General features: G+C 34.6%; 1 protein-coding gene across 4 annotated transcripts; it reads right to left on the reverse strand.

The window, feature by feature from the left end:
* Window positions 1–35,330: 35,330 nt before the first annotated feature.
* Window positions 35,331–110,722, reverse strand: PTBP2 (polypyrimidine tract binding protein 2). Of its 4 annotated transcripts, none has more exons than XM_072754545.1 (14): window positions 110,466–110,722; window positions 108,640–108,670; window positions 85,841–85,916; window positions 74,002–74,174; window positions 72,690–72,833; window positions 67,793–67,957; window positions 67,592–67,702; window positions 61,646–61,841; window positions 45,640–45,779; window positions 44,136–44,169; window positions 43,626–43,718; window positions 37,429–37,645; window positions 37,254–37,331; window positions 35,331–37,088 (listed from the first exon to the last, which is right to left on the reverse strand). In XM_072754545.1, the coding sequence occupies exons 1-14, from the start codon at window positions 110,471–110,473 to the stop codon at window positions 36,956–36,958; spliced, it is 1,599 nt and encodes a 532-aa protein (XP_072610646.1). In that variant the 5' UTR covers window positions 110,474–110,722; the 3' UTR covers window positions 35,331–36,955. The 4 variants fall into 4 exon arrangements, with proteins under 4 accessions (XP_072610646.1, XP_072610645.1, XP_072610648.1 ...); XM_072754544.1 differs by having other exon boundaries at window positions 35,331–37,085; window positions 45,640–45,794; window positions 110,466–110,698; XM_072754547.1 differs by having other exon boundaries at window positions 45,640–45,794; window positions 110,466–110,670.
* Between the last annotated feature and the right edge of the window lie 33,457 nt (window positions 110,723–144,179).

Consider the following 144,179-nt stretch of genomic DNA (forward strand, 5'->3'; position numbering starts at 1 on the left):
TTCAAAGCCACCGTTTCCTTGCTGATTTTTTGTTTGGATGATCTATCCATTGATGTAAGTGGGATGCTAAAGTCCCCTACCTTTGTTGTATTACTATTGATAACTTCTTTTATTGATTACTTTTCTTACATATGTTATTAACTGCTTTGTATACTTAGGTGTTCTCTTGTTGGGTATATATTTATGCAAAGTATCCTTCCTTGTCTCTTGTTACAGGCTTTGTTATAAAGTTTATTTTGTCCAATATAAGAATTGCTAACCTGGCTTTCTTTTCACTTCCATTTGCATGAAAAATGCTTTTCCATCCCTTCACTTTCAATCTGCATGTGTCCTTAGGTCTGCAGGGAGTCTCTTGTAAGTAGCTTATAGGTGGGCTTGCTTTTTTATCTATTCTGTCACCATATGTCTTTCAATTGGAGCAGTTATTTCAAAGTATTTATTGATAGGTATGTATTTATTGCCATTTTGTTACTTGTTTTACACTTGCTTTTGTAGTTCTCTATTTTTTTCTTCTCTTGCTCTCTTTTCTCATGGTTTGCTGGCTTGCTTTAGAGGTATACTTGGATTTCTTTCTCTTTATTTTTTGCATGTTTGCTACTAGTTTTTTATTTGTGGTTACCATTAGGTTTATATACATCATCTAATACATAGAGAAGTCTATAAGAAGTTGATTGTCACTTAAATTTGAACCCATTCTTTACTCCCCTCCCCTCATGTTTTAGGTGTAAGGTATCAGACTTTACATCATTTTATTTTGTGAATATCTTAACTAATGTTTCTAGATATACATAATTTTACTGCTTCTATGTTTCATACTTTTCTCCCTACTTCTTTCATTTCCACTCAAAAAGTTTCCTTTAGGAGCACTTGAGTGGCTGAGTCAGTTAAGTGTCTGACTCTTGATCTTGGCTCAGAGCTTGATCTCAGGGTCATCAGTTCAATCCACACACTGGGCTCCACACTGGGCATAGAACCTACTTTAAAAAGTCCCTGTTAACATTTCTTGTAAGGCTGGTTTACTGGTCATTAATTCCTTTAGCTTTTTTTTGCCTGGGAAACTCTTTATCTCTCCTATTCTCCACAATAATCTTGCTTGATAGAGTATGCTTGGTCACAGGTTTTTTCTTTTAGCACTTTCCAAATGTCATACCATCCCCCTTTGGGCTACAATGTTTCTGCTGAAAAATCAGCTGATACCCTTATAGTACTGCCCTTGTAGCTGCTTCCTTTTTTGCTGTTTTTAAAATTCTCCCTTTATCACTACTCTTTGCCCTTTTAATTATTATGTATCTTGGTGTGGACCTTCTTGAGTTGATTTTCTTGGGGAGCGCTGTGTCTCCTGGATCTGGATTTCTGTTTCTTTCCCAGATTTAGGAAGTTTTCAGCTATTATTTCTTTAAATACATTTTCTACCCCTTTTCTCTGTCTTCTTCTTCAAGGATTCCCTATAGTGCAAATGTCATTACACTTGATGGTGCTGAATTCACCCTAAGTCTATTTTCATTTTTCTTCCTTATTTTTCCCCCTCTCCTGGTCAGCTTAATTGTTTTCCATTATTCTGTTCTCCAGATTATTGATCCTTCTGCTTCCTCTAGTCTCCCATTTATTCCCTCTCATGTATCTTTAATTTATTTATGGAGCTCTTAATCCCTGGTTGGTTATTTTTTATGTTTTCTCTTTGTTGAGGTACTCACAGATGTCCTACACTTTTGTCTCAAGTCCAGTGAGTATCTTTATAACCATTACTTTAAATATTCTATCAGTCATATTACTTACTTCTGTTTTGTTTAGCTCTCTTGCCGTAATTTTGTCCTAATCTTTTCTTTGGGACATGTTCCTCTGTCTCCTCATTTTGTGTAACTTTCTTTTTCTATGTGTTTCATGGTATTTCAGGGATGTCTTTTCTGTGTATTGTGTTCACCGTACTATTGTAGCTGAGCTGTGTTTGCTTTTAGTCCAGTCATCTGCAATGGCTCTCTTTGCTTATTGTGGGCAGGATTTTGCCTGTGTGGTCAGGGGCCCAATCTGAAGCCACCTTGGGTGTGAGTTAAGTCAGACCAAATGTTTGTCAGAGATAGCGTAACACTGAACTACTTTCCCTGTGTTGTCTCCTGAGTAGCTTTCATTGGCAGACAAGACTTGCAGTCAGACCAGATGTCTGCTCCCAGCCCACTGCTAGGGCCATGGTTGGACTGGTATGCATTATTATCTACCCCTCCACCCAGAAGTGGTATAGGCCCTCTCAGGGCTGCTTGCACACTGACAGACTTGCGGCTCTACTTGGGTTCTGGCCAGGGCATATTGGAGAGGGAGGTCTGCAAAAGAATGTTGAGATGGGGCATGTGTGTTAGCAAGGTTTTGCAGATCTGGTGTGGGAAGAGACCTGGAGCTGCTTTAGAAAACTGCAGCAAGGCTAGAGAGAGTGGATCCACAGAAGAGTGTGAGGGTGAGGGTACATGTTAGCAAAGTTTGCAGGGGTGTGCTGTGGGAAGACACCTGGAGCTAAGGCCTGACTGGATGGGGCATGTCCACAAAAGGATGTGAGGGCAGGGTACACTGTTAGCAAGTTAGGTGGAGAGTTTGGCGCTGGGCTGGTTTTTGCAGTGTCAGTGTGTGTAGACCGGGAAGCAAGGGAGGGAAGTGGTGATTGCTGGCTCCATTCTTGCTGAAGAAATCTCCAAAGGACTTCTACCCATCTAGCACATGCTCTGATATTAGTAAATAAATCTCCTTCTGCCATACCCCAGGCATTTTTCAAACTGCTCTTTCTATTCTGTATCTCTGTGGCACCATTTATTGTGGTGTTTCTTTAAGGATAGGGACTCAGTTTCCTCTCACTCTCCAGCTCTCCCAGAGTTGAGAACTGCTAATTTTTAAAGTTCCAGGTGTTAAGCCCCACTGATTTTAAGAACTCCTCAGATTAGGCCCCTCTGGTTTTCAAACCCACATGTTATTGGGTATTTGTCTTCCCCATGTGAGTTCCCCATGCCTGGGTGCTTAGTTTGAGTTCTGTTTCTCTCCTTTCTCTATACCTGTGGCATCCTTTCCTCCTGTGGACAGTCCCATGGGTCTATTTAGTTCCCAACCTCATCTCTGTTCTTTCCATCCTCTTGGATATGGCCTCTTTCCTATATTTAAGTGTGAGTCTGTTCTGCCAATCTTTGGGTCATTTTCTGGGTTATTTACACTGATATGGATGTTATCTAGGTGTATTCAAAGGATGAGGTAAGTCTAGGACCCTCCTAGTCTGCTCTCTTCCCTGGAAGTCCTCAGTGAATTATTTTTTAAATGTATTGGTTTGCTAATATTTTGCTGAGGATTTTTATATCCATGTTCATTAGAGATATTGACCTGTAGTTTTCCTTTATTATGATGTATTCTTGTGGTTTTGGTGTTAGAGTAATGCTCATAGAAGGTATTTGGAAGTTTTCCTTCCATTCTATTTTTTGCAATACTTTTCAGAGAATAGGTATTAACTCTAAATATTTGTTAGGATGTACCTGTGAAGCCATCTAGTCCTGGACTTTTGTTTGTTGGAAGCTTCTTTTTTTAACTTCTAAAAAAATTTTTTTAAAAGATTTTACTTATTTGAGAGAGAAAGAGAGCAGGAGGAAGAGGAGCAGAGGGAGAGGGGCAAGCATATTTTGTGCTGAGCACAGAGTTCAATACAGGGCTCAATCCCAGGACCCTGAGATCATGACCTGAATTGAAATCAAGAGTCAGATTCTTAACCAACTGAGCCACACAGATGCCGCTGAAAGGTTTGTTTGTTTTTTTAAAAATTATGATTCAGTTTCATTATTAGTAATAGGTCTGTTCCAATATTCTGTTTATTCCTGATTCAGTTTTGGGAGATTTTATATTTCTAGGAATTTATCTACTTCTCTGCTGTCCAGTTTGTTGGCATATGATTTTTCAAAATATTCTCTTATAATCCTTTATATTTCTGTGGTGTCAGTTATTATTCTCCTTTGTCATTTCTGATTTTAGTTGAGTCCTTATTTTCTTGATGAGTCTGACTAAAGGCATATCAATTTTGTTTATCTTTTAAAATAAGTAGCTCATGTTTTCATTGATCTTTTCTATTGTGTTTTAGTCCCATTTTATTTATTTATGATCTAATTTTTGTTATTTATTTTCTTCTAGCTTTGGGCATTGTTTGTTTCTTGTTTCTTTTGTTTTATTTTGTTTTTAGCACCTATATGTTTTAGGTTAGGTTGTTTATTTAAGATTTTTCTTGTTTTTTGAGGTAAGACTATTTCCAGAAACATCCCTCTTACAACTGCTTTTGCTGCATCCTAAAGATTTGGACCATTGTGTTTTTATTTTCATTTGTCTCCATGTGTTGTGTTTTTTTTTTTTTTTCTTCCTCTTGATTTCTTGATTGACCCCTTGGTAGTCTAGTAGCACGCTGTTTAATCTGCATGTGCTTGTGTTCTTTCCAGCTTTTTCCTTGTAATTAATTTCTAACTTTACACTATTGCAGTGAGAAAAAAAGCTTAAGATAATTTCAGTCTTCTTAAATGTATTAACACTTGTTTTGTGTCCAGCATGTGATCTATCCAGGAGAATATTCCATGTGCACTTGAACATGTATTCTGCTTTTTTTGGATGGAATGTTCTGTATTTATCTATTAGATGGATCTGGTCTAGTATGTCATTCAAAGCCACTGTTTCTTTGTTGATTTTCTGTCTGGATGATGTAGCCATAGATTTAAATGGGGTGTTAAAGTCCCCTACTGTTATTACATTATTGTCAATTTTCTTCTTTATGACTGGTAATATATATTTTATATATTCAGATGGTCTTATGTTGGGGGTATAGGTATTTACAATTGTTATAACCTCTTACTGGGTTGATCCCCTTATCATTGTGTAATGCCCTTCCTTGTCTATCGTCATAATCTTTGTTTTAAAGTCTATTTTGTCCAATATATATATTGCTACCCTGACTTTTTCTTGCCTGCTTGCTTGCTTCCATTTGCATGGTGTATGTTTTTCCATCCCTTCGCTTTAAGTCTATATGTATCTTTAGGTCTAAAGTCTCTTGCAAGTGGCATATAGATGAGTCTTGCTTTTTTATCCATTCAATCACCATATTCTTTTAATTGGAGCATTTAGTTCATTTGCATTTAAAGTAATTATTGATAGGTATGTACTTATTGCCACTTTGCTAGTTGTTTTCTGCTTGTTTTTGTAGTACTTCTCTATTCTTCTCTCGTTTTCTTGTCATTTGATGACTGTTTTTAGTGTTGTTGCTTTTATTCTTTTCTCTTTAGTTTTTATATATCTATTAAAGGTTTTTGATATAGGGCCACCATGGGGTTCATATATAACATCTTATGTGTATAGCGGTCTATATTAAGTTGATGGTCAGTTACATTCAAAGACATTCTAAAGGCAGTAAATTTTTACTCCCTCTTACACATTTTATGCATATGATATCATATTTTATACCTTTTTATTTTGTGTGTTCTTTGACTAATATTTATAGGTTATATTCTTTGGGGTTTTAACTCCCCATACTGGCTTCCAAATGATTAATCTACTACTTTTACTATATATCTTCTATTAACTGATTTTTTTCATAATTTTCTTACTTCTACTTATGGTCTTCTCTTTTCATTTAAATAATTCCCTTTATTTTTCCTGCAGGATGGTTTAGTGGTAATGAAATCCTTTAACTTTTGTTTGAGAAATTTTATCTCTCCTTCTATTCTCAATGGCAGTCTTTCTGGGAAGAGTATTCTTGGTGCTATGGTTTTTTTCTTTCAGAACTTTGAATATATCATGGCACTCCCTTCTGACCTGCAACGTTTATGCTGAAAAATTATTTGATAGCCTTATGAGATTTCCCTTGTATGTAGCTGTGTTCTTTTCTCCTGCTGCTTTAAAAATTCTCTCGTTATTTTTATCACATTAATTATCATGTGTCCTGGTGTGGACCTCCTTTCAATCATCTTATTAGGGACTCTCTGTGCTTCCTGTTGAGATGTCAGTTTCCTTCCCTAGTATGGGAATTTTTTGGCTATTATTTCTTCAAATAAATTTTCTGCCCTCTTCTCTCTCTCTCTTCTTCTGGGACCCATATAATGTGAATATATTACACTTGAGAATATCACAGAAATTCCATAACATATTCTAATCTTTTATTCTTTTATTTTTTCCTTTCAGCTTGGTTGCTTTTCATTGCCTGTAATCCAGATCGCTGATCCATTATTCTGTATTCTCTAATCTGCTGTTGATTACTATAGTATATTTTTCATTTGTTACTGAATTATTCAGCTGTGACTAGTACTCTTTAATATTTTTTCTCTCTTTGTTAGAGATCTCACTGAGATCATCCACTCTTCTCTCAGTCCAATGAGTATTTTTATGACTATTACTTTGAATTCTTCATCAAGTACTTTATCGTCATTTCATTTAATTCTTTTACTGTGATTTTGTGCTATTATTTTATTTGGGACACATTTCTCTGTATCTTTATTTTGTCTAGCTGTCTGGGTTTGTATCTATATATCAGGTAGGTCCACCATGTCTCCTGGTTTTATAAATAGTGGTTTTGTGTAGAAGAGGTCCTGTGATGTCTTGTAGCACAATCCTCTCTGGCCTGTAGGATCACAATCTCCAGGGGGAATCTCCTGTGTTTGCTGAAGTACCCTACTATGTGGCTGAACCATGTTGCCATCAGCCCAGCTGGCTGCAAGGACCTGCTTTACCTGCCATGGGTGTAGTGGATATGGTTTTGTCCTCATGCTGTTGAGAGGCCTGTCTGAGGCCACAGTGGGTTTGTTTGTGGACATGGTCAGTAGTCAGCTCTGGTATCTGAAATTAGCCTCTCTGACACAACTTTAGGCACACCAAAAGGCAAGTATTGCTCCCTGCATAGCCAGCTAAAATGTGGGGCCGCTGGAACTGCAGTTCAGTGGTGTCTGGTTACATTCCCACCTACCCTAGAGACCTTGGAGTGGTACTGGTCCCTTGGAGTGGTGCTAGTCTCTTCAGAAGCTGCCTGTGGGGTGTAACAGGGCAGGAGTTGCTTTGGAGGAACACCTTCTGCGGCAGGCAGGCTTTACGGTCCTTAGGGAGACTCTGAGGTGGGACACATGATAGTAGCAAGCTAGATAAGAGTATTAGTGCTGGTTCCCCCAAGCATCTGGCTATCTAGGCTGAGGGAGTGGAAGAGATAATGGCGTCCACCATCACTTTTGTTTCTAGAGAAATATACTAAAGATTTCTACCCCTCCAGCACAGATTCTAAGATTAGTCAATAAATCTTTACTTATACCTCAGGTGCTTTTCAAATTGCTGCTTCTGTGGCTGTGGGCTGAATTATTGGGCTGAATTATTATGCTGGCTCTATCATATCTGTGTAGGTCCTCAGTGCTGGGGTATCTGATTTGGGGTCTGATGCTCTCATTCCTCACACTTGAAGTGTCCCTCCCTTTTGTGGTTATTCCTGCCAAGGGTTTAGCTCCCAGCCAGATCTCTGCCTTCATACTTCTTTTTTTTTTTTTTTTTTTGTGGGCTTCTCTCTATGATTAACTGTGAAAGATCTGTTCTGCCAGTCTTCAGGTTATTTTCACAGTTAGTTGTATAGATTTCGCTGTTATTTCTGTGTCTGTAGGACAAGGTGAGCTCAGTATCCTCCTCTCTGCCCTATTATTTCCTCCTTGCTTGTGGAAATTTTGTGTACAATAGAAAATGAATACAGTTGATATTTTAATTTTTATAAAGATTTTGGTTACATAGGATGATGCAAGTGTATACGTGTATATTAGTGATTATTTTATACAATTTGCATGTGTTTATAGGCTGAGACAGAATCCAGAGGCACAATTTAGAGATAGAGAAAAGAGTAATTCATAGAGGAGTTTCTAAAAGGGTAGGAAGAAGGACATTGAAAAGAATTATTCTTGAGTAGGATGGATTCATTCTGAGACAGAAGAGAAGGGAATATGGATTGTTATGTTGTCAGTGAGAGGTTGAGTGTTTTCACTTGACAACTTGTATTTTGATTATAAAATTGTGTTGTGAGAAAGGTGGGTTATCACAGGATAATATTTTTCCCTCTAATTCAATAAGCATTTTTATTAAAAATTATTCTTTAAGCTTTATTGGAGTATAATTGAAAACATTGTAAGATAGTTAAAGTGTACCTTATGGTGATTTGATATATTTACACATTATGTCAAGATTGTCCCCTTCTAGTTAATACATCCATCACCTCACATTTCTTTTTCTTTTTACTTCCTTCTATTCCTCCTCCTCCTTCTTGTGAGAACATTAAAGTTCTATTCCCTTTGCAAATTTTAATTATACAATACAATGTTATCAACTAACCATATTTTACATTAGATCCTCAGACCTTATTCACCTTACAGCTGAAATTTTGTATCATTTTACTGTACATACACATATATGTATGCCTAAGTAGAATGACAGATACTTCGACTATTTTTGTATCTTGTCTATTGTGAATAATGTTGAACATGAGGGTGCATGCAGATCTCTCTTAAATATCCTATTTTTCTTTTCTTTGGATATATACCCAGAAGTAAGATTGCTAGATCAAATGGAATTTCTATTTTTAATAATTTGAGGAACCTCCATACTATTTTCCATAGTGGTTGCACCAATATACATTTCTATCCACAGTGCACTAGTTTTCCCTTTTCTGCACATTCTCATCAACACTTATTATCTCTTATCTTTTTGATGGTAGCTCAAAAAGCTGAGGTGGTTTTTCAGTACAGTTTTGATTTGTATTTCCCTGATGATTAGTGATGTTTAGCACATTTTCACATACCTGTTGGTCATTGGTATGCCTTCTTTAGAAAAATACTTATTCAGTTCTGCCCAGTTTTTAATTGGATTATTTGGGGGGTTTTGCTATTAAATTATAGTTATTTATACATTTTGGATATTAACCCTTTACCAGAAATATGATTGGCAAATATTTTCTCCCCTTTTGTAGGTTGCCTTTTCATTTTGTTGTTGATTTCCTTTGCTGTGCATAAACTTTTAATTTTGATGTAGTTGTACTTGTTGATTTTTGCTTTTATTGTCTTTGCTGGAATAAAATTCAGTAAATTGTTTTCAGATCTTAAATTTAAGTCTTTAATTGATTTTGTGTATGGTATAATATGGGGAGCTAGTTTCATTCTTTGGCCTGTGATTGTTGAGTTTTCCCAGCACCATTTACTGAAGAAACTATCTTTCCCCATGGTATATTCTTGGATCCTTTGTCATCAATTAATTATGTATATGAGTTTATTTCTAGGCTTTTTATTCTGATCCATTGATGTATGTGTCTAATTTTTATGCCAATACCATACTGTTTTGAATACTATAGCTTTGTAATATAGTTTGAAATTAGGACATGTGATTATTCCAGCTTTATTCTTTCTCAAGATTGCTTTGGCTATTCAGGTTCCTTTGTGGTACCACACAAATTTCATAATTGTTTTTTCTGTTTCTGTAAAAAACAAAATGCCATAGGAATTTTGATAAGGATTGCATTGGATCTATAGATTGCCTTGGATAGTATGAATATTTTAATTATACAAATTTTTTAAAAGATTTTATTTATTTATTCATGAGAGACATGCATGAGAGAGAGAGAGAGAGAGAGAGAGAGAGAGAGAGAGGCAGAGGAAGAAGCAGGTTTCATGCAGGAAGCCTGATGCAGGACTTGATCCCAGGACTCCAGGATCACGCCCTAGGCTAAAGGCAGGCGCCAAACCGCTGAGCCACCCAGGAATCCCAATACTAATTTTTTAAATCCACGAGCATGATAGCTCCTTCCATTTGTGTTATTTTCAATTTCTTTCATTGATGTCTTATACTTTTCAGTGTACAAATTTTTTAACTCTTTGGCTAAATTTATTCCTAGGTACTTTCTTTTTTTTTCTTTTTAAAGGTTTTATTTTTAAATAATCTCTAACTCAATGTGGGGGTTGAACTTACAACCCCAGGATCAAGAGTCTCATGCTCTACCTACTGAGCCAGCCAGGTATCCCATATACTTCATTCTTTTTGATGCAATTGTAAATGGGATTGTCTAATTTCTCTTTCTCATAGTTCATTGTTACTGTATAGAAATATAACTAATTTTTGTATATTGACTTTCTATCTTTTACTGAATTTATTATTTCTAACAGTTTTAGAACTGTTAAAACTGGTGGGGAGTCTTTGGGTTTTCTATATATAATATCATGCCATCTGCAAATTGAGGAAGTTTTACTTCTTCCTTTTCAATCTGAATGCCTTCTGTTTCTTTTTCTTGCCTAATTGCTTTGGCTAGAACTTCCAATATAATGTTGAATAAAACTGGTAAGAGTTGGCATCCTTGTCTGGTTCCTAATCTTAGAAGAAAAGCTTTCAGCTTTTCACCATTGAGTATTAGCTGTGTGTTTGTCATATATGGCCTTTTTATATGGAAGTATGTTCCCTCTGTACCCAATTTGTTGAGAGTATATATTATGTTTAGATATTTAATTTCGTCAAATGATTTTCTTGCATCTATTGAAATGATATAATTTTTTAAAATTTTTATTTATTTATGATAGTCACACAGAGTAAGAGAGAGGCAGAGACATAGGCAGAGGGAGAAGCAGGCTCCATGCACCGGGAGCCCGATGTGGGACTCAATCCCGGGTCTCCAGAATCGCGCCCTGGGCCAAAGGCAGGCGCTAAACCGCTGCGCCACCCAGGGATCCCGAAATGATATAATTTTTATCCTTCATTTTGTTAATGTGGTGTGTCGTATTGATTGATTTGTAAATGTTAAACCATTCTTCTATCCATGGAATAAATCCCATTTGATCATGGTATATGATTCTTTTAATGTATTGTTGAATATAATTTGTTAGTATTTTTTGAAGATTTTTGCATGTATATTCATCAGGGATATTGGCCTATAATTTTTTTTTTCTTATAGTGTTTGGTATCAGGTAATGCTGGCCTCCTAAAATGGAAAATTAAGAAATAGAAAAGAAAAGATACTTCACAGAGAAGTTTCTCAAAGGGCAGGAAAAAGAGCATGGAGAGGAATTATCTTTGAATAGCATGGACTTGGATCCCTGGGTGGGGCAGCGGTTTGGCGCCTGCCTTTGGCCCAGGGCGCGATCCTGGAGACTCGAGATCGAATCCTATGTCAGGCTCCCGGTGCATGGAGCCTGCTTCTCCCTCTGCCTATGTCTCTGCCTCTCTCTCTCTCTCACTGTGTGCCTATCATAAATAAATAAAATAAAAAATTTAAAAAAATGAATAGCATGGACTTCTTTCAGGCTGTAAAGAAGGACATACATATGTGATGATTATATAAGGAGGAATTGAGATTTTTCAGTACATGATTTCTATTTTGATTATAAAATTGGGGTACAAAATGGTTAGGATATCATAGGATCACTTATCTAGTGAATTAGCACATGTATGTATGTATTAGGGCTGTGTATACATACGTTTATTAAGTAGGGGACTTGAGTAACGTGTTGAGGACAAGAGGAGTCGGAGTTCATCAAGATCAATTCAAATGACTTATAGAAAGCATTGAGGATCAAGTTAGTCTAGAAAGCCCAAATTTATGAAGACCTCAACTTAATAGTTGTGAGCCTGTCTTCATCTTTAGATGCTAGGCCCAGCCATGTGAATAAAGAAATCTGATTATAAGACTTCATTAACAGTGTAGGGAAATACATAGTACTAAACAACTGGTATTTACAATAAGTTTTAGAGAGACTTGCCATTTGGATTCTGTCTAAAGTACTCTTTAAAGAATTCCATCTCTCTAAAGCAACTGTAGCAGTCTTTTAAGGAGCTCACCATCTCCATTTTGTATGTAACATATTCTACACCTCTGATGATATTTAGTCATAGATGTTAAATCTTAAAAGTCCTGTAGAGACTTTTCAGGTTGATCATGATCTTCAAGATAAAAGTATCAGTCCTTAAGCTAGTTAAGGGTAAAGCCTATTTTAGGAACTCAATTTTTCCAATCTAGATCAGTGTTTCTCCCATGGTACTGTACTTGTTTTCTTCTACTTACTGAATTTTTTTTAGTGTTTTTCTTCCTAGAGATCAAATCTCCAAATAATTACAAGCATTATTTCTTGTCAGAATGTTTTTAAAACTATGCAGCATTTCCTGTGTTTCCGAGATAGAATGATATTTTAGTTTCTTGGCAATTGCATTAATCAATTATAGTAATTCTATTCATAAGAAATTTTATCTCGTAAATGGTGAAATGATTTATTTAAGGTCAGACTTAAATCAGTGGTAATACTGGCTCATTCTCTAAGATTTTTAAATGCGTGTTTTTATACATTAGGTTTTAAATCAAAGAGTATTTTGGGGCACCCAGGTGGCTCAGTAGTTAAGCATCTGACTTCAGCTCAGGTAATGATCTGGAGTTCCTGAGACTGAGCCCCACATGGGGCTCCCTGATCAGTGGGGAGTCTGCTTCTCCCTCTCCTTCTGCCCCTCTCTCTCACTCTCAAATAAATAAAATCTTTTTAAAACTAAGAATTTTTCATGATAAAATAAATATTCTCTAGATGGAAAAAATATAATTGAACCAAATAAGTATAGTAAATCAGAGGCCACAAAGTCTTCATTTTGTATAAACAGACTTCAGTATAAAATTAAAAGGCTAAATAAATAAATTTTTAGTTAGGAAGTATTCATTTATTTCTCTTTTAAGTTCAATTAATCATTTTTGAACTATATCTTATTTAATCAATTGAGAGAAAAAAGAGACTTTAGTTTACTACAATTATCTACAAGGGGAAAATGCCTTGCATTTTTACTCTAGGTAAAGTCCTCCAAGTTTGTCCTTTTTTCCCCATTGATCTTAGAAATTATATGTTAGTTTTAAATTCTGTTATTTCAAGCAAGTAGTCTTTTTAGGCCTCACAAATTTTTGCTACATCAAATATAAATGTAATGGAACTAAACTATACTTCATAAGGAAGTATAGTTTAGTAATTGTCAGTTTAGAAATTGACAAAAGATCTTGCACATAACTCTAGGTATAAATACAACATTTAGATGAACAAATAGAAATCCTATTTTATTTTCAATATTTTGATGTATACCTTCTGATTTTTGAAACATATTAGATTCCTCTATTTAAGAAACGTACTTTAATAGATATCAGCACACAAATTATTTAATCGTGTTCTTCTTTTTGAAGTAGTTTCCATTTGAGAAGATTTTGAACTACCAGTGAACAGTTTTAAAAGATATATGCATTTGTTCTTATTTTAGTAAGCGATTTGTCCTAATATTTTCATGGATATATCAAGTATTAGACTTGGCATCCACAAATCATGCTTCTAATAATCACAACTGCCAAAATAACTTCATAGTCAAGTTAATTCCAAACCAGAAAACATTTTTATACTGCACATAATATTATCTCTTAACACTGTTAAGGCTGAAAGTCATCCATAATCACAGATTTTTGAGTTAATATGTATTGTATTCAAATATTTTCATTATCACTACACAACTAAAATGTGTGATATGGTAAACTTCCCGATGTATCGACAATTAAATAAATGAAGATACACATATGATAAAAGTAGCAATACACAGAGTATCTACCCTCAGAGAATGTTAAATTGAAATTTATATTAAAAAATAAATATAATAGGCAATAAAACCTCTGTGATTGACTGATAGGCATTCCCCAAGAGTTATATGAATAAATTTGAACCCCAGAGTTAAAACAGGATTTTAGCACTGAGTGATTTCCTATGATAAAATAGGTTTCCTGAGATTTAACTTGAGAATAAATGAACTTTCTAGCAGCTTCATTATAGCAATAAGACAACTTTAAGACAGTGCTTCTTGAAATTAAAATCATGTTTGTGAATTTCAAACAAAGCTCTTGTTGAAAATGCCTCAAGGTTATGATTATATCTTTTCCTCTAAAGTAGTTTTAAAGATTGGATGAAAACCTGAAAGTCTGTAATCTGAATGTTGTTTTGATGCCATAATATATATTTTAAAATACAATACCCTAGGAAAAACAGAATGCTGAATAGGATAACTGCAAAGTTTCCAAACATTTTATAAATCAGATCACTAATAATATCAACTAAGTGCTGTAAATGTCAACAACTATAAGAAATGCACAGTTACTGGCTCTCTTTATAGGTTTAAAAAGTATGGAGTAACTAATGATGTGAAATGCTTATTACAAACTTGACAGTTATACAGACAGGTATTAAGAACTGGCACAAAAATGATAAACTGAACCATAGAAAAGACATTTTGAAGCAATTACTAATCAGGAAAAGATTCTAATAAATCAATCAGCATTAAGGTTGCTCTTCATCAGCTAGATTCATGGTATTGCAAATTATTTACATTTTTAAATGGCTCACCTGGCTTAGCAATGATATTCAAATAATTTCCATAATGTCTCCTGACAAGGACATCTTAGAAAATTGCTTATTTAACTTGAGATTCTAATGGAACAAAGAGAGTATGGGGGGGGGGGGAAATTAGAGAAGGGAAAAAACCCCACTAAACCAGATAAGAAGAAAATATTAAGAAAAAAATGCCAAATCTAAAGAAATTAAATTTTAAGTATCAGCAAATATAGATTAGGCCTATCTACCTAGAATGTAGGTGTAAATGTAGAACTGTGTATTTTCTCTATGATAGTATATCTATAAGTAACTGTTATCATTACAGAGTAACCACTCACAGTCTAAGCCCTTTTTCATACACTCAGTACAAACCACATATTACATAGGCCTGTTTGTATTTTGTAGCCTCTCTTATTTGGGTATAGTTAAGTCTCAAAGCAGGATAATAGAAGTAACAATACATCATTAACATTTCTTTCAAAAAAAAATAGTAACTTTTCTATGTTCTTGAAAAGCCTCGAAGGTGAAACTGTGTCTGGCATTATATAGTAAGTTCCACGGAGCATTCAAACTTTTCCCTGTGGTGGAATTTCATTATATTATACACCTTGCCAGAAATTACTTTCCAAATTATTCTCTGTGTTGAATTGAACAGAGAGTGCATAAGCAAAGAAAGACAAGTGCTTCAAAAGTAGGGAGCAAAGAGAGGGGAAAAGTTCTTGAGTGAATACTCATGCTATTTTTTTCTGCTCAGCTCTTAGAAGCATGTGAAATTTGACTCAATCCCAGCCCTCAATGGGCACATGATTTACTTGGGCAGAGAGGACCAATAGAACAGAAAAAATAAAGGTCTCTCCCAACTCTTTATAGATGATCTTACCCATTCCTACTGCCTCAACTGTTAAGTAGAGTGTATGGCCAAAGAGTTCCAGGATATCTCTACTCCCACCTCGTCTGTGCTTTATATATCCTTTTACAACCTAAGTATTTCAACAGTTCTTTCAACTGATGGTGTAAAACCATACTACAAGAGCGAATTCTTTTCCTATTTTGTTAATACAAATAATAGCATAACACTGTGTCAGTTCTTCCTTTTCCTTCACATCCTTTCATTTAATTGGTTTCCCAATCCATCTCTGAAAATAACTTCAAATTCTTTCCACTTCTGCTGAGTTCACAGCATGATCTTTGGCTTACACTGTTCCAAGAGTTTTCCCAACTGATCTCAATTATTCCAGACTCTCTTCACTACAATCTGTCCTCATCATGCCTACCATTATCTGATACAAATCTAATCCTATAGAGCCCCTTTAAACATTATTTTTGAGGGATCCCTGGGTGGCTCAGCGGTTTGGTGCCTGCCTTTGGCCTGGGGTGAGATCCTGGAGTCCCGGGATCAAGTCCCACATCGGGCTCCCTGCATGGAGCCTGCTTTTCCCTTTCCCTGTGTCTCTGCCTCTCTCTCTGTCTCTCATTGATAAATAAATAAAAATCTTTTAAAAAATTATTTTTAATTAAAAAAACAATTTATTGAATTACAGCAGACACATAATGTTATATTAGTTTCAGTTGTACAGCTCTATATGTTATCATATTCTCACTACAAGTGTAGGTACCATTTGTTACCATACAACACTATTATAATACCATCGACTATAGTCCCTATGCTGTATCTTATATCCCCATGGCTTACTCATTCCATAACTGGAACCTAGTATTTTTCATTCCTGTCACCTATTTTGCCCAATCCCTTCTCCTCTGGCACTATCAGTTTCTGTATATATGTGTCTGTTTCTGCATTTTTTGTTTATTTCTTTGTTTTGTTTTTGTTTTTTAGATTCCACATAAAAGTAAAATCATATGGTATTTTTGTCTTTCTTAGTATGGTTTATTTCACTTTGCATAATACTCTTTCAGTCCATCCCTGTGGGCACAAATGGCAAGATCTCATTCATTTTTTTGTGTCTGAGAAATATTTCAGTGTGTGTGTGTGTGTGTTCTTTATTCATTCTTCTGTCTGTGGATACTTGTGTTGCTTCCATATCTTGGGTATTATAAATAATGCTGCAATAAACACAGGGGTGCACATATCTTCTCATAATAGTGTTTGCATTTCCTTTGATTAAATATCCAGCAGTGTGGATGCCTGTGTGGCTCAGCAGTTCAGGTGTGCCTTCAGCTCAGGGCGTGATCCCAAGGTCTGGGATCAGGTCCCACATTGGGCTCCTTGCAGGGAGTCTGCTTCCCCCTCTGCCTATGTCTTTGCCTCTCTTTCTTTGTGTCTCTCATGAATAAATAAATAAAACCTATAAACAAACAAACAAATATCCAGTAGTAGAATTACTGGATCATATATTTCTATGTTTATTTTCGGGGGACACGTGTATACTGTTTTCCACAATGCCTGCACCAGTTTGCATTCCCACCAGTAATGCATGAGGATTCTTTTCTTTATACTAGCCATTCTGACAGCTATATCTCGTTATGATTTTGTTTTAATTTCCCTGATTATTAGTGATGTTGACATCTTTTTTATGTGTCTATTGGCCAGCTGTATGTCTTCTGAAGAAAAATATCTACTCAGGTCTCTGCCCTTTTTTGAATTGAATTATTTGGCGTTTTTTGGGTTGAGTTGTATGAGTCCTTTATACATTTTGGATATTAATCCATTTTCACATATATCATCTGCAAATATCTTCTGCATTCAGCAGGTGGCCTTTTTGTTTTGCTAATAGTTTCCTTTGCTAAGCAAAAGGTTTTATATATATATATATATAGAGAGAGAGAGAGAGAGAGAGCAAAAGGTTATATATATATATATATATATATATATATATAGCAAAAGGTTATATATAACCTATATATATATATATATATATATATATATATATAGTCCTAAAAGCTTATTTTTCCTTTTATTTCCCTTGCTTAAAGAGACATATCTAGAAAAATGTTGCTAAGGCTGATGTCAGAGAGATCACTACCTATGTTTTCCCTTAGGAGTTTATGGTTTCAGATTTCACATTTCAAATGGATTTAGTCTTTAATCCATTTTGAGTTTAATTTTGTGTATGGTGTAAGTGGTCTAGTTTCATTCTTTTACATGTTGCTGTCCAGTTTTCCCAGCACCATTTGTTCAAAAGACTATCTTTTCCCCATTGTATATTCTTATTTTTAAGATTATATTTATTTATTCATTAGAAATACAAAGAGAGGCAGAGACATGGGCAGAGGGGGAAACAGGCTCCCTGCAGGGATCCCAGTGCAGAACTCCATCCCAGAACCCGGGGATCATGCTCTGAGCCGAAGGCCGACTCTCAACCAGTGAGCCATCCAGGTGTTCCTCCCCATTGTATATTCTTGCCTCATTTGTTGCAATTGACAATATATGTATCAGTTTTGGGGCTATTCTGTTCTTTTGATCTATGTGTCTGTTTTTGTGTCAGTTTCATACTGTTTTGATTACTTATAGCTTTGTAGTATATCTTGTATTCTGAGATTGTGACCTCAGCTTTGTTCAAGATTGCTTTGGCTTTTTGAGGTCTTTTGCAGTTCCATACAAATTTCAGGGTTACTTTTTCTGGTTTCATGAAAAATGCTATTGGGGGTGCCTGGATGGCCTAGTCAGTTGGATGGCCAACTCATGATCTCAAGGCTATAGGATCAAGTCCTGCATTGGGCTCTGCAGTCGGTGTGGAGCCTGCTTTGCTTGGGATTCTCTCTCTCTTAAAAAAAAAAAAAAAATGCTATTGGTATTTTGAAAGGGATTGCATTGAATCTGTAGATTGTTTTGGGTGATGTGTACATTTTAAAAATGTGAATACTTCCAATCCAAGAGCATAGTACATCTTTCCATTTGTTAGTGTTGTTTTTTATTTCTTTCATCAATGTTTTATAGTTTTCAGAGTACAGGTCTTTCACCTTCTTGGTTAATTTATTCCTAGATATTTTATTCTTTTGGTGCAGTTGTAAATGGAATTGTCTTCTGGATTTTTCTTTATGCTACCTTGTTATTAGTGTATAGAAAAACAACATATTTCTGAATGTTAATTTTGTATCTGGCAACTGTAGTGAATTTATTTATTACTTCTATCAGGTTTTTTGGTGGAGTCCTTAGGGCTTTCTGTGTATGTTATCACTTCATCTGCAATGTGACATTTTTATTTTTTCCTTGTCAAACTGACAATACTTATTTGTTTTTCTTGTCTGACTGCGGTGACTAGGACTTCAAGCGCTATGCAGAACAAAAGTGGTGAGAGTGGACATCCTTGTCTTTTTCCTGACCTTAGAAGAAAAACTCTGCTTTTCTCCTTTGAAGATGATATAAACTGTGGGTTCATCATATGTGGACTTTATTAGGTTGAGGTACATTTCCTCTAAACGCACCTTGTTGAGATTTTTTTTATGAATGAATGTTGAATTTTGTGACATGCTTTTTCTGCATCTATTGAGATGATCATATCACTTTTATCCTTCATTTTGTTTAATGTGTTATATGGATTGATCTGCAGTTATTGAACTATGCTTGCATCCTCAGAATAAATCCCACTTGATTGTAGTGAATGATCCTTTTAATGTATTGTTCTACATGGTTTGCTTATATTTGCAGATCCCTGCATCTATGTTTATCAGGATTATTGGCCTGTGATTTTCTTTTTTGGACTATCTTTGTCTGGATTTGCTATCAGGGTAATTCTGTCCTTAAAGAATATACATGAAAATTTTCCCTCCTCTTAATTTTTTTGAATAGTTTGATGAAAATAAGTATTAACTCTTCTTTAAATGTTTGGTAGAAATCACTTGTGAAGCCATCTAGAATTTGATTTGTTGGGGATTATTTTATTACCTATTCAATTTTGTTACTAGTAATTGTTCTACTCAGATTTTCTATTTCTTCCTAATTCAGTTTTAGAGAATTGTACTAGAAATTTATCCATTTCTTCTAGGTTGTCCAATTATTTGGCATAGAATTTTTCACAGTAGTGTCTTTTATCCTTTGTGTTTGTGTTGTTTTTACTTCTCTTTCCTTTCTGATTTTATTTATTTAGATTCTTTTTTTCTTTTTTACTCGATATGTCTGGCTCAAGTTTTATCAATCTTTTTTTCAGAGAACCAGATCTTGGTTTCATTCATCTTTCCTATTTTTTTATTCTCTATGTCATTTATTTCTGCTCTGATATTCACTATTTCCTTCCATTTATTAACTTTGAGTTTTATTTTTCTTTTTCTAGTTGCTTTAGTTGCTTTTTCTAGTTTGCTTTCTAGTTGCTTTAGATTTTTCTTATTTCTTAAGGTAGGATTGTATTGCTATAAATTTCCACCTTAGAACTGATTTTGCTTTGTCCCAAGATTTTGTACTATTGTGCTTTCATTTCCATTTGTCTCCATATAATTTTAAAAAATTTTCTCTCGGATTTATTGGTTGATCCATCGGTTGTTTTGCAGCATGTTGTTTAGCATGTTACTTGTGTTTTTTCCAGTTTTTTTTTCTTATAATTGATTTCTAGGTTTATACCATTGTGGTCAGAAAGATATTTGAAATGTTTTTTATCTTCTTAAATTTATTGACGCTGTCATTGTCACCTAACATGTGATCTATCCTGGAGAATGTTCCATTTGCACTTGATAATAACATATATTCTGTTGTTTTTAGATGGAATGTTCTGTATATATCTGTTAGATCCACTTGTCCAGTGCATCATTCAAAGGCACTGTTTCCTTATTTTTTGCTCAGATGATTATCCATTGATGTAAGTGGGGTGTTAAAATCTTCTACCATTACTCTCCATTTCTCCACTTACATCTGTTAAATTTGCTTTATGTATTTAGGTGCTCCAATGTTGAATGTTATACATATAACAATTACTTTGTTGAAGTGAACCCTTGATTATTTTGTAATGCCATTCTTTGTCTCTTGTTACACAGTCTTTGTTATTTTTTAATGATTATTGAAAAATATTTTATTTATTTATTCATGAGAGACAGAGAGAGGCAGAGACATAGGCAGAAGGAGAAGCAGTCTCGCTGCAGGGAGCTTGATGTGGGACTTGGTCCCAGGACCCCGGGATCATGACCTGAGCCAAAGGCAGACACTCAACCAGATGCCCCACAGTCTTTGTCTTAAAGTCTATTTTGTCTGATATAAGTATTGCAACTCTGGCCTTTTTTTTTCTTCCATTTACACAAAATTTCTTTTCCCTGCCTTCAATTTCAGTCTGTATGTGTCTTTAGGTCTGAAGTGAGTCTCTTATAGGAAGCATATAAATGAGTCTTATTTTTATCCAGTCTGTCACCCTCTGTATTTTTTTAAAGATTGTATTTATTTATTCATGAAAGGCAGAGAGAGAGAGAGAGAGAGAGAGAGAGAGGCCGACATAGGCAGAGAGAGAAGCAGGCTCCATGCAGGGAGCCTGATGTGGGACTCAATCCCAGGTTCCAGGATCATGCCCTGGGGTGAAGGCAGGCACCCAACCACTGAGCCACCCTAGGATCCCCTACCCTCTGTATTTTTATTGGAACATTTAGACCATTTACATTTAAGTAATTAGATAGGTATGTACTTATTATCATTTTTGTCATTGTTTTCTGCTTGTTTTTATCTCTCTCTAATCCTTTCTTCTCTCATGCTCTTCTCTTGTCATTTAATGCCTTTTTAAAGTATTATTCTTGGATTCCTTTCTCTTTATTGTGTATGTATTACAGGTATTTGAGTTGTGGTTACCATTAGGTTCATATATAACATCCTAAGTATGGAGCCATCTATATTATTAGTCAGAATTTCAAACACATACTAAAACAATTTCATTTCTATTTTCCCCTCTACATTTTAGGAATGTGTTATTTTACATCTTTTTATTTTGTGAGTCCTCTTAACTAATTTTTTAGATACAAATGATTTTACTACTTTTTTTAAAGATTCATACTAGCTTTATAAGTGATTGCTATACTACCTTTCCTGTGTGTTTGCTTTTACACATGACATTTTTTTTCCTTTCCTAATTTTCTTACTAGTAATTATGGCATTTTCTTTTCCACTTTAAGAAGTCTCTTTAAAATTTCCTGCAATGCTGGTTTAGTGATGATAAACTCCTTTTTGTTTGTTTTGTTTTGTTTTTGGGAAACTCTTTAACTCACCTTTAATTCTGAGTAACTTTCCCAAACAGAATATTCTTGGGTGTTTTTTTTTTTTTTCTTGCAGCATTTTGGGGATGCTAGGTTGCAGTTTTTGCTGAAAGATCAGCCAATAGCCTAATGGGATTTCCCTTGTATGTAACCCAGTTGCTTCTCTCTTGCTGCTTTAAAAACTCTTTAATCATTTTAATTATTATGTGGCATTTTAATGATTATGACATTTTAATGATTATGTGGCATATGAACCGTCTTAGGTTCATCTTTAGAGCTCTCTGTGATTCCTGAACCTGGATATATGTTTCCTTCCACAAATTAGGAAGTTTTCAGTTACTTCTTCCATTAAGTTTTTTGCCCCTTTCTCTTTTCTCCTTCTGGGATTCCTATAACACAAATGTTTGCTTGATGTTGTCGAAGAGATTCCTTATCTTGTCTTCATTTTAAAAATTCGACTTTCCTTTTGCTGTTCATATTGGGTGCTTTCCATTAACATGTCTTTTCAGATCATTGATCCATTGTTCCACACTCCCCAAACTACTATAAATTCCCATAGTGTATTTTTCATTTTTTCATTCTGGTTATTGTATTCTTCAACTTTGATAGTTTTGGTTTTGTTTTTGATTTTCTATCTCTTTGTTTAAGTTCTGAGTTTATCCACTTTGCTCTCCAATCTGATGAGCATCTTTATGACCATTACTTTGAACTCTTTATCAGAGAGATTGCTTATCATAGTTTTATCTGGTCCTTTTTTTGAGTTCTTATCTTTCTTCCATTTGGAGCATATTTCTCTGTCTCCCCATTTTGCTTGACTTTGTATTTGTTTCTATGGATTAGGTGGAACAGCTACCTCTCCTAAACTTGAAGGAATGATTTACATGTGGCCATCCCTTGAGTAGACCGTGTGTGCTTGGTGACTTTGGCTGGCTAGCTGGAGATGTAGCTGTGTAGGCTGGAGATCCTAGGGCACTCTGTGCTGGTGTCTCCCTGGTGGAATGGCTGGAGCTGAAGTGGGCACAGGTTGAGATTGTCCCTGCATTCTCCATGCAGGAGATGTACTGGCAGGATAGTTGAAGCTGACTTGGGTGTGAGCTGGGTACTCCTGTACATCTCTATACAGAGGAGGCCTTATCAGGATAGCTGAAGCTGAAGCAGGTCTAAGACAGGGGTTCCTGAGGTCACAGAGTCCTAATTTAAATATTCATATCCTATCTCTAAGGAAGACTAAAATCCTCAGCTTAAAAGAGGGCACTTAGCAACTTTTCTAGACTTATCTCTCACCACTCCCTATCTCCCATAGTATATTTCATCAATACTGTACTATTCATATGAGCTAAAAATAATCTTTCTATTACTCTGTGCCTCTGCCTAAATCCTTCACCATACCTAGGATACCATCTTTAGCCATTTCTCCTGGCAAATACTTACCCTTCAGTTCTCTAGTCAAATGTCACATCCTTTGTGGCATTATCCTTCCCATGTGTCCTTATAGCACAAATATATATATATATATACATCTCTATTTAATCATGGCAGTGTGAGTTTTTTCTTTATTAGACTGTGTGTCATTTTTGTAATTTTTGCTTTATTAGAATAAATTTGGCATGTGCCATGATACAAACACATGGTTTGGAGAGACAAATTACCAAGTCTAGATTGAGAAATCAGGTATGAATTCCCAGTAACACAATTCAGTTTTAAGAATAAATACAAGTCGGGAATCCCTGGGTGGCTCAGTGGTTTAGCGACTGCCTTTGGCCCAGGCTGTGATCCTGGAGTCCCGGGATTGAATCCCACATCAGGCTCCTTGCATGGAGCCTGTTTCTCCTTCTGCTTGTGTCTCTGCCTCTCTCTCTGTGTGTGTCTTTCATGAATAAATAAATAAAATCTTAAAAAAAAAAACAAAACGAATAAACACAAGTCGCACCCAGCTAGCTCAGTCAGAGACTATGTGATTCTTGATCTCAGGATTGTTTGAGCCCTATGTAAGGCATAGAGATTATTTAAAATAAATAAATAAAGACAAGTTTAGGCAAAGAAAGTAGATAAATATAAAGGAAATGAAGATTCTAGTGAGAGTGGTTCAGATGACAGTTCTTGATTCCAGATGAGGTAGAAAAACTGGGAAGAATTAAAGGACATAGGCTGTTTTCAAAAATCACATATATGGGGATTAAGACATTAAAAGTTGTAATTTGGGGGGCACCTTGGTGACTCAGTTGGTTAAGCATCTGATTCTTTATTTCAGCTCAGGTCATGATCTCAGGGCCATGGTTTTGAGCCCCACATTGGGCTCTGCACTCAACACAGTGTCTGCTTGAGAGTCTCTCTCTCTCCCTCTGTCCCTCCCTCGATTCATGTTCTCTCTCAAATAAATAAAATATTTTAAAAAATAAATAAAAGTGGTAATTTGTGGATCCAATAGGTATTTATTAAGCACTTACTGTGTACCAAATACTGTTTTAAGCATGCAATACAGCATATTTTTAAAAAGACAAAAGTCCCCAAGATATTTATCAAAGTTCAAATTTTCAGAGGTAAAGTAGCTCTGGAAGATTCAAAGATCAGAAAGATGTCCCATGGGAAGAGATGGCTGAAGTGTTGTGGCCTTGGTCTCTAGAATAGGAGAGCAAGAAACTCTGAGACTATATTCCATAAGTTATAAACAATGGACAGGAAATCAATCTGGACATTGTCAGCACTTGGGTGATAGGAAAAAAAAAAAAAGCCAGATGCAAAAATAATCTTCAATGAATGTGAGGGAGTGAACAGGAGGTTGCTACATCATAGAGATGGAAAAGGCAGAAGGCAAACTAGATGCAAAAGTTTCATTGGAGTGGTAATGTTTAACAAAAAAGTGAGATAGTAGAAGATAGAAGCAGTAGTTGAGAGAAAAGAGCATGCCCTACCTTCTGACCCAGGGATACATATAAAATGAGAATCAGTTTTTAATTAAGGAAGTGGAAACGGTATTATATGAACTCTCTAAGGCCTTTGTTGACCATGGAATGAGGAGTGAGGTTTCCACTGCCAAGTGAAAAGAGAAAGCACAGAAAAGTATGAGGATGAATATACAGCAGACCTTACACTTTGGGCAGTGTTCAAGGGATGGACCTAGCTGACTCAAATTTTCAAAAATGTTTCAAATAGGTACAAGTTGAATCCAGGTTCTAGAGACAGACTTCCTAAGTTAGGTTTCAGCTTTATCACTTATATATAGACTCCATGACTTTGGAAATTATATAAAATGCTTTGTGTAGAGTTTGCACAAGGCAATTCTTAATTATTAGGTATTATTAATGTGCTGAGGCCCAAGGAAGTTGTTGGAAGCTAATGAAGCCAGTCACAGGCCTGTCATAAAATTCCATAGTTTGAGGCCCTAGAAAACAAAGGTCTGATCTCTGATCAATAGACATTGAAGCCATTACTAGATTAGGTCCCTGGTGGAAATGTAGGCCAGTGTCTTGAGAAACTCAGGATTTGAGGCCTCAGGACATTGATACCAATAAAAATAGAAATAGTCAAGTTAAAGACTCAATGGCAAAGAATACCATCACCTGGACCCTGATTAAAATACTCCCACTGAAAAGTGAGCCCAGTTTCATGTTTATTTGCCCCATCACATGGATCTGAACCTTAGAGCCTGAGGTAGGCAGGGTAATAAGACAGGCTTAAAAGTAAATGTGTTGAAAAAAGCTGTTTATATTTATGAAGGCATATGATAAAGTGTGATCACTAATTGTCTATGGGCTGATATGATAGTGGATTCGTGTTTAAAACATAGGCTCTGGCTTTGCCATTTACTATGTAACTTTGGTAGTAACATCTGCTGATCCTCATTTTCTCTAATATACAAATAATAATTGCTTCACACTGTTACCACAGGAACCAGATGTACAAATGCATTTAAAGTACAGCATAAATGTTACTAGAAAATATTTTTTTAATTATAGCTATTATTTACTACAGGACCAGAACTAAAATCAGATCTACTGGACGTTAGATTTATGCTGTCACCACTGCTCCAACGTGTGTTATTTCCTAAAATTCCCCATTATCTAAAAAGGAAAAGCAGATGTTCTCATCCTGTGAGAGAGAAGATGGAGGACAGCTGAGAGATAGTTCTGGCTCTCTAGTGCAAAAAATCCATTTAGATCTTACTATAAAAATGTACAAGATTTATATTCAAAGAGAAAAATGTTATGTAAAACTGTATCAGGAATGAGTTATACAGATAAGTGACCAAGATGGATAGATTCAATAAAGATCTTTTCATCTCTCCTTGACTGAAGAGCTACCATTCGGATAATTTGCTTTTAGTTATGGTTGTATAGACAAATTAAAGGAATTTGTCTTCTTTTGGCACTGTGATCTAACAAGGGTAAATTAGGTCCATGGTTGACTCTGATCATGTCTTTATCACAGCAAATTAGGATCTTAAGGAATATATAATACTTCCCCCTTCTCCCTGAGGAAAAAAAGGCAAAAAAAGGGTTCACCCTGATTTCAGATCTCCATGCATGAAGTGTTGATTGTAGAGTATAGATATAAAGGAAAAGGACACACTTAACCATGTTTGTGTGCTTTCAGAAATTGTTACAAATTATAAGACTTTGCTGCTTGTGTCTTTGTAAGCTAAATGATTTCCTATCATTTACTTCAACAAATCTATAAGGAAATATATACTTCAGCAGAAGACCACATTCTAACTACTCTTGGGAAAAAACCTAAAAATTCTTGTAGGCTAGATATAGTCTTGTATATATCATGCTCAGATTTAGAATTTAACAAAAAGTGAGGGACACCTGGGTGGCTCAGTGGTTAAGCATCTGCCTTTGGCTCAGGGTGTGATCCTGGAGTCCCAGGATCAAGTCTCACATCAGGGCTCCCTGCACGCAGCCTGCTTCTCCCTCTGCCTGTGTCTCTGCCTCTCTGTGTGTGTCTCTCATGAATAAATAAAATCTTTAAAAGAAAAAAAAATTAACAAAAAGTGAGATAGTAAATGAAAACAAAAGTTGGATGAATTTTGCCAGTTATTTTGCATTTACTAGGCCACATTAGACCAAGATGGTCTGAAATGTATGCAGTAAATATATTAACAATGAATGAGAGTTCTTAGGTGGAAAACTATTAAACTATTTATAATTAAATTACAACTGTTCAAGAACTCATTTAAAATATATGTCAAAAATGTGACTGTCTTTTGAAGTTTTTAACTAGAATTTGGCCTGCATATCAACTCTATACGCCATCTCAGTTAAGAGCGGTTAATAAAAACATTTGAAACACCGAGAATATACTTGAAGGAGAGAGAATATATTGGTGAAGAACCCCGATAGAGTTCTAGGTTAATTAAGTATGGTGATTCAGTGACCAGAAAGAAAGCAAATGCTAACACAAGTATTTTTGGACATTCTATTTATCTGTTATGAAGTTCAATATTCCCATAGATATCTTGCATTTTTAAAAATTTTTCTTGATTTCAAGTAATTTTCACTAAACTCAATTACATATGGCTTTTGTATACAAAATGATAAATCAAAGTAGATGGCAAATTTAGAGACACAGGTGGTAAAGAAAAGTGTGTTGAATTTTCAATCATTAAACTCGTTTTGAGTGTGATTATAAACCCAAGAATATATTGCAAGTATAATTCTACTTTAACTAGCTAAAAGATAAATTATGGTTAATATACCGGTATCTTTTCTCTTATTAACAAATAATATTTAAACTTGCTGTGAGACATCCTTCTTTATGGTTGTTTTCATAAAGGGATATTTGTTCATCTACACCAACTCTTTTTACTCAATAAAATTGGCACTTCAGATTTAAAACTTCACTTTTACTTATTAAGAGTAGGGATTCTCAGAATTCTCAAGCCAAACAGCAGCTTCAACAGCACAGGAGAGTGAACCAATATTCCCGGGTTATCGTGATGCACAACCTAAAATGGTTCTTTTTGGCTTTGAAATTTCATTTTAAACCTTATGTTGTAACTTACAGGTTTTATATTTTGCATTCTTCCAATGAATGTATGTTTGAATGGGAAAATAGTTTTAATGATCATTAAAAAACAAAAAAAGACAACTCAAAAACATGCAGCATTCCATTGTCTTATCTAATCCTTACATAGAGAAGCATGGTTATGCAGTTTAGATTATCAGGATAATTACATTAGAGTAAGTGTCTTCCTTTTAATGGCATTTGACAAAATATATTTTTGGAGGTCTTAACTTTGTATTCTTTAATATCAAATCTTGAGATTTTTGGATGGATAGGTTTAATAAATTTAAATTTTATGTGATTTTTAGAATTAGAAAAAAACTTCAAATTTATTTTTTTTTAATTTTTTTTTAAATTTTTATTTATGATAGTCACAGAGAGATAGAGAGAGAGGCAGAGACACAGGCAGAGGGAGAAGCAGGCTCCATGCACCAGGAGCCCGATGTGGGATTCGATCCCGGGTCTCCAGGATCGCGCCCTGGGCCAAAGGCAGGCGCCAAACCGCTGCGCCACCCAGGGATCCAAAACTTCAAATTTAAAAGGGATAGTTTTTAATAAGCAGAGTAAATTTACCAGTATTGTCATATCATCCCTGTTTGTTCTCTTAAATCCATTTTACCAGTAATTGTTTAAAAACCCTGATCTTAAGAGTCCAAATTCTTTAGCAAGGCCCATGACCTCTTTCTATCAAAACACATTTTCTCTACTGCTTCTGTCACATAATCCAACAACCTAGCCATGTTAAACTTTTAGTTTCTCTAGTGTGCCATAATCTTGATTCAGGTTTTCTTTTAAACACACTATTTTTGTCTTCAACACTTCCCTTCTTTCAACCCAGCTCTTAACTGTCTCCAAGAATCCTTACCGGATAAAGGTTGAATATGATATAATAGCACCCAAAAGCTTCTATATAAAACTTACCCAACTATTTAAGTGCTTGTTTACTTATCTCACACCAGACTGAAAGCCCCATGATAAGAAGGAACTGTGTTTTATGTTTTGTTTCACAGCATCTAAGGTGGCACATGGTTAGCAGGTAGTATTTGTTCAATGAATGAATGAATTCTCAAGAGGTTAAAAGATGTCAACAGATGAAGTAGAAAATACTCTTAAAATTGATTTATATTTCTAGTTGGTAGAAATCAGGGGGCCAGTATTTCATTTGAAAGCCATGATAATTGGATGTTTAATACTGACAATCTTTCAAACTGGAACCTACTTGTTCAAGGTGCTCTCCTGTAGTTAGTTTTGAAGAAAAATAATTCAACTATTTAAAACCCAAAAGTCGTAAGGGAATAAATCAACCATAACTTACTTATGTACATTGTTGTCATTCACTGGTGTAAAAAGAGCATAGGTTTTGAGGTTAAAAAATCTCTATCATTTCAGAACAATTTTTACAATCACCTCACCTTAAAATTGGCCCAAAGGTAATTTTTGTACCACTACAGACATTACCAAAGCTACACTTCTACAGTGTTAATATTTTATATAGTGCTTGCATTAATTATCTTAGTTAAAACTAAAATAAGACATAAAGGATATAGATGAGAAAAGGGGCTCAAATAACTGGCCTTGCTCAAGCTACTATGATCACTAAATGGTGATGCCCAACATCAAATCTTGTTTTTTGATGTCCAATATTTCGCCATATACTGTCTTGTCATAATGTGAATTAAATCAGAAGCTCCTTGAAAATAGTTCTATTAGAACATAGCACAAACATTTCCATAAGCTTCTATATTATGCAAAAATCACAGAATTAAGACCACAGGGCTTAGTGGGGAAATAGCGGGGTTGGGGCACAATACTCAAAAACTATCAGGAACATAAAAGTAAGAACAGTAAAAAAATGGCAGCACAGTTTTACATATATTAAGTGGTTAAAAATATATAAATAGTGCTACAAATAGGACTTCTTAAAAAAAAGATCTTAAGCTGCTTATGTGGAAGTGGGTATGGGAAGTGGTGTTGGAGTTTGCAAGTTATTATTGTAAAGAGTTGGTTAACTAAAACTGGACCAAAAGTGAACACCAAATGTGGATTAAGCGTGGCACCTAAACATGTAGAGAACTGCAATAGCCAACAGATGTCTGAGGAGTATTCTCAAGCACATCTTGGATACATTTCTATACAGCTGGTTTAGCTGGGTGCCGGTTTTTGCTTTTATCAGGTTTCCCATGATGAACTGCACATAAATGTGAAACTCATGTAATGCTTATTCTCTAATATTTATCAAACATATTGGAACAAGTTTGCCTTTTCCAAGTACTATGAAACTGTATTGTGGTTCTATTTATCCTTGCATTCCCTATAATGCATGTAGCAAGTGTCCAACAATAAATGCATCTTGAATGAAAGAGGTCTAATATTTATGGGGGAAAAAAACCAACTTCCATAAATGGAATGCCAAAAATCTTCCCCAAGGGAAAAGAAAAACTATAAATGGGATGGAACTGAATTTCACATAAATCCCCCACAGTGCACATTTAGGGTAGATATTACCTCCATTTTACAGATGGGAAAGTTAGGGCTTTTATAAAGGACTCACAGCTACTAGGTAGCAGAATAAGGCTTGAATACAGTTTAGTGTAACATCAATGCCTATGTTTTTCCAGAATTAAAAAATATAACTTAATTTCTCACAAAATTACAAACTTATGAAAGAGCGACCTATTGTAATGTTTTTTTTTCCCCTGGAGCTCTTTCAGAAACTTACATCTTTAGAAAATATTAATTATTCCTTTGAACATATAGGCTTTACTTTCTTGGAATCATGATTAAATGAACTGTAATCACCTTTTAGAAGTTTCTAAGTCTCCTTTATTAAAGGAGCTCTTTTTAAAAAGGTTTTATGTATTTGAGAGCCAGAACACAAGTGGGAGGAGGGGCAGAGGGAGAGAGAGAAGCAGACTCCCCACTGAGCAGGGAGCCCAACATGTGGATTGATCCTGGGACTCCAGGATCATAAACTGAATCAAAGGCAGAAGCTTAACGGACTGAGCCACCCAGGTGCCCCTCCTTAAACGAGCTCTTTAACCACAATTATTTGACAATTTGTCCTCCACATAGTGATAAATACGTGAAAGCTTCAGGTTGCTGGAAGACTTCTCATGTTTTTAACCATCTGGAATTGTTAGAATCCCAAAATTTAAAAAGCAAAATAAAGGCAGAGGGATTTTAAGCTGAACCAGACAAAAAATAGGAAAACATCTGAATATTACATACAATGCACTATCATTCGTCCATTCATTAACCAGCAGTAAAAAGGAATAGTGTGATCGGTTGGTTATGGTTATAAAAACGAAAGGTCACAGGAGCAAGAAACTTAATTGCAAAGAAGAAAAGAGGATGGGTGAGAAATGAAATAAAGTGTAAATGACAGCTAAAGCAGCAACAAGATTTAGGGACAGCAATAGTAGTGGTAAGCAGGAAATACTCAGCAAGACAGGACACTGGAGGAAACTGCTAGGCCCCAGAACATTACAAACTACACTAAAGGTATGTAAGGGTCCCTGAAGGCACGCTATGGCAAAGCTCAATCTGTATTTATACCACAGCTTTAACTATGAGAGTTTCAGCAAGTATCACTCGGTGAAGCTTAGGTATTTCAACTATGAATCTACTATCCAATTGGGAGTCAGGGAAATGGATTTAAGAAGCATTTCAGTGAATAGAAAAGCTGCCTATTTACTAACATGACCCAAGGGCATCGTTTTATTATACTATAATAGAGTCAGCTCTTTAAAAAATGTTAATTTCTAATCACTTAAAATCAATTCACATGGAATTTCTTTCCCTGTCAAGCTAAATTTGACATTGAGTACTAAATTAAAAATATTGATTTCTATTATTAGCTATTTATCTATTAACTTGTACAATAAATTAGATTTAAGAATAGCAGTGGGCCTATATTTTCTTTACTTGATAGAACACACTGGAGGACTGGATTGGGACCTGTATTCTAATTACAGGTGAGTTAAAGAAAAATGTTGCTCAACTCTTCAACTTTTCTAGAAGTTTATACTTAAAATGAGGTTAGAAACTACCATATAGGGACCTTTTCAGTTCTACAGTTATCCCTTAATGTTATTAACAGTTTTTGTGTCTGAGTAACTTAAAATTACTAATAAAATTTTCACACTCAGGAAAAAAAAAAACACATTTTAAGCTGACTTTCATGAAACTGAAAAAAGTGTATTCTGTTAGAGTGCTTCTCAAACTTCAATGTCCAAATGGATCTCACCTGCCAATCTTATCAAAATGTACTCAGCAGGTCAGAGACAGGGCCAGAGATTGAGTTTCTAATAAGCTCCCAGGTGATAACTAATTGCTGCTGGTCTGGGACTTGCATTTTTAGTAGCAAGGTTCTAAGATCTTAAGAAATTGTATTGCTGACAAGTGAGACTAGCTTAGATGTTATTAGAGAATAGTGACTAATACAATGCAAGGAAAGTAGGAAGTCTGATGATGAAATATATTTGGGATTTGTTTAATATAGGAAGTGAGAAGTGGGTAGAGGAACAAAGTGTTGGTAAATGAAGCTGAATGATGAGGGTTAAAGTCTTCTATTGTTTGTATATTTGAAATGTCTCATAATAAAAAGTAACATTCCTTCTCTAAAAAATCCTATACAACATTAACACCAATTAAGGGGATGAAAACAAAGATGCCAAGTACTCTTAAAGTTGCAAGAAGGGTTATAATAGGAAGCTAGAAAGGATGTATTTGTATTTAAGTATATTACACCTAATCTCAGCTTTTAAGATAATAGCAATAGTTCCTTGTTTACTTTTCACATCCTTCTTTACATTAGGAGAAACTTAAGATCCAACAACTTTTCAATATTTATTTAAAAAAAAAAGGAACGGACTTAAAAACCTTCCTAAAATTGGTTATGTCATGACATTTCATAAGGAGAATATGGATGTCCAAATATCTCAATCTTTAAAAACTGTAATTTGTGTGTTGGATGACAAAATATACCATCCAAACATCATGAATATTAGAGTACATGCGCAGTATTTAGATAGAAAAACAAAGTTTGGGCTACAGAATACACACAATTATAGAACAAATTCCCTTTGAAAAGTAACTGCTGAATAAAAACAAACACCAAAGTAACGATTACCTCTGGGGAAGGGATGATGTAGGGACTAGATCAAATACACAGGGATGTCAGTTCAATCTGTAGTGTTTTATTTCATATATTAAAATTATAAAGTATGGATAGTATTACGTGTGAAAGAATCAAGTGCTAAATTCATAGGTGTTCATTAGGTTTTCTCGGTATTCTGCATATCTGAACGCTTATGTTCTTAATCTGAATAATCACATGTACACTTGCAAAATCTAAAATAAAAAAAGAACCTTAAAGGGAGTATATTTAGAAGAGTAAACAACTATAACATTAAGATTTTTGATAATAAATTCTAATACTGTGGCTTAAAATTAGTATTTTCTAGAAACCTATAGCCACAATAAACCTATGTATGCTCAGTTTCACTAAAGAGTGTTGTACCCTTTTCCTGAATAAACAAATGTTTTCAGATTTATGTTCCATTTTATAATATTAAGTCAGTGAGGAAACTGAATTCTTGTTCTAGTCAAGAGAAGATCCTTTCATAGCCTTCAAAGTCTTTTAAGTGTTAGAATTTCTGCCAACGTTCACAGCAATCTTTAAAGTTGTATACATTTAAAAAAATCTCATTTTTAAGTGGAACCTTTAATTAAATATGTATCTATGTTCAATTACTGGGCTATCAAATAGTTCAAATTGAAAATATAAGACTAATAAACCCTTCTCCTTTCATTTGGCTTTGGGATGCAATATATACTTGCATTCTCCATCTTTTTTCTTTAACCGGACTGACACTTAAAATAAAATTAGACCATTAAAAAATACTTCCGTATAGCAAAAAAAGGGAATAGGATATGATTTACTGTGGGTAAGCATACTACATGCTAATCTGGCAGTCCTAAATCTCTGGCGTTGTTACACTTCCTCCTACATAGCAGATTACCATTTACACAGATTTTGTGTTTATCCTGTTTGAGCTTCACAAAAATTCTGTGAGGTGGGTAGAGCAGAATTTATTGCATCCATTTTATAGATGAAAGATATTGAGGCTTAGAAAGTGACTTGTCCTTTGCCTAGAAACTATATGGTAATCCAAACAGAACTAAGGAACAAAGTAAATTTATTGTAATTTGATTAGACTAACCTTATCTTAAAATGCCTCAAAAGTGTGAGTTAGTATATTCCTAAAATAATAAAGAGAATGATATGTTACCCTTCCTGCTTAAGCCAAGATATTCTTAGTGGCTTTCAAATGCTACTTTACATTTCTAGTGTTAAATATAAAATTAAATATATATGAACCCATTCTTTAAGTAGGTGCTTTGAAACCCATTTCCAAATCCTAATGTCAAAAAAAAAAACAAAAACAAAAACAAAAAACACAAGTTTTTCTAGCTCAGTCACAGAAAAAAAAAAAAAAAAACTACCTTTCTACATATTCAAGGTAAGGCCTCTATTACGAAGCAACTAAGTCTTAAGAACACTTCACTGTTAGCTAGTTCACTGTAAAAGACTGAGGAAATATAATGGCAATAATGATGATGCTGACATTATTTTCACCTAGCACTTCAGCAATTTATACACAGGACAAGGACTGGGTTAATTTAATGTACCAAGTTTTAAATATTCTACAATGTCAAAATTACCACTTCACTGACTTAGTGCTTTGGAAGGAAGGCTGTTATCACAGTGCACTCTAAGAGACTCTCTATCTCCCGGGTAGGAAGAACTTTGGTGTCTGGTCATCCCCCATCAGAGGTACTGTGAACTCTCCCCAGCTCAGCAACTGGAGCAACCCAGTTCCTACACACATTTCAGGACTTCTTCCAACCCAAAGCCAACCACAAAGAATACTTGAAAGGTGGCTAAACACCTATATTTCAGGTATTTCAACCACCACCCAATACTGAGAAAAAAGGTTCACTCAGGAGAAACTTTGCTCAATTACTATTCATTAGCCATGGTATTGGATTTTACATACTTTAGAGGCACATCTGCTGTTGCTTTGAGTGCTTCTGTAGTACAATCCTACTTTAAGAAGAAAAAATATAAGATCGTCTAGCTTCCAAATAACCCCAATGTTCTTGACTCAAATGTAAACAATTGTTTCGCTTACTATATTCTTTTTTTTTTGAGATAACTGAATTGTTGTATTAATATGGCACATTTAAAGTTATTTCCTATTCCTTCATTTGTTTATTCGCCATGTACGAGTTTTGCATAATTCTCAGTTATTTCATAACAAACCAAACCAATGGAACATGTATTAAAGTCTGAAGTTACCTGACACCAATATATCTATTTTTCAAAAGTGACCAAAAATATGAATAACACAAATAGCCCCCTAACTGAACTCCTTTAAAAAAAAAAAAAGTGGAAGTTATAACATCACAAATTACCTGAATGTATCTTCTGCCCACCCAAGACAAAGTTTCTTCCCAATAACACCTAATACCCTTTGTTAAAAATCGCAAGGTAATCTAAGATTAGTAAGAAATCTTTAGCAGACACAAAAGATGAAAGATGAAACTGCAGCAAGAGAGCATGGCAAATCCAAAAGATCTATTAGTGCATAAATCTACTGGAAAAAAAACAACAACAACAAAAGAGATAGAATTAACAAGATACAATAAAAGTTATGTCTTTAAAGCAGTAGATTATAACAGGGTGGGAAATGTTTAATATGTGTCCTCCTGAAAAGCAGTTACTATCTTTTAAATTAAAAAAAAAACCAGCTGGTATATTTTCACAGCATCTAGATTTATTTATGGTATAAAGCCATAGAATTATAATATTATTACTCCTTTCCCACCCTGGCAGAGAATAAACATGAATTCAGAAGCACAGTGGAGTGAAAAACAAAGAAGAGGAAAGAGAAAAGGCAGCAGAGAAAGACAGAAAAGGTGAATACAGAGCTACAGAAGTGTTTATTGAGCATGCTACAGAGGTAAGCAGAGTACACACAAAAGGAAATTAAACAACCATCAAACCTCCCAACTTTGTTAGAAAATTAATTTTTAATTGTGCCGCTTTCAAACTATACTGAATTTTACATTTCTAAAGATGTAAAAACTCAACTAATAGAAAATATACATGACCATTCTGTCTACATAGATAACAGAATCTATGAATCTTGAAACTAAGTACATCAATTTCAAAAAGTATTGGTCATTTAAACAGAATCAACAATTCAGATTGACAAGAACTGTTCAAATTAATTTGACCTGTAGATTCTGAGCCATGTTTTTATTAAAGTCAGATCTATTCCTAAATACAAAATATTTTGAAGATTTATTAAAACTGAATATTACAATGCAAGGTAAATTAAGACTAAAGGCACATAAACTTTGGTCCCACCTGGTTGTCAGTTTTAGAAAACTGCCACAAAATTAATCTTCCTGCAAATTTTCGCAGTACACTTTCTTTATCTTTGAAAAATACATGCACCAGTTCCTGAACTAGCTAGACCAGTCTGCACATGCTCAGAAATCCACAACCATATTCCAAATCTTAATTACAAACTAAGGATGGCAATATATATTTAAATGCACGTAAGTCATGTCAACTTCAAAAACATCTACGAAAAATATTCAGCCACAAACAAGACATTACTTAGTGCTGACATTTATATGATACGTCCCACAAGAGTGTGTACAAAAAGGTTAAGATTCCACAATGCTTTCCACGTAGGGCTCAAACTTACAGAAATCACTTTGTTGTCTTAAGAAATTAATACTCTGCATCTTGTTAATTTTAACTAATGCCTACATTCATAACTGAATCTAGACCAGAATTGTGAGATACAAAAGGCCAATGTTTTTTTAAAGCAATAAAGCCTAAGGTAGTAAAAACTAAAAAATGCTGCTTTAATTCTTTCAGTATCATGTATCTTATTTGATTAAATAGAAAGAAATGTGACAAGCCAATAATTCAAAATAAGTTCCAAGCAGGAGAAACAAAAACTTAACCTTTTTACACACCCCTGCCTAAACATATTGTAATTCCCATATAACAATGTGCCCTAGACAACCAATTCCTTTTACCTAGTAAATGCACAATAGCAACACTAGTTTTCCTTTTTAAGGCACGTATGTCAACTAAGTTGAAAAAGGAAAGTATAATTAAACTAAAATTATAAACAGACAATAAAAATGGCCTACCTATAGAACAGATGAAATACAGCAGTTAACAACTCTGCCTTTATGTATGCCATTTCATTTTATAACCAAGGAATGATAACAGCATGGAAAAAAAAAGGAAACAACAACAACAAAAAAAATCAAACTCTGGTCCCCACTTTTCTGAACAGTCAATAGGTGATGACACCAAACAATGTGATACACCCTCAATCTTCACCTCCCCCTTTTTAAATTGTTGACTTGGAGAAAGACACTCTCAGATGATGGTTTTCACCAAGGTTGTAATTATGAAGATCAATCAAGGCCTGGATAGCTTCTTCCACTGTTGCCATCTGAAGAAGAGCCATTTTGTGATCTCTTCTGAAACAAAATTATGAAATTAGATACTTCATAAAAATTAGGAAGTGCTTAAATACTTGAATTTTACCCATTCCAGAATTAATTTCATAAACAAAAAGGATAAAAACTACTTGAAGAAAACTTTTTGTCAAAGTCACTAATTTAGAGACAAGAAAGCTTGCTTACTGAAAAAACTTAAATGCTTTCACAGTGCCCCCAGTGTTAGCAAACAGTGTTCGTAGATCCTCTTCTGCTACTGAAGGACTAGGAAAATTGGATGGAAAAAAAAGAAGATTAATAATAAATTTTATGTTTTATTTCTATAATGTATACCCTTAAAAAACTCTAGCTTTGTACTTACGGGATATTGGATAGGTGAAGGGTTGCAGAAGGAGGAAAAATGTTCTGAAAATTTTTGGATCCAGGTTTCTTAAAACGATGCAATGGGGAATTACCAAAATCCTTTGTTAGCCCTTGATCATCAAGTCCCTCTCGAGGTAGTTGTACAGTCTGATGTTTAGACAGAGTAACACGAATAATTTTACCATACATTTTCTGTCCATTAAGATGGTTCATGGCTGTAAAAAGAAAAAAATGCCTATTAAAAAAATATTAACACGGTTCAAAGCAAAATAATTCTTTTAGAATAGTTGAAATAACTGAATTCTATGATTTTTAAATAAATGGTAAGTTTATAACAGCCACTGACAAGATGATTTAAATTTATTTGCACTAAACAAGTATTTTGACAAAAAAGTTCGTTTCTTTCATAAAATGTAAATCCTGATTATGAATCTCTCTCTTCCTTGCCAATCCTGATAAATCAAAAACTTAGTTGCTGAATAAACTTAGTACTTATCTATAAAACTTTTTCTCCCCTCTGCCCCATAACCTAATTCCCAAGTCCTATGATACTCTTCTTACTCCTAATTATCCCTCAATACAGCTCTCCATTCTCTGCTTTACACTGTCACAATGTTTTGACCTGCAAAACTGTTGGACTTTCCTCTACTTTTCTCCAATCCATTCTATTACACATAGCAGCTGGATGAGCCCTATAAATTGCAAATCTGATGTCATTACCTGCTTAAAATCATTAAGGTCATATCAGACTAGGAAAGGCATAAACCATGTTAAAGAATAAAATCTCCCCAGCCTCTTTGAACATACTTCTTGATGATGTACAACAATACCAACTACTTTGTTAGTAATGCTGATGATCAAGTAGTAAGAACCATCCCACCCCCTCATGGAACTTATAGATTGTAGTACTATACTTCTTTGCACTTTAAGTTAGAGCTACATAAAACCTATCTCCTTAAAGTGCTAGTTTTTCTCACCTTTAGCCCTGTGTGCATGCTGATCTATACCAGTTTCCCATCTTGTTCATTATCCCTCCTAGCCTTTCTCATCATTCTCTGGAAAGGCCTTCCCTTCACCCTTTACTTCTTTTTAAAATTTATCACAATTTATTTTAATTATCTAAATCCTCCTTCCCACTGCAAAGTATATGAAGGCAGGAACCATGGTCTCTATCCCAGCACACAGCACAGTGCCTAAACACAGAACATTACATACCTAATTCTTGAAGTAACAGTTGGGTTATTTTTAAGCTAAATGAACTGGCCTGAGATTACAGATCAGTTCTCTACGTTTCACATTTTACTCACTAGTCAGAACAACTGAAGACCATTTCTTAAGTCATATACTTTAAACTGGAGGTCTGATTTGACTACTCAAAGTATTAGAGTATTAACAGTAGAGAGAGATAAAGGCAATATGGAAGAGCAGGGAAATGAGAATAAAACCCCTACTCTCAAAATGTTTTTGATTAGTATACTGCAGTACATAGTCTGATACCAGAGATACACAGAATTTATTAAACCCATGCATCTTATCATACTTACCTGTATAGAACATAAATCAGTTAAATATAAAACAGGTCTGAAAAGGAAAATGCTATGAAAGTATAAAGTACGATTCAGAAAAGAACCAACAGTATTTTCTTTTTTCACTTGTAGCTTCTCTAATTTGTAAAAACAAGCTTACTCTTCCCGACTGTTTTTACTGTAGTGTTATATATTTGTAATGCTTTTTTCTTAGGTTTTATTCAACTGAGGCGAACAGAAAAAAGTCATCTCTCAGGCCTGAATTCTTTCTCACTAGTTCTACTGCGTTTCACACATACTTCTAAATTTTCACTTACAAAATTCAATTCAATTACTCATAGACATGGTATATAAGCTATTATAAAACTTACTTGAATTACAAAACATTTTTAAAGTTCTATCATTCTATTACTTACGATAAAGTACTCTTAGCTCATACAAATGCATTATAAGGAATGCATTTAGGGAATAAAGTGGTATAAAGAAGCACACTGTTATAAAGAATGCTTAGTTCAGCTTTGTAAAGTTATGAAAAGATTGCACAATCAGCTGAGCTGTGATACACTGAAGGGTGAAAATAACAATAAAAAGTCCTAGGGATAGTACCTGTACCAAGAGGAGATGGATGATAGAGAAATGGGATTAAAATAAAGCAAAATAACCAGAGGGCTACCTCTGGAAATAGGTAATGAGAAGTATTCTAGTCATCTGACTTGACAAAACAATTGGAATCTCAAATGGATGAGGGCTGAAGAAGAGGGGTTGAGTGTGACAATTTCTAAACACTTTTTTAAAAAAAAAGCTTGTCAAAAACTGAAGCAGACATAATGATTAAACAAGAAACAGGAGATTATTTGAACTACTAATTTAAGATGAACCAAGTTTAAATAACAGGACTCTGATATCCTGAAATTGGTTACAAGAAATACGGTGTAAATGGACAAAGCCATCAATGATAAAAGAGGAAAAGGCCAATGTTGCACAATGGAAATGGCACTTTTGTTTGAATGTATTGTTTACTTTTCCCTTTCTCTCTGAAGAAGATATTAATGGGGGCATCTAGGTGGGGCTCAGTGGGTTGAGGGTCCTGGGGTAGAGCCCCATGTCAGGGATTCCTGCTTCACCCCCTCCCTCTGCTGCTCCCCCTGCTTATGCTCTCTTTCAGATAAATAAATAAAATCTTAAAGAAAATAGAACAAATGCTTACCAAAAAAAGATATGAATGAGTAACAATAAGTCAAAAGATGGTCAAAAAGTTTATAGATACAGGAGAAGTTTATAATTCAGAGTATTATTTGTGTTGTCTCTCACTTTTTAAAAAATCAAGTTCAATACTCACTTGTCTATTTTATTAATTTATTCAAAGACCCACCTTCTAGCTCTGTTTTTTCTCTTAACTGTCTTCTATACCAGTGATTGCTAGTCTTATCTTTATTATTATCCTTTCCTTGGGTTTATACCATCATTCTTAAAGTTAACCTCCTGTCAAAACACCACTTTTACTGTACTACACATATCTAATTTGTAAGTACTTTCATTATCATTTTAGTTTTAAGTATTCTAAATTCTCATTAAAGTAACTTCCTTGATCCATGAGATATTAGGAAATTCTAAATGTATCTTTTTGTTATTAACTCAAAATTGTGCAACAGAGAATAGAATATATGTTACTTACTCTCTGCTTTACTGAAGCCTGCTTTAGTAAATGTTCCCCTATGTACTTAAAAAACAGTGTTAAGTTTATAGTTCTATACATGTGTAATTTTAAGGTAACTATGTCATACCCTTTTGTATCTTTGTTGTATTATGTCTGCCTGACTTAATTCAGAAAGGTGTGTTGGGATCTCTCCCTATAAGAGAAGATTTCCTCAAGAGTCCCTCTAGTTCTATCTATTCATTTATGATTGATATATTTTGAGGCTATTTCATTAGGGGCATCCCCCCAAAAACACACACACCAAAAGCTCTTTTTATCTTCCTGGTGATCTAAATTAATCTTTTATATATATATCCCTTTTCTTTCAACCTTTCCACATCCTTGTGCTTTTTAAGTTTCTCGCAACAAATTAAAAAAAAAAAATCAGATCTGACAACCTATCTTTTGACTGATGCACTTACTCCTTTACATTGTTGCTGCCATTATTACTGGTGCATAAGGACTTAGATTCTATCATAATTTTTAAATTTATTATTTCCTGGGGATCCCTAGGTGATCCTGGAGTCCCGGGATCAAGTCCTGCATCAGGTTCCCTGAGTGGAGCCTGCTTCTCCCTTTGCCTGTGTCTCTGCCCGCCCCCCCTCTCTCTGTGTCTCATGAATAAATAAAATCATAAATAAATAAATAAATAAATAAATAAATAAATAAATAAATAAATAGTTTCCCCATTATATTCCATTCCATTTGCTATTTCCCTCCTTGCTAATTCCTCTTGGGAAGGAAGATCTCTTGAAATCTTTTTGTGAGAGATATAATTTAGTAGATCAAGGACTATTATGAAGAACTAAGTAACTTTACTTTTGAGAAGGCAGCTATACATTAAATAAAAACCAGTTTAACATGAAGAAACTACTACTCCTTGGGATTTTATCAGAATTCTGTTAAAGGTCATTTTAAAATAATACACAAATTATTCTTAAAACATCCAATTTAACATGGCCTCCAAGGTTTGCAATAATCTCATTCACATTTAAACACATAGTATCTTTTAATTCTCCTTATTTCCTCCATACTATGTCCTAGGCATTAAAAAAAAAAAAAAAAAAAAAACCTGCCTATATTGTGAAATGAGTTATTTCCAAATAGAGTCCTATGAAAACCAAAAGGAAAATAGGGCCCAAAAATAAAGCATATTACATTTTCAAACGTCTCACTAATTTTTTCAATATTAAAGGCATCAATGGTATGAGTACGTATTTTTAGAATCGTAAGGATTTCAAAAAAGCAAAATCTAGCCGTGAGAAATAATTTACTGTAAAATAGTTTAAACACTGTAAATCATGTCAAAGCTTTATTAAAAAGATCTTAAGTTTGCAAATCTTTTACCCCTGCTTTTTATAAGTACTATTATGCATTGAACTGTGTTCTCCCAAAAGTCCTATACTGAAGCTCTAATCCTGCAAAATGACCATCTGAAGACAGGGACTTTAAAGGAGATAATGAAAGTTAAATGAGGTCATAAGGATGAGGCCCTCATCTAATTAGACTAGTGTCCTTATAAGAAGAGGAAGAGAAACCCAGAGAACTCAGAGGAAAGGCCATGTGAAGACACATGGAGAAGGTAGCCAGCCATCTGCAAACCAGGAAAAAGCCCTTGTCAGAAACTGAATCTGCTGGCACGTGAGGAAATAAATTTCTGTTGTTTGAGCCACTCAATCTGTGGTATTTTGTTTTAGCAGCCCAACCAAACTAATACAAGTATAGTAAAAATTAAAATATTTTTATTTAAAATATTTAAATAGTCCTTACATAAAAAATATCCAGAAAAGCTTGGTTAAATTCTACCTCAGGTACTTCCCAACCATAACCACTATATATCCTTTATATGAGGGTAATACCCCCAACAGCTCACATAGTGATGAGGAAAAAAATGAAACAGTTGAGAAAGCTTTGTTAAATGTTTCTTACAACATATATAAAAACAACGGCCATGACTACCTCTACCAGAGCACACACAGCAAAAGAAGAAAAGATTTACTAGGCATCTAGGACCTGATTAGCACTCTTTATTTATATATCTTTCATTAAAGATGGGTATCTCCATTTTAAAAAGTGGAGAGCCAGATGTATAGTTTTATGTGTTGTCTGAGCTACCATGACAGCTGGTAAGAAACAAGAAAATTCAAACTTAACCAAAGACCAAATATATCATACCGTTCAAGTCTGTGAATTTCATTGGGTGTAATAGCAAAAATACAGTCCTTACATCAAAAGTGACAAATTTCAAAAAAAAAAAAAGTGAAAGCAACCAATTTGAGCCATCATCGTGCCCAAATCTCAATGAACAGAATTATAAGCTAAGAACATATTTACAGTCGTATCACATTGTGAATACATAGCTGTATACCATATTTATGTGATCTGACTTTGTGTATAGAATCAAATGATACATTCTTATTAACGTAAATATTTAATGGAAGTATAATGGACTTAAGTACATTTTAAGATTCCAAAAGGGATTAACACAACAGCCTGTCTAGCACAAGTTCTTCATTTTGGAAAAAATCTGGTATCTCTAAAATACATTTTCCATGTGACTCATTCTCCATTTTCCAATACTAGGTTTAGATAAATATTTAGATTTAAAATTTCACATTAATCAGGATTCCATGGACTATATGAACAGTTAACTTCTATTACAAGGAGTAAGCAGGAAAGAAAGATACTAAGGATCTTTAATATAAATGCTACCCTTCTTAGGTGAAACGATTACTACAATTTTGGAGGCCAAATCTTTTTCCATTAGATTGTACTTGAGGATTGTTAAGAGGACAGGAGAAAATACAAACATGGTCATCGTGTATAAATATGTTAAAATATGAAAATTAACATGACATTTTGAACCCGGCTATCAAAAAAAAAAAAAAAAAAAAAGAATCACTTACTGCCATAATAGGGTTTTTTTATTAACAGATTTAAAGATGTAATAGATAACACATAGTTTAATCTTACCAAGTTGTGATTGGTTTCCATCAGCCATCTGTATCAGAGCACTGTCTTTCTTATTGTACAAAATCTTCACACGCTGCACATCTCCATAAACACCTTTTTTGGAGCCACAGAGAGGTAATCCAAAAATGGAATTAATTTTACATGCAAGTCAGCTCAAGATTATCTTTCTGACATATTAATGAAACATTCAGACATCAACATGATCACGCATTCAAACTCATCATTCTCACAAATGAATAAAGAAGATCAAGATTTTGAACAGTGAATTTTGAAAAGAATAACTTTTGATAAACCCTCAAAGCTATGTGAATGATATTAAATTAAAGACCATGCAAAATAAATCAGCATGCATTAAAACAAATTTTGTGTCTATGGAGAGTTTTAAATAGCAAAGAAAAATAGCAAAAGATTTACTATTCAACTTTAAGCCAAAGTGCTAGCTACAAATAAGAATTAAGGTGAAACAAAAATCAAATCAATAATAAAAGTATAGTGCTAACAATAACATACCGAAGAGGGTAAACAGACTTTGGGGCGTAACCATCTTTAGAAGGAGAGAAGAGCAAGCAGCGTAAGACAAGAAGAGAGAAGAGTCGAGGAAGAGCGGAGATGAACAGATCATCCATAACGAAGGGTGGTTCCCGCAGAATGGTGAGGTGGTCATGGATCATGGTTCAAGGCGGTTAATTGGGGCAAGTTGGTCCGAGGAACATTTGTTCAAGCACAGAAGCATGAACATAGGGAATGGAGACAGGGAATGAAGACAAGGACAAGGAAAATAAAGGATAAGACAGGGAAGGGAATGGGCATTTGGGAAAAGACAAGGAAAGGGAAGGTGAACACACAGGGGAAAAGGATGAAATGGGGAAGGGAAACAGCAATGCAGAAGAAAAAAATAAGGAATTGGGGAACAAAAAAAAAATAAAATATAGGTCAGTACATAGGAAATGCAGGAATTTGGTCAGAAAATGGTTGGTTTATGTACTGTACAAGAAAAACTGAGTAAAATGTAGTCATCCAAGACAAATATGGGTAAAGTACATCTATATCAAAGAGTAAATTACAGCATTTCATCTCAACATAGGGAAGGAAAAGCATGCACAGGAATTTTAAACTTTGAACTTTAACTGCATAAGCATGGCTGGTTATGAAATGCAGGCAAAATTCTTAAAAGAAAAAACAAAGGCACTCTGATTCAAACATTTTAGCATGCAGAACTGTGAATGACAATAGTATTAAATGATAAAATAAGCTTAATGTTCGTATTAACAGAGGCCAATTAAAAATGAAACAAATATTCAAATTAGACATTGTAAACTGATACATTGAGCTTCCCACATTTCATACCAGCTTTCATAGCAATCAAAATAAAATATACCAGACATAAAATGTACAACTAAAGAAAATAACTCAGCAATAAATTTTATTTAACAAGGGGGGAGGGGATAAAGTTGAAAAATATTTTTAGAAGACAATGACTAATAACTGCAAAGAAAAAATTACTAAGAAAGACTGGAAGAGTGCCTCGTCAAGATCTTTGGAAGAACCTTCAAAGAAAAATGTATTAGAGTAGTTCACATAAAATAAGATTTAAAAAAATGCAATGACACATAAGCATGAAATGAACAAGCAAATAATTAGAAAAGGCAAAGAACAAAATTGTTTTACAGTTAAAATCTGCAAATTAGATCACATTTGCCTTTGAGAACAACAAAAAGAAAAAGCCATACTATAGTACTTCACCATATTTTTCTTAGGAAAAATAGGTAGTTACATTAAAAATAATAATAATTATAATTATAATTATAATAATTATATATATAAAGAGATATGACTAAGGAAATATTACCTAAACAAGTACATAGATTTTATTCAGAAGTAGAAACATACAGAAAATACTTTGACTAATGAATGTACATAAAAAGAAAGGCAAGTGCAAAATGAAATAAACATGAGAAACTTTCACAAATGAAATGGAGTTAAAGAATAAACATTAGAAAATTATTTTACTAACCTCTTCATTTAAATTGCTAACCAACAGGACTGTGTTGCCACCAGCTGAGACTCCAGGCATACCCACTCGGCCAGCAGCAGCTGCAGCAGCTGCTGCAGCAGCATTTGGAATAGCCAAAGGACTCAGAGCTCCTGGAACAGCTGCAACAGGAAGCCCTAATTTTAAAATAAAGCATATTTTACGAAACACACACAAGTCGTTTACAAAAACCAATTTAAGCACGATGGCTGCATGGCTTAGGGCTGACCATTCCAAATGGTTCCTGAAAGTTAATTTTTATAACGTTTAGAAAAACGGTTTGCTGATAATATAGCAATTAGAGAAAATTAACTGGTATCAATGAAATCATTAAATATTAGGGCTAAGGTACATACCTGTAGTATGTTAAAAAATTAAATATACAATATTCCATTTCCTATGGAAAAGCAAAGCATAAAGAATGATATTTCTAAGTCAGAAACTTGAAAAATCCACTTCCATGGTTTATAGCAAGAAACCACATCCAAAATAAGTATCATCTTCAACAGTAACTCAACACTTTTTTATACAAGTGCTATCTTCTTCATAAACTCACTTGAAATCAGACAATTACAGCTTCTGAAACACATATCGTAAGTTCTTCAGCTCTTGGAGACACATCACCCTGAACATCATTATTTAATTCATTCAAATGACCTGAAGAAAACCTTACCAAAGTTTGTTTGCCTTAATTTCACACTCATGTAGTTGTAACACACGCAACAAATTTCTCAAATTTCCCCAGTAGGAAGATTGAGAAAACGTCACTGTATCATGCATGCTTTCTCTTTCAGTCTTTTCCTTTCCCCTACCAGTTTTAACATTTATTTCTATTGTTTTCTTCGTCTGTTGTTTAAAATATGCCAATCATTTACTCTCTAGAGAGAATTCTTTTGTCTCACCATCTTTTATTCACATTCTAATTAAGAATAAACTAAAAATCCTTCCATCCCTTCAATTCTTACATACCAGCTTATATTTCAATAAATGTTAGTTCACTAATGAAATGAATTGTATTTTTCTCCTTCCCATTAAAAGGAAACAACCAACCTACATGAAGTTAATTCATGACATACCTGTATAGAAATGGCCCTTAGGACTGTTGTCCCGTAAGTTCACGTTTTATTTCTTCTTTTCTCTCTCGACCAGCCTTCTTGTGTATGTCATAAGGATGTGCTTGTTGCCTTTGGTTTCAGGTATCTTAATATTTTAGCTAAGTTTTTTTTTTTTTAATCTTTTTACTTTATAGAAACTATGATAGTCTGAAGGGTTAAGATTCACAAATCTTAATCTCTTCAGTTTCTAACATAAATTTTTCCCCTCCAATTTCTTATCTCTTCTCTATGAGCAGTGCAACAGTGGAATTATATTTGTTTCAATCTTTCTGTGGATGAGCTTACTTTAGTACTTTCTACCCACTTTTTGAGATTCCTTTTTTTCTTCTTTCTCCATTTTCTTTTTTAGATTTTACTCTTTGTTACGGAAAATAGTCAACATAAAAAAAGAGACACTAGAATAACAAACCATCACGCTGGTTTAACAATTATTAACTCATGGTAGTGGTGGCCAATTTTGTTCCATTCATTCATTCATTTTAATTATTATTTATTTTTTCAACAATTTTATTTTAAAAGTAAATCCAAGAAACAAGGATCTAATATTGAAGGAAAACTCTCATGTTTTTAGTAGTCTTTGAGGCCTTTTTGGATCCACCAGTGTGGATCTTTTTAACCAATTATTCTACAGCATTAAAAACTTCCAGTAAATACCATAGCTCTCATTATACTTTACAGGTTACTTCCATTTAACATTTAAAAGATATCTTAATTTGCTGCCAATGACAAGTATACAGACGTATTTCCCGTTCTTAGACATGCACTCACAGTATTGTTTCTTCATACTCTTAGAAAATGACCCCTCCTCGTGCTTTCTTTAAATATCATTCCTTCAGTATTTTCAGATAGTTGTGGCTCAATGTACATAGCAATCAACTAAAGCTGTTATTGTGCTGTTATTGTGAATAAACACAATTATTCAATCGTGGCAGAAACTCCAGATTACGCATTACACTGTTAAATCATTCCCTTATTTCACTACTCTTCAACAGAAAAAATAACTTAAAAATTATGTTAAGTTGCTTGGTCTTAATGGGATCTAGTCCATGGCCCCAAACACCAATGACAATACAGGGCATGCAGAAGAAAAAAGTTCAGTATCAATCCTCAAATTCTCTTTTAAGAATAAAAGATTTTTTTTTTTTTTAAAATCAAAGAAGACATTTGAGCATCTCTTTTCCACAATAAAAAATCAAATCAGTTTAATTTCTGGTTTCATTTTCAACTTACCAAACGATTTTCAGGGCAGACTAACCCCCCAAAAATTAACTGAACAATTAATTGTTATTAGTTACCAAAATTCATCTAAAAAATTTCCTAATCCCTAGCATTTTCTCTGTACATCTCAACTCTTATCACCATCTTCTGTTTATTAAAATACTCGAAAATCCTGAACTTCGTATCCCCATACTAAAAAAGCTTTTAATCTTTTTGGTCTCACCCCTTTACACTCTTAGAAAATTACTGAGGACCACAAAGAGCTTTTGTTTATTTGGGTTATATCAACTGATATTTAACACACCAGAAACAAAGAATCAAGAACTTTTTAAAAAAAAAAAAAGAACATATGATCACAGTGTCTATTATTAGCCTTCAGACTAACATATGGTAGTGAAAGTAAAAGTCGAAAGACAAATAACATTTTAATATTGTCATGAATACAGTTTTGACTTTGTTAGAGCCGGAGAGATCTCCAGATACTTTGTGAACCACTGCCATGTATATTCAGTATGATGTATGTATGTTTCTCAAGAAATACTAAGGAATTAAAAAAATACATTTATTCATTTCAAAGAAAATGCTGTAATATAAATGGGTATATATTTTTTTTAACGTGAGACATTATCAAGATTATACACTACTGACACTTTCAGAATTAAGTTGTAAGTCCTCTGTTACTCATCTTTCCCTGTTGACATTTCAAGGAAAATTATTAATTCATGAAATATAAAATACCAATTTACCTAAATTTGAGAGATTAAACGACAGTCTAAGTTTAATACTTCATTTTTGCAGGAAAGCATCTTCTGAAATACATCTCTACAATGTCAATATATAATTCAACCACCTCATGAAAAACTTCACCGTATCCAAAGGTGATAGAAAATTTGTTCAAAGAAACTTTAAATATTAAAGGCAATGGTTTTTGAAATACTTTTCTTCTTGAAATCTGAGTTTAAAACGGAGGTAACTTGGCACAATATTATTCAAAACATCAAGACATCATGGAAAAATGGTCACTGAGAATTAAAAGAGAAATGAAATTAATTTAAAATGGTAACTGAAAATGAAAAGTCTGGAGTCTTTTTGGTGTGATAGATCTGAAAGACGTTTTACAAATTTATCTATGATTTTTTAAAAATTTATTCATATGAGACAGAGAGAGAGAGAGAGAAGGCAGAGACACAGGCAGAGAGAGAAGCCTGCTCCGTGCAGAGAGCCCGACGTGGGATTCGATTGATCCCAGGACTCCAGGATCATGCTCTGGGCTGAAGGCAGGCACTCAACTGCTGATAGGTGTCCCTATATGATTTTTAATAAAGTTTATATTTTAGATTTACAGAAAAAATGAAGATTCTACAGAGTTCCTATATAACCTGGGTCCCTTCCTTTTCCCTCTATTATTAACATTGTATTAGTATGGTGTTACTGTTACAATTAATCAGCCAATACTGACATATAATTATTAACTAAAGTCCACACTTTGTCAGATTTCTTTGGTGTTTATCTGTCCTTTTTTTGTTCCAGGATCCCATAGTGCATTTAGTCATGTCTCTTTAGGCTCCTCCTGACTAGGACCTTTTTATCCATGATTTTTAAAGATGCAGAATTGGTTTTGTAACTTCATTTCGCATTCTAAAACTTGTATCCAAAGTTGATTGCATTTCTTTTGGTTTTACTTCTTTACCCTGCTCAAGACATGTGGTAGTTGTCTCACATACTTCTGATTAGAGGATAGGTGGTGGGACTTTGAGGCTCTTTCTAATTCATAAAAGTATAGGGGCTTGGGTGGGGAGAACGGTTTTTACATTTTATTTCCTGACTTGAAACTAAGTTTCACTTTTGACAATAATGATAAACACTATTATTCTTTCCTGAAACAATCCATTCCTCCTCTTGTACCACTTTCCTTTCTTTATTTTGCCTGCTGGAATCCATTCTCTTTTCTATCATTAACAAATAGCATTTTTATTCAATCTGTTCCTTAGAGAAACTTTTTAATTAAAGGCTTGCTTTATCCTAATGAAACTTTTCTTATAACCCTTTCAAATAGTCATTTTTTATCTTCATAAACCCTTCCCCAAAGGAAAGAAAAAGGATATATTATTCATGATTCTACCCTACCACCCAATGTTACTTTCAGACTGCAGTTCCACCACCATCAATTACGACAGATTCTGAATCCAATCATTTCTCATCATCAAAAGAACCATTGGATTACTGGGACATTTCTCTCATTACAGAAAGACTTGAGCACCTGGCTTTATTTCTTCCTTCTCTCCCAGACCCTGTCATCAACCTATGATATGTCAAACACTCTTGGCTCACAATTTCTTTAAAACTTCTACTTTGACAATTTTTACATCAATCCATTTTAGCAACTTCTCTTGCTACATCTTTGAGTTTTCTTTCTCTTTTTGTGTTTTGCCATTCATTTCTGCTTTCCCAACATTTTCCCATCTTTCTTAATTCTCCTATTCCATGCAATTACTGAACCCACTTTGGGGCTTTATGCTAATTCTGTTTGTTCTTGGCTTGACTTTATTTACAATGTAGCCTAAGTGTTTTTTGATGTTCTTCAGTGCCAGACTTGGATAAATCCAATCTTGTATTTTGGCTAAGCTTTCATCTAGGTAAGTATTAAAGTAAAAATATTCCAATTTTAGTACACGTGCTGAAGTGAGCACTAGAGTGAAAACACATACACACCCCAAAACTGATTCCATAAACATTTTGCTATTTAAATCTAACGTTAGCCGATTTGGGAGTCTACTTCCAAGGGTTCCCTACAAATTTACAAGATTTATGTCCCACATCCTACTCTCAATCTTGTTATACTCATAAAGTCTGAGAATGGCATCAGAATTCCCTCAAAATTTTCAACCAACTTCAAAAGTCCTTTCTTTCATCTGTTCCCCCCTTTTCCTTTCTTCATAAAAACACAAAATGGTGAGAAGAAAAGAATATGGGCTATATAACTGATGACTTCAGTTCTGGCTCCAGCTCTGCCCCTACATTTTCCTTCCCCTACATTTCTATGAGAGCTTGCTAATCCTTTCCAGTTCTTCACTATGATCCTCAACAAGTACCTTTCTATGTTTTAGGCCTTGGCATTTTCACTATACAATCAATTCTAGGACTGAAGCTAGCCTTAAAAACAAATACTAGGGGTGACTGGGTGGCACAGCTGGTTAAGCATCCAATTCTTGGTTTTGGATCAGGAGATGAACTCAAGGTTGTGAGACTGAGCCCTGTGTTGGGCTCCATGCTCAGTGAGCAGTTTGCTTAAGATTCTCTCTCCCTCTCCCCTTCCCACTTGTGCTCTAAGTCTCCCCCAAAACCCCACAAAAAACAAATACTAGTTAATATGAAATGAGCATTCATTATATGCCAAGCACTATACAAACTATACTTATTAACACATTTAATCCTCATAATACCCTTGTAACACTGTCATTATAACCACTACAAATGGGGAGGCTAAGACAGTGAAGCTAAGATGAATTCTGAACTCATGACACCTGGATCTGGAGCCCATACAATTATACACAGTCCCTCAATACAACCATTTCTCAACTACATTCCATTTCTCTTTCCTTTTTTTATAGCACACTTCTTCAAAGAGTAATAAATGCTTTCTTACCATATTTATACCCTTTAATCCATCATAATTTGATTTATACCCACCTTCATGAATAACCTTATGGGAACTACTGAACTGAGTAGGAACTTTTAATTTTAATCCCATTTATCTCATCCTTAAGTTTAATTTTTCCCACAATATAAATGTGCACTGCTTAAGTTTCAATTGTAATTTCAAGCCATTAATCCTCTTGCCCTCTTACACCTGAAGAATCTTAAGCCAAGCTTTTAAAATATCACACCTGTTTTTCCAATTCACAAGTTCACAGAATTTCCTACTACCTAGTGGACTTCTCCACAAGTTTAATTCTTTCTTTCTTTCTTCTCCTTCCTTCCTTCCTTCCTTCCTTCCTTCCTTCCTTCCTTCCTTCCTTCCTTCCTTCCTTCCTTCCTTCCTTCTTCCCTCCCTCCCTCCCTTCCTTCCTTCCTTCCTTCCTTCCTTCCTTCCTTCCTTCCTTCCTTTCTAGATTTATTTATTTATGATAGATATAGGGAGAGGGAGAGGGGCAGAGACAGGAGGAGGGAGAAGCAGGCTTCATGCCGGGAGCCTGACGTGGGACTCGATGCCGGGACTCCAGGATCGCGCCCTGGGCCAAAGGCAGGCGCTAAACCGCTGAGCCACCCAGGGATCCCCAGTTTAATTCTTTCTAAGTACTTGTATCAATAAGATGTCAAGTACTATTACCTTTATGTTTTTTTTTTCCCGTATTTGTCTCTTTTCATTCTCATTTCATGTCCCCAGTTTAGATTACCAACTGTATTTTATTTAGACTAATAGTCTCCACTATACTCCCTTGGCTAACAACAGTTCTAAGATTTTGTCTCAAGTTCTCTCTGGTATCACTGCCTTTCATAGTTTACCAATTACCCTGTGGCTTAATCATAACTCAATGTTGTCACTCCCTAAACGTGATATATACTTTCTCACATCTGCTCACACTAATTTTTATTCTTTTAAAGATTATATTTATTCATTCATAAGAGGCACAGAGAGAGGCAGAGACATAGGCAGAGGGTGAAGTTAGTTCCCTGTGGGGCAGCTTGATGCAGAACTTGATGACCTGAGCTAAAGGCAGACAATCACCGAGCCACCCAGGCATCCCTTTTTATTCTTTTTATTTGTATCCAAATCAAATGGCCATAAAACATTCCCAATATCTCCTTCAGATGAATCTCACTGTGTATTTCATTATGCTCTAATACCACACCAACTCTGTTACAGATTTCACTTTGCCTCAAATCAGAGCTACTCAGATGTTTGCTGCTTCCACCAGATTGTAAATCAAGTTATAGAACCTTGTAATTCTGAATCTCTGCAGTGCCTAGCACAGTGCTAAAATGACTGCTGAATAAGTCAATGAATGAAATAACCAGGATGTTACTGACATGAGGCAGAATCCATTCAGGGCTATGAAATGCTCATGCCAAATACTTAACAAAGTTATGGGAATATCTAGAAAGCGGGATATATATATATATATGAAAGGTACTCAGAATTCTTCTCAAGAGAAGAATTAAAATGAGATTTCCTATATGCATCTATTGTTTTCTTGCTCTATCTTTAGAGCAACTAGTGAAAATTTTCTGCCTAATTTTTACTTACTTTAGATAGAGGCACATTTTATACTGCAGTCAGTTTTTCTTCTATCAATTATAAAAGCAGCAGTAATACACTTTAGAAAAGCTTTTGTTTTCAATATACATAACTGTCAACTCTTAAAAACCAACACTTTTTGAAAGTAAAATTTACAGTCTAATTTAAACTTACCTTTTATATTCAAAGGCTAGCACTGATTACTACTGAATTAAGGCTGTGTAGCCCGAGAAATATGAACAGTAACACTAGAATAAATAAATTCAACTATCTGACAGACTGTCTTGGAAATGAAGGTAAATAGAATTTCTTAAAACTACAGCTGAGAACAATATGATGAGTGAACCTAACATAGTTCAAGCAAAGGTTATGTGATTATCCATTAAGAACTTTATATGAAAATATTACCTTGGACAGTTAAATGGCAGTCTATGAACAACATCTTATAGCCCTACAGGAATAAACTTATCCTATTTGAAAATGCTGGCAAATAAGTAAATGTGCATTGACATGGTAACATTATTTCTCTAACATTCATATCACATCTGTGACCTATTATATTTCCAAAGTAGGCAACTACCACTAACAGATTTCCTTTGCTAAGAAAACACGTTCCAGATTTAACATATATTCATTCATATATTATTTTAAAAGGGCTCAAAGAGTTAACTCTCTAAAGATTATTGCTTCAAGTTAATTCATGATTTAGAGGTTAAAAACTTCTATCTACTGACAGTTATTTTCAAATGAACAATTCTATCTCAGATTACTTTTCTGAAAGAAGTATTTTAAAGACTGAGAAATTAATATTTTAAAAACTCAGCCACAGCAAAATTGGTTAGTTTAATAATCCAAATTAACTCAGTATTATTTTCTAAGAATACACATGTAGAGAAGTTTCAACCTAACTTCTATAGTTTCCTACTTCTTACACATTAAAACAGAAATGAAATGAGAAAGCCAAAGTTATGGGACAGTGAGTTAGTACAAGATTTTCATGTGACTTATGACCAAAAATTTGATTTTATTGAACATGACAAAATACTGCTTTTCTAATTTATGGCTTTTTAAAAAATTGCAAATGTTATGGCATTCAGTGATACACTCTAAAAATGCATGGAGTTTAATATTTTTAAAAGTATTTCTAGAATGTTTGTATATTTGTAATGATTTTAGTTTTTGTTGGAGGATGATTTGCAAATGTGTCTGCAGTAGATTAATAAGTTTGATTTTACAACCAAATTTTCTTTGCTATAATGTAGTCTTATAGATTAGAGCTTTGCTAAAATTAAGATTCTGGCATTTAAGTTTTAGCGTACACTTTCTGAAAACATAAAAATATAAATTCAGTTTACTATATTTTGGTTTGCATATTATATATGTATTTCTCTATTTTCTATTCAATTTTAAATGGACATATAAACAATACTTCTGGCTTTGTAATCATATAATAACCAGGTTAAACACTAAATGGACTTGGTAACATCTTGGTAACAGAAAACATTTAAGTATATGGGGAGGGGGAATTAAAAAAGGGAAAATAAAATTATAGGACGTATGTATTTACTACATATATGACATTATTCTATTATTAACTCCATAGGGAAAAAGAAGGCAGGCTAACAGGCCTAATCTATAGTATATTTTATTCAAATTCAAATTTGTTTGTTAGGAGCATGAACTTTGAAGCCGGACTGCCAGAATGCCTATCTCAACCACTCACTAATTATGGGAATCGGAGCAAAATGCTTAATCTTTGTGTGTCCCAGTTTCTAAATCTATGAAGTGAGGGACAATAAGAATAACTACATTTAGGGATAATGTGAGGATTAACTCACAAAGGCTAAGAATGATGCCTGGCACTTCATACATATTCACGAAATGGTTAGTGATTAGTATCCATATGCATCAGACAACCTTTTGGGCTTCCGGCATTGAGACAATATCATTTTAAGCCACAGTATTTCATGTGTTTTTGCTACAAAATATATGGAGAACTGTAGCAATTAAGGTGGAATCTTAAGTAATTACTTTTAAACTAATAACTTTGTAAATATTTATTCCTATCACAGGAACTACCCCCAAAATATCTAGGCATTTTTATAGTGGAGCCCAATTCCTATAGGGAAAGCAAATAGTGGTAGGAAAAAACAGCTAATATCTTCTATCAATACCAATCACATAAAAAGACCCCTGGTGTAAGTATCCTTAAGACTCATTTCAGCAAGCATTTCTTTTTAGAAAAGTCTCCTTAATGGCCTACATCGTAATAATTAACTGAAAGTAGCCCTATAAATTCATGAAATTACCAACTGATAATTTTGTTCTTCCTAAGCTATTGAATGGTTCAGTAGAAAAACAAGAATTTCCAAATGGCATTCACCTTGGAGGCTACTGAAACAGCCTAAATTTACTAAATAATACCTAAAACACAACAATGAGCATCTTATTTCCTAAAAATACACACATGGGAAAACACAGGCATCACTTAAATATAAGGAAATAATATGAGTACTGCTCGATTAGCTCACTGCTAACATACTAATTAATTTCCAATTAGTTTAGCTTTGTAGTTTTCCCCATCATCACTCTGAAATAAGACATGTAAGATAGCAATGTTTCACAAAAGATGTTTTTACTGCATATCCTATAGAATCACAGTTAAAAAGTATAAACAGACAGATTGCATATACACAAGGATTAAAGGGAAACATCACCTAAGGGACTTTAATCCTTTGAGAAAACAACTCCTACTCATTATTTGTAGATCATTTTTTTCCTCACAAATAGCTGTAAGAGAAAAGTGATTTATATTCTGTTGGTATTTAGTAAGGAAATACTAACGCCTCCTGGTGCATTCCTGGTTCTTTATTTTAGGGGGATGAATTCTTTTTTGAAAGAAACATATCTGAGTTTTAATTAACTCTGTTTAGTCTCTTATTCACCACCCGCCTTCCCTCTTTTGGGCCACTGGCTAAGACTAAAATAAAAAAAGATTATTACATTGATAAACCAGACAGCTCACTTCTGGACTAAGGTCACTATCTCAAACACATTTGAGGCTACCAGCACTAGAGGCAACTTACTTACTTACTTACTTTCTGAAGTTTAAACTGTAGTTGGAAAGAATCTAGGTTGTACCCATTCATGAAAAGGTTTAAATAATAAATGAAAAAAAACAAAAGCTGGGCGTCAATTTCTTCCACCAAAACTAAAAAATAATTGCAAGAATTCAACTGTCCTGCACAAATCGCATTACAAGGTAAACAGTCCTAGTTGATGAAGGAAAACTCTATAAAGATTTTCAACTAATTAATGTAGAGAAATATGTCAATTAGGGGAGAAAGGCAACATTTGCAAACACCAAATGAAATAATTAAGGCACCAATCACTGGTGGAAACTCAAACCATTAGTAGAAAAATATAATGGAAAGATCAGAATGTCACCACCTGAACCACAATCTGTCTTAAAGCAACACTCAATGTGGGATAACCAGATGTTTTATGCTTCCAATTAAGATACAACATGTAACACAAGAACACCTACTATAAAGTATTCCTGCTTGAAAAAAATGTAACAGGACGTAAATCTAATCAAGCTTTTGGAGCGAACTTCTGGTCTACATAGAAGATGCAGTCGATGGAGGAACAGGTTAAGATGACACTACAAAGAAACAGCCACACCAATCAAGTTTGTAGGACTTTCCCCAAATTTCTAGGTTTCTTCATTAAGTCAATGGAATGGAGGGTGGGGATGAAGGGAGATGACTACCACAGATTTTGAGTCTTAGGAAAAATAACAACCACAAGGAATCTATGGCCCTTGAGATCCTATTCTGAACAAATCAAGTCTTAAAATATGTTGAGACAATTGGGGAAATTTGAAGATGGATTGGGTATTCAGTGACATTAAGAAATCACTGTCAAATTTGATGAGTGTGATAATCATATTATGGTTTGATAAGAAAATGTCATTATTAAAAAAAAAGAAAATGTCATTATTTTAAAGATATTATGATAATGTTTGAGATGACATGACATGATGTCGAGGGTTTGCCTCAAAATACAATAGAAAAAATGAGCAGATAAAAGATAAAACAAGTGTAGAAACTACTAAATTGAGATGAATGTAGGATTCACTACATTAGTATATGACTGAAATCTTTCATAGTAAAAAGTTTAAAATTATTACACAAATAATCCATTCAAAAGTAACAAAGAAAACCAAAGATTTCAGAAACCACTTAAAAATAATTTTTAAAAAATATTTAAGTTTACGTGTTAATCTTATAACACATAGAGAAAAAAAATCAATTTAACAGCTAAACAATATTCCATTAGAACAATTATACCAAGATATATTTGGCATGAATTAACAGTATTAAAATACTATTTAATCGCTTTGAAGAGTGTTTTTTTGAGAACACCATTAACTTTGCTAAAAAGCTAAAATTTACCATCTAAAAATTACGAACTTTTCTCTATAGCAGTAATTATCAGCTCCCATTACACAGTAAAAGCATCTTGAGATCTTAAGAAACTATGGACTGCTAGGACTCACTCCGCATGATTCTCAGCCTGGTGATGTATAGAAAAACCTGAGACACTGTTTCTATAGAATTACAGATTTACCTTAATGAACAAATGTTTGTAATATCTGTTCTCAATTATTATTTAAGATCAACAGATTTCTCATGAAAAATTTGGTCTGCCTTCCTGTTAAGGTCATATGATGAGATAGCTTGCTCTTACTTTATTCAACTCAAAATGCATAGAAAGTTCTAACATTAAGTATTCTTTGACACATTGTCTTCCTTAATTTTTAAAATGTAGACAACATGAGCATGAAAAAATACTTCTAGCACTTCTCTAAAATCGATCCACCCCTTAATAAACTATACTTCTTAAACATGATAAAATGATCATAGTAATGATGTCTCAATTTATAAATCTCAAGGATTTTTATCACTTTGTTCTAAGAAGTAGAATACGTGAATAACTAACAGTTGGCCAGGTTTGTGATTATGTATTTAGATGTCAGATTTCTAATTAATTACAAAGCACTCAGTCTTCCTCTTGAAAAAGTTACATTTTCTGAAACACGGTAATCCCTAGTAATAAAAGAAAAAGAGGAGGAGCCAGGTATAAAGGCTAGTCTTATAAAATTACTGTGTAAAACAAATCAATTAAAATGTACTATATTGATTCCAAATTCAATCAAGTTCTCAGATATAAAAATTATACAAGGTAAAGGAAATTCCCCTAAATATTTGCAGAAAAGGAGGACCATCTAGTACTTGTGTTCTTAAGAAGACTCAGCAGGAAATGGATCCAATGATACTAGTTGGTTGTATGTCAAAGTCACCGGACTTATTAAATATCATTGGAGGAAAATAAACATAGAAAAAATTTAGTTACCACTCCAGAAGGCTATTAAAAGTAATATTGGAGGTCTTTATAAACGGTGTTTGAAAACGACTTTTAAAAAAGGCAAAATATGGTTCCTAATAAAGATCACAATATCCACAAATGTGTGGGGGAAAAAAGTTAACTTCAAGTCCTATAGATGGATATTTTTGGATTGAGATAAATTATTTAAAAATAACTTATCTATAAGCTGGCATCTAAAATACTGTGAATCAAGTTGAAGACTCAGCTCATACGAAATATGTATATCCTTAATACGCATTTTACATATATTGTATATCCCCAACAGAAAACCTAGCCAACCAATTCAGAGACTTGTAAATGTCTAATAAGAATTTAAAAATTTAAAAATGTCTAATAAGTTAGCTCATAAAAGTTAAATAATAAAACTTGACACATTCCTGTTCCTATCAAATTAATATCCTAAGCAAATCAAAAAAATAATATTCAATGCTGGTAGGCAAAAAAGTAGAATGGCCAGCCTCAAATACCATACTAGTTTAATATCATCTTTCCAGAAAGAAATTTACAGTAAGAATCAGGAGCCTTTAACATTTTCTTTGACCCAATAATTCTAGCTAAAGGAATAACTCATTCCTTTAGCTAGACAAAAAAGTTATGTACAGGGTATTTGTCACAATGCCACATATATTAATAAAACATCTGGAAGTAAAGGTACTTTCAAAAGTATTACAGATCCACCAGCATGCTAGATAGCTATTAAAATTATTTTTCAAAAAAATTCTTACTAAAATAACTATTACAATAAAACACAGAACTACGCTTACAGAGTGATTTTTAATTTGTACAAAAAATATGTATTTGCATAGAAAATAAGAGGAAAAAATGGTTACCTCTTTTAAATTATCAAAACTACCAGAGTCCATACCATTATTTGATTTTTGAAACTTACAACTCACCTATCATTCAAAAGATATCTGGGGATACTTAGTATAAAAACCTGGTTATCACAAGATGCAAAACCATTAAAACAGGTAAATGATGAAGTCATTTAGTAAAGGAAGGTGAATTCACATATCTTCACCACACAACGTTTTCTTTTTAATCAGAGTGCAGAAACAAGATATATTAAAATATTCAAAATAGAGCTAGAAGATGAAGACAAATTTATTAAGTAGTAAACAACTTTACTCATGCTTTTAGTGCAAAACATGCAGAACACCTGAAAAATGAATGATAAAAGTATAGAGAAGATACAAGTTAATTATGCCAGGGCTTCATAATCTTTTATGAAAAAGACATTTATTTCATTATTACTTAAAAAAAAAAAAATCTCACCAGGGCCATGAAGTTGCAAGGAAAACTGATGAATTCCCTAGAAGAATCCAGCTGACTTCTAACCAGGACTCTACCCAGAATCCAAACACACGCAGACTTATCTAACTATACGTAAAATGGGCACAAAACTCTGTAGAGTCCAAAAAGTGATTATTATGATCCTGTGCTTGATGCCAGCTGAATTTGACATTTTATACTTGTTTAATGAGTTGGATGTGCATTTTTAAACTTCTCAGAAACTAGATATAAAATCTTGATGTCATCTACATTAATGATTAAATAATTTATCTCCCCAGCAGAACTACTGTGCCTAGTAGAATGCCTAGATCTAAGAGTTATTCAATAAATGTTGTTTTTTTTCTCTTCTGTAAAATAATTTCTATTTGTAAATAACTTAAGAATCTACAAGCAAGTAATAATTACAAAGATCTTGTTATCACTCATTGTCTCACTCTTGACTTTACCTTTAAAAATGGTACACTATGAAATAGTCAACTTAACAAGCCAAGTTGAGGGAATAAAGGCTTAAACTAAGCCTACACAGTATAGAAATTCTGTCAGAAAAGAATGCTAAAGAATCTGTTAAAATCATGATAAACAATTATGGCTTGGGCTACACATATTAGAAAATTAGAAAAATCCAGTTTTTTCTCAAGTTACCAGAATTAATTCTGAGTATCAACTGCTTCTCTTGTGCATAAGGTGTCTTTGTTCACGGATGTATCACTTACATTACTACATATTTACAACAGATAGCAGAACTGTTACATATCTACAGTAAATATATATCTACTTCCAAGAATTACTTCATTATAAGATGTTTTTTCTTTATCTGACTGAAGTAATATAAACTGAACTATAAGAACTAGTTTGTAATTCATCAATCTTGGGTTCCATATGGACAGAAACTGATTTAAACATAATCTTACACATGTCAGAAATCAAGAATTTCCCAAACACAGCAAATAAAACTGTAAAATTTCATCTTGTTATAAATCACTTTACTCATATAACTTGCAAAAAATAACATTTTCTCTTATTCTTTCTTCATCTTGACTCGATCAACCAGTAGTTAAAAATTTTTGCATTGTTTTTCGTGTGTGTGTGTCTATGTGTGTGTGGTGAGTCAAATCCACTGGAGAACAAAGTGAAATATAAATGGTTAAGACAAAAAAAGAGAAAACCAAAATAAATTTTATAGAAAATTCTTCCTAGTTTAAATTGCTTTTTAAGAGATAGGCTATAGTATGTGTTGAAAAAAACCCTATGACTACTCCTATTACGTTTTGTCTATTCACTTTTCATTGCTTCTATGCACCGCTAAGTTAAAACAATCAGATTATCCTTAAAGAATATGCACATAGAGTCTAGACCTAGGCTCAGACCTAGACAGTCTGACATCAAGTTTAACGTGAAATAAACTCAACAGTATTTCTTCTCTAGAACTTTTCTTCTTTCATTTTGGGAGAAAAAATGAGGACAGTGAAAGGAATACAGCTGACAGAATTTTCATAACATTTTAGGTTTTTCTCCCAACAGCATTCATATGCCTCTTATCTAAAAAAATAAATAAAACCCAAAAATTTGTTAAATTACAAAGTGGGGGATTCATTATACTTACTGGAGTTTAACAGGCACTTTCCCATTTGGCAAAATGGGAGAAAAGTGGTATAGACAATAAAAATCATACCTAAGAGGGAGGTCTCCTTGGCAAATGCTGCAGCGATAGCTGGGTCCAATGCAGGTTGTCCATCCCCAGATGGAAGATCAGGTCGAGTATAATCCCTACTTTTATCATTGTTGTATTTTACATTCAAATTCACAAGTTTGGAAAAATCAATCCTTAGGGTACAGCAAGCATTATAAATATTCTGACCATCTAGGGCCTGTAAAAGTGAATAAAGTATATCAGCAGTCTTAAGGAATGAAAATTATCAAGAAACAGGACTTTGACAATAAAACCCAACAATGAAGACCTGCACATAAAAAACACCAGGAAAGGGATCAAATAGCATGTATCATTGTTATCCCAGCTGTACATGTATCTTTTCCAAAAATACTTTAAATAGAAATGCTACTTTAAAATACAACCAGTTAGGCACATATACTAAAGCTTTTAATTAAAAAAATCTGCAAATAATTTGATTTAATAAACAAGGATAACAAATACCGTCAGTCCTACAAGAGTTGTACCATAATGGTCTGCATAATACTTTATTATACATACATACTTTTTGCTGGATGGCAGTACTTAGAAGAATTGGTATAATTTTATATGGTAACTTTTGTTTGATGCCACATTTTATGAAGTGCTTCAAGCCAAATATATCACTATAATGCATAAGAGCAATTCCCATGAAATGGGGCAGAAACTATTATTTCCTTGAGATGTCCACGTGAATCAAAACTTGTTGAATTAGAAAATGTAACATCATCCCAGAAAAGCTTAGGAATAGAAGAGTGCAAACTCTAGACCTGAAAGCCTATAGTCAATTAGGTCATCTTGAACAAGTTACTTAACCTCTCTGAATCTCAGGATCTATCTTAATCTGGAAAACAGAGGTGATAATGGCTGCCGTAATCCTCGCAGAGTTACCTTGAGGATTAAATAAAAGATGACGTGAAAGTACAATGTGAGTTATAAGACATATGCTACTGTTATTATTATGGTTTTTTTTTCCTGCTCCTATATAATCACCATTTCTACTCTGGCTGGATATAAGACTAGAACAAACTAAAGAACAAGGGAATATATTGTTAATTTTTCGTTAGAATAAACATTTACTGTAAAGACAATTCAAAAAAAAAAAGACAATTCAGAAATGAAGAATATGTTTAGTTCTATAAACCACTTTGAAAATGAAGCAACAGTTCTTCTGATAAAATATCAAGAGATTAAGCTTGATGTTTACATAGACCAAAATCCATTAGGTATATAAATCTAGAACAATATTATTTTAATAGTAGATCAACATTCTTTTGCAAGACCTTTTTAGAGATTGGACTAAAATACAGAATACGAATCTTAGGACAAATTCAAGAGATTGTTGAATATTTCCCTCCAACCCTAATACTTCGATTGTTAATCTTTTCCGGAGTTGTTATTCTCTTATAAAGCAAAATGCCAGGGGGAAATATCTTCCAATTAACTAAAATTAATTGCCAAAAACTGTAATATATAATAAGAGTTTGGTTGGTTCTATCCCTCAAGCTGCCTTTACATAGCACTTTCAAAAACAGAGTACTGGGCTCCCACCCCCAAAGATTATGATTTCTTAGTTCAGGATATCTTAAGAGTCCCATTAGATGCATATGTATATATGCATATATATATATGTGTGTGTGTGTGTGTGTGTGTGTATATATATATATATATATATATGCAATCTATAGGACAAGAACCTAGGTGAGCTCTGGATCATACTCTGAAGGACACTATAAATTCTCTTTACCAAAATGTAAAGGTACATTTTGTCGGCTAACTGAATTCCCAGTGCTTATTTTTCATCTTCCATTCATTGGAACAATTGTCACTAGAAAAGTAGAGGTAGGCTTGAGATTCTCTTTCTAAACTTGTATACTTTGCCTATAATTTTATATAACCTCCACCATTTTAACAAGCATAAAAATGTAGCAACTTAACTACAAAGTTTAGAACCAACCCATTTCATTATATACTGAGATCCACAAGGATGACTGCAAAACGAGAAGACATCTGTAGCAGAGCAGATGCTGGAAGAGTTGTGACACGGGATCAAAGTTCTAAGTGCTATACACTGCACTATGTTCTAGGAATACAGCAGAGCAGAGAACAAAGCAGACAAGGTACTCACTCTTACATAACTTAGAGTAAAACAAAAAATACAGACATCTAACAAGTAATTATAAATAAATTTAATATGTGGTAATGAGAACTAAGAAAGGGCTATGATGTAGTTAGAAGTTTACAAAGACCTCTCTGAGATGTGTAAACCTCAAAGACAAGAGTTGGAGATAAAAAAACAAAGAGAAAGCAGAAGCAAATGGAACATGAGGCTGTAAGTCTGAGAAATTAGAGGAAAAACAGCACACGCAATCAATTTTAAAAAGTCCAATATAGTAAAAGGTGAGACAAGCTGAGGACAGATGAAGAGTTTTGTAAGCCTTGTTAAGGAGTAAGGACTTTATACTAAGGAAAAGTCACTGAAGGGCACTGAGAATGAAGTTATAGAACTTTAAGTTGAGATCATTCTTAGTACTCTGTGGAAAAAACAGGTGTGGGCGAAGAAGTAAAAGTTGTGAGCAAAGTCAGAAGACCATTGAAATAAGGATTTAAAAGATGATGGCCTATATTAGGGCTTTATTCAAGCTGATTCATGAACTAGCAGCCCAAACCTATCTGCATGAAGATAAGGAGTCTATGTCAGCATATATATCAATATCACACTACACGCATCATAGCTAGAAGCATGCAGACTTGTATTTTGGCAAAAGCTCCTGGTAACATTAGAGACTAGCACTCTGAAGAACACCTGGCTTAGACTAGAGTGGTGGCAAGAGCTGAGAGACGAAAGAATAGATTCAAAAGAAATTGATGATAAGAATCAGTAAAATTTGGTGATAGGCTGAAAGAAAGAGGAATAATAAGTCATGTTTTCTGGCTTGTTACTGACATAGAATTTGGTACCCTGGGAACACCACAGGTGAGGCAGGATTTGTTTTGGGGGGTGGGGCGGGGAGGCCAGGGAGGGTAAGTGACAGGAGTGTGAAGGTGCCTAATGGTTCACTAAGTTCCTAGTCTGAGTCTCTTAGGACAGAACACTAGAGAATCATGTCAAAGGCACTGTCAGAGTCACAAAGGTGTGACTCAGCTGCGGGAATAGATGAAGTCCCCCAGGCAGAAGGGAGGGATATGATAAGACATAGAGAGGTGGAATATATCCAGGTGATAAGTGTTAAAGACCTGGAGAAGAGACAATTTTAAGAAAGAGAATGGCTTACAGTGTCAAAAGTTACCTAGAGGTTAGGGATGATAAGAACTGAATTCATTAAACTGAATAATGCTTTTTAGATTTTCCTACTGTAGTGATCGCTGAGGACACTGGAAAAGAACAATTTGGGAAAAGGGGGTTGAAACCAAATTATAGTAGGCAGAGAAATAAAAAGAAGTATAAACAGCAAACAAAGAGCTTATTTAGTAAATCTGGCTATAAATGAAAAGAGAGAAGAAAGGGTGATAGATGTAGAAAGATGTGGAACTCAGGGTAAATTCAATTACAGTGAAGGAGATATAAGGATACTTAAAACACTGGTAAGAAATAGCCAACAAAGAGAAAAATATAAGAGAAAGAAGGGATGATAGATAGTGCAAAGTCTTTTGGAGGGCAGAAGAGAACAGGATCTGGTATTTACTGGTCTTAGAAATATCTATGCCTTTTATTAGAAGAGAAAGATAGGTGTGATATAAGTAGATTTTGTGAGAAAAGCTAATGGGAGTTTCCATCTGATAGTTTCTATTTTTCCTGAGAAGCAGTACACAAGGTCATAAGGGGAGTAAGAAAAGATTTGGTGGAATGAGAATTTTCTGATATAGTCATTGTGAAAATTGGGACAGCATGAGGACTGGTGAAATGTGGTAAGATTTTTCAAGTACAGTAGAGGGCCAAGTCTAGTTGTGGTTGATGCTGATGAATTTCAACTGGTACCAACTGCTAGATTATCTGACATTCTCTAGTTATACTCAACAGTCCATATATGGGCATGAAGAAAAATTACTACAGTCATCAAAAGTCTGTTTCAACAAAGTGTCAGGGTTACAAGATAATGGAGCAAGCAAGTTTGGGAAATAAACATTTTTTCCTTCTCTAGTAAGTGAAATAAAGTTGAGTTCAGATACCAGAATAGCTAATAATTAATATCAAATAATTACCTATTCTCTTGGAATTACAATGGTACATTTTTACAGAAAAGCCCTGAGTGTATTAACGTTCACAATACCTGATGTTTATTATCTGTACACAGAAGACTGAGTAAATGAAAACTTCAAACACCTGATAACATTAAAGTACAACCTTTTGTCATGATTACTGTAGATTACTTCAGACAAAACACACATATAAACTACTTTCCCCACTGAATTACAGCCCACAGTGTAATTCCATTTCATTGATCCTTTACCAAATACTCTTCCCTCCGCATCAGAAAGGATGACAAAAAATATTCCACATTAAGACAAACATACACTGTATTTTAAATATGTTGTGAAGTTGCAAAAAATGCCATAAAGATCATGACTTTTAGACTGTCTGCTACTGATCAAAGTTCATACCGCATGTATTTTGGTTACTCTTTAAATACATAAAATATTCTCCAAAGTTGGAGGACTGGGGCATGTAAAGAGAAATCATTATTTTTGGAAAAAAGAATTCCAAGTGTTAATGTATGCCTGAAAAGGAAAATATAATAAGATTAGATCATGTAACTTAAGAACCAGTGAGTAGCAACAGGCTGAAAATATGTCTCCCTTACACATAGTGGGTATTACGATTAGTAATTTAACCTCTTTAAATATTAGCCTCCCTTTGTAACAAAGGATAAATTCCTGTTCTGTTTACAACATAAAATATCAGGAAAAAATTGACGTAACAGCACTTGCTAAACCATTTCAATTATGTCAATATTAACAGTACAGACTTTGTGCTGTTTTTTGCTCCCCAAATGAGATTCTGAGGATGGAAACACAATGAAACAATCAAAGATGGTCTGGGTTCCATACAATCTATCTTAATCTAGAGGAAGCACTGAAGTATTACAGAACATAATTAGTCTGAAAATAAGAGTAAGAGGAAGAAAAAGAGGTAAGATAAAAGGCAAAAGATGATAAGTAAAGACAGTTGATGTAATGGTTTAACAATGAATATTTAATGGTTTAACAATGGAATAATCACAATGAAATAATATGACACAAGAAGTTAAACAGCTAGAGCAAAGGAAGAATTAAATATGATACGCAAACAGAAGATTAAGGCATTTAGAAGCAAAGATATGGTACAAAGTTTTGAAAGGTGTCATGATGTGGGAACATAAGTTTACTTCTTTTAATAGTTTGTCACCCTCCATACATAATAAAAAATATGTATGTTGTAAATAAAAAGTAGACTAAGAACCATTCAGAACAGTGGTCTTTAAAAAAAAAATCCTTAAAAAGAATATTAAATATACCGTAGTCTTAAATAAACTGAGAACCTATCATAACGTCTGAGCCATATGTGTGATGATACACTTTAGCCAAACGGTCTTGATAGCTAAATTAATTACTGGAAAACACTTAAAATCTTTACTAACGTACATGCACAATTTAATCCTGCTATATCCTCAAGAGCTTAAAACTTCAGACCTAAATCAAACAAAAATGCAAAATAACAGAAACCTGTATTACAGAAAACTACACATGTAACTATCCTTAAAAAGGAAACACTATCACAAATATTAAGCTTTCCTAATAATATCTAAATGACACCAATTTGTGCCATCCATAAAGCTACATGGTATGTCAGTATTAATGACATTCGTGATATATAGCGTGTATATCTATCTGCCTTTGAAAAATGTGGCTATAGTCAAAAAAAAAAAAAAAAAAAAAGGGCTCCAGACTTACTAGTTTTGCTTGTTGAGCATTTACTGGATCACCATACTGGAGAAGAGCTTGAAACTGGTTATTTTTTGTAAATGTGATTATCTTCAATACAGCACCAAACTTAGAAAATATCTGTTAAAACATTAAAATCAAAGTATTATTTATCTACTGTATCATTATTTCTCCAGTTTATAGGTAAAGATGAAAATTAGTTAAACTTACTTGGTGAAGAACATCAAGTGTTACAGGGTAGTACATATTGTCAATAATTATTCTAAGCACTGGACTCTGGGCTGGAGTCACTGCACTCTCACTAACTGTGGTGCCACTAAGAGGAGTATTTGCTGTCTGGACAGCTGTCACAGCTTGAAGAACTGCTTGAGCACGCTGAAAATTGAAAGATAAACACTTCAGAAACATACTGAATTTTCACTTATACTTTTAAGCTCATTTCTTTTCTAGAACACATACAGATTAAACAAAATTTAATGGTCAATAAATACTTTGAGCACCTGCCATGAACCAGGTATTATCTGTTTATAATTCAAGTAGTCTACTAATATTTAATTCAAAATAATTATCTAGGGTTTGGAACCTTTACTGAACAAGCAAAGATAGGCAGTGTAGTTTATTTTCAAAAGAACAAAATATAGTTTGGCAAATTCACATAATCAGAAAATGTTTTAAAAAGAAACTTACAAGTTTCTCTAAAGAGAACAATAAAACTTCAGTCTTACATTATTCACTACTCCATAAAAAAGGCACATAGTAAATCTCAGCAAGATAACCCCAAAAAACATTACCATAAGGCTTATTATTTCTAATATAATCTTAAGAGAGGAATATTCAGGATACATATTAAGTCTTTTTTCAGATTAGCGTAACTTCTAAGATACTGCTAATTAAACCAGGACAGAGCAATTACTGTTGAAACACATCTTAATTTCTGAGATTTTAAAACGTGAAAAAATATACATACAGAATAGACTATTCTTACTGTGACAGATAGATAAGGAAATAATTTTTCTACCTATTTGGAGTCAAAAAAACCTATATAAAGGCAAGTAATTATTAAATAACAATGACAAATACTGCTACATTGCTTTATAGTTTGAAAAAGCTGTATTGGCAGATGAATAGGAATATCAACTGAACACCATGATAGAATTAGGACAACACTTATGAAAATAAACAGTGCTCCCTTGACAACACATTTGCTATGGTGGTAATCATTTTGCAATATATAAGTGTATCAAATCAATACATTATATCCCTTAAATTACACAATGTATCCATTTTATCTCAATAAAGCTAGAAATAAAAAAGAAACAGTTCACTGAAATGACACATAACTAGGGGAATCACACAGTTTGGAATTCAGAGACCACATGCCCATCTGGTTAAACCTCATTATTTAAATGCTAAAGAAATAATAAGGCCTACAAATTTATATATTGGCTAAAATGACTCAAAGTATTTTAAATAGTGTACAGCAATATTAATTACTTCATTAGTGGAGCATGTCCTTGAATATAGTTATCTGTTACTACAAAGAAATATCACAATTTAGGAAAATACTAACATCTCCTCTTTCAAATAATGGAATGACTGTCTTTCTGAAACAGGAATCACATGATCATGGTATGCTATTCAAATGGTACAAATGGTTGTTTCCTCTGCAACCCTATCACCCTGTCTGCTTTCCCCTAAACATCACAAATTGGACATATCTGTGAAATGACTACCTAGATAAAAAGAGAACATTATCAAAACTCTAAAAGCCACATTCATGTTTTCTCTCAGTTAAATAAATGGCGTCATATAGTAGGTTTTACTTTCGTCTGGCTTATTTTTTTTTCTTTTTTTTGGTTTGGCTTCTTTCAATAAATATTATTGTTATGGTGTACATACATGTTTTGCAGGTACCAGCAGCTTGGTCAATTTTTTTTTTTTTTTTTTTTTGTATTCTAACAAATTCTAATGAATGAATATGCCACAGCATACCCTACTGCTGCTGAACATGTGGATCATTTCCAGCTTTGGACTATTATGTATTAGTATTCCATGAACTTCTTCATACATATCTTTTGATGCACATATGTGTAACTAGGAGTAGATTCACTAAGTCAAAGAATATGTATATGCTCAGCTTTACTATAGGTTTCAAGTTTTTAAACACAATCCTAAGAATTTACATTCCCAAACATATATATGAAAGCTCCAGATTCTCCTTGTTACCAACACCTGGCATCATCCATCTTAATTTTAGCCAATCTGTTAGTACATGGTAGTATCTCACTGTGATTTTAATTTGTGTTAAGATTTCTTAATGCAAACCTAATCCAGTCTTTGTGGATCAAAAGACAGCTTTCTGGAGGAAACTAAATGTGAGACCTGAAGATGTCTAGCAACTGGCTGTGTGAAATGTGGGTTGGAAAAATGGCACAAGGGCAGGCAGGTCATAATATTCCAGGAAAAATTAACATCACAGAAACACAGTGTTCCCAAAATACTAGAAGTAAGAGAAAGAATGTCAGGTTAGAAGAGTTACAATTACTTTTCGGCAGACACATAGGCAAATATATAGCCAATAAGATAGAAATAGCCATCTTTTCTGGGGGCCCTTATCTTGAGCATGAAAAGGATCTGTTGCAGGGGAGTAACTAAGTCAGATTTGTTTTACAAGGACATATGGGGGGAGGTAGAAAAGGAAAAGGGAGACAGTGGGGTGAAGAGAGAGGTACTAGGGAGAAAGAAATCAAGAGAGGAAAGTAAAGAAGTAGATGAGTATGAGAGCTATCATAGTAACATAGCCAAGAGGTGATTGTGTGTGTCTGAGCTATGCGAGTATCAAGAACGATGATGAAAACTAGGCAGATACTAAGAAGAATAAATTGGTAAGACTTGGTAACTTGACAAAGGATCATGGAAGAATTCGTGGTTGACTCATATTCATTTGCCTCTGTTATGAAAGCCCATGAAAATGCCTATAAATGAGGTGATGGGGATTAAAGAGTACACTTATGATGAGCACTAAGTATAAAAGTGTATAAAATTGTTGACTCACTATACACCTGAAACTAGTATAATACCATATATTAACTATACTAGAATTAAAATAAAAAGCTTAATTAAAAACACCCATTAATGAATATAAAATGGAATAAACCCAAATATTGAATAGAAAGGGTGTTGTCATCAGCTGCGAATACTTTTATCAAAATACTGGTATACAGAAAATGAATGGAAACAAATAAGACACAATGAACACAAAGCAAACAGGGTCTGCACTGACAGTTACATGAGTGACATTAGAATCTGGCAGTCACAAAGGGCAGAGGGGGAAAATAAAAGGGTTAATGGAAAGTCTACCTAATGAGCAACAGGTAAACTGCTGCCTCCCCACCCCACCCCCATCATCACTCTCTCTCCTTTAACCATTAAAAAACAAAAACAACAAAATGCTCCCTTTAAAAGAAACAGGAATTCTGAAGGGAGTTTTACTGACCCAGAATAAGAACCTTTTTTGGTATTTGGAGAATCCCAGCTTAATATCCAAACTCATTACTTTACTGTAATGAAAGCCTACCAGTCCAACCAGTAAAACTTAACTGTCCATTCTGAAATATGAACAGACTACTGGGGGGAGAAGGGATAGACAGATGGATATACAAGATAAACATAATAGCTAACACTGAAGAAAATAAGATAATTAACATATAGTATTTTTTAAAATATTGTTAATTAGTACCTTAAAGAATTGTGAAATCATAAAACATGACCGATTGTAATATTAAAAAAGATGATCAGAAAAGATTAAAGGGCTTCTGAAAACCAAAATTATGGCTACAAAACCAGGTTTTCTTCAACAGAAGCAACTTTGCATTGCTCCCTATTTCTGGAATAACCAGGTCAGAAGAAGTGCATTTACTTCCTAATCACTTTGAAGTGATTAGTGTTACTCAAATGTCACTTCTTCATGGAGATTTCACGGTTTATCCTATTTAAAATTATAAATACCCTTTCCTTACTTACATTTGTCTATGTATGTCTATGCCTTATCTTTATTTTTTCATGATCTTTGCACTGGAAGCTTTTAAAATGAGAATGCATTCATGAATTAACTTATTAAAATACTAACATATAAAATAAAATTGAAATACTAAATACCATTTTAAATTATAAGTAAAATGAGTATAGAATATTTTCTTTTGGTATATTTCCAATGATAAATTTTTTGAAGCATAATTTCTGGTTCAAAAGTAATGAAAATTATTGTCAAATTAAACAACAAAAAAAAGAAAATTTAGCCTTTAGACAGTAAGTTTTAAATGATTATTTATAACCTATCAAAATGATCTTGAAAAGTCACTTTTTATGAAGGTTAAAATCTATGAGGAATTACATTCCACTACATTTTCAAGACAAAGAGCCAAATATAGTTTAGATATTACTGAAACAGAAAAGATATAATTAGCTAAAAACTGTATTAAATAAGCTTACAATTTTAGACCATTCTTGCAATGCTCTATGTATTTAGGCTTAAACCATTCTTATACCATTTTTTTAAAAATATATTAATTTTAAATAATTAGTATCTTCTATATCATTTTAAAAAATAAATCAAAATATTCATATATTTTCAATTCTTACATATTGCTTCCTCCAGGAAGACCATGAACACATCTGCAATAAAAATACTTCCATGAAACCTAAGACCTATACAAAGTCAAATATAAACATACTTTAAAAGTCCAGGCAACAGAGTTCTATATAGTTTATGTGAATAGCAAGCTCAATCTCATAGTTCCTATACAAAAATCTGAACTTACAACATGAAATGAACATTTTGACCAGAACATTAAAGCTTTGAAAAACTATTACTTAACTAATTTATCAAGTACCAATTTAAAACATGAAAATAATAGACTACACATTTTGTAAACTAACATAATATTTAACATTTAGGGACGTACTACAAGAAAATGTGTTGAAAATAACAAAATGCCATAGTTAATGTTCTGAATGGTTAAACGGTTAAATGGTTACTTTCCATTCATACATCTGAGATTCTTAGTATGTCTTAGGCCATTTTATTTATGTACCAACACATACTCACTTGGTTTAACGTATTATCTGTTTTTAGTTCTTTGTGATTGGAGTACTGGATATAAATTGGTTGGTTACGGAGATGAGGTGTCACAGCAGAATAGTAATTAACCATAGTAATAGCTGCTTCCTCTGTTGCTAGTTCCAAAAATGCCTGAAAATTTAAATAGCAAAAATTTTAATACTAGGAATTATATTTCAAGTAAACTTCAGTATCTGTGTAATCTATTCAGCTAATGAAAAAAATTACTATCTAGAGTATAACCTTTCCAGGTACATTCAGACACTCAAATAAGTTATCCTACTTATCCTTATTTCCACACACCGCAAATGTAGTCTAACAAAAACTAGACAAAAATCTTTTTTTTTCTTGACAAAGTAAAATCTAAACATTTTCTAATATTAGAATTTTACCATTCCCCTATTAGAGAACATAAGAGATCTCAAAGTCATTTTTAAAGCAGTATAAGTCCAGAGACAAGGAAAAAAATTAAAAATCCAATTATTAGTGACATTAATTATATTTAATAGATGTTAAATTTCCCACCTTCTTCTAAATGGTATTAGAAATTTTAAAACAAAATCTTATTAATATGCCTGGGCTTTTTTGCCACAGGGATATTTATTCAATGAAGAATATCTAGGATTAATAACTATTTTCTTCTAATGCTACCAGATAAGTATTTCCATGAGATAAGCTTAAAGGTTAAGATGCTACTAGTGTGGGGCGTGTGGGTGGGTCAAATGGGTAAACATCTGCCTTCAGCTCAGGGCACGATCCCAAGGTCCTGGGATGGATGGAGCCCCACACAGAGGGATCCCTGCTCAATAGGGATCCCGCTTCTCCCTCTCCCTGCTGCTCCCCCTGGCTTATGCTCTGTCAAATTAAATTAAAGTAAAGTAAAGTAAAGTAAAGTAAAGTAAAGTAAAGTAAAGTAAAATAAATAAATAAATAAATAAACAAACAAACAAACATATCTTTAAAAAAAGCTACTAGTATCCCGTTTTCTGATATTACAAACAGTAGAGACACAATAAAAAGCTGCATTTATATACATTTGTATTTTCCACAATCTCATTATAACCATCTAAAAATGAATTCAAAGACAAAATTTGAAAACTATAGTGAATCACTCATTCTGGCTCCACAGCGTTAGTTTCTCAATCAGCATTACCAGGAAAAATCAGAATAAGACTTCTGTTATGTTCTTTTAGAAAAGTTAACACATACCATATTCTATTCTTTTATTAAGAATTAGCTAATTCACACATACTGGGTAGTTTCAGGCTTAACATTTTATAGGTCCTGAAAGGAAGCATACCTGATTTTTTCCTTTCAGCATAAGGATGTTGGTCACCTTACCAAAAGGTAAGCCTAAAGCAATAACTTCTGTTTCTGTCACTTCACCAGGTAATTTTCGAATATGAAGTACACGAGAAGGAGCACCATCCATTTTATCTTCTCCTTTAAATTTCTTGCTATCATTACCATTGGCTGAAAAACATTTTAAAAAGTCCTTATTAATTTTCCTCATTTGCATAAAAACCACAAAATTTAAAAAAGAACTTAAATACACAGCTGAGTAGACCTGAATAATTCCTAAAAATTCAAAAAGCAGGCTGCCAAAAGAATAGAGAAAATCATATCCACCATTATTAAATAAAATTACATTATCAATTAAGATCACTATTTGGTAAATATTTCTGAAATGTATACATAAAGAGTAACAAATGATAAGCAAAAATATTAAAAGGCAATTTAATAAATTGTCCCATGCCTAAAGAACACAATTATCTTACAATTTAATCATTTTATTTTATTATGAACTAACAGAAATACAAAAAAATACAGAAATACAAAAAAAAAAAAAAAAGCTCTACTTTTGACTTAGCAAAAATTAGGAGATTGTAATTTTTACCTGGGAAATTATAAATGGTTCACAATTTGGAATGTATCATACTCAAAAATGGGAGCAAAGAAGGTAGTGCTGTAAAAATAATTATGCAATCAAATCCACATTATTATGCCTTACCTACAATGAGACTCTTCTCATTTATTATCTATCTAAATATTTTGTCACTATCAACATTCAACATCTATATACTATAAAATACTCATGGACTTGATTAACTTATTCTGTTACTATGCCCTTTAAAGTAAACTGATATATTTTAATCAACAAAGTAGTTACCGGGCTTTATTTCAAAGCCTCACCAAAAATAAGGTCCTACTACAGACACAATAAAATAGGTGATGTTTTATGCAAAGCTGTTTGAAGAACTTACAGTCTAAAGGATATTTCTGAAACTAACTAAAATGAAGGATACTTGATAAGTTGAAAAATATACAGGTATACCCTACTAGTATGTAACTTTAGATACTTCATGGTATTCTCCAAATCAACACTACCCATTAATATTATATGTGTGTGTGTGTGTATATATCAAATTAATCTTAGAATTTTACAGATATTGTTGAATATATATGTATATATCTTGAATATATATAATTAATATATATATAATTAATATATATGAATATATTCAACAATATCTGTAAAATTCTAAGATTAATTTGATCTCCAAGTGTCTTTAAAATTCATTCATACACTGATTCTGTAAGAGTTACGAGTACCAGGGCACCTGGGTGGCTCACTTAGTTAAGTGTCCCACTCCTGATTTCTTTCATATCAGGTCATGATTTCAGAATTGTGAGATCCAGGCCTGTGTTAAACTCCACACTAGGCATGGAACCTGCTTAAGATCCTCTTTCCCGTCACTCTTTCAGCCCCTCACCACTACTCACATGCTCACATTCTTTCTCTCAATAATAATAATAATGATGATGATGATGATGATGATGATGATGATGATGATGTTGTTGTTGTTGTTGTTGTTGTTGTTGTTACTGAGTATCAAGAATGTGTTTGGCACTATTTGAGGCTCTAGGGGTACAGGAGTGAAGAAAATGATCGGTAAGATCCCCAATGCTCGCATACAGACTAGTGGGAAAGGTCAACTAACTAGTACACTACACTGTAGGAAGATACCTCCAAAAAATATCACACTATATACAACTGTATCCTTTTCTCCCAAAGACCATGTAACATCAAAACTCCTCATACTGATACTCTCTCAGTCAGTTAATAGTTTTAGAAGGGGTGGCTATTATTCATATTTTAGTACTAAATATTCATATTTTAGTGCTAAATATATGAAATTTATTTTTTTAATAAATTTATTTTTCATTGGTGTTCAATTTGCCAACATATAGAATAACACCCAGTGCTCATCCTGTCAAGTGCCCCCCTCAGTGCCCGTCACCCAGTCCCCCCCACCCCCCACCCACCTCCCCTTCCACCACCCCTGGTTCGTTTCCCAGAGTTAGGAGTCTCTCATGTTCTGTCTCCCTTTCTGATATTTCCCACTCATTTTTTTCTCCTTTCCCCTTTATTCCCTTTCACTATTTTTTATATTCCCCAAATGAATGAGACCGTATAATGTTTGTCCTTCTCTGACTGACTTCTTTCACTCAGCATAATACCCTCCACTTCCATCCATGTCAAAGCAAATGGTGGGTATTTGTCGTTTCTAATGGCTGAGTGAAAGTTTTCTCTTTAGATGAGAATATGAGAACATGAAATTGGGAAATGAGGACTAAATCATATGACTAAGCATACTTTCATACATAAAAAAAAAACTCCAGCCCTGAAAAAGGACACAAGAAAATGTATAGCCTTTAGCTTATCAAACACATAGGCCATTTATTATCCTATCAGAGAAGTAAAGATTGGGTCTCTCTAGGTTAGATCTGTGATTCTTCAGAACACAAAGTACCATAATTTTGGACTTCTTTCTATATAATCTTTTCCCTTCTAGTCCTGAGGTAAACCCAGAAACTTTTGGTTTGTGAATGTAAAACCAGTCATAATTAAAATGATTTCTAAGAATAAGGCAACAACGTCGTAATGCTTTTATTTATGCATACAGGTTGTATAAATTGCAGAAATCTGTAATCACATCATTTTCCATGTATTATTTAGCCTTCTTAAAGTCATGCTTAAGATGTTCCTCTCAAATTCGAAAAAATAGTATGTAAAAAAAAATGTAAAACCTATGTCTACTTAATACTTCTCTTCCAAACTCAAAAGTAGTTTTCTACCTCAATTCTATAGTGAACATCTTCACCTTTCGTCACTTTTTTTCCTTGACTGACCTTTGCTCTTTACTAGTGTTTACCTGCAGTTCTCGCATTAAGTTTCACTAAGATGCTGGGTAAAATGTTAAATTCATCCATGGTCAAAATACTGTGAGCCCTCTCATCCCTACCAAATGTCTCTGTTCCCACAATACCCTTAACAATTCATTTCTAGTTTTACTTCCCTTACTCATTTTACAGCTCCTTTGAACTGTCTGCTTATGTACTCATTCCCAATAATAGTTGGGAGGTCCACAAGCTAATTGGCCCCAAAGTCCTATCTTTACTTGCTCATATGAACTCCAACACTTAGGTCTCAAAAACTACCTTCTCATTTAACTCATAAATCTATTATTTTAGTCACAGCCATTCACCAATACTCTAATTTTATTTCCAACTAACTGTGTATCAACTTGAAGTACAACACTTCAGAACTTTATACTTATTTATATACTGGAAACTAAAAAAAATATTAGTACACTGTCATTCTCTTAAGTCATTCACATTCCAGCATTTATAGAAAGTAATGCTAGCTTCCTTTATCAAATGTGAAACTGAGTAGAAAAGTGGTTTCAACTCCAAGCAGTTTTAAGTTAGATTTCAGGGCAAAGCATAATGTTAAAGAAGCTGCTGGCTGTAGACAACTAAAACATAAAAAGAATCTGAGTTTAAAAATGAGTGTTTGTACACCTTACTTTCCTATCTGGGAAAATAGAAATTCCAAAGAAGGGTTAACCAGAAATGCAGGTATATACAAAAAGATATTTCTGTTACTCTGACAGTTGTTTAGTCAAGACCAACAGCTACCACAAAAATAAAAATAAGAACAAAATAAATAAATCTTAGGCTTATGGTAAAAACTAGATGCTGTAACTACATTTTTAAGCAGCTGTACAGCCTACTTGCCAAAAGTACCTTACAGATGAACTAGAGAAAACAGAAGCCTAGACTAAACTAGAAGTCTCATGTGCTGGAAAATTCTCAAAGCATTATAACAAAATGAAATGACATTATATAAAAATGTCTTTACATAAAAGTTAAAATGAAAATCCCAAAGAGTTCTGGTTAACCTATATCAAACAGAATCCTTGGAATGATTTCAGTTCTTTCATGTAAAAATATTACTTTTAGCAATAATAAGTCTATGACAGAATAACAATTAGCAACACTGGCAGAAACATATATACCTTAGAGGAATATTCCATATCCAAAGCTATTAAGAAATGACTCAAAAATTTTACAGCTGTCAAGGTTCCTCCCCACTGACGAATAGTTAAAAACTCCTTTCAAATAATCCAATCCCAATACTAGTTGGAGCTAGTTGTTTTGAAATGTTTCACTTTTATTTCTGAAGGAACTAATGCATTACAAAAGAATCTTAATGCACTGACTTAGTAGATACTTACATGAGACTAAGGTTCTAACAGTATTAACTTTTCTCACTACTAAAATTTATTTTTTTCTTTGACACAAAAAAACAGGTATATATTTTAAAAGAAAGTCTGTCTGGACAGATAAGGGAAAGGCTGTTGAGATAGATGCTTTTAGAAACCGAATTCTATAGTAAAGTGAATTTGAGGAAGCATTTTGGATATAGCTGGAATATATGAAATCTTGTTCTGTATCTGATAACCATAAAAGTTTCCTTGTAATACAGTCTGGAAAAGTACCTTTTTGAGACACCTGGATGACAGTGGCATATTTTTCCAGGCAAGTATAATCACTGGTTTTTAAAGGTATTTTATGCTATCTGCTCTTATAAGCAACAATATTAATATTGGGGTCTGTGGAAACATACACAGAATCTCACCTCTCTATGTTAAGGGGGAAAAAAATCTTAAAACTCAGTGAGTATCCACTGTGAATAAAGATAAAATAAGTTAAATGTAAATTTCTTATGTGATAACAACACTTTAAGGATTTTTATTCCATTACCAAAAGATTCAATTCATTCTTCAGTCATAAAGTACATTATTCTTAAACATACTTTTAACAGATAATTCTTTCCACTGAAAATAAATCTCCTTTTCCACTATTTTCCCTTTGTTAATGGGACTATCATCCATCAACCCAGTGATTCTAAGCCCAAACTAATACTTCTCCCAAACTAATCTATTTCCAAGTAACTCAGAAGTTCTAATTTCTTGATACAACATTTCCTTCATATTCTATGAACCTAAAATTCAGAACACCTTAGTATCTCTGGAGCATATTATTGGAAAGTGTTTAACTGTCCTATATATAGCTGTGACCCCCACAAAATAGAAAATCCTTTCTAATATGTAAATCTGGTAAAGTCCAAGCTCCTCAGCAAATCAAATCCTATACCCAAACCCCAACCTATCAGGGTTCAACTTTAGTCATTCCCTCCTCTCTTACTTCACATTCTAGCAAAATAAAACTGGGGTAGTTCATGGTTCCCAAGTTGGTAGCCTTTCCCAGTTTCAAACCACTTTTAGACTGTATAACTTTGTTAATTGATATGGGGTATGTCCAATACCCCAGAGAATTACCTTGTACTTGCTGTTAATCCCAACACCCACAGGCCACCATTATTTTGGTTTCTTTACTAAAAATTATCTGTTCTTTAACTTTGTAAAAAACGGAATCAGTGAGTGTTCATTTGGGTATGGCTTCTTTTGCTTCATATATTGTCTTAATATTCACTCATGTTTTTGTAATAATAGTCATTCTTTTACTAATCTACTGTATGATTAGAATTCATTGACCCATTTTTCTACTGACAGACATTTGGATAATTTCAAGTTTGGGATTATCATGAATAAAGTTTTTTATATGCATATTTGCACAAGTCTTTTTCACTAGGTAGAAAACCTTGATGTAGAAGTACTGGGTCATAGGCTGCTTAACTTTATAAGATACTGCCAAGTTGTTTTTCAAACTATTTTATATTTTTACCAGCCATGGTGAATTGTTCCAGTCGCTCTACATCCTCATCAACGCTTATGTTGCCAATCTGTTTAATGTGAGCCTAGATTCTGGTTGGTGTGACATATCTCACAGCAGTTATAACCTGTGTTTTCTTGATGACTAAAACATATTTTCATGTGCTTATTATCAGCTATTCATATGTTCTTTCACCTATTTCAAAAAAATTATGCTGTTTGTAATTATAGATGTGAAAGAATTTTTTCAAAGAATTCTGTATATAATCTGCATACAAGTCCTTTGTCAGATATATGTATTAATATGTGAGTATTAGCATCTTTTCCCAATTTGTGATTTAGCTTTCATTGTCTTAACGTCTTTTGATGAGAATTTTTAAAATTTAGGTGAAATGTCTAGTTTATAAACTATTCCTTAATGGGTAGTTTGTGTCTTCTCTAAAAAAATAATTTACCTCAAGTTTGTGAATATATAATATAATTTTTAAAAAAGTGTTATATATTTTTTAGGTTTAGGTATATATCCATCTAATATTTCTGTACAATATTAAGTAGTTTGAGTTCCTTTTTCTCATATCTGTTTTCAACTGTTTTCTGGCACCATTTCCCCAAATGAATGACCAAGACACCTTTGTAAGTAATCGGCTGACCTTAACTGTAGTTTATTTCTGTACACTATTCTATAAAAACTAATCTTGCTAATGTTAAACTGTTTGATTACTACAAGTTTACAGTGAATCTTGAAATCAGTTGTGATTTTTTTTCTTTTGGAAAATGATTTTAGCTTATATCTAGGTCCTTTTTAATTTCCACATCTAATTCTAAATTTTAGAACCAACTTGTCAATTTCAATTTAAAAGCCTGTTGAGTTTCACTGACACAGATTTAATTCCATCCAATTTAGGGGAAAATGACATTTTAACATAGCCTTTTAATTCATGAACATGGTTTCTTTCTCATTTAGGTCTCTAATATTTCTTTGTGTCCTGTATAGTTACTGGTGTACATGTCTCCCACATTATTTGTTACACTTACTCTCTGATATTTTGTCTTGCATATTTTTGTAGATGGATTTTTTAAAATTTCATTTTTCAATAATTTGCTAATATCAGGAAGCAATTTTTATATATTGAATTTGTATCATGTAACCATTCAATGATTAGTTTTACAAAACATTTTATAGATTTCTGTCGGTTTATTTTAAAAATCATGTTGGGACGCCTGGGTGGCTCGGCATTTAAGCATCTGCCTTTGGCTCAGGGCGTGAACCTGGAGTCCTGGGATCCAGTCCCACATCGGGCTCCCTGCATGGAGCCTGCTTCACCCTCTGCCTGTGTCTCTCTGCCTCTCTCTCTCTCATGAATAAATAAATAAGTAAATAAAATCTTTAAAAAAAATAAAAATAAAAATCATGTTGACGTAACATGGGTGGGAACTAGAGTATACTATGCTAAGTGAAGTAAGTCAGAGAAAGACAAATATCCTATGATGTCATTCATATGTGGAATTTAAGAAACAAAGTAGATGAACACAGGGAAAGGGAAGGAAAAAAATAAGATAAAAACAGAGAGGAAGGCAACAAACAGAGAACAAACTGAGGGTTGTGGGAGGGTTAAGAGCGTGGAGGGATGAGACAAATGGGTGATGGGTGTCAAAAAGGATACTTACTGAGATGGTGTTATGGTGTTAAATGTAAGTAATGAATCAATCACTAAATTCTCCTGAATCTAATACTACGCCCTAAGTTAACTAACTTACATTAGTTGAATTTAAATTTTAAAAAATTACATAGCAAATAAAGAGCTGAAAAGCAGGTTTGCACAAAGTCAGATATTTAAGTATAGCAACCAAATACCATATGAAATATTGTGAACTGCCAGAAACATCTATTCTTGTAATTCATAAAGTAATTCAATTTCCAAAAAAATGAAAATCATGTTGTGAATAAGATAGTTTTATTTCTTCCATTTTAAGTTTTGTATTTTATTCTGCTTGCCCTAATACAAGCAAGAAGCTGGAAAAATTGTGAAAACAGATATCCTTACTTCACTCCTGTTTTTCAAGAGAAAATATTCAATATTTTACCATGAAAGAATGGAATTGTTTTAGGCTCTTTAATAAGGTGCACCTTATTCACTTTGTGAAAGTTCCTTTATTCTTGCTAGTTTCCGGAAGATTTTTATCATGTATGAATGTTGTATTTTATCAAATGCTTTTTCTCCTATTAAAATGATTTTTTTTCTCCGTTCTATTATTATAAATTAGACGGATATATTTTCACTTTCATTCAGAAAGTTACCCTTTTATCTCCTCTATGTGTTGTTCAGAATTATGCAGTTCAATTTCTAAATATACCTTATAATCCTCGGGTAAGCTTCAATTAATAATCATGAATTATCATTCATATGTTGTTGGATGATCTGCTAACATTTTGTTAAGAGTATCTGCATTTATGTTAATGAAAAATATTAGCTTGAAATCTTGATTTCTTACATCTTCTTTGTTAGGTTTTGGTATCAATTATAGCAGGATCATAACGTGAATTTGGAGTATTCCTTGCTTCTCTAATTTCTAAAAAAGTATACTGAATATGGCTATTATTTCATACTCTGAAGCTTCATACCTGAGTAAAATCACCTATGAGTGAAATCACCTATACCTGGAGTAATCTTTGTGGAAAAAATTATAAATCCGATTTTTATAATGAACACAGACATAATCTGTATTTTATGGAGTAATAGTTTAGGTCAGTTTTGGTAAATTAGGTTTATGAAGGATTTTGTCTATTTCACCTAAGTTGGTGAAACTATTGGCATTACTGCTTGCTGTTTGTAACATTGTCTCATTTTCCCCATTAACATTCTGTAGGATCTATAGTGGTACCTCTGCTTCCTGATACTGGCATTATAGTTTTCCGATCTGTAGTGGTTCCTCTACTTTCATTCCTGATATTGGCATTGTAGTTTTCTTTTCTTGATAGGAGTAAACTTTTTTTCTAATATAAGCATCTTCTAATACACGGATATAGGAAGACACATTTTCCCCTAATGTATTTTCTTACATTACAGCCATCAAATTTTGATATATTTTCACTTTTATTCAATCAGAAAAATATTCCCTTATATCTTCCTTAATTTTACATATTGTTCAGAATTATGCAGTTCAATTTCTAAATATTTGGTCATTTCCTAGATTTCTTACTGTTTTTGATTTCTACTTAAATGCCACTATAATCAGATATATGGGCTTTCAGCCATTTGAAATCTATGGAGTTATTTTATGTCCTAATATAAAGTCAGTCTACCGTGATGCTATGTACACTTGAAAAGTTATTCTGCAGTCAAGGTATAGTTTCCTGAATAGGAGTTAAAGCCCAGCTGAAGAATACCATTGTTCAAATCCTCTGTGTATTTAAAGATCTAACTGTCCTATCAATTACTGTTAAATCAATTACTGTTAAAATATCCAATAACGATTATAGATTTATTTCTCTCTTTAGTTTTACATATTTAATGAACTCTGAGGCTCTGTTATTACTGTTATACAAATGTTTTCCAATAGATTAACCCTTTAACACTATGAAATGTTTTAATATTAGTAACAATCCTTGTCTTGAATTCTGTCTGAAGCTACAATAATCAGATTAACTTTTTTGTGCTTGTCGTCTGCATAGATCATTACTTTCTGTCCTTTTTGTTTGCAGTCTATATCCTTCTCCCTCAGCTGGACTCTAGCAAGAGGTACTGCAGTTAGGCCTTGCTTTTTAATCCAGTCTGACAACCTTTGCCTCTTAATTCTTAGGTTAGTAATATCCAAAAGAAATGTTCGCAAGTCACAGAATTTTAATATTCTATTAACTACATCAAAAAGTAAAAAGGATTAAAATTTTAATAATATATTTCAGTTTGCTGTATCTAAAATTTTACTGCATCAACAATCAGTATTTTGAAAAAAATGAAGTATCTTGCATTCTTACTACTTTTGATACTGTCTTTGAAACACACATGTACCACACATACATACATCTCAGTTAGGAACAGCACATTTCAAATGCTCAGGACCTCATATAGCTAGTGATTAGTACAAAGCACTTTTCTTTACCAATTTACATTTATATACTAGTTTAGTGTTTTGATGTTAGTTTAATATCTACTCTTCGGGACGCCTGAGTGGCTCAGCAGTTGAGCGTCTGCCTTTGGCCTAGGGCATGTTCCTGGAGTCCCGGGATCGAGTCCCGCATTGGGAGCCTGCTTCTCCCTCTGCCTAGGTCTCTGCCTCTCTCTCTGTATGTCTCTCATGAATAAATAAAATATTTTTTAAAAGATTCTACTTTTTAAACTGCCCAGTGTTTTAATAGGGCACTCTAAGGCAGAGAGCCAAAATGATCATGGGATTCACTTCGTTTATTTCCCTTTTCTCAGGGATCATTATCTAGTACTGCCTATTCATCAATTCCAGGCAACAGCTATCCAATATATTTGATACAGTTTCATATTTTTTTTTATATTGGAGGACATATCAGGGGAAGGAAAGGATGCTATCAGTTATCCTGTCATAGCCCTATGTATTAATTTTTAAATGTTTCAACTATTCATACTATATGTATTGTTTTTAAAAATGAAACTAGCAAAGCAGCGTTACAGACATCTAACCACTTTAATTATTTGTACACCATACTTTGGCTATCAAAATCATGAAAAATCAGTAATAATTATCTGCAGGCAAATTCAATTTCATATCACTATGACTATATTTGGTAAATACTTCAGTATAGTTTTTATTTAACTGAACTGCCAGGCATGTGTACGTGTGCACCAAGGTGTATATATACATAAGCAATAGCTATCTGAAGCAAATCAAAGTGGTTCTAGTCTTTTACAATCCTTTTACTACCTCAAGCAAGTCAGTCAGGAAAGGGTTTAGAAAAAAGCAAAAAGGTTTAGGTAAAAAATGTAAAATGCAAGATTATAAGCCAAACTAATTCAGTTGTCCTCCTCCTCCTCCTCCTCCTCATCATCAGATTCAAAATTGTGCCCATAAAACTAGGACCTAAAAATTTGTTTTGTATTTGTTTAGATGGACATTACAAACAACCGACAATTTATTGTCTTATTTCAGACATACACAATTTAAGAAAAATACCCTAAGTATGAAGATAATATGGAGATAACATTATGGAACTCAATTCAAAGAATTAAAATATTGTTACAGCAAAGAAAAAAGGTTGAAAGTACACAAAAAGACAACTGTGCAGCTGAATCTTTTGATTTTTATTTAATTGGACTTTAGGGTTTGTGGGATATAGAATACAAAAACATAGTAATTCCCTTTATATGTAATTTTGCTTTCCATAGTTTCAGTTACCAGTTGTCAACCATAGACCAGAAGCAGATGATCCTCCTTCGAAAATACTGTAGCTTAACACTGTATCACAATGTCTACATCATTCACCTCATTTCATCTTATCACAGACATTTTATCATCCCACATCACAAGATGACAAAGAGTGAGTATGCTTTAATTACAGTATATTGTTATTACCATTCATTTTTAGTTGTTGGTTAATCTCTTCATGTGCCTAATATACAAACCAAGCTTTATCACAGGTATGTATATATAGGAAAAAGTGTAGTAGATTTAGGTTTTTGTACCACCTGCAGTTTCAGGCATCCACTCCAAGTCTTGGATATGTTCCAAGACTCGGAGGCAGTACTATGTTAAAATATATACTAAGACATAAACACAAAAACTAAAAACAAAAGTACAAAAGGAACAAGAATGAGGGGACTTAGAATATGAAAGAAAGAGTTATATTTTTGTGATTAAAAAAATGGCAATCAGGCTCAGTTGGTTGCCCACAGAAGTCACCAAGTTCAGGTTTTTGACTTGACCCATATACACTCTAGTAAAATTTCTGTAGTGTTTAAACAGAAACATTTAAAACACTTAACATAAATTATAAAAGGCTAAATTTCTATAAAAGACTAAATTTTAGTTTTGACATTTTGCCCCATAAAATGGCAAATAATTAAGCATTGTTAACAGAGAAACACTTACCTGTAACCACCATGCTGCTCATATTAGAGTTTGGACTACTGAGAACACTGCCTGAGAGTAGTTCGTCAGATCCTCTCTGTAAAAAACAAAACATATTACCATCAGACATTTTTAATTTTAAAAATATAAATAGGTCACTTATCTGTTTTTCAAATATTCACTGAAAAACCAATGTCAGGTGTTACACTATTAGGAATAGTTTAAGATTTAAAGATTAAATTAAGTCCAGCACATCAATTGTTTTTTCATGGATTGAGTCTTTGGTTATAACTAAAAAGGTATAATATACCTATAACTAAAAAGGTCATCTAGGTTTTCTCCTCTATTATCTTCTATGAGTTCTACAGTTTCGCATTTTACATTTAGGTTTCTAATACATCTTGAGTTAATTTTTTGTAAGATGTTAACAGTGTCTTGATTCATCCTTTTGCAAGTAAGTGGATGTCCAACTGTTCCAGCAGCATTTGTTAATGAGAATGTACCTGATCCGCGGTATTGTATTTGCTCCTTTGTCAAAGGTAAGTTGATATTTACAGGGGGCTCTATACTAGGCCCTCTATTCTGTTCCACTGACCTATTTGTTCTTCACCAAAACTACACTATCTTGATTACTGTAGCTTTTTCTTTAATACTGTCTTGGCTAAAAAAAAAAAAAACAAAACAAAACAAAAAAAACAACTGTCTTAACTACTCTGGGTCTTCTGCCCCTCCCCAGAAACTTTAGAATCTGTTTGTTGATAACCATAAAACAACTTGCTCTAATTTTGACTGGGATTGCATTAAATCTATAGATCAAGTTAGAAAGAACTGACATCTTGACAATATTGAGTCTTCCTATCCACAAACATGAAATATCTCTCCATTTGTTTTGGGTTGGTTATTTTGGTTTCATTCATCAGAATTTTGTAGTTTTCCTCCTCCAGATCTTCTATATTTGTTTGTTAGATTTATACCTAGGTATTTCATTTTCTGGGTTTTTGTCAACAATATAGTGATTTTAATTGCAAACTGCATTTCTTCACCCCTGATATACAGAAAAGCAACTGTGCAATACTGGCTTATCAATTCCAGATTTTTTTGTCACTTCTTTCAGATTTTCTACAGAGGCTATGAAGTTATCTGTGAACAATAATTTTGTTCTCCTCTTTGATCTGTATCCCTTTATTTCCTTTTTTTGCCCTACCACATTAGCAAAAACTTGCAATAGAATGTTGAAAGGAACTGATAAGAGGCAACATCCTTGCCTTGTACCTAATCTTAGAAAGTGCTGATTTTCTCACCATTAAGTATGTTTTAGTTTCTTTGTAGACGTTCTTCACCAGGCTGAGGAGGTTCTCCTAAAACTGGAAACTATTTCTAGTTTTTATCACAAACTGATGTTGGATTCTGCCATATGCTTTTTCTTCACCTACTGCTATTATTATCATGTGACTTCTTTTTATGTGTTCTGTTTATGTGACTACAATTAGATTAACAACCTAATTTTCATTGTGTTTTATGACAAGTATGCAATACGGCATTAAGAAAAGGGGGCTCCATAGTTTAGCTTCCACCTGCCAGCCAAGTACCTAGTAAATTTCTTAACTATTCTAAGCTTTAGAATATTCCTCATTCATATATGGAGAGAACATTTACATCAAAATCCTTGGGATTAAGTGTTATAATAAACCAACAGTGATTATCAGACAGCATGCCAGGCTCACATCAGCAGTGTTCACTATATCATCCCCAAGTGTCAACGAAGCACAGGGTTCACAAACAATTGTTTACAAAATAAGTGAATGAATGTTTTATTAACAATTGTCATCGTTCTCAAAAAACAGACTCCCACACTTTTCAAAAGTAAACTTGATTTCTTTTGAAATACATCTTATCAGTTTAATTTTAGATGTTTGTGTGAGTCAAAAATCCTCCTTCTCCAGTGGATTCATAAGTAATTCTGGAGATGAGGAGTGAGATATCTTAGATCTACTGAAGTATAAAAGAAGCCTGTTATTCTGACGTGAAGTGTGCAGGACACTCTCCTTCCTACAATTTATGTTCATGAATGGCAAAGTCTTGTCTATTTTTTTAAAAATGCTTTATTTGTGGCCTTATCTTCCTCAAATGATTTCACACATGGTGCTAGAAGAGTACGTTTAACAGCCTTCATAACTAAGTCAGCAGAATATCAAGTTATTTGCAATTCTAGATAGAAGCACTAAGTCATACAACCAATAAAAATACAGAATATGGGTTGCAATGATACACTAAAGAGAATTAATAAAAAACAAAAGCTGAGTTTTAAACAAAACAACAGAACAGACAAACCTCAGGCTGAGAATAATCAAAGGAAAAAAAACAAGATAGTACAATTATCTATTATCAGACCACAAAACAAAAAGCTTAAAAAATAATGAAGCAACAAGATGAAAGAAAGTTGGCGCAGTGAATAACCTGATGGAGCAGACCGATACCATTTTCTTAAACCAACAGGACTTTGGCTTATGAAAAATAAACTTGTCTATTTATACCACAATGTTCTGCACTTAAATACAGTAACTTAGCCTTCACCTTTACATATATTTACCTATAATGTGAAGAAATGCACTGCAATTTTAATTATCTCTACATAGGGAGAAAAAAAAAAAAGGAAATTGGATCCCCATCTACTTCAATAAACAAAAAATAATTTTCTGATGGATTAGAGACAAATATAAAATGCATGACTTTAAAAATTTTTGTAATGTATCTTCATGATTTGAGTATGCAAGGACTTCTTAAGTTTAGAACACAAGAAAATGAATCATGAAAAATACTGATAAATTCTCCTACAGAGTGGACACAAAATCTCTATTAAAAAAACTATCCCAACAATAGATGAAAACTTAAAAACCATTATTAGAGATTGCTTTAAAGATTTCCAACAATCAACAGCTAAGACTGCCATAAGAACAAGGGAAAGATCCAAACAGGTAGAAAAAGAACACAAATAATTTTAATTATGATGGCGCAGGGAATTTGTGGCCATATTAAACCCTATACATTAAAATTAGCAGGTTCTGTTCATCAAAACACGCCATTAAGAAGTGCCAAGTAAAGCTACAAACTATGAGAGAATATTAGCAATAACCAATAGAGAATCAGCAACAATGACACATAAAAAAAACTATACAGCTGGTTAAATTCAAATTTTTATTAGGCAAAGAAACAAATAGGTATTTCATAAAATTTCACAAAAGAAACACTAATGGTCATAAACATGTTAGGGGAAAATAAATTAGTAATTAAGGAAATATAAAGAAAGACCAAAGAAAATATTACATACCAAAATAGCAAATATTAAGGAATTTAAAACTTGACCAATTCTTGATGAGAATCTAAAACACGAAGAACTCTTATATACTACTGTTATACATTGAAAAAAATCTATACTACCCTGCAAAGTTCAACATACTCTACATCCTAGCAATTTTTATTCTTATATACTCGCAATAACTTTTGCACACATGTACCAAGTAGTAAAAAAAAAAAAAGTTCAGAGCAGCATTGTTCTTAAGTCAAAAATAGTAAATGACCAAGGTGAATTCCAACAGGAAAAGAGACACATCAGGGTATTTTAACAGATTAATATTATACTACAATGAGTATTACATAACTATACAGAAAAACATGGCTAATAATTAAAACCATTGTTAAAACACAAGTCATGGAAAACATAAAATGGGCATACCATTTTCGTAAGACTCAAGAAAACACAAAACAATACATTTTTGCCATATACGTGACAAAATCACATATGAAAAGGATAAAATAATTCTTGGCAGTCACTACTCATGGCAGAGTAGAAGGGAGAGTAAAAAGAATACATAAGCATATGCAACAGAATTGATAACATTATTAATTCCAAATATTTAGAAAATTCAAGTCCAAAAAGAGAAAATGTAAAATTATCCCCAGTCCAAAATTTATCATTAAATTTACAATTCTTTTCCAAAAATTATTTATGTTTCTAATATTCATACAAAACATAATCATACCATACATGCTGCTTCACACTGCTTTCATTTAATAAAACAGCTAAGAAATTCTGAAAAAAACTCAACACTACTAATGTACTTCATTTTACCAACAGTTTCATATAGCATTCTAATATATTGGTATATACTATGATTTTTTAAATTCTTCAACTGATATGTTTCAGTTATGTGCAACTCATCCTTGTATTTAAATATCTAGGAAAGTCACAAAAGCAGATCATAATCTCTGTAATGAGTAACTCAATAAACTCCATAAAGAAGAATTGTACAAACCATATTTGCTCAAACACAGTAAGCCATTTTGATGAGGGGAAAAAATAGAAAAAATTCAATTGTTTTAGTTTAATCAGATGAAATTTTCAAATAGTTTCTAAATAACTCTGATCAAAAAGTACATATAAATTTCAAATACAGCCTACTGTGAAAATTTAGAAAGACCAGTTACTCCGTTAAAAAAAAATATAGGCAGAAGATTAAACTGAAAACTGCTTTATCTTGCTCACAATAAAAACAAATTCAAATTAATACAATAAAGGTGCCATCTCATATATCAGACAAGCAAAACTCCAATCACTGAACAATATATTCTATTAGACAGGTTATTGGGAACAGAGGTACTCATATACTTCTATACAGCAATACAAAAAAAAAAAAAAAATGTCCATGTATAGCTATGGTGTGATTTCCAGGATACACTTAGCATTAATACTCTGAATACACTGCCACTTTCTCTTTCACTGCCCAGGTGGGAGAATGCAGGAAGCAATTCACATGCTTATATTCGATAAAGAAGGATAAACCAAATATTAATGAAAATAGCTATAATGGGATAGAAAAAGCAAATTAGAGTGGATAAGAATTTAACGATCATTATAAATGGAGTTTTACTTTTCACTTGGGTGGAATCCCTAAAAATCCAAACCAAAATGAAACCATTAAACCTATCAACTTGGTAGTACAACCACAACAGAAATCTCTCAATAAACTTTGGAATACTGTAATTATACTGTAAGAACAAAAATAACCGCAAAGAAACCTTTACCTATAGTCAGTAATTACAGTATCAGTATAATATTGATGTTCCTTTTCAAAAAACTAGTATACATATGTAATATTGTTAATATTACAAGCGAAATTATGCAACGTACAAGAGATACAAATATAAAATCAGAAGAATAAAAATGTAAAGTTAAATATGAACTGGAAATAACAAATGAGCCCAAAGTATCTGCCCTCAAAACACTGCTAGCTCAATCTACTAAAAGAGCTTTGAAGTAATAACAACCTTACAACAATTAGCACCTTGGCACCCACATTGTGGTCTCTAAGGACTACCCACCCAAAGGAACCAGAATTTTCTTAAAAGAAATGGCCAACAAAAGGTCTGGAACAAGAAATCCTACTTCAAGCAAGTAAGTATCAAAGCTACCTGTGTTATGAGCTCTCACTGGCTCAAGATGAAACAAAGACTTTTTAAAGAATGATCATCATGATAAGACTGGAAAATTAATGTAAAAGTCCTTGCCATCACAATGATTCTTAACAACAAAAACTTCACACTGGCTACAATGGAGGCTGCTACAGTACCAACTCATCAGGAAACGTTTTTAAAGTCAAAATCTACCCTGTTTTTTACAAAAAGGGGTATTCCAGCATGACAAATATTCGATGTAAAAAAAGAAAAATCTAACTAAAATATGCAGGGGTAAAAAAGAGTATCACCATTTTTGCAATGCTCAATGAAACTGCAGTCATTATTAATCACTTTAAATGATTAATAAATCATTTTAAACCATTATAAAAACTAGAAGGTAGAGGATGCCTGGGTGACTCTGCAGTTGAGCATCAGGGCATGATCCCAGAGTCCTGGGATTGAGCTCCACATCGGGCTTCCTGCATGGAGCCTGCTTCTCCCTCTGCCTATGTCTCTGTTTCTCTCTCTCTCTCTCTCTCTCTCTCTGAATAAATAAAATCTTAAAAAAAAAAAAAAAAAAAAAAAGAAGGTGAAAGGATGATGGAGCACTCTATACTGGATACATCACGCTGACAAAACGCAAATCCACTGATCGATAAATGTTATCACTACAAATAAATAAAGAAATATATTCCTCCTGTTGTGATACAATAGGAATTACATAGAGAATATCCACAAAATATCCCTGCTAAAATTTAAACCTGAATCTGGTCAAGCCTCATCAAAGGAAAGAGGATATGAGGAATGTATAAAATGACATAGAGGCATAATCATCAAAATCAACAAAGTGGAAAATCATACAGAATAGATGACACAGTTTCTCTAATAAGCAGTAAAAGAAAAAATGATAAAGGGGGAGAAGAAGGTAAATTGATTTATAAAGAGACTTAAAAGTCATTAACTAAACATTAAATTAACTAAACATTAACTAGATGTTAAATATTGACTGTCCTTAGTTCCTGATTTGAAAAGGGGAAAAAAGACATCTTTGAAGGAACTGGGAAATTTTGACTACTCTGGGAATTAGATAATATTAGGAAATTATTTTAAATTTTATTTAGGTTTAATAATGGTACCAATATAATCCTTAGGAGATTATATGAGACACACAATAAGATATTTAGGGATGGTATGAAATGACCTCTGAGATTTACTTTAATATTCCCCAAAAGAAAGGATTTGTGTATCACTGTACCATTCATACTATTTTTGTGTATCTTGAAAGTTTAATAATGAAGTTTAAAAAATGAAAATGAAAAAACTGTCACAAATATATAGGAAGACATTTTGTGCTCAGGGATTGGGAAAATCAATATTGTTAAAGTGTTTATACTACAGAAAGCAATCTACAGATTCAATGCAATCCCTATCAAAATTCCAACGGCATTTTTCACAGAAATAGAACACAATCCTATTTGTATGGAACTGTGAAGGATCCCAAATAGCCAAAGAAATCTTGAGAAAGAACAAAGCTACAAAGCTAGAGGCCTCACACTTCCTGATTTCAAACCAGTACTCAAAACAGGATGGCACGGGCATAAAAACTTGATACACAGATCAATGGAAGAGAAATATATCCACACATACAGGGTCAATTAATTTATGACAAAGCAGCTAAAAACATACAATGGAGACACAACAATCTCTTCAGTAAGACACAACAATCTCTTCAGTAAATGATGCTAGGAAAATAGCCACATGTAAAAGAATGAAACTAGACTACTACTTCACACCACACACAAAAAATCAACTCAAAATAAGTTAAATAATTGAATATAAAACCTAAAACCATAAAACTCCTAGAAGAAAATACAGGGATAAACTCCTCAACATTAGTCTAGGCAATGATTTTTTTGGATTTGACACCAAAAGCAAAGGCAACCTGAGGACCTACAGAATGGGAGAAAATATTTGCAAGTCATATACAATTGTCTCCTCTTAGCTATAATTTTAGTTACCCATGGTCAACCATATGATCCTTCTTCTGAAGTACTGTCAGAAGGTCGAAAACATCCTAATCCTACATCACAATGTCTACATCATTCACCTCACTTTATGTCATCGCGTAGCCATTTTATCATCTCATATCACAAGAAAGGTGAGTACAATACAATTAGTCTGAAAGAGATCACATTCACCTAGCTATATAAAAAGTACTATTTTATTGTTATTAACCTCTTACTATGCCTAATTTGTAAATTAAAATTTACCACAGGTATACATACAAGTAAAAAACAGTGCATACATAGAATTAGATATTATTCAGTTTTAAGCATCCACTACGGATGTTGGAATGTACCCATGTGGGACTAAGAGGATACTATGGTATTTGATCATATCCAAAATATACAATGAATTCATATGACTCAGGGGGAAAAAAATCTAATTAAAAATGGGCAGATGATCTGAATAGACATCTTTCCAAAGAAAAAAGGCTGATGGCCACTTGATATGTAAGAAAGTGGTCATCATGTAAAAAAGTGGTCAACATCGCGAATCATTAGAGTAATGCAAATTAAAATCACAATGGGGTATCTATCACCTCACACCTGTTCTAATGGTTATTACAAAAAAAAAAAACAATAAATAAAAAGCATTTGATAAGAATGTGGGGAAAAGAGATCCCTTGTTCACTACTGGTAGGAATGTAAACTGGTGCAGCCCCTATGGAAAACAGTAAAGGTTCTCCCCCAAATTTTTAAAAGTATAATTATATAATCCAGCAATCCCACTTCTGGGAATTTATCTGAAGGAAATCACTATCTCAAAGATACCGGCATCCCCATGTTCACTGCAGAATTTACAACCAAGACATGGAAACTAACCTAAATGTCCATCAATGAATGAATAGATAAAGACAATTATCTATTGTGTGTGGTGTGGAATATTATTCAGCCATTAGAAAAAAAAAAAAAAAAGGAAACCCTATAATTTATGACAACGTGGATGGTCCTTGAGGGTTATTATACTGAATCTGATACAGAAAGACAAATAATACACATATGATCTCACTTATATGTAAAATCTAATTTTAAACAAAACCTAAATTTATAGATACAAAAAACAGATGGAAAGCTGCCAGAAGTAGAGGATGGACAAAAAGGGTGAATGAAGGTGGTCAAAACATACAAACTTGCAGTTATAAGATAAATGAATCCTGAGGATGCAACATATAGCAGTTACTGTAAATAACAATACCATATTGTACATTTCAAAGTGCTAATAAAAATCTTAAAAATTCTCATAACGAAAAAATTTTAATGTTATATGGTGATAGATATTAAATAAACTGATCTTGGTAATTGTTTCATAACATACACATATATCAAATCATTATGTGTACATGTGAAACAAGAGTTATAGGTAAATTATAGCTCAACGTAAAAAACAGAAAAAGAAGAACTCTAAAAACTTATTCTCAAAAGCATCACCTAATCTTCCTTAATCTTGAACACATTTTTTAAACAAGTCAATGAGTTCAGGATCTGAAGTGTACTAAAAGACAAAATTAATCTAGTGTGAGAAAAAAAAAGATAAAAACAGAGATTAAAGAATTATGGAAAAGCTGGTCTTTGTACAGACTAATAAAATAAGCTGACAAGAGAAATAAACAGAATATGTTCAATATTAGCAATACAAAGAGGAGAATTAAAAAATGTTATACAATTCTGAGAAATCTGAAGCCCAATAAAAACATGATTTTCAGGAAAACACTATATAAACCAGTAACTTTGAAGGAGATTGAACTATTCAAAGTATCCCTCTTTCTTCACCCTTTACATATATGTGCTGCTTAAAATTCTTATGATATATATAGCAGAAATGATGCGAAGTACGTATAGTGCTGATTAACTTGGGTAATGTCTCCGGTCATCTATTTTCCTTTTTGCCTAAAGCATTAAGCATGACCTCTATAATTAGAGAAAATATTACACAGAAAAAGAGAGGTAAATTTTTCAAAAAAACGTTATAGTTCTCTCCCTCTGAGTTCAAGTACTGCCATCTTATTTTATTGATAATGTAAATACTCTCCCCAATTATCTTATAAATTTAGTCAATTTAATCAAAACCCAAAGTGTCTTCATGGAACTTGACCAATTGATCTTAAAATACACATGGTAAAGAAAATGTCAAGACAATTTTGAAGAACAAAGTTGTAAAAATCATTCCACAAGACTCCAAGACACTACAGTAAATTAAGACACTGTGGAAAAGACAAACAACAAAACAGATAACCCAGAAATAGTTCCATGCATATATGGCAACCTGATAACAGACACTGCAGATTAGTGGGAAAAAAAACACAAACTATTCAATTAAGTTGGTACAAAGTTTGTTATCTGTAAGAGAAAAATATTAAACCTTTTTCATATACTACACAAAATTTAAATTCCAGGAGGCCTTAAATGTGAAAAACAAACTTTCAAAACTTTCCAAATAAAATCTACTGTATCAAAACTTTCAAAATAAAATCTACTGTATATAACACCCTGAGTTAAAGACCAATTTCTTAAGCCAAAACATAAAAATCATGTTAAATTTCCAACTTCTGTTCATCAATGCAAAAACAAAACAAAACAAAACAAGCCACAGACAGGAGTTAACTATAGTACTTATAAGTAAAATGGCTTTAGTATCCACAATATATAAAAACCCCTTGGACATAGTAAGATTAAAAACTACATTAAAAAGAAAATGAACAGACTATATGAACAGGTACTTAACAGAGAAGAAACATGAGTGAACTAAGAAAATGTATCATTCATGCTCAGGGAATTCAAACTAAAACAAGATACCATTCACATGTTCCTTAAACTGACAAAAAGTCCAACTATGCCAATTATCAGAGAAGATGTGCAGAAACAGGAATTCTCACACACTACTAGTAGAGTATAAATTAGCACAACCACTTAGAAATATAACATCAATATCCAATCAACTTGAAAACAGACACTAAAATCCAGTGATTCCAATTCCAGAGACACTTGAAAAGTGACTTTTATTGATATATGCAAAAGAATACTCACAATTTATAACAGGAAAAAACTGGAAACCACCTCAATATTTGTCAATAGGGTTATGGTACACTTATATTGTCACATACCGTATGGCAATGAAAGTGAATGAGTTAGAGGCATATATAAAGTTAAAATAACAAAAATAATATTTAACAGGAAGGACAAGTTACAGAATACACACAGCATATGGCACATATACATAGTTTAAACATGTAAAACAAAACCATATATTGCTTAACATACAAAAACATAAATAACACAGTGAAAGTATACACAGGAATGGCAAACACCAAATTCAAGAGTGGTTACCTGGGGCGGGCCTGGAGGAAAAGTATACAGAGGATGCAATGAACTGAATGTTAATGACCCACAAAATTCACATGTTGAAGTTGTAACTCCCAATGTCATGGTATTTGGAAATGGAGACTTTGGGAGATAATTAGGGTTAAATGAAGTCCAATCCTCCAAAATTCTATATTTAAAGACTCAAAGGAATCCTCCACAGAACCTTTCCTAACACTATTAAAATGAATTCACTTTGTGTCCTATTCTTTTACCTTTCCTCCTTGACTTCTTTTGGATTATGTGCCTTTCATTTTAGTCACCCTCATCCTCCAATTATTTTAGAAGTTATACACTCTACCCCTATTCTTACTGTACAATTTTAAAATTTACCTTACAATTTAAGACGTAAGCTTAATCTGATTCATTTTGGACCTGAAATTTCTATCCTCCAGATTGGTACTGTCCAAAAGAAATGTAAGATGAGCAACACAAACAATCTTATAAATGTTGTAGTAACCATATTTTAGAAATTAAAAAGAAAAGGATATAAAAATATTTTATTTAATCCAAAATATTATCAACATGTAATAGGTATAAAAATTATATTCTTTTTTTATCATACTAATAGGTCTTGGAAATTTATGTGCACTTTACAATTGGAAATTAGTTTAGACTAGTCACAGGTCAAGTGCTCAATACTATAAGGGACAACACAGCTTAAGAATACTAGAATCATCAGACCTTAAACATCAATTACTCGACTACTCTCTTACATGTTATTATGATTTAATATTTTTATTTCTATTTTTTAAACCCCAAATCAAACAATCATTGCCATTACTTTCTTAGTTAATTAACATCAATAATTAACCTTACCCATAAACCTACCAATTTCTTGGTTAACCTTGTTTTTCCTACCTCAAACCTCCTTCCTGGAGTTACCAGTATTCTTTCTAAAGTACAACCTCTAGAAATTCTTCGATGGGTCTGTTGATAAATTTCCTCAACTGTCTTTTTTTGGGGAGAGGAAAGGGAAGAAGGGTTTCTGAAAATGTCACTATTTTGTCTTTCTCTTTAAGTGACAATTTAGCTGACTATATAATAATAGGTAGTTATTTTCATTCAACACTTTGAAGATACTATTTCACTATCTTCTGGACTCCTATGCTGAAGAAGCATATTGTCTCTCCAGTTCTTATACTTTCTTAGGAAATACGATTTTTCTATGTTTGCTTTATAGAACTTCTCTGTGTCTGGTCGTCTGCTCTTTCACTGTGATGTACATATCCCTAAGTTTTCCTGTGCATCCTAAATCTAAGAATTCATGAGGTTCATCAATTTTGGAAAAATATGACTCTTTTAAACTTTCATATTCTACTTCTCTGCAATATTTAGTTTCTCTTTCTGACACCCTAATTAGGTACTTGTTATAATTCCTTTTCCTTTCCTCCATCTTTTACCCCTTCTACTATTTTCATCTCTTTGTTGCTCTGTTAAACAGAGTAATTTTTATCTTTCAGTTCACTAATTCTATCTTTAGTGTTATCTGACTAGCTATTTTTAACATGGACTCCAGGCTCTCTTAAAAACTAATATACACTTGAGGGGGCTCTGCTGGCTCAGCTAGAAAAACATGCAACTCTTGATTTCAGGGTCCTGACTTAAAGCCCCACACTTAAACACAGAGATCACTTAAAAAACACAAAAACAAAACTTTTTTTTAAATTATGTACACTTGAAACTAGTAATACTGTATGTTAAATGCACTTCAATAAAAAAATTTAACTTTTAAACAATAAAAAAATGGTCTCTAATACCTACATAAAAAAACTGTATTATTTGGCATCCACTGAGGTGTTCCTTCCAAATCAGGTGTATAAAGAGCTATAGTAACACCATGCATGATCATCATTTGAGCACTTATATGTCATTCTACACAAAATATAAGGAGTTACTCTATGTAATCTTTAAAATGACTTTTGAAGTAGATCCTATTAAGTCCATTTTAAAATTTGTTAAATTAAGGGTGCTGAGTGGCTAGTTGGTTAAGCATCTGCCTTCAGCTCAGGGCATGATCCCAAGGTCCTGGGATCCAGCCCCCTGCATGGGGCTCCCTGCTCGGCAGGGAGCCAGCTTCTCCCTCTTCCTCTGCTGCTTCCCCTGCTTGTTCTGTCAAATAAATAAATAAATAAAATCTTTAAAAATATAAAAATGAGTTAAACTAAAGCTCAGAAATTACCTTCAATGTTATAGAGGTCAAACCCTAGCCTGCTAGCAAATTCTGAATCACGTGTTCTTAATCTGACACGACATTCACCGAAAAACATTCTTGTCCACCATCAAAAATTTCAAGTTACATTAAATTTTAATACTTTGTTTCCATTATGCAAATTTTAAGTGAACTTTAAGATACACTTCTTTTATATACCCTTTAAGAACACTGAAGAACAGATGTTTACGGAGCAGACTATGCTGAGCACAAACAAGGTGAAAGAAGTTATTACAAGAAACATTGAGAATAACATCACATACACACACACCAACACACACAAATCAAACAGCAAGGTCTTCTAGTGGAAAAACATACCACCACTTATAAAATATTACCAAAAACAAACAAAAAAAGAATATGATAGTCTCTAGATCCAACATCAATGACACATGAACATTTTAAATGACAACATCAGAACACAATGAATAGATGGGGGGGGGGGGGGGACAACTCTATGGAACCAACAAGTTTTCTTCAAAAATAAAATACAATGTAAAACAAAATGAAACCCACAGGAGTGAAAGAAGAACTTAACATATAAAAAGACTAAAACAGGCATATCATTCTACTGAATGTGTTCATCTTATTTGATCCTGATCTCCCCCTTCCACAAAAAAAAAAAAAAAAACCTGCAAAAATTCTATGATTTTATGACAATTAAAATTTTAACGTAAATTTGGCATTTGGTAACATTAAGGAATTGTTCATTTTTTTGAACATCCTACTATTATTATGTTTATTTTTCTAGGGGAAAAAAAAAAAGAGAGACAGAACCCTTATCTTTTAGAGACACACCAAAACATTTACAAATAAAATAATAATACAGGGGTGCCTGGTGGCTCAGTCAGTTAAGCATATGGCTCTTGATTCAGCTCAGGTTATGACTTCAGGGTTGTGAGATTCCCCGACTCAGTGTGTGTGGAGCCTGCTTAAGATTCTCTCTCCTTCTCCCTCTCCCTACCTGATGGTATACTCTCAAAAAAAAAATATATATATATATATATATACACACACACACATATATATATAAATTCTAATTACAACAAAACTTAAAAATTAAAAAAAAAACAAACAGTATTTGCAACTTTTCCCAAAACAATACAGGAGAAAAGTAGAGTGGGTATCACAAATTTTAGCAATGGTATACTGATGATTGTTAGGATTAAGTGCCAAATGGTAACTATTCATGGTATTTATATTTATTCATGGTAACTATTGTCTTCTTCTAAGTTCAAAATTCACAACAGTTAAAAAAAATTCACAACAGTTATAAAAGGAATCATTCCTCAAAAACATTTATCTTTTGTAAGCTTTTGTGACACTTTGTTACTTCTAAAGTAAAAATATTACTTACCCACATTAGCCCTTAATGCAGTATGTCTAAAACTAAATTAAGAAAGCTATGATACTACAGCAACACAGAACAAATAAGAGATTAAGATGTAACATTTACAGAGACTCATTATTCTAATTCACAGCACTCCATATAATACCACAGCCAATCCTTTTGGAACTTATTCTCCAAATTCCAAAAACAGCATAACAGTAGGCTACTTTTATATATGGGGACTTACAGTTATATAGAATAGTGCCTACACGATGAAGTACAAATTTGATAACCTGCACTTAAGGCCTTCTACAACCTATGTGCCATCTTCTCTTTCTCTCATATCCATATACAAACCCATATATAAACCTACCAACACAAAAGCTATTCATTGGTTGTGATTTTGTGCCACCCATCGACACAACTTTGGCTATATCATTCCCTCAACATATACTATGCACTCCTCCCAAACTGTTTACCATACATATGTCACAAGTCACTACTTTTGTGAAGTCTACTCTGATCCTTACCAAACCAAACTAATCTCTCCTATTGAGGGCAAATGGCACATGCTTAAATCTTGTGTACTTATCTCTTCATACGAAGTTCTAAAAGATACAGCTCTTTTGTATCTCCAGTAAAAAGGAAGAATGCTGTGAAATAAAATTGCTGTTTATCTTTTTACTGATAAATGGCTGAGATTATAAGCATACTGAAGCCAGAGACTCTTGAGGAGTCATTAAATTATTTACTGAGTAAGGTATAATCCATGGTGGAGGAGCACTAAAACAAATAAGGTCCCTACCTCTACACCCAAGGAGCATATATTCTCAGTCTTTGAATTACAAGTTAACAATGTTGTCACTTAATAGACAATAAAAATGCCTTCAACTTGAAATTCTGATACAAATACCTAAGCATGCGCATATATATGTGTGTGCGTGCTATACACATGTGTGTATATATATATATACACATATAGCATTTTAAGAAATAGAAGAATCTAAAAACCCGAGCAAAGCAGTTTTTAATAACACACCTATTATAAACAACCAGTTACGTTCAATCGTCACAAAAAAAGTAGGAGCATTATTTCATTACAACTATCTAAAAAGCCAATGTTGGTAAATTCAATACCTATAGCAAAATTTAAACAGTAAAGTTCAGCAATTTACAACCAGTGCTTTCAAAATACTAATGAAATCCAAGTTGGAAAATGCTAACAACTTATTGTAACGACTATGTCCTTTATTAATTGTCCAGTTTTAAAGGCTTCATTTAGTTTACAAGAAAACTACTACAATTTTCACTATTTAAAACATCTATCCAGAGTTAATACTTCAACATACTGAGTTATCATCTAGAATTACTATGCAATCACTTCATGCATTTGTTTTCCTAAGGCCAATTATTTTGCAAAGATTTCGCAGTGGAAAATGGTTAAGGGTATAGAAATGAAACCCTGAAATTAATTACAAATTACAAAGAATGTAAAAAACCATTTTAAAGAGATGCAACAAACCTCTTATTAAAAATTCACAAATTTCCTTTTATGCTCTCACTAAGCTAACCAAAAAGAAAGGAGTCTAAAATCAATGGAGTAACTACAGCAAATTTATAAAGATAACAAAAAAATGAAATTTCAATACATACATCCTAAAGCTCTAAAATTTGGATATTCTGTATGTAGTATAAATCAACATTAACTTAAGACTTAGTTGTGAAACTATACTTTTTCTGTATAATCAAGTTTAATCTTCAAAACTATTATAATCCCATTTAAAAGATAAAACTGAAGCTAAAAATGTTTAAGATCAAATAAACTAAAAAAATAAATTATACTTAATATAAATAAATCTATATACCTAAAACTACATGAAAAACCTCAAATTCAAAGAATGTAAGAAAATGTACCTACAATGAATCTATCACTTTTTACACAGAAATCTAACAGAGATGATCATAAAAATAGGTCAGGTATAGAGAGGTAGTTCAGAGGGCAAGAAATTTAAAACTCTCAAATTCTTAAAATCTCACCCAATTCAAAATATAAACTATAATGCACCTTTCTAGCCTATAATTAGCTAACATTCTAAATTTTTATAAAACCCAGAAATGGGTAAAGATGTAGAGAAACAGGCACTCCCATATCCAGTTGTGGAAAACAAATTAGTGAAGAATCCTTTTGCCAATGTGGTTTTCATAAACTTTGTAATTGTAATTTCACTTGACACCGCATTTTTAACTTCCATTGTAAATATTCCCAGTCTGTAACTGCAAACTGGAATCAAACCATAAAGCCACCAAAGTAGTTACTATATTGCAGTGTGTCCATATGACAAAGAATGAAGCAGATGTAAAACTGCAGACCATTTTATGTAATTTTCTAAAAAAGGAAAAAAAATAGATGGACTTCTACCTCCAGGCAAGGTGATGTAACACACACCCGTTTACCCTATTAAAAGCACTTAAAAAAAAATCACACCTGATGTACATAACGATGGTTTTCAAAACCAGTGAATATCAGACAATGACGGACATTGATCCCTGAAATTCAAAAAACAAATGAATGAGTCCATGACTGCCTCCAGCTTTGTCTCTTAAGAGAAAGACCCGGCCATGGCACAGCTATGGCCACGGCACAGCTTGGGTGGAGAAAACGGCCAAACTTCAAAACTTGCTAAGTAAGAGGACATGAGTCCAACGAGACCAAAATAAGTAGTTTCTACAGCAAAATACCAAAGAGAGTTGCACAGAGACAACTCTGGGAATCTGTAAAGAATCCGCCCCCCGCCCCCCCCTCAGGGATCCCTGGGTGGCTCAGGGGTTTAGCACCTGCCTTTGGCCTGGGGCCTGATCCTGGAGTCTGGGGATCAAGTCCATTGTTGGGCTCCCTGCACGGAGCTGCTTCTCCCTCTGCCTGTGTCTCTGCCTCTCTTTCTCTCTGTCTCTCATTAAGAAATAAATAAAATCTTAAAAAAAAAAAAAAAAAAAAAGAATCCCCCCTGAGTATTCAATGTATACAGATAACTATATTACGGGTAATACAGAAGATGGATCCTAGTCTGGGAATCGAATACTGCATCAGGCTCCCCAGTGAGGAGCCCGCATCTCCCTCTGCCTATGTCTCTGCCTCTCTGTGTCTCTCATGAATGAATAAATAAGATATTTTTTAAAAAAAAAGGTAATTGGCTGTTTCAATAAACAAACAATAGAATTTATAACATCTATGGAAGATGTATAACAATAGCACAGATGCCATGAGAGGAGAAATAAAGTATTCTAATACTCACATTCTAATACTCTAATACTTCACTTTATGTGAAATGGCATAAATACTCCTTGAGGGAAGACTATGGTTAAGTTAGAGACCTATGCTACAACTCCTAAAAACAGCCAATAATATAACAAAGAATCACAAGCTAATCAACTAACAAGACATATCATGGAATTTAAAAAGTACCTATCCAAAAGAAAGCAGAAAAAGGGAAGAACACAAGGCATAAATAGAAAAACAGCAAAATCGTTTTAAAATGCTATTAGTCAAAAGAAGGGGGTAGGGATCCCTGGGTGGCGCAGCGGTTTGGCGCCTGTCTTTGGCCCAGGGCAGGATCCTGGAGACCCGGGATTGAATCCCACATCGGGCTCCCAGTGCATGGAGCCTGCTTCTCCCTCTGCCTGTGTCTCTGCCTCTCTCTCTCTCTGTGTGACTATCATGAATAAATAAAATTTAAAAAAAAAAAAAAAAAGAAGGGGGTGTAAGTTGGATGTAAGAATCAAATTCCAACTTGATGCTATACACAAAAAAACATACTTGTGCGTGTCAAAATTTAAGAAATGCTATGAAAGCCGTACTTAAAAGGGAAACACCTAGCATTAAGCCTCTATGTTAGAAAAGGTATGTCAATGACCTCAAGCTTCAACATAAATTGAAAAAAGAACTAAATGCAAGCAGAAAATAAAACAGATGATAGAAACAGAACACTCAGAGAAACCAAAAGCTGATATTTAGAGAACATTAATAAAATAATCTCTAGCTAAAGTGACAAGGAAAAAAGAGAAAAGACAAATCGTAGGTATCAGCAATGAGAGGAGTGACATCACTACAGATTCTACAGACATCAATAGTATAAAAAGGTAGTCTCACAAACAACTCTATGCAAATAAACTCAGTAACTTGGAAGAAATGGACTAACTCTATGGAAGGTACAAATTATCAAAGTTCACTTAAGAAATAGATAACCTGGGATGCCCAGGTGGTTCAGTGGTTGGGCATCTGCCTTTGGCTCAGGGCAAGATCCTGAAATCCCTGGATCCAGTCCCCCATCGGGCCCCCTGCACGGAGCCTGCTTCTCCTCTCCCTCTGCCTATGTCTCTGCCTGTCTCTCTCTGTGTGTCTCTCATGAATAAATGAAAAAAATAAAAAATAAATAAACAGAAAAAATAACCTGAATAGTCCTGTAACTATTAAATAAATTAAACGTGTCATTTAAAACTTCACAAAGAAAATAAACACCAGGCCCATACAACTTCACTGGTGAATTGCCCCAAACATTTAAGAAATAAAGAATATCATTTAGGGGTTCACCCTCGTATAAGGAACAAAGATACCTGCTCTCATCACTTCTACTCAGCACTATACTAGATGCCACAGGCAGGGGAAAAAAAAATGATATTAAGATAGAAAATGAAGAAATAAAATAAGCAGTCTATGTAGAAAATCTGATGGTATCTATCTACAAAAAGCTACTAGATCTAACAAGTGAGTTTGGCAAGAGTGAAGAACACAAGAAAACATGCAAAAAACTGTTGTAGTTCCTTATACTAATAACCGGAAACATTTTTTTTTAAGATTTTATTTATTTATTCATGAGAGACACAAAGAGAGGCAGAGACACAGGCAGGGGGAGAAGCAGGCTCCCTATGGGGGGAGCCTGCTGCAGAACTCGATCCCAGGACCCCAGGATCACGACCTGAGCCAAGGGCAGACATTCAACCACTGAGTCACCCTGGAACTCAGTGGAGTTCCTGGTGCCCCCTGGAAACTTGAGATTTTTAAAACAACATCATTTACAATAGCACCAAAAAACACAAAAAAGGGATAAATCTAACAAAAATGTACAAAAACTGTACAATGAAAATTAAACACTGCTAAAAGAAATTAAAAGATCTAGGTAAATGGAAAGATAAAATTGTTTGTGAGTGGAAAAACTCAAGATTGTTAGGATGTCAATTTGCCTCAAATTGTTTTATATATTCAAGTTAATTCCAATAAAATCCTAGCAAGCTTTTTTGTAGAAACGGACTCTTATTTAAAAAAAAAAAAAAAAAAAACACAGTACTAAGTTGTTTTTCAAAACAACTTTGAAAAAGAACAAAGAGGACCATGACTGCTTGATTTCAAGACTTAATATAAAGTCATCATAATTAACACAGTTTGTTTTTGGCATCTAGATGGATAAAAATGGGTCAGTGGAAAAGGATACAGTACAGAAATAGAATCATATATACATAGTTGATTTTTGACAAAGGTGCAAAGCCAATTCAATGACAAAGGATAGCCTTTTCAACAAATGGTCCTGGAAGTTTAAATCCATATACGAAAACAAAAAATGTTGACTTATAGTTTGCACTGTATTAAAAAAAAAAAATGAACTAAAAAAAAACTTATATGCAAACCCAAAAACTGTAAAACTTCTATTAGAAAAACCAAAGGAGGAAAAAAATCTTTGTTAGGCAAATTTGGCTTAGAAATGAGCCATACAACATAAAATTGGCAAACTTCAGTTCTTCAGAATTAAAAACTGCTGTTCTTCAAAAGACACAATCGAGACAATGAAAATACAAATGGTAGAAAATATTAACCATATATCTGATAAAAGACTTATAACCAGAATGAAGACTTAAGACTCAACAGTAATCCAATTTAAAAAGTGGGCAAGAGATATAGACACACTTCATCAAAGATGATATACAGCTGGCAAAAAGAACACGAAAAGATAATTAACATCACAGACATAAGAAATGCAAATTAAAACCACAGGAGATTACCACTTCACACCTACTAGAATGCCTACAGCCAAAGACAATCTCAAGGATTGGAGAGGATGTGGAAGGACTGGACATCTCATACCCTTTTGGTAGCAATGTAAAATAATACAACCATTTTGGAATATGGTCTGGAGTTTCTCAAAACTTTAAAAAAGTTAACAGCATATGCATACCAAACGATCCAGTCATTCCAATCAAAGGTATTTCCCCAAGAGAAATGAAAAGTTCACACAAAGACTTTTACAAGGATGTTCACAGCTTTATTTACAATAGTCAAAAACTGGAAACAACCCAAGAGTTGAATGGATAAACAAATTGCTGTATATCCATAAAATGTAATATTACTAAGCAAGAAAAAATAGACTATTGATAGATAACATGGGTAAATCTCAAAATAATTAGAGTAAGTGAAATAAAACCAAAGAGGTACATCCTGACTCCCTTAAAATTCTAAAAAATGCAAACTGACCCTATAGTGACAGAGAGAGGATCAATTGTTGCTTGGGGAAAGAAAGACAGAAGGAAGGGATTACCAAGGGGCAAAATGATACTTCTGGGGGTGATGGACATGATCTTCATTATGGTAATGATCTCATAGGTATATTCATATGTCCAATAATAAGTGCAGTTTATTTTATGTCAAATTTTCTCTCAACAAAGCTATCTTTTTTAAAAAAGGCAAGTAGTGAGCCAGTACACATGGTATTTGCGGAAAACCCATTTGTGTAAATAAGCAAGGATGCTAATATTTGATAATATACAAACATAATAACACTTAAGGAAAAAAATGCACCAGAAAAAATTTAACGTAATTACCTCACCTGAGAAACAGGACTGGGACTCAGTGAGAAATACTTACCACTATGAATTTTAACCAGGCACATTAAAAAAATATATATACATATGAAAACTTAATTACTTATACACAGCCATGACTCCAAAGCAAAAATTATTAAGCACCATCTTAGAAAAGTTCACAAAACAAAACTTCAGTTATTCCAACTTTTATATTAAAAAATGGATTAAAAAAAAAACGGCTGGCAATTATTTTTACATTGTTTTCCATTTTTTTTCTCCTCTACTAATATATAGAAAACTGTTAAACCAATAAACCATAACTGGACATCTGAATCTCTGTCTCATTTCTGTCAGCCTACTCCTGGTGGCTCTTGTCAGTTCGTTCTCTCCATACTTACATCATCCATTCGTTTATACAAAATTACAGAGGATATCTATTTCAACGGTAATTTTACATTCTATATCCTGCACTCATGAACTATTCCCAATTTCAAACCTTGCAACTACTTCAACTTAGAAAATATCACTGCCAAGTAAGATTGCCTTCCCCAGAAAAAGCTATCTCTCCCCTGATCTATGTAATATGAACTCAACAAATAAGACCAAATATCAAGTATGAACAAATATTTAGTAAGGCAGAAAAAAGAAAATACAAAATATCTCCGTAGAATATCTCCTGATATTCCAAGGAATATCACATTGTTGTAGATGAAATTTTAAGAATTCCAAAAAATATTGTCAACAGTCACTACCACTATGCTAAGAACATAGCCTCTCAAGACTATTCATACTTGAAAGGGGGAAAACGTCATTGCATCAACAAGTTATTTGTGTGTTAGGCCTAGAAGATGTGCCAGGTCTGAAAATTTTTAAAAAACCGAAGAACCATGCCTCAACACAGCAGACAGGTTTGCAAACAAAAATTTTGACATAGTACACTGTTAAAATGTGCAAGGCCAAAGCATTAGAAGGACGATCTAAAGTAGTAGTTTTCCTGGCCAAAAAGTGAGGAAAGATTCCAAATGATCTGTATCACAAGACCTATTTTCCTTTAATGGAAAGACAAACCAGCTCTTAACTTCTGACTCTAATTTGAAGCTAACTGCGTAAACACATTTAAGGATCAAGATAACGGATTGTTAATGTGGCTCATTATTGAAATACATATTTTAGTCTTCACAATTAAAAGTACAAAAAAATTAGATTAATAAAATCACACGATTTTGGTTCAAATCACTTATCTATTTAAAATCGTAATCTCTCCTCAAAAAACTGGGCTATTATTTATATATTCTCAAAGCTCTATATCCGAAAGCATTTTTCATTCCCTGAATAGCACTCATAACTACTTTAAGATGTTATTCTCACAGACTACCTTTCTAAAAAAAACTTAGTTTTTGTCCATTTAGATTATCAACTACATAATCCAACTCTTAAAATTAAACACTTCACTTTTGTTAATTGTAACTTACAAAAGTTAATTGAAAATTACCACTAACGATAACAGTAGATTGAGCAATTCAGTTTTCACTAGTTTCAAACAATTTTTTCGTACCTTCACGCCAACTGCAACCTCAGTGACAATTCTGTAAAGAAAGAAAAAAAAGTTTCAACCTCGTTGTTCTAACGATCACTGTCGGGCTCTAAAACTTTTTCATAGTTCATCATTAATAAATCCTCCAGTCACCATGCATATGGAAAACAAATAGATTGTCAACGACACTTCGGTCTTGTGGAAAATTGCTTCCAAACCTGAGATGAAAGTCGCTGAACTTTTGGTATTGTTTCCACGACCCTTATCTACCAAAAAGAACAAAAACTCCAAACACTATGGTGCCATTTCTGCCAAGCTTTACACTTAAGACTAGTAATGTAAGACTTAAACCAACTCTTTAGCTATCTTGGTAGTCTCAGGGGACATGAACTCCACTGCCAAGTCTTGTCACCAATTTCCAGGTTTCTCTGGAGAAATAGTGAACTTCTCTAGATCTACGTTTCACTGGAAAACAAGGTCTAAACAACCTCTGGGGTGAAGTCTGTTACTCTGCTAACTTTGGTATGTTCTTCCCTCGATGTGTTTTAAAAAACACTAAACTCCAAACATTTAAAATAAACTCGTATTTTACTTGGCTCTTCGTATGTGGTCACGGATTCTACTCCAGGGGCTTTCGGAACGACCCGGCTTGAAGCCCCCGGCAGGGCTGCGGGCGGCGGCGCGGCGGCCCAGCACCGCCCCCGCGGGCCCCTCAGGCGCCGAGCGCCGGAGACCCCGGGCCGGGCCGGGCCGCCTCACCTCGCTCAGCGGCACTGCACCTCCTCGGCCTTTCGGAGACGCCGCACGGTTCCGGCTGGGGTGGTTTTTTGTTTTTGGGGTTTTTTTTTGTTTTTTTGTTTTTTGTCTTTTGCAGTTGTTTTTTGTTTGTCCAGAAACTGGTCAAAGTGACTTAAGAAAAAACGGCCCTGGGTGGGTGGACCGCGGGCTCTGGTTCCTGCCATGGCTGCTGGCCTCTGCCCGTGTGACTGAGGTCGACCACAAACACTCGGGTTTTCAGAGGATTTCGTTTCTGGGCCCTTCTGCCCAGCCCTGCACGTTCTCAGGCCCCCACAAAAAGGCTTTTTTTCTTTTTTTTTCGGTCTCCCGCCCCCACTACCAGACTCCAGTGAAAACAAAGGAGTATGACATCTGCCTTCCCCCTTCCTCCCGCCGCCGCTCGGCCTCCCCGCCCCCCCCCACCCCCCGCTCCCGCCACCGGCATCTCCCCCAGCCAGGGCGGGCCGGGGCGGCCGGAGGGGGGGAGGGAGACCGCGGGGGCCGGGGGGGAGCCGGGAGGCCGGGAGGCCGGGGAACCGGGGCGGGCCGGGGGGGCCGGGGGGGTAGGGAGGCCGGCGGACCGGGGAGGCCGGAGGCCCGGGGAGGCCGGAGGGACCGGGGTGGGGGGGGGGTGGCCGGGGGTCACGCCGCGGCCTCTGCTCTCGTCTCCCCCGGCCGCCCCCCCCCCACAGGCCTCGCTCCCGCCGGCGCGGCCGCCCGGGCCCCGGGGCCCGGCTCTCGGATGGAAATGGCTCCCAGAGGGGGCAGGGCCGGGCCGCCGCTGCGGGGCCCCCACCCCATCCCCCGCCGGGGCCGCCGCTCGCGCCGTCGCCCGCCGTCGCCCCCCGCCGCCCCCCGCCGCCCCGGCCTCCGAGCCCGCTTTCTTCTCCCCTTCCCGAGCGGAGCGGCCGGGGGAAGCGACGGGAGGGGTGTGTGCGATGGGGCGGGGGTTGGGTAACGGCAGCCCGGCCCTGGGAGGGGCCGCCCGCGGGGTCCCCGCCGACCCCGGCCCGGGCGGCAGGACGGCCCCGCGCCCGCTCACACACCTCCTCGCCGGCCGCACTACGTACCCGTCCATTGCCGAACCGGACAAAGCTTCGCTCCCAGGAACCGAGCCACGCAGCCAGCGAGACACACAAGCGGCGAGAAAATGGCGGCCGGGGCCCGACGGAAATTGCCGAAGGTGCCGGAGCGCACGGGGCAGCGCGCGGCAGCGGCGGCGGCGGAAAGAGCCGAGCGCGCCGGCGCCCGGCGGCGGGAGGCGAGCGGCGGGGCGCGGGGCCGAGGGGGAGTGGGCGCCGCCGCCGTCGCTTCCTCCGCGCCGCCGCGCGCCGGGCCTCCGCCCCCGGGGCCCTCCGCCCTCGGGGCCCGCGCTGCGGCCGTGGAGCGCCGCGGCCCGCCGTCCCCTGCGCGCGCCCCCGCGGAGCCCCCGCGGAGCCCCCGGGGCGGCCGGGGCGGCGAGGGCGGCTCCTCCGCGCAGCCTCGGCGGCCGGCGCGCTGCAGCCCCGCGGGGAGGCCCTGGACGCGGGGCTGCCCCCAGGCCGCCTCCGCTCTGGGCCGCGGACCTCGTCCGCTGCGGCCGCCCTGCACCTATTTGCTCCAAGGGGGGGGCGGAGGAGAGAAGAGACAAAACACACACCCAAAACCCAAAACTATTTTATGGCTTTCCTCTTGCGCCATCTTTTCTTCGCAGACCCTCTCCATCCTCGAAAACAAGAAACAGCTGGGGAAACCAGAACCCCCTTGCCCTGCGACACGCGGCCGTCGCGGGGGCCGTCGCGGGCAGCGACCGACACCGCGGCACGTGCGCCCCAGCCCGCGGAGGGTGCGACTCCCGCCCGGCTGATGACTGGGGCCCTGTAGGGAGAAGGGTCACAAGGCCCGGGGGGAGAGGAAGGCAAGACCAGCCCGGTCATGAGGTCGTGAAGACCGGATTGCATCATGCACCCTTTGGTGCCTGGAAGCGGAGAGTGGGGATTGGAGGGACACCTGCGTCCTGTCCCTACCGCTGGTTCTGGTTAGAGACCACGAAATGGGCTGCACACACCGACTCCCTTCCCTACGTATCTCGTGGCTCTCCGTTTTAATTCCAATACCCTGTTGGGCCTTTAATACGTTTTTCAGCGGTTCAACGAAATTTGGACAAGCGTCCATTCTGTGGAGTTTGCTTTTGCCACCAACTTACCCTTTTCTCCATCTGTCCCCCCCAACCACGACACAGACACAAAAGTGCTCGCAGTCCTGAGAAACGAAGAATATCCCCTGTTTTCCCTCCAGTTACTCTCAAGTGTCTAGTGTGGGTCCTCCTCTACATCCTTCCTGCGATCCTCTCGCGTCTTTTACTAAATGGAATTTCGCTGTACTCAATGGTGACTTTATGTATGATTCATAACATTATTTTTAAGGTGAGCAGATCTTAAAGAGCATCTTGTCCAAATATTTTGCCATAGAACGCTTCAAAGCACACAAATATTTATTAGAAATTTTTGACCTACCTTAGGGGTTGGCAGTCCTTAAAAATATCTATTTCCCACGACGCCTTCCCCGTGTCTTCACCATTGACTTACAATACAGAAAGGACCCATTGTCAGTGCCATTAATAATCACTTTTCACTTGTTTGTGGTCTTGTACATGCATTTTCCCTCCATAATTAATATGTAAGTTCCCAAAGGGCAGGAACCGTAGCATAATTTTCTGTATTCTCCACATTGACTCAATCAATATTGATTGATTGGCAAAGGCAAACCATCTTATGAGGGGAAGCTTGTCCTTAGGTGCCAGAAGAAATTACAATATTCACAAAAACACGGTTTTTTCTACTTTTTCTCCCAACAAACCATAAGACTATGAACAGGGGCACCTAGTTGGCTCAGTGGTTGAGCGTCTGCCATTAGCTCAGGGCATGATCCCAGGGTCCTGGGATGGAGCACCACAGCAGGCTTCCTCTGCCTATGTCTCTGCCTCTCTCTGTGTGTGTCTCTCATGAATAGATAAATAAAATCTTTAAATTAAACAAAAAAGAGGGATCCCTTGGGTGGCTCAGCGGTTTAGTGCCTGCCTTTGGCCTAGGGCGTGATCCTGGAGTCCCGGAATTGAGTCCCACGTCAGGCTCCCAGCTGGAGCCTGCTTCTCCCTCTGCCTGTGTCTCTGCCTCTCTCTCTCTCTCTGTCTCTCATGAATAAATAAATAAAATCTTTAAAGAAAAAAAAAAAAAAGACTGAACAAACAATAGTCAATACGCTTGCTTATGTAAACCCACCACCATCTAGAAAAGATTTAAGATTCTTTACAAGTCAAGACACGTAAAATACTAGATAAAATAGCAAAAACAAGAGAATAAGTATGACAAAAGACAAAAATATAATATGGAGTCAGGAATGAGGCCAATGCAACAATGTATATCACAAAAGCATGTTGATTAAAAACTAGGTTCAAATTTGAGCTCTTTCATTTAGCAGCTGTGTGACATTAGGCATGTTCATTAACCTCTCCAGGAAAAAAGTTTCCATTACTGAAAAGAGTGGGATTAAAAATAGGGCCTTCGGGCAGCCCGGGTGGCTCAGCGGTTTAGCGCCACCTTCAGCCTGGGGTGGGATCCTGGAGACCAGGGATCAAGTCCCATGTTGGGCTCCCTGCATGGAGCCTGCTTCTCCCTCTGCATGTGTCTCTGCCTCTCTCTCTATGTCTCTCATGCATGAGTAAATAAAATCTTTAAGAAACATAGGGCCTTCATCCTAGATGGTTGTGAGGTCTAAATGGCTTGATGGATGTAAAGCACCTCTCTAGTTCAGTGGTGGGTTACAAGTAAATATTCAATAAAGGGTGCTATCATCATACTTATTATTTTTGTTATTAACTTATTATTCACTTGACAAAAAACTGGCAACAAATTTAGCTCTTGGATTGTTAACGGCCAACAATATTGGTATAAATAAATCTATATAGAGATTTTCACAAAGGTTAAACATGTCACTGAAGTAATTAGATTGGCTGCTATCTAGTGGAATAAATCTGGGAAAATGTCATAGATAAATTTCTGAAACCTCATCCAAACCTAAATTTGTATGATTTTTATGAGTTAACCATGGGGCAGATTATTAATCTCAACATTAGCAGATGGCCAACCTTTGTAATATATGACAAGATTATATTAGTGTTTATGGATTCCTAACAAAATAAGGCAATAAAAAGTGAAGTGCCTGTACGGTATTATTTTCATACCCATATCTTTTTTCAGCGTAATGATTTGTTCTTTCCCTTCTGAGTGGTAAATGTTTTGACCTTTTACAGAGATTTACACTTATGTGAACAATGATTAAATCTAAAATTCAGTGTATGCTAAGCCAAAATGAGGTCTAATATGGCTGCAATAAAAGTAGGAAATAGGATCTTGTTCATAATGTCCTGATTTTATTCCTATCTCCACCTCTCATCTGCTTATAGTACCAAAGACTTCTTTTAACTTTCTCATAAAGCAGTTTCATCTTATGAAAAGAAGGAATCAATTAGATCAGGTTTTTGGGTATGTATTTTTGAATAGGTAATATAAATTCAAATGGGAAAAGTAAATTCAAAAGATACAAAAGCACATATAAATTGCCCAGAAAGGGCAAATATAGAGAGGCAGAAAATAGATCAGTGGTTGCTTAGGGCTGAGAGTGAAAATGGGGACTAACTATAAATGGACACAGGCTTCTTTTTAGACTGATGGAAATGTTCTAAAACTAGGTTGTAGTGATAGTTGTACAATGTACTAAATATACTAAAATTCATTGAATTATACAGTTAATATTGGTGAATTTCACAGTATGTACATTATATATCAATAAAGGAGGCACAAAAAGAAAAAGCATATACCTTCCACTCCTGCTCCCCAGCTACTATATTCCAGAAGCAACCCATCTTACCAGTTTATTGCATAACGTTTTAATGCATAAATCGGTAACATATAGTTTCAGTTTTTATTTTAAAATAATAACTACAGTATACACTTTTCTGCAACTTACATTTTACTTAAAAAAATATAGAGATCTTTCCTTATCAATACATTTATAACTGCCTCATTCTTTATACGTAGCTGCATAATATTCCACCAAATGAGTAAATCATAATTTATTTCACTGAATCTAGTTGATGAACATTTAGGTTGCCTCCAATCTTACTATTTACAAACCATTCTGCAATCAATATTCTTGTTTCTAAGTCATTTTCCACATGTGTGAATATTTCTGCTGGAAAAATACCACAAATTAAATTCCTAGGTAGAAGGCATTTTTAATTTTTAAAAATGCTGTCAAATTGTCTTCTGGGTCCTTGAGCCCTTGTGAGAAAACATTAACATTCCTATTGTAAAGAGAGAAGCTGATTTCTTTAATATATAAGGAGTTCCTGCAAATAAAAAAGTCAACAACCAAAAAGAAAAATAAGTAAAGCATAAAAATTGAATATGGATAAATAGTACAGAAAAAGTAAAACAAAAATGCTCAACCTCACTTCTAATATGAGCAATTCAAGAGAAAATTCTACTAAAATTCACTTTTTCGCCTATCAATGCTCACCTGTCTCCCTCCTCAGCAGACATAACACAAAGCTTCCTAAGAACTGAGAACAAGGATTCCTTCCCAGACTATTGATTTGTATAAAAATAGAAAAAAAACATACTTCTAAATACACTACATTTGAATAAATAAATAAATAAATAAATACACTACATTTGTGTGTCAAAAAGTTTGTTCCCTATACACTTCTTCTTTGAAATCTTCTGGAAGATGTATTGCCCAATGAAGGTATGCATCAGTAAAGAACATATGGTATCCAGGAAGCCAGAGATCCAACATATAAGAGAGTAGAAGTAAATTAGATATTGATCAAAGAAGACCTTGGCCAACAGCTATACAACAGTACAGCAGTCCTTGGGTTCCAATACAATATATGACCAGAGGGCCCCAGGAGATGTCTCCAAGAGAAAACATGGAACTTATCTAGACCAAAAATGTCTGACTATATTGAGCAGAGTTTTGTAGTGCTGTTGGCAAGCTAAGAAAAAATAAAGTTAACTCTAAGATAAATAAAAAGTTGTAAAGAAATAAATCACAATGCACTGTATGGATCAATTGTAAAAATAGTTACATTTTCATAATGTAAGCACTGAATATTAATAAAATTAAGATTATCAAACAATCTCATAGGAGGATAGAAGAAAATATGGATATATGCATGTGTGTGTGTGGCAGGAATATAAATTCTCATATTCCAAAGTAGGAAGTCAATAGAATATGTCTAGAATTGATAGGTGAGAAAATAGCAAGTGAACATATCATTCAGAAGCATAGAGGTAAATACCAGAAGAATCAGGGAAAAGAGTTCAAAGTGGTTGCTTCTGGGGCATGGTACTTGGGGATAAGAAAAGGGTGAGACAGAAGAGTATAGTTTTGGCTTTGTTTATTTCATGATAAATCTTCCAGAACTATTTACTTGTTAAGCTTTGTGCATGTGTTACTTTGATAAAAATACATTTTACATTAAAAAACGAAAGGATTAGATGGCGGCGAGCAAAGGACTGTCTTAGCATAAACATTGCCTCTTTTGTATTCAGCAAAAGTGACTGCTTATCTACATGCTCACTGAAATAAGCTCAGCATAGCTGGCTGTCCTTCCTATACTGTGCATATAATAGAGATTATTCTTGGAAGAGAACACAATAGTTTGAGTGGATCAGCAGTTTTTGGAATGATCATGCATAAAGAACTAAACTAGGGGAGAGAATGAGAAAAGTAAAGAAAAATACACAGAAAAGTGAGAGATGAAAGAAAATCCTGCATGGAGAGGAAACAAAATCATTTTGCTTTAAAATATTATAAATTATGAAATATTATAAATATATTATAAAATCCACGTTATAATTTATGTCACTTTATGTAGATAGCCACATAAATGATAACTCACAAGCGATTTACAAATAAAAATACAGGTTTTAAGCTCATTCCTGGAATGAGTAACTCTTCCCAGCTGAATTCTTCTTTGATAACTTCACAAAGAAAGGAACCAAATAACAAATGGAAACCATCAGCCTTTTCAAAATCTTTCAAGATTTTGGAAGTTTTTGAAGTAGTTTGAATAATTTGTTTCTTAACACTGGCAATGAAAAACTGAGAAGTGACAGCTGAAGATAGTTCAGATTTGGTTAAGTCTCATAATTATTTTGCAATAGATGTCTCTTTTGGAGCATTGTCACTTCCTTCTATGATTCCCCGGCCCCCTACATCCATTTTCTATCAGGGAAACAAATTATCTTTTTAAGAAAAGAAGAATATGATTTTGTCCTTATTTAATTTTTACAATTAAGCATGTTTACCAAATTTGCAAATCACAGAGAACCTATATTAGGAAGATAGAATCAGCATTCAAGATGATATTGAAAGGAATGCAACAGGAATATAGATGTAAGGTCTCCTATGTAGGTTAAAATAAAGAGCTGCAAAATACACATTAGGGGATACATGGTTTGATGACAGACCCTACAAAGAAATCATAAAGTATTGAACCAAAACAATTACAATCCTAGGATTTGTTAAAAATGAAAGTATTGTACTCAAAGTTTGCCCACAGACTATGTTTAATTAGAGTAAGTGTTAGGAAAATGTTAGATCTGGGATGCCTGGGTGGCTCAGTGGTTAAAACATCTGCCTTTGGCCCAGGGTGTGATCCTGGAGTCCCGGGATGGAGTCCCATGTCGGGGTCCCTGAAGGGAGCCTGATTTTCCCTCTGCCTATGTCTCTGCCTCTCTCTCTCTCTCTCTTTCTCTGTGTCTCTCATGAATAAATAAATAAAATCTTAAAAAAAGAAAGAAAGAAAGAAAGAAAATGTTAGACCCGGATAACTATAGAGGGCGTTATATTGGCAGCTCAATGTTCCTTCTATCTTCCACTGTGGAGTAGTTTAACCTTCATTCCTAGCTTCACAGATAAGCCAATCAAAGTAATCATTCCCTTTCCATAGTGATAGTTTCAGGTAATTCAGAAGTAAGGCCAATCAGAATATGGCATTCCTTTGAACCCAGGGATTGGTTCAGGGGTGGGTCAATCAGTATGAAATTTGATGATGGTAATAATCATCATTTCCATCTTGATGGACACAAATGGGGAAGCATGTCTCTCTGATCATTGCAGGCAACCACACACTATAATCACAAGAGAAGCTTGCCTAAATGTAAAGACCACAGAAAGACAGAAACTCTTACCTCCCAACAATCTATTTTGAATAGGTGCCGGGGAGATTCATTTAAAATGTCACTCCTGTACTCAGAACCCTGAAATGGAACATGATTTCATGTTGAGTAAAAAGCTTATAACCCTACCTGATCTGGTCCCTATTTCTGTCTTCAATCCCGATGACTCCCCTTCACTCATTCTTTACCACCTACTGGCCTTTTTTGCTGTTCCTAGAACATGCCAGTGTCTCAGTTTAGGGCCTTCACTTAAGCTGTTTTTCTGCTCTGCTCTTCCTGCACATACTTTTGCCTATTTCACATGCACACCCCCCACCCCCGCCACCAACCCTCTCTCGTCTTTAAGTCTTTATTCAAATCTGAATGAGATGCACCTTGATAACACTACTATATACAGCCACCTGCCACCCTGCTCCTATCATCTAAGTCTCCCTTTCCTTGCTCTACTCTTTTTATTAAAGGCACTCACTACATTCTAATGTACTATATAATTAGTTTATTTTTTTCTTACATTTGTTGCTTACCATCTGTTTCCCTCTGTTGCAATATAAGCTCTAGAATCAACAGTTTGCTTTGGCCTTGATGTATCTCAAGTACCTAGTACAAATGCCTCGCACAGAGTAAATGTTCCCCAAGCATTTGCTGAAGGATGAATGAGTATCTGAGCTGCTGGATCACCTACTTTCTGAAGACTGACTCTAGTAGACTTGTTGGTGATGTGAGCCAGGGAGATTGCTTTACCACTTTATACATTTGGGGTAGGAATATCTTTTCTAGACAACCGAAAGCAAATTAGCTATTAAAATAGTGAGGAATGAGGGATTCATATCAGAGAAAGAGTGTTTGAAGGAGCTGGAGATTTTTACCCTGGGGAAACCAGTGAAGAACATATTAATCATCCTTAAATAAATAAAGGGTGGTCATGTAAAAAGAGGAATTAAGCATGTTGTTTATTGTTCCACAAAGTAGAATGGATTAAAGTTATAGAGAGGCAAACTGCAGCTCAGGCAAGAATGAAACTTCTAACAATAAAAGTGCCTCCTGTTGGAATGAGTGGCCTCATGCTTTAGTCAGCTCTCTGTTATTATATGTTGGAGCAGATGCTGAATGCATCCATCAAAGACAGGATGGAAATGATCACTGCACAGGGCAGTGGATTGAAATAGGTGATTTTTTGAGTCCCTTTCTACTTTTCAACTTGGTATGAAGTATTTTGCTGTGGGCACTTGTAGTTATATTTGCTTAGCCCGTAAATGCATGTTCTTTCTCTGAATTCTCTCAATTCCTTGACTCTCTTTCCATGATGGGCTTTTAGCAGCCATATTTGTAATGTGAGAGCTCAGGTCCTTTGGCCATAGCTGATTAGACCAAGAATGGGCAGCTTAGCAAAGTATGTCAATGGAACTGTGCCACCTAGAAACTTAGTTACAGGAGGTAAAACTCTAAATCGGTGTTCTTAAGTGATTATATAGGTAACATCTCAACTCCGAATGGACCACATTCTACCATGTAAGCTAAGGAGTGGAGATAACAGGTGTGCAGAAGGAATAAAGGATTGAAGCTGATGATACAAAGAGAAAGCAACACTAAGTAACAGAGACTATACTGCCTATCAGGCTTTCTAGTTCCTAGTTCCTAGTTTCCAGTTTCTAAGATCCAGTGGTATTCTCCCTTGAGAGGCTAACTCTTTGACTTCCTGGCTCTTTCTTTTCTAGAAGTCTGCCAAATTGTTTCTATTACTTGCAACCAAAGAGTTACAATCAATAACACTTTATTTTGCTTTTAACTATTGTTTATCTGTATAGGATCTAGGTTAATAAACTAGATCTATCATTTATATAAAATGGATAAAAACACTGTTATTATATCCTGCTCACTTTTGTTGGGAGCAAGGGGTGGTAGTATTTTCTGTTCTAGTCCTCCGCTTAGCTTTTTTATTCTTCAGGTTTAGTTGGTGGTGGGACTGAGAACATGATAAAACAGGTGTTATGGAATAAACATTTTTTAAAAATGGGAGTGGTATATAAATGGGGAGGTGGGGAGGAAGGACTTTTTCATTGATGCCACTTACCAATTACTAGGAGCAGCAACTACTAAGTTTACTCCCCAGTCTCAAAGGTTAGGGTCCAAGAAGTGATACATGAAAAAACAACCAGAACTTTTTGGCTAGGTCTTCACCAAAAGCACTAGTTTCATAGAAGTCAGATGTAGCCCCTAAGTAAATTATTTCACCTCTACCACTCTCCCCTCCCTAAGTACATGGGAACAGAGTCCGTGACACACTAGCAAATGTTTACCAACCGGCTCTCTGGGAGAAAAAAACTCTGATTTGTTATGTTTGTTCATTTGCATGACATAAGTACTTACACCATAGTTGATTTCGAGCTACAAATATGAATAAACATGAATTTGGGAAGAAGTGAGCATAGTTGGCTCTTGAGGGCATGTAGAGGTCAGCTCTAGCACACCACTGATAGAAGCTACCTTGTGTCTGGGATCCGCTGTCAAAGAAAGTCAGCCTCAGGCAGTACTTTATAGGGTTTTCTCCTTTACTTCAAGTCTTGCTCTGAAGTGACCCTCTCAGATAGGCCTCCTTGGAGAGTTCTATTTAAAATAGCAGCTCTATCCTATCACTCTATTTCCTTCCTTACTTTATTTCTCTTCTTAGGAATTAACAGCCTAACATTGCATTATGTATCTATATGTTTAGTTGATTATTATTTGTCTCCAGCCCGCCAAAATGCAACCTACATGAGAACAGTGAATTTGCATTTTTTTTTTTTTTTGTTCTTTGCTGTCCTCTGAACACCTAGAACAATGCCTGACACAAAGTAAATAGTCAATAAATAATTATGGAATGAATTAATGAATAGACTTTGTTAAATAAAGTGGTAATCATCTCTACATCCTAAGTGCTTAGCACAGTCCCTGGATCAGAATTGGCACTCAATAAAAATGTTTGAATATATGAATAAGTAATTACATAGATATATAAGACAAATGAGCTAGAGTGGGAAGTTAGAAGAAAGTTCATTTAGGAACATTATATTTCTAGTGATATGCCTGCATACCAGATGGCAAATCTTTTCTTCCTTATCTTGTTTCAGAGCTTGGAAGACTGAAATACAGAAAAATAAGTTGACTTTACCTATATACATAAAATGTGCTGTATTTCTTTAAGGCTAGTAGGTCAACTCAGAAACAAAAGCTTGGATTTGAACCAGTCTGATATAATGAATAGAACCATGGACTCGCAATTTATGAGAGTTTGCTCTATCTCTAGATGCCGAAACTGAGTAGGATGAATCATTTAACGTTTTTTCTTACATTAGGCGAAATATCCCATTCAAACAAAATAATTTTCTATTCAAAAGGTTTCCATTCGTGTTGTGGTTTTGGTGAGATGAAATTATTTAACTAATCCAAATTTAAGTATATATAAAATATCTGACTGTATGGAATAGAAGGTATTCATTCATTCATTCATTCATTGAACAAATATCCATAATTCAATAAACATTTATTTATAAATATTTATTTGGCCACCCTATTTAATAGTGCAAATTGTCCCCTTAGCACACCTGATCCTCTTCACTTACATTCATTTTCCATAACATCTTCCAATATAGTAAATATTTTCCTTATTTATTATGTTAATTTTTAATTTTTTTCCCCTCCCTTACCACTTCCTTTCCCTGGCTACTCTTGAGGGAAAGAACTTACTTTGTTCACAAAATGTACCCCAAACACTTAAAATAGTACCTGGCACTCAATAAATATTTGTCAAATGAATGAAATTTATACTTTCTATGTTTCTGACACTATTTTAGGGACTAAAGATATAGTGATCCAAAGACTGCTTTCAAGAAACTTACATTCCAGTGGGAGAGACAAAAAAAATTTATGTATGTGTGTATGTCAGGAGATGATAACTGCTATATCAAAAAATAGCAAGGCAAGGTAGAAAGAGGGTAATAGGTGAGAAATGAGTGATAGTTTTCAATAGGGAGATTAGGAAAGGCCATCCCGATAACGTGACATTTAAGCAGAGACGTGAAAGAAGATAAAGAGAAGAGAATGAGACTGCAGGTATGATAATCTAGGCTGTAAAGATATAGAAATATATTGACTGTGGCTGTTCAAAATTTTTGAAAATTAAGTTATCTAATATTTATTTATTGAAAAACTATCATATTTCAGTGTCTGTGCAAGGTACTTAAAACAACAAACAAACAAACAAAAAACCCCAACTGTCCTCAATCTCAAGTAATTTGACTTCTGGTAGAGAGAGAAGAGATGAGAAAATCAATTATTAAAATTCAGTGCAAAAAAAAAAAATTCAGTATAGCACACCAGCACAACCAGGAAAAGCACAAAAGAGGTCTCCTGCTCAATTATTTTTTGAATGTAAGCTGAAGAAGTTTGAGGATACATGATTAGGGTTTTGGATGGTTGAAATTTTAACTGTCAGGTTGCCAGTAGATGAGGGAGGGAAGGCATCTCTGATACACAAAACCATGTTTGCAAATCAGGAAGTCAGGGCAGAGTATCAAATGCTCAGAAACTGTACACAGAGAAGTATTAATGGTGTTGAAAATTTTGGTGTAAGGAATGGAGAATTGAAGAGGAAACCCGATCCTGAAATGTCTGTGTATACCATGCTGATGAGTTTGAATCTTACCTTAAAAACAATGGAATAGGAAGTTGTTGGAAGGTTTTAAGCAGGAAAGGACATGAGAGGTCTTTATAAAATATTTGGGTAGAGATTTAGGGTAGACATTAAAATTTTAACTTTTTTTTTTAATTTTAACTTTTTTAAAGTCATAAGGCTATTTCATAAGGTTATTACCTATTCGGGTGCCTGGGTGGCTCAGTTGGCTAAGCATTTCCTTTGTGTTCAAGTCATGATCCCAGGGTCCTGGGATCGAGTTCTAATTGGGGCTCCCTGCTTCTCCCTCTCCCTCTGCCTGCCACTCTACCTGCTTGTGCACTCTCTCTCTCTTTCTCTTTCTTTCTCTGTAAAATAAATAAATAAATAAATCTAAAAAAAAAAGAGTGTTACCTATTTAATACTTTTGATATCTCAGAAGGGAAAAAAGCCAATATAATGAATTTATAGTTTCTCAACATTGAAATACATAAAGAATATTTAAACAAGATATTTATGTTAGTTGCTTTTTCAAGAACACTGAATATAGCTTGGAAACTATCTTTAATTTGAAGCTTCTATAATACACCAATAGGATATTTTCCCACTGGTATTTTTGCTAATAATATGGCAATATTGCCTTGATTTCACCTTGGTGAATGCAATGGACTAATGGACTTTCTTTTGATATTAATGAGAAAAACAGTTATTTATATCTTATCAAAAGCTATTCCTTTCTTACATTTTCTACAAATACAGAGAGGTTTGTTAAGTTAAGCAAAATCTGAGGGCATTGGATGATTCAGTGGTTGAGTGTCTGCCTTTGGCTCAAGTCATGATCCCGGGGTCCTTGGATAGAGTACAGCATCTGGCTCCCTGGAAGGAGCCTGCTTCTTCCTCTGCCTATCTCTCTGCCTCTCTCTCTCTGTGTTTCTCATGAATAAATAAATAAAATCTTATTTTAAAAAAAAGAAATAAGCAAAAGCTTGTCACTGAAGCATAGAAGAATTTGCCACTCAAGATATACCACTGTGGCATAAGGATGATTTTGAGCTGAAGGCAATTGGGAAGAAGCAAATATATAAAAAGTAGTCAGCTCTCCTCCTATTTGTCTAAAAGTAAGACATAAATTTGTAAAGATGTCCTTCCTCCCTTCCACTCCAAACAACAAAAGTGAATTACTGGAGACAACTTTAGGCCCTATATAACAAACTTTACTAATTAAGCCTTTATCTACCATTAGTTTCCCAGATAATTGCCTTCCCACGATTTGAGCCCTAGAATCTTGAGGTACTTTTCCTTTGTTCTGCTACTTCTCGAAAAAATTATTCTTCCTTTGTTATAATGCTATAAAAGCCCAAGGTCTAGCCACCCCTTTGAGTTACTAATCCCTGAGTTTCTCTCATGTGTATGTGAAATATACATAATAGTAAACTTTTATTTTTCTCTTATTAATCTGTCTTTTGTCAGTCTAATTTACAGAGTTCTAGTTGGAGAACTGCAGGTAGGCAGAGGAAGAGATCTTTTTTTTTCTTTTTTCTCTGTATCCCATCAGGCAAGGATATAGTTAAAAAGAAGATACCAATCTGGCCACTCAGATGTTATACATGGTGTGGAATGTAATGTGACCAATTAGGGTATATTTTAAGATAAGGTTTTAGTAATTTACAAAATATAGCTTTGGAAATTCTTATACTCATCTTCTGGAACTCCTTCCAGATATCACTAAAAAGGGAGGCGGGGAAGAAAATTTAAAAGCTATAATAAAACCTTTCAAAATACTCCACAATATTCAGATTTTGTGTAATTTAAAACTTCTGAACTTGAGTTAAATTTGAATAAAGTTCATCTTTGTCAAAATAATTCCTTGCTTACAAACAGTAAAATTTAATTATAAAAGTGTAAACAGAATGTTTAAGATAACAGACTATCAACTGTTTCTAAGTACCTTTAATACCCTCAAATACTTCAGAAGTACTTAATTTACATACAGTTGATATGCTAATTATAATTAATATGTGAATAATTCTTATCTCTTCATTAAATCAGTCCCTCAAGGATTTTTATTAGTCCACATATTGTTAGCTGTAAGCTTGAGTTGCTCAAGACTTGATAGCTGAATGAGTAAGGCAAAATTCTGTCACATGTTTGTCCTTTATCTTTGTCAAATGAACTTGGATATTTTCTTTTTCCTCGGTGACTATCCCAACTTGTTTGGTACCTCTTCTTTTAGGATGCAACACTATTATGTCTGCTGAAAATATCCACCTACAGTGTAATTGTTGAAGACATAATTATTAACAAAACTAACGAAAGTATGGTTTCCATCTTACGGCTTTCAAAACGTGCTACCCCAAAATTTGGGAACTTGAAATATTGGATATCTTAAGCTGGAGGATTTTGAGTAAAGGGCAGAAGCAGGAAGATGACTTTGGCCTCCCACCATCTTCCCACCCTTCTTCCCTGAAACAGATCATGACATTCCCATGGAAAAGATATCTCCCTGTACAAGAAAGAAGGATGACATTCTTATCATCAGAGATGGGGCATTTGAGGTTGAAAGATCTGTACAAACTTTGTTAAACTCATTACCTTCTCAGTTACTTCTTAACCACTTGCTACCCCTTATTCAAACCCCCCTGTTTTGTCAATTCTTCACAAATGTATTGTTTCTTTTTCTAAAAGGAATAACGGTTTCTTACTCTGGTCATTTCTTCAGTTTTTCATTCTCTTGTGAAGGCTACCATGTCCATGTAAAAAGTCAATTAAATGTGTGTGCTTTTCTTCTGTAAATCTGGCTTTACCAGTTTAATTTTCAGACCCAGCCAGGGATCCTAGGAAGGTTGAGGAAAATTTTTCCTCCTCTATACATCTCACTAGCTCCCAGTATAACCTAAAAAGCAAAAACAAACAAAGAAAAACTAAATCTTGCCCAATAAATGTTCCTATACTATACATGGAAGCCTTTCATTGAAAAAAAATATATGGTGCCCTAGCTTTGCTGGCCTAAGCACAAACTTAACCTGATAATTGGTTAATCCAGGACTAGCCACTGTTCTGATCAACCTGACAAATTTTTTCAAGACAATGACCTGGACCAGAGAACTGAGAGTTAGCACTTACCTTCAAGAACAGATGCCTACAGCCTTTTTGGTACAGGTTTTTCCAAGTGTGGCTTTACTTGTAGCCTAACCACAGGAATTTATAAGAGTTACTGAATGCACATACATTTCTGGTTATACAGTCTTTCTTAGAAGATTTACATGTGCCATCACAGTATTCCAATGTTTGAAAATGTCGTGCCCTTGTTATTTAAAAATGACAGTGCTGAGCTGTGCTTTGAGTTGTTTATTTGAAGGCAGTGAAAGGTCAGAGATCCAGTCACTCTTTTTCCTTCTGTTCCTCATGTAAAAGGTAGCATTCATCCTTGAGAAGGATGACTCAGAATGGAGTTTATCTATTGAATGTTTCCTATGTGTAAGGCAATGCTAGGCAGTCAGGAGATACAGAGGGATCAGTTTGAATCCTGTCCTTCGGAAGCTGTAGTGGAGGCTTTCCTGACACAGAAGGTAAACTTGTCATGGATCATCAATGTCTACTCTTGGGAGCTTGAATTCTCATGATCCACTCTGCCTCTAGTTCCTGTATTTGTGTTTCCTGCATTTGTACATTTTGTATTAACCTGTACATGAAATTCAGTCCCTTGTCTAATTGGCATGATAAATTAGTTTCTCCTAATTATTTGTGAGATTGTCCCTGAATATTTAGAGGTGACAATAGGAGTTATATTGTGCTGGGTTAGATATCTGCAGCCCCTCTCTCTCTTCCTTCCTTCTTTCTTCTTATTTTTGTACTCTCTCTCCTCTCTGTTGTAGCAAACCAAAATTTTCTCCCTCTCTCATGCATATCATTTTATTTTTTAATTTTTACTTTTTTAAAAGATTTTATTTATTTATGAGAGAGAGAAAGAAAGAGAGAGGCAGAGACAGAAGCAGGCTCCATGTAGGGAGCCTGATGTGGCACTCGATCCCGGGAATCTAGGATAACGCCCTGGCTGAAGGCGGCACTAAACCGCTGAGCCACTCGGGCTGCCCTCTCATGCACATTATTTTAGTGAGCATCATTTATTGCTTCAATATGCAATTGGGGGTCTCACTTACAACTCTGAGAAATAATTCTTCCAAACAATACTATACTTTGTTCTTCCCAAGAGAAACCCTGATGAATATAGTTTCTTCCCTTCTCATAGGAGATGAGAGAGAAGTTTTATTTATTTTTTTTTAAAGATTTTATTTATTTATTAATGAGAAACTTACAGAGAGAGAGGCAGAGACACCGACGGAGAAAGAAGCAGGCTCCATGCATGGAGCCCGATGTGGGACTCGATCCTGAGTCTCCAGGATCAGGCCCTGGGCTGAAGGTGCTGCTAAACCACTGAGCCGTCGGCCGCCCTGAGAGAGAAGTTTTAAAAGATAGGTTTTGATTATCTAAAGAAAGCTTTAAATTGCTACTCGGAAAAACTTGAAACCCTACCCCCTCAACTCAATGCAACAGAAACTGAATCAGAGCTTTAATCTATCATCTTCTCTTTCCTACACCTGAGCAGTTGAGTGCCACTAGGTGAAAAATCTCCCAGTCTTATAGATCCTGCCTCCATAAAATCATAATTTCATACTGCAGCTGGATCTTCAGCTTCTCCTACTAATCCTTTGAGCTGTATTTATCTTCCTTTCCCTCAACTACTAAGCCAAATCTGCACAAATCTCATCCATTCTCCACTCACTTTCAGGCCACTTTCATTGACAAAACTGAGGTCATAATGCATAATCTCTCTGAATTTGTTGATCTCTCACCTATGAAATAATTTACATAAACCACTCACATGTATTTCTTTTTTTTTAAAATTTTTTTAAGATTTTATTTATTTATTCATAAGAGACACAGAGAGAGAGGCAGAGACACAGGCAGAGGGAGAAGCAGGCTCCATGCTGGGAGCCTGAAGTGGGACTCGATCCCAGGATCTGGGATCATGATCTGAGCCGAAGGCAGATGCTCAACCGCTGAGCCACCCAGGCGTCCCCTCACATGTATTTCTTTCCTCTGCTTTTGAGGATGAAGTTCCTTGATGATATATCATCTGGGTCCTTGATCTGTCAATTACTCCCCCTCTTTATCATTAATTTTTTTTGGGGGGGGGGCAGATGTTTTTTAACTCAAGTACTGTAAAAAACCATTTGACTTCTCTAACCTCTGTTCTTATCATATGAATGCTATACTCCATGACATCTATGCAAAAATAAATCTGTATATGGAACCAACTTTCTTAAAATCTTCTAATGGCTTCTTTTCACTGTAGGTGAAATCCAATCTTGTTAACATGGTATACAAACTCTTCATAATGTTGAGCCTCATTTCTAGGCATTGTCAATCTTCCACTTTATGCTCTAGACACATAGAATACCAATATCCTGCACCTACCATGCCATTCTTGCCTCAGTGCCCTTATTTATGTCTCTTTATGACCTTTCCAACTTTCCAACTTACCATACCACACCACACCACCTCACACCACATATGCCTTACATATGCCTTTTCCATAATTAATATCTGCTTCTTTTATCAGCATGATTTAATTTGTCACTTCAACATGAACTCTTTCCTTTTGTGCTATAATAATATTCTGTGGTTCTCCATCACCCATACTTATCAATGATTTTCCAATTATTTCCTTATGCTTGGGGCTCCCCAGCTCTACCACCACACCACCACACCATTCCTTGTAGGTTCTTAAGGGTAGAAACTATTTTTTCACCTTGACCCACCAATTCTTTCTACCATAGTGCAGTATGAAATATATTTAATCAAATTCATCATGACAATTAAAAGTTGTCTCTGGATACCTTTAGAGTTCATGGTCCATTGACAAGTAAGTTATTATTTCTTGGTTTGTTTCTTTGCTTGCTTTTTTTTTTATGGTAGCACTGTGCCCACAAGAATGTTTCTCTCATAATGGTTCAAATACAAAACATAAACTTCATAATTCCAAAATTTTAGCTGTACTATAAGCAAAATACTTAATTTGTATTGTGAAATATTTCATACATACTGTATACAAATGTTCATAAACAGTTTAGAGAATGTTAATGAAATTAATACCATCTGGGTTAAAAAATAATGGCCAAAATCTTGAGTGAGTCCTTGGTAGCAACAAAATTCACCAGTCTGGGCATCTGACTTAGCTGTACTGGGGATAAGATCCTTAAGCAACAGCAGAAATAATGGCCACAGGGAGTAGGCCACTCTGTTTTCTTTTTTTCTAAAACTCCAGCTCTCAGTAGTAAATCAAATCAAACATACTTCTATATGTTAAAATCAAGGTTCTCAGTTAATATGGCAGCATACAGGGGAAAACAGAAACTTCCCAAACAAGACATGTCAAGACATGTCAACCACAGATAAGAATATGGACTAGGCCTATTTGCATCCTTAGCCATTAAAGAGTAACTGGGACCTGATTTACCCTCTTACCATTAAAAAGAACAAAACTTGAAAAAAAAAATAAAGAAACAACTGTTGTCATCATTGGACAACAGGCAGTGCATAACTGAGGAAAAAGAAAATAAATGAGGTGAACCTTATGATCTCTTCAGCTTTGTGCCTGAAGACACTTCCTGGAATATGGTAAGGAGAGAGGTAAGCAAAGTAGAATATGACACTCTCAATTAGTTGAGGTGACAGATGTGAGACTTAAGAGAGGCTAAACACTTGAAATTTGAACTGATGAGAACTGGAAAGGAAAGAAAAAAAAAAAACAACAGAGAAAGAGCTCCAAAAATCTGCAAGAGTCATTTATGAGTCTACTGGTAAATACTGAGCTACATATGCATAGGGTGAAATTCCATAAGGCTGGTCAAAAATGATTGAGGAGGGATCCCTGGATGGCTCAGTGGTTTAGAGCGTGCTTTCGGCCCAGGGTGTGATCCTGGAGTCCCAGGATGGAGTCCCACTTTGGGATCCTTGCATGGATCCTGCTTCTCCCTCTGCCTGTCTCTCTCTCTCTCTCTCTCTCTCTCTCTCTTTTTCTCTGTGTCTCTCATGAATAAATAAAATCTTAAAAAAAGAAGACTGAGATGCTATAAGCTGAGCAATGTCCTTTATTCACACAGGGCCAGGAGATACACAGGAGTGGGAGACATTTGGGTTCTAATAAGCCATAGTACAGGGCCCTTGTTGAACTCCTTGGACATTCAACAGAAATCCTAGAAAGGTAATACCTTAACAGTAAGGCTAACTAGCACTGGTGTTAAGAATGCTCCTGACCATCCCTGACCAAGTTACAAAAGGAAAATCATGAAAGAGTCTCTCACATTGATCCAAAAATAACTTAAATGCCTACCAAACTGAATTCAACACTCTTTAAAGACAACACAGACACACAGCAACATAAAATTTGCTGTCTAGAACTCAATACAAACTTAGAAAACATGCTAAACCAGCAGAAAAATGGGAGTTCTATCAAAAGAGATATCAATCAATAGGAATATGCCCAGAAACTGTAGCAATGAGGAGTTTTAGCACATATTTTATAACTATTATAAATAAAGTCAAGAGTTTAAAGAAAAAATATAAATGTAATGACAGAAATAAAAGTATAAAAATTATTATGTATAAGATTATTATCATTATATAACATATATAACCAAGAAATAAAAAAATCACATGGAACTTTTAGCCCTGAAAAAGGTAATATTTAAAATGAAAAAAAAAATAAAAATAAAATGAAAAAAACTGGTAGATGGGCTTAATGAAGTTTTTAGAGATTGCAGAAGAAAAGATCAATGAACTTGAAGACATAGAAATCAATAGAAACTACCCAAACTGATACACAAAAAGGAAGAAAAGACTGAAAAAATGAAGAGCTTCAGGGACTCATGGTACAATAATAAATGATTTGAATCATATGTAATTGAAGTTTCAACTTGGAGAGGAAGATGGCAATCTTAATGACTAAAAGTTTTTTCAAATTTTATAGAAACTGTAAAACCACAAGTCTACACAAGTCTAAGAACTCAACAAACACAAGCAAGATAAACACACAAAAACCAACATAAAGATACATCATAAACAAGTTGCTAAAAATTAATGATAAAGACAAAATCTTAAAAGCAGCCAGGGAAATAATGACTGCAGACTTCTCACTGGAAAAAAAAAATTGCAATTCAGAAATGCGATGACATCTTTAAAGGGTTGAAAAAAAATTGCTGTCAAACTAGAATTCAACATCCAGAGAAAACATCTTTCAAAAATTAAAGAAAAAGAAACTCTTTTTTAGGCAAGGTTGAAAAAATTTATCAGCCAATCTGCACAACAAGAATAAATGTTTCTCAAATAAAAGGAAATTGTACTAGATGGAAATTGAGTCTCAATAAAGGAATAAAACGTTTTGGAAAAGGTAAATACATGGGTATATTTAAATTTTTCTATTTTTAGAATTTCTTCTAAAGATAATTAACCACTTAAAGCAGAAATTAATAGCAACTTACTGTGAGTTAAAAGAAAAGAAAGTTATTAATATTGGTTGAAATATTGTATAAAATGATTAAATTTGGTCTTTTCATGTATTTTATTTTCAAAGTAAAATTGTTTTCAATGTTGTAATGAAAAAATATCATATGTAGAAGTAAATGTATCACAACAATAACATATGGAATGGAAGGGGAGGAATGGAAGAATAATGTGAGCTTTTTATATTATGCATGAAGTGGTATGATATTTAAAGGGACATTGTTGATCAAAGATGCATATTTTAAAACCTACAGCCACTACTATACAGATATAACAAAGAATTTTAACCAAAAGGTCAATAGAAAAGATGAAATGGTGTCATAAAAATACTCAATCCAGAAGGCAAGAAAACTAAAAGACAACGTATGGAAAGGAAGAAGACATTTATAAATGACATATCTGATAAAGATATACTATCCAAATTGTACAAAGACCTTGTAAAGCTCAACATCCCCCAAAATAAGTAATCCGATTTTTTAAAATGGGCCGAAGACATGAATAGACATTTTTCCAAAGAAGGCATACAGATGGCCAGCAGACATGAAAAGATGCTCAACATCACTCATCATCAGGGAAATACAAATCAAAACTACAATAAGATATCACTTCACATCTATCAGAATGGCTAAATTCACCAATTCAAGAAACAACAGATGTTGGCAAGGGTGTGGAGGAAAGGAAACCTCTTTGCAGTGTGGTGGGAATGCAAAATGGTGCAGATACTTCAGAAAATAGTATGGAGGTTCCTCAAAAAGTTAAAAATAGAACTACCCTAGGGCATCTGGGTGGATCAGTTGATTAAGTGGCTACCTTTGGTTCAGGTCATGATCTTATGGGTCTTGGGATTGAGCCCTGTGTTGGGCTCCCTGCTCAGCAAGGAGTTTGTTTCTCCCTCTGTCTGTTCCTCTACTCAGCCTCATTCATTCTCTCTCTCTCTCTCTCTCTCTCTCTCTCTCTCTCGTAAGTAAGTAAAATCTTAGAAAAATGGAGCAACCCTATGATCCAGCAATTGCTCTACTAGGTATTTAACCAAATAATACAAAAATACTCATTTGAAGGGATACATGCATCCTGATATTGATAGAAGCATTATCTACAATAGCCAAATTATATGAAGATAGCCCAAGTGCCCATGGACCAATAAATGGATAAAGAATATAAATAAATGGATAAAGAAGATATGAGATACATGCATATATATATATATATATATATATATATGTATGTATGTATATAAAAAAGAATGAAATCTTGCCATTTGCAACTATGTGGAGGGAGCTAGAGAATATTATGCTAAGTGAAATAAGCCAGTTAGAAAAAGACAAATACCATACAATTTCACTCAAATGTGGGATTTGGGAAACAAAATGAATAAGCAAGGGTAAATAAAAGAGAAAGAGGGAGGCAAACCAAGAAACAGACTCTTAACTATAAGGACAAACTGATGGTTACCAGAGGAGAGTTCTGTGTTGGGGGGAAGACTGGTGAACTAGGGATGAGGATTAAGGAGTACACTTGTGATAAGCATTTGGGTGTTGTATGGAAGTATTGAATCACTATATTGCACATGTGAAACTAATATTACACCATATGTTAACTAACTGGAATTTACATAAAAACTTGAAACAAAAACCAAAAAGAAGGCAAGAAAAAGAAAAAGCAAATAATAAAGCAGATAGGATAAAGAGGAAGCAAAACTAAGGTAATAAATTTAAACTCAATTTTATCAATACTAACATTAAATATTAATGGCCGAAACGGTTCAACAAAAAGGCAGATATTATCAGTTTCTGGATAAAAAGCAGAACCAACTATATGGTGTCATAAAAATACTGAACCAACTATATGGTGACATAAAAATATATACTGCCCTCCAGAAACATTTTAAATGTAAATATACAGTTAGGTTGAGAAATTATTTTTTTTCTATTTTCCTAGAATTAAAGCAATAGTAAGTATATTCTTCAAGAAACTATTAATTATAAGTATTTGATGAGGCAAATTCTACCCTGGGTTTGACTGGCTGTTAAAAGACATGGATCTGGTTTTAGTCTGCAAGATTTTATAGAGGTTCTCTCCTAAAATCCTGATCTTTAATTCATTGTTGTTCAGTACTTTTTGAAGCTCTAGCCAGAGGAAATAATTATTTTTGAAGAATTGACTGAAAGCCATGTCATCCATTTCTTTCTTTTTTTTTTTCTTTAATTTTTATCTATTTATCCATGACAGACACACACACACAGAGAGAGAGAGAGAGAGAGAGAAAGAGAGAGGCAGAGACACAGGCAGAGGGAGAAGCAGGCTCCATGCAGAGAACCCGACGCGGGACTTGATCCTGGGACCCCGGGATCATGCCCTGGGCCAAAGGCAGACACTCAACCACTGAGCCACCCAGGTGTCCCTGTCATCCATTTCTTTCTTTATATACTATAAAATCTATCCTGTAGTATGACAGACATCAGAAAACATATATACCTGGACACATTGTTAGCCTCATGTTATGTTAGTTTATATTAAGGAACATTGTGAATTATACATAGAGTGGCCATATAGCCTAGTTTGTCTGGGACAGTTCTGGGTTCCACTTGTCCCATTAGTAATTGTCATTAGTGTCTTTTTCTCTCTCAAAAGTGTCTCTGTTTGGACAGTAAATTATCCCAGTTATGGTCGACTTTTATTTTCCTCTTTTTAAAGATTTTATTTATTTATTCATGAGAGGCACAGAGAGAGAGAGAGAGAGAGAGAGAGAGGCAGAGAAGCAAGTTCCATGCTGGAACCCGATGTGGGACTCGATCCCGAGTCTCCAGGATCACACCCTGGGCTGAAGGTGGTGCTAAACCGCTGAGCCACCTGGGCTACCCTCCTCTTTCCTTTATGGCCAGTTTGCCTAGCACTTACATACTACTCTTCATGCAGGGAAAAGTGCTATAAATACTATTTTAAAAAAGAAGAAAAATCTTTCATACCATTTCATTTCATACTACCTCACAAAATATCAAACTTCCTACAGAATTTTTTATCCTTCTGGCAAAAATTACGAGTTACTTAAGATCATAGAATATTAAAGTTAAAAGTTTTTTTGAAAACATTTTGTCGGATTACTTCATCAAATAGGTAAGGGACTAAGACTAGAAGGCTTATACGACTGATCCATAGTCATTCAGCTGGCCTGGGGTGAGATTACCAGTCTACACCTGTGCTGTTAGACTAATCATTAGCCACATGCAGCTATTTAAATATAAATAAAAAAATATTTTTAAAAATTCAGTTTGTTGTACAAATTAGCCACATTTCAGTGCTCAATAACCAAATATAACTAGTGGCTACTATTGGACAGTCCTGGTATAATAATCCTCCACTACAGTAGCCTAAAATAGTAAAATTTTCAAGCACCTAATAAGAGTAACTTTGAGGGACATAAACATATATGACTCTCACCCTATAGGAGCCCAAAATACGGCTACAAAAGGAAAATAATCATTGTTATCAGTTAAAACTCTGATAAACACGAGAGATAGGAAATTACACTTAAATAAGCTTGATTTAAAAATGAATTTATTGCTTCATATAACTGAGACATCTAAAAGGAGAACTCAATTTAGGCTCATGTGGTAGATTGATTTAAAAACTGTCTCTAACTCTTCGTGCCTCCCTGTATCCACATTCTAATGGGACTTCTATCAAGACATCAATTCCCTCCCACTTGAATCTGGGCTTCTTTTATGACTTATTTTGGCCAGTGACATTTTGCAGAAATGATAGTTCTTATACAAGAGTAAACAGTCCTTGTATATTCTGCTCCCTCTCTTGAAAGACTGTCATTTCCATGTGAGCCAACATGGACTAGCCTGTCAGATGATGAAAGATCAGTTGTAGTTCTATTTAGCCCCAGCCTACAGACAACTCACCATCAGGTATGTAAATGAAGCCGTCATATACCAGTCAGTTCCCAGATGACCACATACATATAAGTAAGCCTAATCAAAATGAACCAGCCTGACCAGATTAACATAACTACTCAGCTGACACATAGACTCATGAACAAATATACATACTTATTGTTTTAAGTCTCTGAGTTTTGGAGTTTGTTTTGTTTTACATAGCAGCAGATAAGTGATACAGAATATGTGAAAACTGAGCATAGAATTTTAAACAATTACAGTAAGATCAGCTTTTTCTTTAACTCTTAGGTCTGTTTCTTCTCTGTCGGTCCCATTCTTAGAGAGGACATTCATTAGGGTACCTGGGTGTCTGAGTCAGTTAAGTGTCTGCATTTGGGTCAGGTCATGGTACTAGGGTCCTGGGATGGAGCCCTGTCTCAGGCTCCCTCCTCAGGCTCCCAGCTCAGAGGGGAGTCTGCTTCTCCTTCTTTCTCTGCTCCTTCCCTCTCTTGTACACTCTCTCTCAAATAAATCAGTATTTTTTTTTTTTAAAGAGGATCTTCACCAGGTGTGTGAAGATGATTCTGGCCTGTACTCTTCCAACTTCATATCCAATGGGGAAAAGTAAGTCTCTTTTTCTATAGCTCCTACGAAAGTTTTGAGAATCACTCTAGATGGCTTGGGTCATATGTCCATCCCTGAACCTATCATTACAATTATTCTAATTTGATGTGAGGATTAAACGAAGAAGTGCATGTCAAATCCTTAGCATTGCATGGTATAACTAAATTGATTGCTATTATTATTAAAAATAATACTTACCAATTTAATCAACATTTCTTGTACTCCTATGTGCCACAATCTTTGGTAGGTGCTTTCACATGTGTTACTTTTGGCTCCTCAAAAGAGGTATTTTAGCAAAATAAGGCACTTTGCAGTGAAATTTCTTGTCAGTTGACTGGTGGTTTAATTAAGACATTTTAACAGAATGCTTTCAAACTGAAATAGCAGAGAACTAAATTCAACTGGCTTCAACAATAAATAGAACATACTGGTTCATGAACTAAAAAGTCCAGAGATAGACTAAGTTGATTAAAGATTAGACATCTAATTTTCACAGCTTTGTCTTCCTCTATGTGTTGACTCTTTCCTTAGGCCAGTTTTCCTCATGGTGGCAAAATGGCTGCAGCAAATCCAGGTCATAGCTGCACACATCTGTTCAGAAGGGAAATTTTCTTTCTACCACCATTGAATGAAAGTTCTGGATTTCACTCTGATTGAATCAACTAAGGCCACATGCCTATACTTAAACTATTCTCTGTGAGCCAGGAATTTCAAGGGTTTAGATTACCACAGCAGGAGGTAAAGTTGATTCTACTCAAATGCTTGGCTAATTCGCAGTGGGAGAGGACACTAACAATGTCTACTGTAGGATTAACAACAACAGGCAAATTTGAGAGATATTTAAAATTACCTCCACAATGAGAAATTTTACTCATAACTACTGTGGTTTTCCAAATGGGCCATCAACCTTAAACTTGCTACTTCAGGCAAGATCCTTGTTTGCATGTGACAGAAAACTCAAACTCTTAACAGTGAAAGGGGATGCATTGGCTCAGGAAACTGAAAAGTACAGGGATAGAAAAGGGCAAACAGAGTTGGATTCAGGAAGCCTCAGCCTGAGGCTTCTCTTTGTCAACTCTGCTCCCCTCTATGTTGGCTTTATTCATAGGGAGGCCCCTGGAAGCTCTAGGCTTACAATTCCTTAGTTTAATGAACTGGACAAAAGAAAATGTCTCTTTTTCTAGAGGTTCCAGCAAAAATCCAAAGTTTGTTGTGATTTGGCCACATCTGGGTCACATTCCCATTCCTGAGCTAATCACTCTTAGGGTGAGGGTCACGATGACCATTGCCCAGAATTAGATTGCCTGCATAACTGATTGTTGCTTTTAGATGAAAGAAAAATAAAGCAAAGAAGCTGCTATATTTGTCTAGCCAGTCTATGCCTTTATTCACTTAAACAAGAAGTATTTATGGAGAGCCTACAATAGGCCTGGCTATGTGTTAGGCCCAGGGAACTGAGGAGGAAGCAAGAGGGAACACAAGGTAATCCCCATGTAGCATATATATAGCCTTGCCCATAGGAGAGCTGTTAAACAATCATGAGAGGCAAGGCATGGGGTGCCATGGTTGATTCATCTTGTACAGGAACAAAAGGAGACTTTGCAATATCTCTCTGCATTTTCAAGTGGAAAAAAAAAGAAAGAAAGAAAACCACTATTATCTTCCTCTGATCTCTCAAATTTAGCTCTTTGCCCTTTGAAGCACAAACCTGAATTACTTGATATTTACATTGAATAGTTCCTTAGCAACCATTTCATATATATGGAGAATGGTACAAAATTGCTTTAATACAGCTGAAAATTAAACAAGTCTCAGCTATATCAAAATATTATTATATAAACATATTTCCAAAGATTTTAAAAAGTTCTATCACGGAATTAAATGAATAGTCATGCAAACGTCATTTCAAATGGCCAATGATGTGTCCGTGACTAAATTTTTTAAAATAATAAAAAAGAATTCAACTGATGCTAGCAAATATTTGCTAAAATCATTTACTGAACATATATTGTAATGGGCTATCACTCCCAGTACAGAGTAGCTGTTGGAAAAAAGGTTGTTAGGGATCTATGGTCAGACAATATGTCAGAGGTTCAGGAAATTCAGCCAAGCTAGAAAACACAGGTGGCTCATCTGGAAGGATTGGGGTGATAAACTACAGTCTAGGAAATGGAGAAGGTATGATTGCTGAAGGCAGGAACACTCAGGGGCAGAAGAAGGGAATAAGTTTGTTGAGTGCTTCTGTTACAAGTGGTGTTGACCTCTGACCCCACTTTGTGCTTCTGGCAGGGAATGGGAAGCTTTTGAGCTGTAAATAGGCAACAGGAACAATCTCCACTCTGGTCCTCACACTGCTAGAATTGGGGCAAAGCTTGAAAGGCTGAATGAAGATTACAGGGTAGTCTCCAGGCCAGTATTCTAAGATGCTCTAATAAAAACACATACATTCAGCCTTACAAAGGAAGGAAATTCTGATACAGCATAGGTGAACCTGGAAAACATTATGCTAATGAAATAAGCCAGATGCAAAAGGGTAAATATTGTACGATTTCCCTTATGTGAGAGATCTAGAATAGACAAATTCACATAGACTGAAAGTAGAATAGTGATTACCAGGAGCTGAGGGAAGGGGTAATAGGGAGTTACTATTTAACGGGTATAGAGGTTCTTTCGGTTTGGGATGATGAACAAGTCTGGTAGTGGGTTACAGTGATCATTAGAAAACAATGTGAGTGTACTAAATGCCACAGAGTTGTACATTTAAAATGGTTAAAATGATACATTTTATGTTACATATATTTTGTCACAATAAGAAACCCCATGTATAAGCATTCACTCATTCATCTAACATCAGTGAACACTTGTTAGGGTTGCCAGATAATGTAGTGGCTCTCAAGTAGTTTTTGTTTGTTTTGTTTTGTTATACTGAGACTCACTGTAAGAAATGTTATTTTACAGTGTAACTAATACAAGCACATGTATGTGCATAAAAATAAAATACAACACAATTTTCATGAAAGCACATTTTCCCCTTACTTTGAGTGCTGTAAAATTTCTTTTTTATTGCACTGTATTCTGTTCTCTGCCATTTTATTTCATTAAAAGAAAATGCTAGTGTTACCCCATCGGATTGAATCTTGACCCAATTATGGGTTACTATTCTCCAATTGAAAACACAGCTTTAATGCTTATCTGAAATGTCCCTTCCTGTGTGAGGACTGTTATCCCCCTGATCACCAACAGCCTTTCCTTTCTCTAAAGTATAATGTGGACTTTTTGCTATCGATGCACTTATTAACACAAGACACGAGGTCATAGCTACTTTTGTGCATTTATACCTTCTCATAAGATTGTAAACTACCTTGGAGTAACGTTGATGTCTTGTTTATTCCATGTCCTCTTTGGCACCTAGGTTGCAGTAGAGTCTCCCTGGAAGTTAGTCCAGTGAAGGAAACCTGATATTGGTCATGATATGCCTTATTTGACCTACCTCAAAAGATTTATCTCTTCTTTAGCTGTATCTGATTTAAGGATATTATAAAGAGATTATTCATTGAGGTGTTCTCTATTACCTATAACCAATTTATAATGTTCTTGAATAATTCATCCAGACATCATCAATTCTTATAAAATCTGCTATATGAGGTCATATTTCCAAGTTGGTTCCTTATATGGGGTAGTAATTTTCATAGTACATCTGATTCCGATATGATGCAGGGTGAGGCTAGGAAATCCAATTCTAGCTTTATAGTATGGAGGAAGAGCCCTGGTAGAGCACATCTTCTATCCCTCTTATTAGACTAAAATAATAAAAGGTATGATAATAACGGGGAAAAATAAAAAGAGAAGCAAACCACTTGAGTGGAGAGTAACATTTTTCAGAAGAGCAGTACTTAGTAACAAGAAAGCATTCAAAGGGGGAAATCCTTTCAATATTGTTTTTAAAAAAACTTCAAAGAGGATACCCAAGTCATGCAACTGTTTTTTAACATGAAAATCTTCAAAGCATACATTTCCCATGCAATGCTTAAAATTCTCAAAGGGGGCTCCCTCTGGAGTAAAACTCTTTGAAGGTGAAATCTCTTCAATCATATGAGTTTTTTCAAAGAGAAAACCTTTTCCAAATTTTCTTTAAGCCAGGAACATTCTTTAAGGAGGAATTATTTCAGAAATAGAAAAACTGCCTTTTCGGTGATATGTGCATTTTTAGATTCCTCCAAGTGAAACACTAAAAATAATAAAAATAAAATACTACCAATAATATATACAACAGTTAGGTTTAGCAAGAGAGAGAAAATTCTGGTCAACATTGACCACAGTGCACTTTATTTCAATGTCAAACATGTAAAGGCTTACATGTAACAACTTAAGGTTGTTAGATACATAGTTCTGATTAAAATAAAGGAAACAAAGAGTTTTTTCCAGGATCTTCCTTTTAGTTCAAAAAGAAAGCAAGAAGAAACTTATGTGAGTCTCAACTTCTAGCTTTTAGACTCAATGTAACATTTGATGAGATCTTACTCTCTATTTCTCTTCAACTACCTGTTATAAAGCTAATTTTTCAGGTTACTTTGACCCCTGAAGAGAAAAATTGCAGATATATGGGTCAGATCCATTGTCTTAAAGCCCAATATTCTGTCAGTGGTACCAGGAGATGTGCTTTTGTGACTTGGCCATTTATTCATTTACTTATTAATTCAACAAATATTTATTACAGTTACTATGTGTCAAGTATCATACCATGTCATCCCCATAAGATCAATGTAAGTAACTTGACATATGCCCACCAAATAGTCTCTTATTTTTTCTTTTCCAGCAGCTGCTGAGATCAGTAACCAGAAGGACCAAAACAGGGGCAGGTGTTTCCACCCAACCATTTCATTTAGGCCTTGACTTCTACTCCAGACCAGGGGCCCAGCCCACTTTTGTACAACCAGAATATGTATTGGATTGTTTTGGTATACAAAAAAGCTATCTATCAGAATTCCTAGGCTTAGAATATCTATCAGGATTCCTAGGCTTACCACAAAATTGAAACTGGCATCAATTTTGACACATGTTGCATGTGATACAAAATGCTCACATAGCCTTGTAAAATATCATTATCATTTGTAATAGTAAAAACAATTAAATAAAAACTTTAAAAAATTAGGGTGCTTGAGTGGCTCAGTCACCCAAGTGTCTGATTCTTGGTTTTGGCTCAGGTCATGACCTCAAGGTCCTGAGACTGAGACCCATGTTGGCTTCTGCACCCAGAGCAGAGTCTGCTTGTCTCTCTCCCTCTGCTCCCCGACTCTGCACTCATTCTCTCATAAATAAATAAAAAAAAATCTTTAAAAAGACCTTTAAAAAATTAATGGACAGATACACTTTACCTTTGTGCTGTTCTTTCCCCAAATCTACGGTCTTAGTCTAATCATGACACAATAGATATACACAAATTTCAGGGACATTCAGTAGAATACTTGACCACGTATCTTCAAAAGCATCTGTCAGTCAAGATTATGAAAAACGATGAAGAGCTGAGAAATTGTCACAGATTAGAGGGGACTAAGAAGACATAATGATTAAATGCAGCATGATATTCTGGATTGGATCCTGGAATAAAAAAAGAACATTAGTGAAAAAGTGGTAAAACGCATATACAGTCTATAACTCAGTTAATAGTGAACCATGTTAATTTTATAGTGTTGGCTAAACTACCATTTTTATATAAGATGTCGCCTTGGGGGACCTGGGTAAAGGGTGTATGGGACTATCTGTACTATTTTTACAACTCTTCTGTAAATCTAAAAGTTTTTTCCTATTAGTTCTACTTCCAAATAATTAATCAATTAATTCAACATGTATTCATTGATTCTGAAAAGGTCTCAATCAGTGAACCAGATGGTGGATTTACAAAGTCTGATTAAACATGATTCTTACTCTTGAGGGTCTAACAGTCTCCCTAGGGAGGAGATCTATTCATTCAATACAGTTATTTTTTGAGTACTTACTCTGTACCTGTCACTATTCTTGGTGCTCAGGCCCATAAGTGAACAAAATCTGCAAAGACACCTGTCCCTGAGGAGTTTCTACTCTCTTGGGAGTAGTTTTGGGGGAGACAACCAATTTACAATGAGGGAAATATATTAATAAATGATGGATCTTCTGATTGAAATCCAGGGTTTATCTTTGCCAGTAACCTTTGGAGGGAGATGTGGCTATCCTGTGTCATAACTCCCCCCACCTACTGTGGCCACCCCCACCTTCATGACCATGAAGAGGTATTGAGTGGGCACATTTATTTATCATGATTGCATATCCTCCAAAGGACACTCCTGTTGGGACAAGGGAACCCAACTTGGTACTTGAGACATAGAAACTGATGTGGCTGGGACTTAGAACTTTGGGTCTTTGCAGTGGCTTCCTCTATAGGCCAGAAAACCCAATGCTCATTCTAAAGCAATGCCAGCTGGCCTCTCCATTTATTCAAATATTCTTTCAAAATTCTCAGCACCATTTTATTCTTTTCTTAGATGTCTTACAGATGTCACAGTAGTGTCCTATGATAATTCATACTAAAATAATTTTTTTGATAGTCTTGCTTTTTTGCAGGTATGCAATTATAATGACTTCAAATAATGTTTTTTTCTGTTTTGTCAAGCAAGTATTTATATATTGTAGTTTTTATGTTATGTTTTAATGTTTTCACAGGTTATACAACTTATTGCTCTCCTCTTCCAGACATCCTTTCAAAATTATTTTCATGTTTATAGTAAAAAAAATAAAGTAATTCAATGAAACATGCTTGATATAAACTTATGAAAAAAAAAGAACAGTCACATTGGATAGACAAAGCACATCTGAAGCATTGCTGCCATTCTAGTGAAAATTTTAAAAATTAAATTGGAGTAAACTGCAGGTTTTTTATCTTATTTTATTTAAATTCAGTTAATTAACATTATTTTTTTTTTCACTAAACCTACTTTAAATGTGTTCCTGACTTATACATTAATGACAAATCAATAATTTAGCATTGGTGCCTATGGGAAAAAAAGGTTGTTCAAGAAATATATCCAGGACAAATCATCTTATAAATCTGTATTTAAATCTTTTAAGCATTCATGCAGAAGGAATTAAATACAGATACGCACTTTCTCCTTCATTAAATGACATTTCCAATGTTTTCGAGTTGAAATTTTGTGAAATAAAGAAAAATGTTACAAATTTGTCTTTTAGTTCCTGGTTTTATAGAATTCATTCATTGAATCATTCAACCAAGATTTAGCGAGTACCTACTAAGTGTCATCCTAGTTTGCTAAGCATTTCACTTTCCCTATGTATGTACCAGGAATATCACCAATCTGGCTTGGTTGTGGAAGACATGGGCCAATTTGAATTAATGAAGAGTCTAAATTATTTACTTATTTAAAAGGTAGCAATTAAAGGAATGAGAGATCTGACCAGTAGACCACTGAAGACAAAAATTTTGCTCAAAAAATAGAAAGATCATTTAGTAAAAGAGAAAGTAAATGTCTGAATTTAATTCCTTTCTCAAGAAAATTAAACAGAAATTTACAATTTTTGGATATATTTCTTGGATAATCTTTTTTATCCCACAGATACTGATGCCCTAAGTTAGTGATTTATTATTATATATGTCATTCAAGGTAGGTTTAGTGAGATGTTTATGCAAGAACATCATGAAAATAGTGCACTGAATCTACATAGGCTTATTAGGATACATAAACACACATACATACATATGTGTATGCATATATATAACATATATGTACATATATATCTCTATCTCTATATGTCTATCCCCCTCTCTTCTTTTCTTTTCATTTATCTGTCTATCCTCTACTTATCCATCTATCCTATACTTGCAGTAAGGACTTTGCTGAATTATTCAATTCAGAGGAAATATTATTGATTTTTTTTCCTTTAATAGGTTTTCTAGAGTTTGAGGATCATACAAGTCTTCGTAAGGCTCATTCTTTCCAGTATAGGTAAATAATCATTAAATATGTATAGGTCTTAACAGTCCAGAAATTTTAGGGAGTTGGTAGTGCTAGGGCAGAACCGTAAAAACTATTCAGCTATATTTGCATGAGGACTTACTTTATTTCCTGGACTGGAAATGGAGAAAGAAGATTACAAAGAACATCAAGAGAAAAATGGCCTACTTCTCAGTTAGCTTGTTGTTTCTGCTTGGAGTTTTACCAGCTGATTCATTTAAAATGCTTCTAAAATGAATTTAGATTGTTGAACATGCTGGCCAATCAACCAAATCCATATGTCTCTAAGACTAAAATTAATGTTCTTTTTAGCAGTCTCTAAATAATAAAAAAATCTTAATGGTTAGCCATGCTTCATTTGTGAAATTCGAATCAATGTTTATCTTAGAAGACTATAAAGCTTCTCCTTTTAGATCATAGAGGAGATAAGTCACAATATGATATGTTTTTTGTGGTTGAAAGTAATGCTTCTATGTTTAAAGAGCTTTTAAATATATCCTAAGAACTTCATTTGAGAACTGCTGTTACTTTTAGTCAACCTTCACCAGCCTATGTTGTGTCCAATGTGCTAAATTGTTTTTAATATTCTAAATGATAGTGCTATTGAGCAGAACAAAATGAGTATTTCCTATCAAATGCTATACAGAAAAAGATGCTATACATATTCTATTCACACAGAAGATGAATGTTATGTTTCTAGAATTAATATAATGTATACATAAATGTGTATGCCAAGACAATGAACAAATGAAACTTTTCCTTTTTGAGAATAATTTACCATGCAGTTTGCTTTAGTGTCTGCTTATAGTGAGATGATAAATAATGGCTTGGTTAT

This window comes from Vulpes vulpes, chromosome 3, assembly GCF_048418805.1.
Source record: "Vulpes vulpes isolate BD-2025 chromosome 3, VulVul3, whole genome shotgun sequence".
Lineage (NCBI taxonomy): Eukaryota > Metazoa > Chordata > Mammalia > Carnivora > Canidae > Vulpes > Vulpes vulpes.

Coding starts and splice junctions, on each gene's coding strand:
- PTBP2 (XM_072754547.1), bottom strand. Junction 85,917..108,639: donor AGGTTGCAGTTGGCGTGAAG/GTACGAAAAAAT, acceptor TGTTTTTTACAG/AGAGGATCTGACGAACTACT. Junction 43,719..44,135: donor AAGTCTGTTTACCCTCTTCG/GTATGTTATTGT, acceptor GCTCCAAAAAAG/GTGTTTATGGAGATGTGCAG.